At 44.4% G+C, this 144179-nt stretch overlaps 1 protein-coding gene across 1 annotated transcript; it reads right to left on the minus strand.

Annotated features, from left to right (window-relative positions):
- Positions 1–2838: 2838 nt before the first annotated feature.
- Positions 2839–104202, minus strand: SMAD1 (SMAD family member 1). The gene is made up of 7 exons (XM_068279332.1): positions 104027–104202; positions 63622–64170; positions 29696–29950; positions 26397–26513; positions 12129–12350; positions 5822–6078; positions 2839–4225 (listed from the first exon to the last, which is right to left on the minus strand). The coding sequence occupies exons 2-7, from the start codon at positions 64019–64021 to the stop codon at positions 4082–4084; spliced, it is 1395 nt and encodes a 464-aa protein (XP_068135433.1). The 5' UTR covers positions 64022–64170; positions 104027–104202; the 3' UTR covers positions 2839–4081.
- Positions 104203–144179: the final 39977 nt, after the last annotated feature.

Here is a 144179-nt window from a genome sequence, read left to right on the forward strand (position 1 = left end):
AGGTGATGATTCTGCTTTATGAGGCAATGATTAGGTGACTTGTGCTGGTGTAGGAATTTAACAGACAGGCAAGGAATGGTTGTCATACTCAGATGCAGATTAAAAAAAAAAAATCCTGTGGTATTTTGCAATGTTTACAAGCATCATGGTAACCGCAGGTGAAAAAAGCCAAGCACAGGGTTTCCAGCATGCCATACCTATACTATAGGACATATTGGGTTACTTAGCTTTTCTGGCTTTCAGGGGGTACTGTAGTCAACAGAAGTGTTAACGTGAGGGCAAGATGATCTACCATGAAATGCAATGCCAATAAAGTTCTAAATATTACTATCACCATTCCACTGATTCAAGGAAGGAGGTTTGGTTGCTCTGTTTGACACCAGGAGAGCAATCTTCCACCTGACAGCCAGGTCCCGTGCCCAAAACTGAATAAAGCCTGTCAGCTGGTCAGTCACATGGAATCACCAGCAATTTTTTTTTTTTTTTAAAGCAGGCCCATGCTTAGTGGTTGTTCTAGCCAATGGTGGTTGCTGTACAAACTGCACTGTCTCCTAAACAGTTTAGTACTATGCTGCTCTTGTGTACTATACAATCCCAGCTATCTACTCCTTATAGAAGAGTTAAGGAAGGTGTTCCAGGTCCATAGAATAGCCATTCTCATACTCAAATTACTTTTCTGTTATAGCAGTTACAATTTGCAATGTCTTAGTAGCTGCTCGCAAGTTCTTAATTTACTTTTTATACATTATAAAACTCTACAATAAGGATTTAATTTAAGGAGGCAGGCTTTTATTCTGTGCAGGTTAAAGATAGCCATACATCAGGCAACTTGGCGGCCAATCGACAATCCGATTAGATTATAATCGAATTAAAATTAGTGGCGCCAAGTGCATTCCTGACCGACAATGCAACCAATATCGCTCACAAAATTGGGTCGCATTGTCGATTGCGGAGGCTGCAAGATGTTGGACCGATTTGCTGGATTGGGTGCACGTCGGTAGTGGCCTACAATTTCAAGTCGATCAAGAAACGTGCCGAAACCCCTGGCACTGGTACTCGAGGCATAACCTTTCCGCCGCCTCTGCTTGTCCCCGCAGGCTCTGGGCACACTACACGCTCCATACACACGCACTCCACGCAGTTGCCTAGTAAGGGGCGCGCGTATGACAGACATACACGCGGCCACGTCGCTAGGCAACCATGTGGCACGTGTGTACGCAAAACAGAGTGCACCTGGAGGAAAAGCGGAGTCGTAGACAGGTAATGTATAACATGCACTGGGCACCAGGGGGACACTTAACATTAGGGGATAGCGTCGGGGCGGCGAGGCAGTCTGATGCGGCGTCACAAGGCCAATTCCGGATCTAATGCAGCATGAAATTGATCTGGAATCAGCCTGCAGTGTATGGGCAGCTGACAGATCTCATCAGATTCGATTAGAGAGATTTGTCTCTTGGCCAAATCTGCCCATCATCGCTAGATGTATGTCTAGCTTTACTGCTGTGGAAGAGAAAGCAAGGAGGCAAACAAGCTCAGAGGACAAAGAAACAGGAGATAAAGGAGGGAAGAAAACAGTTTAGATAGGAGATCTAAACATCTCGCAGCTCTTTGCTTAGACTTAGCAAATTCAAGGCTTTACAAAAGCATTAAAGCTTGTAAAGCAATTTGGTGAATATATATAATAAAAATGCTTGGTTTACACTTAAAGAGTCTGAAGTGAGAATAGATCTCGCTTCAGACCTCATAGCTAGTAGGGGCATGCGTGCCCCTGCTAAAACGCCGCTATAGCGCGGCTTAACGGGGGTCCCTGTCCCCCCAAACCCCCTCCGTGCAGCGGGGGAGCGCTTCCTGGTTGGGGCAGGGCTAACCGCCGCAGCCCTGCCCCATGCGCGTCTGTCAGACGCGTATCTCCGCCTCTACCCCGCCCCTCTGTCTTCCTTCACTGAGAGGGGCGGGGGAGAGGCGGCGATGCGCGTCTGATAGACGCGACTGGAGGCAGGGCTGCAGCCGTTAGCCCTGCCTCCAGGAAGAAGAATACGAGCGACCATTTTCCGACCAACTTTTGCGGGGGGTGGGTTGGGGGTGAAGGGACCGCCGTTAAGCCGCGGGATAGTGGCGTTTTAGCAGGGGCACACGTGCCCCTGCTATATATAAGACCTGAAGCGAGATTTAGTCTCGCTTCAGTGTCTCTTTAAGCATTCCAATTTATGGAACAGAGCACAGTGAAGGAGGGGCCCCATGTCAGAATTGAGCCCACATGTCTATCCGGTCTGCTGTTTCGACAGACAGGATTTTTACAGACATTGAACGGAAAATGGATAGGTCATGCTATTATGACACGTCCAATGTCTGAACATTAGTGGGTGCTCCACAGACAAAGACAGCGCATGCGCCATCACCATCTACAGCACTGAACACTTGTTGTGGGGACTAGAGCCTGGAACCCACTAGCAGTGCTTTTCTAAGCTTTTTGAGTCCTTGTGATTTGAAAAGTTCTTGCTAATATAATTATATGGGTATGATCCCACTTGAAGGGAAGTGATTTTTTTTTTAAAATCCCTATAGCATTACATTGGCAAACAATTTACAAATCACAAGCACCTAGAAAAGCACTGCTAGTGGGTCCCAGGCCTAACAGACTATTGGAGCCAGACCGGCAATACTGTTCTGTGACTGGAGACCCATGAAGTAAACCAGAGAACATATATCTGTGGTACAGTACCCGAGATAGTGACTGAAGACTGCAGTGAGGTTTAACAGTTTCTCCGAAAACCGTCTGTACCCAGTCAGGTGTGCTCAAGTGTCCAGGATCAAAGAAAGCCACAAGTTTCATACAGGTAAGCAATAATAACAGTTTATTTAAACTTCTAGTAAACACCATCCACTAGATTTGGAATAAAAGTACTTTCAAGAAGTACTACAGCTTAACTGTGAATATAAAAGAAAAACAAAAAAATAGTACAAAAAGTAACATCATAAAAAAGGGAAAAAATAAGTCTGCAAGTGAGTAAACCTTGGATTCTAGTTTAAATCTCCATTTTATCCAATCTGTAAGCTTAGCAGAAGTTTTTTTTTTCAGGCGGTTATAAAGGAGGTGCAATACTTAGTATTTTTGTAGCCATTGTTTTTTTCCCTATAGTAGCAGTTAAAGCAGAGATTTAAGAGGACACCGCAGTAGTGTTTCGATTGTAGGACGAGGGTCTTAAGACTGCAAACCCCTCAAGAAGACAGTGACGCATATTAGCCATTATGAACAAGATGACTGGTGCCAAGGCAGCCTATCGCCCAAAGAAATATACTTACACTTCATTCAGTCATTTACTGCTGTGGTACTCAAATGATTGCATAAAGCTCTATAACAAACCAACAGAGTTGAATAACATACCGTACATAGCCATAAAAGGCCTTCAAAGCTGAGCTCACATTTTGAACCTACTGAACCTCAAGAAACCATTAGAACTCACTTAGTCCATCCTATCTATTCTTTAGGCTTAGTAAAAGAGGTTGAGGTTGGGGGGGGGGGTGTCGGGAATTATATATAAAAACACTGTACAAATGGCAAGGAGCACCTCCTAACATCCTGATGGCAATACGTCCAGCACACATTTAGGTGACAAATTAGTCTTTTATGTAAAGCTACTACTATTTTCTCTTTTTAATACAGCCTCAATCCAATAGTTATTATTCAGTGTGGAAGTATCAAGTGCCGAGAATGTCACCAAACTAGAACAGCAAAGTTTGTACTAAATGTCATCTATTATACAGCCAGGAAGAAATCTGCTTTAATTAATACTTTACACAGCATGGTTTAAATTACAATGCTAGACTGTTAACCATATATAAAAAAAAAGAAAAATAGCATTAGCTGCTGTGATGATTTAGCCACATCTTGTAGAAGGGACCCTCTTCCCCTTTCATGTTGAGTTGGTTATAAACATCAAGTATTAGAGGCTCCCAAACTGTATATTTATATAAAAAGAAAAATGAAACATGTCCCCTCCTTTGCCAGTACGTGTGTCTGATGCATACGTCCTTCAAGTACATGCACAGCTCCATAGCATCCAGAAATGTCCAATTCCCATTAGGAGACAGAAGAGATTGGGTTATGGGGAGAACCCATCTGAGTAAGTACTTTATCCAGCCACTGAAGAGGGCCATGCAGGTGAATCTCAATCCAGCAGGGAGTGCTAGTAACATCCTGGCGGTGATACTCTGCACCCCACCCCTGAAAATCAAGGTAAACAAAAGTTTATGGGAGCATATACACAAAATGCAATTCACATCTACAGGAATTTAAAAATAATCTTGTGCATTTTACCAATAAATGTGAAGGAGAGTATACTATGCACTGAGAAAAAATAAAAAAAAAGAACCATCAGCAGCAGTGCGTAAGATGATGGCTCTTTAAATGCGAAAACATGCAATTGAAATTACATGCGAGCGGTGGGCTTGGTATCGGTGACAGCCCGCGGTTTTTAAGTACAACCTTCTTCATCAAGCTACAAGCTCTCTCACCCCCTTTAACTACTTACTGCATCTTGTGCAGTATATTCACGGCCCAGCAAAACTTCACTTGAAGTACCAGGGCCGTGAATATAAGTCCTCAGCTGCGGGTGGACGCTCCCGTCATTGCCCGTTAGTGGAGAGATGAATGAATGGGAACGCAGTTCCCATTCATTTATCTAAGTCCCAGATTCAATGAACGCCGGCGTCTGAGATGCCTGTATTCATTGCATCTTCCTGTTACAGTGCTAGGCATTACTTCCGATTCATGTACTTATGTAGGTGAAACGGAAATGACTGACGACATCTTGTGGCCAAATAGTAAATTACACCAAAATCCACATATTTACTAAAAATACCAACAATGACTTTTATAATTACCCATTTCCCTTCCCACAGTACCCAAACTTTTCGTGTGTGTATAAGGGGGAAAAAAATGTACATAAAAAATACATAGTTATCTTAGGGACTGAACTTTTGTAATATTTATGTCAAGAGGGTATATTACTGTTAATTTTTTAATTTACGGGCTTGTAATTAGTGATTGATGCAAAACTGAAAAATTGCACTTTTTTCAACGTTGCAATAACCGGGACAAATAATATGTGTGGCTTTTATCCACAGTAGAATGTTTTATTTTAACACTATAATGGCCAAAAACAGAAAATGAATTTTTTTAGTTCCAATTAAAATGCGTTTAGAATAAAATAATTCTTCGCATAATGTACCTCCCAAAGAAAGCCTAATTGGTGGCAACAAGATATAGATCATATAGTTGTGATTAGTAGTGATTAAGTTATCGGCAAAAGAATGGAAGGAGGGCTGACAGGTGAAAATTGCTCTGGTCCTAAAGGTGTAAAAACTCAGTGGCCAAGTGGTTAAACATCATGTGACAAAAAACTCTTCCCATAAAGCAGACCACATGCCCACCTAGAGGACCTGATGGGGAACTTTATCGCCACCACGTAACATCGAACATCCACAGCAACTGTAACCAAGGACACAAGTTACTAGACTCCACTCCCCCCTCCCTTTAACTTTGTTCTGGGCTTTCATTACCATCACTACAGAAGACATAGGGACAGTGGCTTCTTAATGGAGGGAACCCCAAGGCTGGAATAAGGGGAAAGGTCTCTGTACTGTCCTCCCCTTTTAAGCAAGTTCACTCTGCACTAGAGAGGTAAGAGTGGTGGCCAGACCACTGGTGGGGAATAATCTATTCAAGGACAAAGGGCACAAGTAAGCTTATACATATTATGCATGGAAAGAGGTTTAAAAACATGACTTGATGCACAAAACTTTCATGATGCAAAATTACCTTAACAAAGCTCATCCGGATAGTGCACATCTTTGTTAATTCATAGACTGTCTCAAATCCATGGTTTACGGACTGAGCCAAAAGCTGAGCAAACTCCTGGTTGTTGAAGATCTTCAAACTGCATCCACTGGGGATTTTACATACGGTTGTAGGGTGAAAGCCATGATGGTAATTACAGTTTCGACTCTGAACAAAGATGCTGCTATCGCTCAAGCATTCTGCATAAACTTCACCCCCAACATAGTACAAGTGGACACCTAAAAGAGGAAGAACATGTCAACAATGGACAACCTTTAGACAGCGATGCAATATGAAACATCAGATTCCTGTTGAAACCCTTTGCGTGTATATGCCTCTGTTCCATCTAGCACACAACCAGCTACAATTGCAAAACAGCTTAAAGGGAAGGTTCAAGCAAAATAAAAAAATGAGTTTCACTTACCTGGGGCTTCTACCAGCGCCATGCAGCCAGCCTGTGCCCTCATAGTCACTCACTGCTGCTCCAGTCCCCCGCTGGCAGCTTGCCGACCTCGGAGGTCGGCGGGACGCATTGCGTACATTTTTACGCATTCCCGCTAGTGCAGGAACATCAACACATACATTTTTACGCGTTACTGGTTCAACGCGTAAATTTTTACGCATTGAACCAGTAATGCGTAAAAAATGTATGTGTTGATGTTCCTGCACTAGCGGGAATGCGTAAAAATGTACGCAATGCGTCCCGCCGACCTCCGAGGTCGGCAAGCTGCCAGCGGGGGACTGGAGCAGCAGTGAGTGACTATGAGGGCACAGGCTGGCTGCATGGCGCTGGTAGAAGCCCCAGGTAAGTGAAACTCATTTTTTTATTTTGCTTGGACATTCCCTTTAAAGGACCACTGTCTTGAAAATATTAAAATTTAAAATTTCATGTAAACACATACAAAGTAGCATGATTCTTCCAAAGCAAAATGAGCCACAAATTACTTTTCTCCTATGTTGCTGTCACTTACAGTAGGTAATCGACATTACTGACATGATTTGGGCTAGTCCATCTCTATAGGGGATTCTCAGCATGGCCTTTATTCTCTATAAAGACACTCCTTGAAAAAGATGTATAAAAAGATGCGGGCCAGTCTCCATGCTTGCTGCCTATTTTTTTGGTAGTTGGACGGAGCAACTGCCATTCAATCAAGTGCTTTTGAAAATAGAGAAAACCCTGAGAATCCCCCATAAAGAGACGGGCTAGTACAAAACTTGTCGGTTCTGTCAGATTTCTACTACTCACTGTAAGTGACAGCAACGTAGAAGTAATTTATGGCTCATTTTACGCTGGAAGAAACTTACTAAGATGTAAGATTTTCGTGACAGTGGTCCTATAACATCTCATGGTCTGAACTGCAATGCCTAAGCCCACTTGTCAGGATCATTAACCCTTTCCTCAACTGTCCCACAGCTCGGGACCTCAAAATTTTTGAGTTCCTATAGCTATTCACATGGTGTGGAACAGACCTATTATGGCAGTTTGCTGGCTCGTATGTCCCAAGAGGACCATTTGGGCAAAATACTGTTCCCAAATGACTTGAGACCCCACTCACACAAAGTAATTGATTGGCTTAAAACCGGAAGTGTGTGATCGCCAATAGACAGCGAGTCTGTGACTGGCTGTGAACATGGAAATTGAAAGGATAGCGTGCAAAAGAGCAGCAAGAAAGAGGACGCTCAAGTGGGGAGGTTGTGCTTGCTCAACGTGGCGGTGCTCGAATGGAAAGTGATCACAGAAGTGATCACAGAATGTGTAGTAATAAGAAAAAAAAAAACCCTCTTTACCTGTAAGAGGCGGATTCACATTGGGGGACGATTGCGCTAAGATTGCCAATCACCAGCGATCAGCAAATCAATAGTGCAGAGTCTCCCTATGGGAGCATTTACACTGCAGTTTAGATTGTGTTGGGATTGTAAAAGCACTGCGTGTTTGGTGAGCGATCGAACGGCAATTCTCATCCTGGAACGACGCTGGTGTACCCATAGATTGGGGAACTATATGCCAAATGACTGGCAAATCGCTGGTGCAATATCTTCATATGCCGCATTCACACTGCAGTGCTGCAATCGCGTTGTGACAGCAAAAAGTCCTGTGTGTAGCATTTTGGGAGCGATAAGCCTCTTTCTGAGCAGAAACTACTGACTTTAAAAAAAGCATTCAGAGAGAAAAGGGTTAAAACACGGTCTCCAATTCTGGTAAAATAAAAGTTTGCCTTCTTAAAACAGAAGGTATTTGTAATAATTCATGTAGGAGTGAGCATATGATGTCTCCCACGATGCATTACTGCTGAATATGAAAATCATCTTTTGCTGTCCCTGTAAGTAACCACACCTCCATAACCACTGGAATACAATGATGTGTCAGCTTGTTAATTGTACATGGGAGTCATTAAGGCACTATTACTTTTCAGTGGTTTGTGCAGCACAAGAAATTAAAAACTAAAAAGCGCTTTGGGTGCCACTATATAGCGAACACTACAGGAGAGGCAGAGCAGGAGAGCAACAACTTCTTGGAGACCAAGTGATGTGGCTCGCCAGAAGCATCATTATAACCAATAAAAGAAAGCGTTGGTGGATGTGAGTGACTACATACTCCTTGCAGTGTGCTCTGATACAGGAAAGGGTGGTTTGAATATGGCTAAAATAAAAGAGAACCCGAGGCGGGGTTCTCGCAACGAAATCCCCATACAGAGGCTGGGTCTGCCTACAGAGCCCAGCCTCTGTTGCTACTCAGATTCCCCCTAAGCCCCCCCCCCCCCCCCCCCCTGCGCTCAGCGAGACTCCATAAATCACAGCCGCGCTGTGCGGCTGTGTTTACCTTTGTAATGTCAATCTGCCGCTCCCCTCGCCCCCTGCATCGCTCCGGTCCCCGCCAACGTCCCTTCCCTCCAATCAGCAGGGGAGGGAAGGGACGTGGGAGGGGACCGTAACGATGCAGGAGGCGGCAAGACTGGCATTAGAGAGGTAAACACAGCCCGCTGCGACACGCTGCGTGTCGACAGCGCGGCTGTGATTTATGGGGTCTCGCAGAGCGCATGTGGGCTTAGGGGGAATCTGAGGAGCAACAGAGGCTGAGCTCTATAGGCAGACCCAGCCTCTGTATGGGGATTTCGTTGCGAGAACCCCACCTTGGGTTCTCTAACAGAATCTTGGCACTACAGCAAAATGAAGCAACAGCAGTCCTTTTATTCATACAATGCAGGTGTCTATAACATATGCAGCATATACCTACTGGCATAATAAGACAGGCTTTATCTCTGCACCAACCATCCATATTTGCCAGTATGTCTGCTGCATATGGTGACAACTGCATTGTATGAATAAAAAAGTCTCTCCGATGCTCCATTTTGCAGTAGTATCAATAGTCTTACTTTTTACCATTACAACTGTTGAGGCCTGTGTTCCCGTAGCATGGTGAGGTGGAGGAAGAGTGTGTGTGTGTGTGTGTGTGTGTGTGTGTGTGTGTGTGTGTGTGTGTGTGTGTGTGTGTGTGTGTGTGTGTGTGTGTGTGTGTGTGTGTGTGTGTGTGTGTGTGTGTGTGTGTGTGTGTGTGTGTGTGTGTGTGTGTGTGTGTGTGTGTGTGTGTGTGTGTGTGTGTGTGTGTGTGTGTGTGTGTGTGTGTGTGTGTAGCAGAACTTCAGACATGGTGGAGGAAGGAGGAGGCAGTCACCAATGTGCTAGCAGCAGCCGCCACTGTTACAGCAGCATCCGCCGCTGTGACAACAACACTAAAAGCCACGGATTAGCAGCCTCCACTGTGCCAGAAATTGTAACATCAACTGTTCCAGCAGTGACAGCCACTGGTTAGCTGCTTTCACTATGTCAACAACTGTAACATCCACCATTGTGCCTTCAGCAGCAATTGGTTATCAGTGGCCACTGTACTAGCTAGCAGTAGCAACAGATTAGCACAATGCCAGCAGCAATGTCTCAAAGATCTGAACTTCTGACAAAGGGGTAATTGCTAAAAAGTTAGTTTAATTTTGCTCTTTTGGCCCTCTGGCAATCTCAGAAACACCTATATGACTGTCTAAAAAGTTTGAATACACCTGCTGTATTCAACCCTAGTTAGAAGATAACCACATCATAGCTAGAGTAATGAAATCCCCTTCATTCAGGCCATACAATTAAGGACACTCACTGCCTGCAATCAGTACATACTGTCTGCCACTAAGCTGTTACCAACCACACCTCTTTGCCCTAACATTCAAAACCCTATGCAATTTAGGCTCTGGATGCCAGAAGGGTTTGTTGCAACTGCAACACACTACCACAGCCTCTAACAGGTTCAAATAACAGAAAATTATGAATCAAGGAAAATGCGCTAATATATGCTATTTTCTTTTATTCTAAATATACTTTCTTCCATAAAATGACAATAAAACAGTATAAAATTCATATAATCACCCTTACTAATTATGCATTATACACACTCATTCATACCATCCACATTCAAAAAATTCTCCAGATCTCGGAAAATTAACTAAAAAAGGATGAAGCGAATCCCAAATCTTATGCAAAACTTTGAGTTCCACAGTCAATATTGTGATCAGAAGAAAAGGGGATTGATTCTCCAATATGCATAAAATTGATTGCAATCAATTGTGGGCGTAATCTAGGTAATGAAATCCTTCATTCAGCTCATACAATTAAGGACACTCACTGCCTGCAATCAGTACATACTGTCTGCCACTAAGATGTTACCAACCACACCTCTTTGCCCTAACATTCAAAACCCTATGCAATTTAGGCTCTGGATGCCAGAAGGGTTTGTTGCAACTGCAACACACTACCACAGCCTCTAACAGGTTCAAATAACAGTCTCCTGCAAAGCCCACCTCAAAACTGAGCCAGAGCCTTCTGTCATGCTGCCCCTTGGAAAGCACAGCCACATCCAATCAAGACAGCCCCAACTCTAGAGGTGATGAAATCCAGGGTCTGGCATTTATGGACACTTTTTTGTAGCTCATTCTACCATGCAACTAATTACCAGCATGTGACATAGGCATGCGCTTCTAAGGGAGAAAATCGCTCTGCATATGTTGTAGGCCAATAGCAACATTTTTTTCAAATGACAAGTAAAATTAAAATCAGAAGCCAATGGTCATAAAATCTTGACACACAAATACTGCTTGTAATGCTTTCAGCCACCCATTCGAAATTTACTCATACTAGCCAAAGCCATGACAATGGCACAAGATGTAAACCTGAATTTCTGGCAGCAAACCTTACCATAATCTGCAATTTATCTTTTTATTCCATGTGGGAACAAACTGTTTTCTATAAACTAACACCCAAAAGTATAAGTACAAAAGCATTCTATGGTACTATGCTCCAGGAAATAGATTATATTGCCTTGGGAGAGTGAAGAGTTTCTTTCACATAAGGCAGGACATAACCAGGGCTGTGGAGTCGGAGAGTCGGGGCAATTTTGGGCACCCGGAGTTGGAGTCTGAGTTGTGGATTTCATAAACTGAGGAGTCGGAGTCGGGAGTCGGGCGATTTTTGTACAAAATCCAAAGCCCTGTTAAGTATTAGACTAAGAAGTCGGAGTCTGAGCCATTTTGGGTACCCGGAGTTGGAGTCGTGGTTTAATAAACTGAGGAGTCGGAAGATTTTTGTACCAACTCCACAGCCCTGGACATAACTCCCAAGTATGCGTTTGCCGTAACCTTATACTAGGCACACAAAATGATATTTTCTGGCAGATTTACTGCCAGATCGATTATTTCCAGGATGTCCGATCAGATTTCCGATCTGTTTTCCATAGAAGAACGAAAAACCAATCGGAAATCAAATCGGGCATGTTGGAAATAATAGATCGGATGGTAAATCTGCCAGAAAATCTCAGATTGCATCAAATAAAATCAAGTAACAGGTAAAGGATAAGACCAAGGTATTTATTGGCATCGAGTACACAAGACTCTGCCAGATGGGATATGCTCCCCTACCTTACAGCTGTTTCCTGGGATACGCCGGCATCAGAGGTTACAATCAGAGGCCTTCCTGCATCTGTAACCGACTATGCAGGCTTGTTACGTGAAATGGCTATAAGTTCAAGGTTGTCAACACGTCCCACAAACAAACCCACCCCTCACATGATAATACATAAGCTATCTGACTTCTGGGTTTTTTATGCAGACTGGTACAAAAACTAAATAGAACAGTAAAAACAGCCGGTTTGTGAAAGGAAAAAATAGTTTTACTCAGTAGCCCCATGCGCTGAAAGATTACCACACAAGTTTATGAGTGATAACAGTTGCAACAACATCTTTGGTAGATTTACCTTTCCCGATATGCCGCCTTGTGTTCTCAATAGTAGAGTTGCGGTTGACATTGGACAAGAGCCCAAGGCAAAATCTGTTTCTGTTGTTAGAAGGATCGGTGAAGCCATCCACCAGCACACTTGTGGAGGAGGCATGGAATGCCTCGCCTACTCGATTGTTCAGCTCATAATAGACAATAGAACACCAGTGTTTTGGCTCTTCATAAGCCACGGCTTGAACATCTGTAAAAGACCACGACACAGGATTATAGCTGTATTTCTAATCAAAAAGGTTGTCTGTAAGAACATAAAAACTGATAAACCTCTGGTAGAAGCAATCATTTTAAAGAACAACTATTAGGTATAAAATGACCCCCCCCCCCCCCCCCCCCAAAAAAAAATACATATGTAAGTGGATAAATACTTGCACCACTTACATAAGAGTTGTATTATAGTGTCCACATTTTGCTTCCTGTCAATCTCCTGCAGTAAAATATGAGCAGTGCTGTGGATGGCAGGGGCCATCTTGTGTCCTCCTCTGACTATATCCTCCCCTCCCCCGATACTGTGCACAGCGGGGAGGAATAAATTCAGCAGCCACAGACTCACCTACTAATGGATCCAAGCGCTGCCGTTCCCATCTATTCTTTGCCCTACCGCCGGCGGTAGTGCAGAGAGTATAGAAGGATACTTTAGCGCGTGGAACCATTATTCTGTGAGTGTGTGCGCCACCTTTATCCTTCCCCATTGATCAGTGCGGATAAGAGAGAAAGCAGCTGCGGCAGAAGGGCGGGGGGGGGGGGGGGGTCACGCACATGCCACTGGAGGAGGAGGGCAGAGGACAGCGACAGGAGAGGGCCTCTGGCCCCCTCCCTGCGCTCTAACAGCGGCTGGACCAACAGAGAAGGTAGACCAAGGCGGCCAATAATAGAGGAGAGAAGTGAGTGACAGAGGCTTTAGCCAATCAGGCTGATTCAGCATGCCGGTCACTTCTCTTCTGTGGCCGTGCGTACGCTCTTAGAGCCTGGGGGCATGGGGAGAGAAAATGTGCCTGGAAAAAAAAAATGAATGATATTAATCTTTTGAATTGCCTGGTTAGCATCCTTTCCACTAATAGATCAGCCTGCAATAGAGATGGTATTGTGTATTTTATGCCTAACAGTTGCTCTTTAAATTGCGGTAATTTAGTTCTAGGGCACTGAAGTGAAAAAGGAGTCCCAAAGAAAGTGCCTTTTTACGCTAGCCATGTTTTTCCGGTCACGCGCAATATGCAGATCACAAGGGATTTTTTTTTGGCCGTCTATGTATACTTCTCACCTTAGGTTAACCCAAGGAACAAAAATGAATAACCAATATGGCTGCCCAGCATGAATAAAGGACACCTGAACTGAGAGGGATATGGAGGCCGACAAATTTTATTTCCTTTTAAATAATGCACAGTGCCTGGCTGTCCTGCCAGTCCTCTACCTCTAAAGGTGCCCATAGATCTAACGAGTTCACCCAAATATTAATGTGCATGCCCCCCCACACAATCTCAAATGTCCAGATGCTCCCTCTTCAAGTGCTCTCCCACATGGCTGCCACACCTAGCACATGGCATGTGTCACTTCAGTAATGTGGGAGCAGGAGTTAGAGAGAAGAAGCGGCTGGAATCACGGCAGCCAGACATGTGAGAGATTTTAATTTACAGGCACAGTATTGTTTGAGGGCACAGCGGCCAGGGGTTCTTTCACATTCATCCCGATATCCCATGTTACTGCTGCACACCCAATCGACAAAGTTGGCCTGAGATTCTCCAGCTTGCTTGATAGATACGAGAAAGAGAGCTAACACCAAGAGCCCAATATGGTGTAGTATGTACTGGTAATGTATAATTGGAAGAGAAATATTAATTTAATACTCACAATCCAGGGTTACCAATTAGGCAACCACTGTCAAAGCAGGTGGGGAGATTGTCCTAACCCCACTCATGATTAATAAGACGCTCTCTGTAGAAGGAAGGGTACAACCCTCCACCAAGGGTGGACTTGATGTAGGTAATAGGATAACAGAGGCGCCAACAGGATAAAAAACACTAAAAGAACTTAAAAACCCATCTTGGTAATAGAGGAGGTAGTGGTGGACTTACCCACTCCAAGCAGAACATACGACTGTGGATATTTAGTCAAAACAATTTTATTGGATACGCCAAATAAAGTGCAACGTGTTTCGTGGGGTACAAACCAGCTTCATCAGGCAATAACAGATAGGAGTAAACAGCATCTGCCAGTATCAATGCTGAGCGCCTCTGAAGAAGTCCACCACTAACTCCTCTATTACCAAGATGGGTTTTTAAGTTATTTAAGGCCTGGAACCCACTGAAATCAGCAAACGCCAAACGCAACCGCTAGCGTTTTGTCTGAGCGGTTTGCAAGCGGATTCATGTGCGTTTTTGGTCATGTTTTGCAACATTGTATTTTTTTGCCCAGCGGGTGCGTAGCGTTTTGCGTTTTTATCCTGATTGGTCCTGTGAATTATTTTTCATTTTGTTACAGTGTGCTGAACCGCAAAACGCTAGCAAAACCGCTCAGTTTAGGTTTTGCTGAGCGTTTCCGCTAGCGGTTCAAAACTTTACATTGAAGCGCTAACGCTCCCAAAATGCTGCAGGTCCTGCGTTTGCGTTTCTGAGAAACGCAAACGCTCCTGTGGAAGTTGCCCCATCCATTAACATTAGCCCAGCGTTTTGGCAAACTGCTAGCGTATCGCAGTGCTGCCAAAACGCTGCCAAAAGCGCTCCTGTGGGTTCCAGCCCTTAGTGTTTATCCTGTTGGCGCCTCCGTTATCCTATATTCTATACATTAGACCAATTTTGGCCCGAAAATCAGTAAAAACATTACACATGCCTGCTGCAGCAGTTTTACAATTGATTTGATCTTAAATATTGAATCCGATGGTCGATCAGCCGCAAAATCACTAGATGTATGGCCCCCTTAATACTTTCAGCAATGGACCCTGAACAAGCATGCAGATCAGGTGTTCCTGGAAGTCTCGCTGGATTAGCTGCATGCTGGTTTCAGGTGTGTGATTCAGACACTACTGCGGCCATAGAGATCAGCAGGACTGCCAGGCAACAGTTATTGTTTAAAATTAAAAATATGGCAGCCTCCATATCCCTCAGTTCAGGCATTCAAGCCTCAACAGTTACAGTGATGTGAAAAACTATTTGCCCCTTCCTGATTTCTTATTCTTTTGCATGTTTGTCACACTTAAATGTTTCTGCTCGTCAAAAACCATTAACTATTAGTCAAATATAACATAATTGAACACAAAATGCAGTTTTAAATGATGGTTTTTATTATTTAGTGAGAAAAAAAAACTCCAAATCTACATGGCCCTTTGTGAAAAAGTGATTGCCCCCCTTGTTAAAAAATAACTGGTTTATCACACCTGAGTTAAATTTCTGTAGTCACCCCGCAGGCCTGATTACTGCCACACCTGTTTCAATCAAGAAATCACTTAAATAGGAGCTATCTGACACAGAGAAGTAGACCAAAAGCACCTCAAATGCTAGACATCATGCCAAGATCCAAAGAAATTCAAGAACAAATGAGAACAAAAGTAATTGAGATCTATCAGTCTGGTAAAGGTTATAAAGCCATTTCTAAAGCTTTGGGACTCCAGCGAACCACAGTGAGAGCCATTATCCACAAATGGCAAAAACATGGAACAGTGATGAACCTTCCCAGGAGTGGCCGGCCGACCAAAATTACCCCAAGAGTGCAGAGAAAACTCATCCGAGAGGCCACAAAAGACCCCAGGACAACATCTAAAGAACTGCAGGCCTCACTTGCCTCAATTAAGGTCAGTGTTCACGACTCCACCATAAGAAAGAGACTGGGCAAATACGGCCTGCATGGCAGATATCCAAGGCGCAAACCACTTTTAAGCAAAAAGAACATTAAGGCTCGTCTCAATTTTGCTAAAAAACACATCTCAATGATTGCCAAGGCTTTTGGGAAAATGCCTTGTGGACCGACGAGACAAAAGTTGAACTTTTTGGAAGGTGCGTGTCCCGTTACATCTGGCATAGAAGTAACAGCATTTCAGCAAAAGAACATCATAACAACAGTAAAATATGGTGGTGGTAGTGTGATGGTCTGGGGTTGTTTTGCTGCTTCAGGACCTGGAAGGCTTGCTGTGATAGATGGAACCATGAATTCTACTGTCTACCAAAAAATCCTGAAGGAGAATGTCCGGCCATCTGTTCGTCAACTGAAGCGATCTTGGGTGCTGCAGCAGGACAATGACCCAAAACACACCAGCAAATCCACCTCTGAATGGCTGAAGAAAAACAAAATGAAGGCTTTGGAGTGGCCTAGTCAAAGTTCTGACCTGAATCCTATTGAGATGTTGTGGCATGACCTTAAAAAGGCGGTTCATGCTAGAAAACACTCAAATAAAGCTGAATTAGAACAATTCTGCAAAGATGAGTGGACCAAAATTCCTCCAGAGCGCTGTAAAAGACTCGTTGCAAGTTATTGCAAACGCTCGATTGCAGTTATTGCTGCTAAGGGTGGCCCAACCAGTTATTAGGTTATTATTATTATTATTATTATTATTTATTGTATTTATATAGCGCCAACATATTACGCAGCGCTGCACAATAGATAAAAGGGTTAACATACAAGGTAGGACATACAGGAAACTCACAACAAAACAAGATCATGCAAATGATTTGATAATACAGTGTCATAGGTCAAAATGGAGACTGTTCTAGTACACAAGAGGGGTGATTGTCAGTAAGATTGCATAATCAAGCTGGAAACACTAAGGGAGATGGCCCTGCCAGAGGCTTACAATCTAAAGGGTGGGGGTGGAGACAATAGTTGTATCTGTTGAGAGGGTGTCTAATGGCCCATACTCACGAGGGACTTTTGACGCCTCAACACGCGGCGCGCGCGTGTTGCGGCGACAGGTCGCCCGTGAGTATGGGCCGTCGGACACGCGCGCACCCCGAACTGTCGCCCGCCGCTCATGTCGCCATGCGATTGAAACTTTCAATCGCATGGCGACAGTCGCCGCTGCCCCCCCCCCGCCGCAACTGTCGCTAGTCCGCGTGAGTACGCGGACTAGCGACAGCAACCTCCATGTAGGTACATGGAGCTTCCGGCGGGGGGAGGAGGAACGTCAGCGACAGCTTCCGCCTTGCCGCTGGTCCCTCTTCCGCGTGTGTACGCGGAGGGACCTGGCGAGAAGCTGTCGCCGGCCTGTCGCCCACACGCTCACGTGTGCTGGCGACAGGCCACATTTCTCGCCCGTGAGTATGGGCCATTACAGAACATATTATGGTGCTGGTGTAGGGGGGTATGCAAGCATGAAAGGGTGAGTCTTGAGAGCTTGTGTGAAGGTATTAAAGGTGGGGGCGAGTCCGGTGGCTGGAGGGAGCGAGTTCCAGAGAGCAGCTTATTGCGGGTGGACCTGGCATTCCAGAGGCCACAGGAAACACGGAGCGAATGCCTAGGGGTAGGATGGATAGAAATAAGGTTATGTCGAGGGGGTGTGTGGGTAGAGTTTGGGGGGGAGGGAAGGGAGGTGCATGGGGGTTGAGGGCCAAAAGGGAGTCTAAGGACAAAAGGGGAGAGGGTGCGGGGAAACAGAAGGGGGACAAGGTGTAGAAGGAGGTGGAGGTAGAGCATGTGGTGATGGGGGAGAGCGAGATGGGGAGGGAGATAGCTTGGAAATGGTGGAGGGGTAAGGGAGTGAATAGGAGGGAACATTTTGTACCGATGGGATAAGGTAGGATGGGGTGTGGAGAGTGGAAGCATAGACAGGGGGACAGCAGTTAGACCAAGATGAGATAAATGTCACCAATGATGTGGCTGAAGGGGTTCAGCAAAGTTGCATCAGTAATCAATCTGGTAAGGAGTAGTCCACAGGAGATCAGCAGTGAAGTTGGCAGAACATCAATGATGGCAAAAAAAAAAAAAAAATCCAGCTCTGTGTGATTGGTAGATGGGGTGTCTGGTTGGTAATGATGTAGCTTGTCTGGAGGTCGGCGATGGATCAGCTGATAGGGAGTTCAGCAGTGGAGCAGTTAGCGAAGATTGGTTGGTGAGGCACGGTGAAACCATCAGTAGCTTGGTAAGCGGTGTGCAGTGCTTAAATTTAGCTGGTGTATATTCAATATGGTATTGAAGGTACTTCTATGCAGGGTGTAGAAAATCAGCAGATGAACAACAGCCCAGAGGTCTGTGCTAGTTCACTTCTGTTCCCTTCTGGCTCAATTCTGGTATAATTCGGTTTGTCTAAAGTACCCTTAAAATGAATACCCTTCTGACCAAGGTCATGCTGACTATATGATCTACTAATATATCCCTGACTAGATTGATGCTAACAAGCAGACTGCTTGCAGCTTTGAATATACTAGACACTAGACTCTAGCCACACAGGGGCAGGGCCAGTCTAAAGATATGCAAATTGTGACTAATGAAATGAAGTAGGCAAATGGTAACACAGGAAGAAGCCCCAATTAATAACACTTATATTTAAGCAGATTGATGCAGAATTTAGATTTTAAGGGGGCAATTTCTTTTTCACACAGGGCCATGTAGGTTTTGAGATTTTTTTCTCACTAAATAATAAAAACCATCATTTAAAACTGCATTTTGTGTTCAATTATGTTATCTTTGACTAATAGTTAACGGTTTTTGATGAGCAGAAACATTTAAGTGTGACAAACATGCAAAAGAATAAGAAATCAGGAAGGGGGCAAATAGTTTTTCACATCACTGTATAATGCCATTAGGTCATAGTTAGGCTTCTTACATGGATACCAAGGTGGACTTCACATTGGTCTGAAAGGTGAGGTTTTTCATTTAGCCTAATACAGTATTGGTAGACTAACCTTTTTAGTATTGTTCCTAGTTTGCATTAGAAAAATCATCATAGGAGCATCAATGTAAAAAATTTGCAACATTACTAAGTTTAAATTACTTCTCTTCCTCACTTTCTTACCTCATCTATAAAACATTACAGCACATTGCCAATGAAAGCACTCAAAATATGTTGCTCCTAATTAAATGAACTGATATTACCTGATCAGCTTGTTTTAAAGTTTAGTTAAAGCCTACATTAAAACAAATCTAAACAGCTATCATTTTGATAAGTAGTAGACATAGGTAAATATAAACAGTGTAAAGGAGCAAAGTGCAGGGTGGAATACATTTATCATGAGCAAAGTGCTAGAACTACAGATGGTAGTTCCAACTCATAATGCCCAGCAGGACCTCAATTCAGATGTAAAATAAGAGTTTGCCACTGACCACAGTGACTTCAGGTCAGAGGTCATGAGAGAATGGAAGTTCACTGCTGGTGAACCCATGCTGTGGCGAACTTCCATCCCAACTTATAACTGAAACCCATGTTTAAAGCAGTAGGATCAGCCATACTATGCCAGGGAAAAAAACATAAGTAGATAAATACTTAATCTACTTACATAACATGTATTAAACTGTCCACGTTTTGATTTCAGTTAATGTTATATAGTAAATTACGAGAATTCTGTTCCTGGTGGGGGCCATGTCAGTTAAGGCTAACTCGTGATGTCATTTCTGCCCTTTACTTTTTTTCTTGTCTCCTCCAATCGCTGAGTCGCCTCAGCCTTGCTTGTAAACACAAGTGAGTAGGGGATTAGGTTTCAGATAAGAAGCTGGCAGGGAAATAAAGTGAAGAGGAGGAATAGATTATAGATAAAAAGAACCCCCAGCATGCAATTCTTGGCACGACTACTAAAGGGCCAGTGTTCCTTAAGTATGTGATGACTCCAAATCATAACAGCAGAAAAAGTTTTAAAAACTTTTGAATGCAGGCTTAGCATCTTTATCACTTAATACACTCAGACCAGTTGCTGTTGAAATTTGATTTTTATGGTGACTATACCGCTTTAAACAGCCTTGACGGGATTTCAGTTGGAATTTCAGTGGGTGGGGCACTCCAACATGATACTGGAACTAGATAGAACAAAGTTGCCAGAATTACTATAGAAAAAGGTGGAACAGAGGTTGTGACATGGGCTGTGACTAAGATGGAGGACATTATTATCAGATGTACATGTTCTGGATTTCCTGCCAGCTTGGAGTTTGTGAAGCAGAACTTGCATGTATACCTCCAGAAATTTTGCCATGCCATAACATAAACCATCACATTTTGCATTTGTCAGTGTTACTTTTGGACATATTTTCCCACAGTAGAAAAACATTTCAGATGGTTTATTTTTGTTCCCTGAAAGTAACAAAATGGGTCAGCACCACAAGAGTATTTAAAGCTCTTTATTCCATGTGATAAATGGCAGCAGTGATAGACTGCTGTTTCGGGATAGGGCTCCCTTTAATAATGTCAGTCACTGCTGCCATGTATCACATGGAATAAAGAGCTTTAAATACACTTGTGGTGACGACCTGTTTGTTACTTTGGATTGGTGCTCCCGAGGAGGCTCTGGGGTTTGGGTCTTGACACCCTCATTTCTCTATTTTGCATCTCATGCTCCCCTCCATTTGAATTTTTGTTCTTCCCCTGAACATTTTGTATATGTCCAATTACAATGTATTTTGCCACAATAAGAAAAAATTACGCATTAAGGCTTTTTACCTTTGCAGTAATCACCACCCTGTGAGGTGACCCTAGCAGACAAGGTGATGCAATCTCAATTCCGTTCCCAAATATTCTTATAAACATACACATCAGGAAGTTGCAAATCACATGCACTATGAGGCCTCTTTTACACTGCATGCAATTCCGATGCGATTTTACCTGTGGTTCAGATTTTTGATGCGATTACGTCCTGCATGCTGCGTTTTTCTTATTTTGTTGCTAGCATCCAGTGAGTGAAAAAAAAAACGCAAAATTGAATCCTAAATCTTAATTGTGATTTGTAGTGTATAAGAAGCCCAAGTCAGCTTGAAAATCAAACCACAGCTATGTGCATCAATATACTGCTCATGCAGTCCTGATGTTCGCTCCACGTATCCCTAAACTTTTTTTTTTCCCCTACTTAAAAATCTACCGGCATTTGATGTTGGAAGAAGCAAGAGGTTTCCGAAAAGAAAAGTCTTGGAATTGGGGTTAAAACTGGGCTGACTCAGCTGAAAACCTGTATGTGCATACAGGGATCCTCTGGCAGCTCCATGGTTCCTTAGGTACAGAACGTGTTGCTTGGCTGTTGCCTAGCAATGCATCTAAACATGATTGTGAGACAATTGTGAGTATGTAGTAAAGCTAAGAACGTCCACAACCAACAGTAAATACTATATATGCTATACTATGCATTTTGCATTAACACCAAGTTAACAGGAATTATCCAAACTATTTTAGTTCAATCGTATGATGGCTGTGAATGGGTTAAGCAAACAGATTCTATATAAGACAGCTACACACAAGCTGCAGTACATAGATTATGCACCTGTAAGGCAAAAAAACAGACAAGTGCTACAACTGCAGACACCATCCCTGTGTCATTTTGCTGCATCTTACAGCACCACATCACCAACATAATTAAAATTATCCTTGTTATTAAGGGTTACTTCACTTTCACACATCAGATACCAGTAACAAGGCTGAAGCCTTCTCAAACTTTGTGAGAGAGGGATGATTCATCCCAGAAGAATTGCCAGCTGGCAGCGTATCTTACAGATTTCTCACACAACTTCCTTACGTTTGCTATAAGTCATGCAGAGCAGGTGCGATGTGTCTCTCTGTTCCCAGCAAAGGCCAACAATGGAAATCACCCAATTCTACCGACAGGATGCAGCTTGTTAAATGAAATCTCTCAGGACCAACAAATCTCCAGCAGAATAGGCTGCTGAGCACTTGGAATCGGATTTAGGTTAACTGTTCAGCATTGGGGCATTTGTTAAAAATGTAAGCAATTACAGGACCATAAGAAAAGCCAAGAAAGTGAAATAAGCCAATATAAAAGAGTCTGTTTAGAGAAGTAGGGTATTCACAAGCAACAGAGTGCTTATTCATTTGTAGAACACCTATTTTACCAATAGGAAGAAATGTCTTTTTACTCTGGGTCTACAAGCAAAATAGACGGAGATCCATAATGCAAGGATCCTAACCATTACTAGAAAATTACTGTATACGCTACCAAATAAATATTCATAAGAAACCCTCTAAGCTTTTAAAACCAACAGCCTCCAGGTTCTCATCCCTCAAAGCGAGAGTATCCATGTCTCCATTTGCTTAAAGTACACCTGAACGGGGTTTTGAACAATATACCTTTTAGATGTTATTTTATTCTGCTGTGACATGTCACAGCACGATCCCCCTCCCCCTCTATCCCCCGCTGCACAGAGTCTTTTGGATTGGGCTAGGAGGAAGTGTCTGTACTTCCTCCTCTCTGCCCATCCTGCACTCGCCGCTTATAGTTCCCGATGTCAGTACTGCACACAGCGCGCAGGGAAGCAGCATTGTGTGCGGGCTTGTGATCATTGAAGTCAGAATGATAGCGTACTAATATACACTATCGTTCTGACTTCAATTATCAGAAGCCCGCACACAGTGCTGTGTGCGGTACTGACATCAGGAACTACAAGCAGGGGGTGCAGGTGGCGGAGCGCTGCGCAATATGTTGGCGCTTTATAAGTACAACAAATAAAAAAAAGTACAGGCAGAGGAGGAAGAATGGACACTTCCTCCCAGCCCATAATCGACGTACTGCTCAAGTCGAATATTTTGACTGAGCAGAATAGGGGATGGGGCGCTGAAGGGGGAGTGAGGTGCTGTGAGGCATGTCACAACACATGAAGTTAAACAGGAATTATGAGTATATCTTTTTTTAACCCTGTTCAGGGGTACTTTAAGGCTCAGAGGGTGGCCAAGTCCTCCGGAATCTGAAGAGTTGGATGGACAAGGCTCTCTCACTTGAGTATTTGTAACTGTAATCACTATGTCTATCAACTCTGTACTACTATGTACCAATGTGTATATTTTGTGTATGCCATTGTATTATGTACCCCATGTTTCTTATTCTGTACAGTGCCACAGAATATTTTGGCACATAAATCAATAATCCCCTTGCCCAGTAGTTGCCCACATGGGACCTCTACTAGTGGCTTCACTGAAGTGTTGCCCTGGTGGGAACAGTCCCTAATGCCCCTAAATTTGTGAGAAATTTTTTTTTCCCCACTAACCAATAGGTCAGGGTAGCACTGAATAATGGACCAATGATAATCCTTGTTGCTAGGCAGGGTTCTCATTGAAATCCAGTGGGATGAAAAAAGAAACCCTAAGATGGGCACAGGCTAAAGTACCAACTTGTATTTATTGTACAACCAGATGCATGCAGAGGAGAGGACCCCCCCCCCCCCTTCCAAATGGGAGCCTGCTTCTGCCAGGACTCCTATCTATATACTGGCCGAGAGCGGAACAGATGCACAACCGTGAGTAGTAGAAACATGTTGGTCACACGAAGGGGCACAGCGTATACGCTAAGAGTATTCTGTGAACTCACCATTGCGCACCCATGTAGTCGGAACCCAGCCTAAAGCCTCATACACAAGCTAGAGGGTTCTTGGCTGAGGCAAGAGTGGATGGAGCCATCACTGCCCGAGAATCTAGCATGTGTATGGTCTACCCAATGAGTCATCGAGAGATCGGAAGTGCCGAATGGTCTCTGCCACTGTTGTCCCAATTACCCTTCATGCTGGAAGCTTCTACCACGCCATCAGTCCACCCTCCCCCATAGAAACAGAATACATCGAGACTAAAGCCTTGCAACATGTTTGTACAACACTCGGCCTATTGCTCCAAATTGAGTCCTGTATCCTATGCGATATTTTTTGCGCATCCACCTTTACACATGCAGGTCCTTTCATGCAGCTACCAAAACAATGCTCAGATTATGGAAAATTCATAGGTAGCATGCATTTATTGATGGGTATGTTTTAAATGTGATTACACATGCTGTGTTGCAAAAGGAATTGAGGGGAATATTTGATGTTTTTGAAGAAGATCTAAAACATGCACGTAATACCAGCTTGGCAGTACTGCATGGTTTTAATCATAATTGGCAATGCTTCTTGACCACCACACAAGTTAGTCCCGTAAGCAAGTCACTCCAATGGAATGTGAATTCAGTGCAGTAGCTCTGTGCATAACTAAGATAGTCTTCTGTAAAGGCAATCACATGGTCAGGTGGCCAGACACATGACCTGCAATGGAACGCTGGGTGTTGAGCAGTGAAGTAAAGAAAGGGAAGTAGAACAAGTTTCAGGCCAAGAGAAAGCTGTTCCCACGGGAACCGCATTACAAGTTCCTAAAACAGAAAATGAAAACAGGCAACGCTAAAAAACAACATTAAAATAAAGATAGCAGATGCCAAGCCATCAATTTAACATTTCACTAGGAGGGGGGAAAGTTTCTATCCTATAAAACCACAGAATTAGTGCCTTTCATGAGCACACCAATCTTATTTTACAGCCCCATTTTCCTATTTAAAAAATGCAAAGTTCTCATCTCCACATAAAAACTCAGAATGACAAAACTTCACATGAAATATGTGAATCATTTCCTCTGGTTATTTAAGGCAAGTGGACACATTTCAGAAATTCCTCTTCTGAGACTGAGAAGGATGGCTGGTCATAGCCTAAATCATGCTACAGATCACAGGACTGAAGGATCCACATGTTCAGAGTCTGGAATTCATTGACTTTCAGCATTAGAGCATCACCCCTTTTTTCAGCTTTCCACTTGTAGTGTTGTGTAAACAAACAGTTGATAAGGTTATTCTTGCCAGCATATTCCAAAAAGTCTTAAAGTAACCAAACCTCTAGCGATTCTGAATCAACCAAGCAATCAAGTTTATTAGGGAATCGACTTCAGTATGGTTGATCGAAAGTCGATCGACTAGTGACCCACACATTACAAGCGATTCCTATGCGATTTACCTTCACTAATCTGACCAATGTTGTGTTTCCATGCTCTGAATGCAAAAAATGATCGAAGGATATATGAACAGTAGCAGATTCCTGTGTGATCAACCGATACCTTGCATCCTGCTCGATCGAGTAAGCTGGTCAAATCGACATGATATCAGCCACTTTTCATAGATTGGGAATTCTGGCACACACTCCATTCCTTCTAAATTCGATAAAATCATCATAATGCCTCAAATGTTACAGATACCTTACTAGTATCCTCCTTTGGCTGCTGCCCCCTGAGTTCTGGCTCCTGAGCAGCCGCCTGGCCAGCTCCTGAACTTGCTGCCGCTTGTGACTCCATTACGCGTCCTGCACCAGTGCAAGGAACGCCGCAGCCTCTTCAATCCGGCGGGCGGAAGTGACAAAATAGCCCAACCGGGAGTATCCAAACCGCCATCTTGGATACTGGAATGCTGATGCAACTTCCGCCTCCACTTTGTTAGCAGCGCTCGATCGTTCCTCCAGCTGGCGGCAACTGCCATTGTAGAAGAATCCCGCTGCAGCCCTCTCCCCCAGGAACACTAGACACCATGCCATGCAGAGAGGTATGTGGACAACATAGGATAACAGTCTAATGATCCCAAATGCCATCCCAGCGCCAACAGCCCTTAGCCCCCCAGGCTCTACAGGACCTGCAGCACTGGTATGGAGAGATCTGTCCCTGGAACAGGAAACATCCGTACTGCCGAACACCTGACAATTCTTTTAATTTATTGAGAGGCTTTTGGATGTTTCCTGTTTCCTGGGAGGGGCCAGATCTCGATGTATACCTGTCCTGGAGTGTTAATGGGGAAAAAAAATCAAATCGAATGGTCGATTGTACTGTAAAATCGCTAGATGTATGGGCACCTTTAGAGACCGGAACTAAAATGTTAGAGTCCCTGAGACAAAGTAACTTAAAGAATACTTACCTGGGGCTCCCACTAGCTCCATGTACAAAGTTGCCTCCCTCGCCATCTTCCCTGGCCACTCAGTTTGTCTGCAAAGGTGCCCGGTATTAGGGCTCCAGTATCGCCAGTAGGGTGCACTGTAAATGCACTTCGAAGTGCACTCCGAGTAGCGTGTCCGGAGACTTAATATCAGGCGAGTTTGCAAACAAATGGAATGGCTGGGGAGGACGGCGAGGAAGGCAACTGTACACAAGATGGAGGGAGCCCCAGGTAAGCATCAATTCTTTACATTACTTTCTCAGATTCTCTTTAAGCATTTCCACAATAGTAAACCTGTTTCTTAAATGTACTGAATAAAAAGGTTTATTGCACAATAAAAATAAACCAGAAAAACAATCTTGACTTTAAGGAGTCAAACTATTCCAAGAAGAATCACATACCTGCCCTGTTAATTTCTTGAGGGATGGGAGGCACCATCATATTTGTATCCATTGGCTGAGAGTTGTCCTGGGTCATCTGGTCTTCAGGAGGCATGTAAGCTGGAGGAGGGGTATCCGCTGAAAACCAAACATTTTATTCATTAAACCACCAGTCTACTGTAGAGATGAATTTACCTAAAATAACATTCACCCCTAAAATGACCTGCACAACCTGTTATGCTGCATATGACAATTCTCTCAATCTTAAAGTAAACTTGTGAGTTGCTATGGGAGGGGAAAAAAACAAAAACAAAACATACTTGCCTCGGGAGGGAGAAGCAGTTTGCGATCAGGGACCCTGAAAGCACAGCCGCACTACACCTGTGCAGCAGCAATGAATCACTCTGGCTACAGAGAAAGTCAAACCCAATCAGTTTCATGCTACTGTATAGAAGGCTTGTGCAGTAGCATGGAGTGGACCCAATGGGGTTTGGCTTTTTCCGCCAAAGCAAGTTCGTGCATACGCTAGCAGTCAATCGGATCTCAGCACAGGAAGATCCAGAGGCTTCCCCATACCGAGGTGATTACCTCTTATGGGAACTTTTTTCCCCTACAGTTACACTTTAGGAAGGGTCCCTGCAAGGACAAAATTCACCAAGCCAAGAATGTGCAAAAACTCCAAATGTGTCAGTGACCTCAGTCAAGAATGAAACTAGCCATGCACTGGGATAAATAATGGCTTTATCAAGCAAGTGGGCAGTTGCAATCAGAGTCAGAAGAAATGGGATCAATAATTCACTGAACTACAAACCTTTTACTGCAGCTGTAATGCTTGACAGTCTTCTAATGCACGGGTGTATTTGTTGCATGTGGATCCGGAATGGACGGCACGCATTCACCTCGCGGATGCGCTTACCATTTGTTCTGCATCAGTTCAAGTCTTAAATGGCCCTAAGATCTTAGTCTAACAAGTTCCAGAAGTGTGGATGGATAGGTGCACATACCTATAATTCAAACTAATCATACTTGACTCTCTCAAGAAATTGCCATGTCCAATTTAATGAAGATATACTATCCCCCTTTTAAAATCACGCACACCATTCACTATCCCTATGGAGTATAGTTGCGATTTGCAAAGGGGCTTTTGTTTTTTAAATAAAAAAAAAAAAAAGAAATCCCAAGTGGCACGTGAAAGGTGGTCATGATTAAATGATCTATGACTTTGCACGGTTTATTTAGCAAAATATGTAAAAACACAATGCAGAATCTTAAGTGAAAATAAACTTCTGCAATAATGATTTGTATGTGTAGTACAGCTAACAGTGGCACAGATAATAGTCTAATATGGTTTCCAGTACCGGACGCGCTAAGAAACTTCAGTTATCTATACAAAAGAGCCTCTCCGACCCAACTTGGGTCGGCTGCAGTGTTTTCTGGAGTACTTCTACATCAAAGAAACAGACAGATTTAGATAATATTTTTACTGCAGGGAAGTTGAAACTGTCATTAGCTCTGCTTGTTTTATAGTTTCAAATACAGAGGGTGGCTTGTAATGGCAAATACGACAGAACTATGCAATGGTTTTTTTTTTTGTTTTTTTTTATATAACGACATCTAAAAATTAAAATGAGACCATTTTCTTTGCTACTAATGTTCTATTAATTATCAGTACGACAAATCATATCACCACCTGTTTGTTACGAAATGAGGCACATGTGGTATTTTAACCATGACAAAGGGGTGTGTCTTAAGGCTTGGGCCCAAGTCAGATAAAAATAGGTAGGGAAAAACAATACAACATAAAGTCATTTTCAAAATTATGATCAAACTTGTAAAAGTTTTATGAAAACTACAAGAGACATGCGTGGCAACATTTTAAATGTGATGAATAGCAAAATAGAGTTGAGAGTTTTGCAGTTGAGGCCCATGTCTTGTGTATTCTTTAGTCACAAACTGAACCAAAAGCAATACATTTTTCACATTCTGTACCAAAATAAAATACTTTTAAAAAATTAAAAACTGACTGAATATAAAAGAAAAACATTGTTACCTTAAGAACTTGGCTTTTTAAATATGTATGCCATGAGGGTATATTTTTTTGCAAGTAAGGTCTTGTAATCATTGATAGTGTACGAGAAAGCAAAAAACTAAAAAAAAAAAACTACTTCCAAATACAATAGTGCCTGGCTGTTATGCTGATCTTTCACCTCTAATACTCTTATGCTGGATCCACACGGTGCATTCGCGCACTTCGATTTCCCGCTCGATTCCCGTCGATTCGTTTATTTCCAACATGTCCGTTTTGGATTTCGATGGATCGTTAGGTCGATTCGCATGCAAAGTATGCCAAATCGACCTAACGATCCATCGAAATCCAAATCAGACATGTTGGAAATAAACGAATCGACGGGAATCGAGCGGGAAATCGAAGTGCGCGAACGCACCGTGTGGATCCAGCATTAGCCATAGACCCAGAAAAAGCATGCACATCGGCAGCCTAAGATCAGCAAGACAGCAAGGCGATTTGCATTGTTAAAGAACTATGGCAGCCACCCATATCTTTCTCAGTTCAGGTATACATTAATGGTAGTTGACAATTACATGAAGAAGTTGTTCAGTTATATCAAAGTGTCCCCATAACTTCCATAATAACATGGAATGCTAATGTGGGCCATAACCAGGTAACAATAATGCTGGGCATACACTGTAAGTTTGTTCCTTATCAATCGAGCCGCTGATTGCTCGATTGATAATTTCCGACAGGTCCAATGACCCGCCGGATCGACTTTCCGCTCGATCCCAGTGGGTGGACAATAGCGGGGAATCAAGCGGAAGATAAGGAGCGCCCGCGGGGACGAGCGGGGAGGTGCCAGGATCGAGCAAGCGGCTCGATCCGGCACATAAAACTTACCGTGTATACCCAGCATTATAGCTGATGTCTCTTGATCAGTCATCGTCGGTCAAATCAAAGGTTTATATCTGAAAGACTATCTCTGATATCTAAATGGGCACTAAAGCCAAACAGACTTAACCGATGTCAAAGCTTGCAAAAACTACCTCTACAAGCCACAGCATATTTATCAGAAAGAGGAAAACCACTGCAGCCAATTTACAACGTGAAATATACCACATTTAATGAAATGTAAAATGCACTGATCTATAGAAAAGTGATTCAGTCTTTCAAGAAGCCATTTATGATGATCTAGGCCAAATAACCCTTTCTGATGCACTTTACAAAAGTTACATACAACACTAGCATCTAAAGGCTGGGCTACATAAAACAGATTTTATATCAATTGCAAGCCAAAACAAATGCATACCTGGGATCTGGAAGGGACTTCCTGGGTCAGAGCTTGCTGGAGAGTGGGGGTAAGTACTGCTGCTTCCAGGAGAATTGGGGTAGCTGCTGTTCGGCGAGTGTGGAAACGGGTGGCTGTTCGGCTGCTGGAAAGAATCTGGAAAAGTGGCGTTGTGTGGCATGTGTGGCTCACTGGGCTCCATGGTGCGGAACTGGGCCAGAAGACTGTGCTGCGGGTTGTACTCGCTGTGCCTTGGAACAAGAACTGGAGGAAGAACTGCAAATGGAGGAGGGAAGAGGAAAAAAAAAAAATTAAAAACCTGCGTAATTTTAAAACTGTTCACACATTGCACAAGACAAAGCAAAACTGGTTTTGATAAAGGAAAAAAAATCCACAAGCAAAAAAAAAAAACATTCATAAGAAACACTATCACTGCAGAATATAGTCTACTTCTGCACTAAGGAAAAATAAAAAAAAAAAAGTTTTGCATTTGCAGTGAGAAGTTGCTTTTTAATATAGTGTACACGAAAGTAGAACTCCAGGCAGAGTTCAAAGCTGCCCAGTGTAGTAAAAACACTTTTACATCTGGAAGGTGTTCTCATCTGACACCCCACCTCCTCTGAATGGGACCAATCCTATCACTGGACGAAGATCTTCCCTGGGGGAAGATCTTCAGGCTGCCACTATGGGATACTAAGTCCAGAAGCTATCAGAAGTCACTTTCTGATATGGTAGGACATCCATCTCATGCAATTATTTGAATGCACAAGTCGTTTGCACATGACCTTTTGTACCTACCTCTTTATATGCAAGATTTTTTGCACAAGTGGTGATTTCAATTACAACGAAAACGCTATTAAATCAGAATTAACTGCAGCGCCTAATGCATTTTTTCTTTTTTCTCTCTGATGCTCCAGAAGCTGTAAGAAAGGCATTGAAGTCTCACTTGTGTGGATGTGAAGGTGGCATTTAGGGGGATAAGGGGTCCAAAGCAGAGAAAGAAAAAAGTCACAAGAGCCCATATACAATTAAATTTTTCTCCTGAGTTCACACACATACCTTGAGATATTTTCACACCTCGTCATAAAATGCTTTTCAAACACATGAGCAAGAAAATACTCAACATAAGTTTGATCGTATTTTTTCAACATTTGGGTACTTTTTCAATTGTAAAATGCTGAAAAGTTAATTTAAAAAGAGACAATGAAGATTATCTCCCAGAAATAAAAACAGGAGAAAAGGTTAATTGCATATGGGCCAATGATTGGAGGGACACTCCTTGGGGAGGAAAGGATAAAGCCTTGTATGGTCTTTTTTTTTTTTACAGTTTGCAGAGGAGCTTAAAATATTTTTTCAACACTTACATTTTACAGGCTTGTTCCATATTTTCCTGTAAATATTTCATAACATTTTTAGATTTTCCAGCTAGTAACTAAATGGAAAGTGGCATACTTAGTGAATATGTTGTGCAAGCATCCCTGAGATCAAAGTTCCCAGTTCAATATAACTATTGAAAATAGCCTTTTTAAAGTAGACTTAAGCCTCGTACTCACGAGGCACAAATGTTGCCAGTCGCAAAAGAAAAAAAAACACCGACAGCTCGTCGCTAGGTCCCTCTGTGCTGCAGCCGTACACACGGCGCACAGAAGGACAGAGATGCGGCGGAAGCTGTCGCCGAAGGTTACTCCCCCGCCGGAAGCTCTGTCGATGGTAAGTGCGTTACTGTCGCTAGTCCGCATACACACGTCGGACTAGCGACAGTTGCGGCGACAGCTGTAGCAGGCGATTGCCCGCGCCAATCACCTGGCGACAGCTCCGACGGGCGACGTTCGGGGCGCCCGTCATACACACGGGTGACCTGTCGTTGCAACACGTGCGTGCCACGTGGTTGCGGCGACAGTTGTAGCCCGTGTGTATGGGCCATTAAAGGACAACCGAGGTGACATGTGACATGATGAGACAGACATATGTATGTATAGTGCCAAGCACACAAATAACTAGGCTTTGGGTTTTTTTCTTTCTCTGCCTGAAAGAGTTAAACAGGCATGCTAGTGAGTTTCTGTCTGGGTCGGGATCGGGTCAGACTATAGCATAATCCTCACTGATAAGTAATTACAGCCACAAAATACTTTTCTGTCAGTAAATGGCTTCTGAGAGCTGGGAAGAGAAAAAGGGTCAATAATTCATAGATTTGAGCTCTGGCATACTTCAATGAAGGTGTCAATTAACAGAGACAATGAAACAGTAAAAACTTAAACTAGATTTAAAGGGACCCTGAGCAGTAAAAATAAACGAAATTGGTACTTACCTGGGGCTTTCTCCAGCCCACTGTAGGTCGGTAGGTCCCCAGACATGCTGGCTCCTCTCCCAGTCCCTCCGCCGCATACCGCACCGGGTGTCGGGCTCCTACTTCCTTAACGGTGACGCTCTTCATCACGGCGGCCGGCCGCGCATGCGCAGTACCGTCACTCTGACCGCCGTGATGACGAAGAGCATCACCGTTAAGGAAGTGGGAGCCCGACACCCGACCCCGGTGTCGCCAGTGCGGTATGCAGCGGAGGGACCGGGAGAGGAGCCAGGGCGCCGCCCGGGGAACTCCCGACCTATGGTGGGCTGGAGAAAGCCCCAAGTAAGTACCAATTTTGTTGATTTTTACTGCTCAGGGTCCCTTTAAAATGTATATAATAAAACTCTGGGATATGTAAAAAAGTCATTTTTAGGAGAAAGCGGATGGATACAGTTTTTCTCATCAGTTTATTTTCATCTCGGATGTACTTTAACATGATTGACCAGCTCTTAGACTTACAGTACGAAGGCTGTCACAGCTGAACTAGATCCATCAAATAAGATTAAGGTTTTTTTTTTTGACTGAACAAGAGGTTCTCCCCTGTTGCATTGATCCATGAGACATAGCACCCCTGCCCATACTTGCAAGTGAATTGAGACGCATAGAAGCTGGACTTCTGGGTAAGTAACCCCTGTCTCCCATGCTCACACCTGAGGCAATTAAGCCTCATTTTAATTCTGAATTTGAATGGCTTCCTATGCGCAGGCACCTCGTTACTCCCTAGCTAGTGCTCATAAGTCTAACTCCTCTTTGAGGCTCCCACAAATCCGTCATGTTTGTTTATGGTATATTCTGGCACACAAAATTAAGAGGAGTCTACTTCAATGTCACACGACTTTTATTCAGAACTTCTCCCAGAACAGCAAAGGAACATATCGCTGACATGTTTCGGACCTGGATCGGTCCTTAATCATAGCACATAGGTAGCACATAGGTGCTATGATTAAGGACCGATCCAGGTCCGAAACATGTCAGCGATATGGTGAAGAAAGGAGAGGATCGTTACCTCCACCGATACATGACCCAAGGGAGCAGGGATCATATGGTCTCAATTCAAGCAACAAAACGAAGGATATCCCGCTACACTGTGGGTTGAGTATAACATTTTCTGCAATTTTATTAGCACATCAGTAGATACACAGCAGGCTCACGCGTATTGAAGCTCTAAATGGCTCCTTAATCATAGCCTTAATCATGCTATGATTAAGGAGCCATTTAGAGCTCCAATACGCATGAGCCTGCTGTGTATCTACTGATGTGCTAATAAAATTGAAGAAAATGTTATACTCAACCCACGGTGTAGCGGGACATCATTTTGCTGCTTGAATGTCAGCAACATGTTCCTTTGGTGTTCTGGGATAAGTTCTGAATAAAACTCATGCGACATTGAAGCGGACCCCTCTTAATTTTGTTTGACTTATGGGGTGGTTGCCCAGGTCCAGCTCTATCCTCAGTAAAGTGCAGCAGTATACCTGTCTATGAACCATATTCTGGCACAACAACCAAGGGTTAAGACAGAATGCAACAAAAATTCAGTCCAGGTTGGCTGGATGGCTTAGATTGCTATTCACACTATCCAATTGGCACATAAATGCACTGCCCACACAACGATATAGGCATGTTCCGATCCCCTTAATGCAATAGATGCAGTTATCCAAATGTGCTGCATACAAGTGCTTGAATGATCTATGCAAACCGCACAAGTTGCACGGGCATCATGCAGGCTTTGAAATGTAGCACACAATTTAACATGTGTAGCGCATTTTGTATTACATGTACATCATAACTTGGGTGCATTGCAACACACAGTTTGATTGTGCCATTATATTCTCCAGTCTTACTGCATGAACCCCATAGTGCCTCAATGACAACAGAAATGAGAAGGATATGGATGCTGACATTCACTTCCTAAATCATACCAGTTGCCTGGCAGCCCTGCTGGTCTATTTGACAGCAATAGTGTCTGAAAAAAAAAACGGATCCGTCTGCCGGTTTCAAAACCTGAACTGAAGGTCCGGATCTGCTGCATTTTCACGCCATTTTGGACCCTGATACATGGAGGGGTAATGGCGGGCAATGGGAAAACGGATTTCCATGCTGGGGGGTAATAGCAGGCAAGAAGGGTGGCAGCGGTTAGCGGGGGCGCCCCCCTGGGTCCTCGCTACCCCTCCAGTTAGTTTCAATCATTTAAAATCAATATAATGTAGCAGGCGGCGAGCGGGGAACTTACTTCCTTGCGTCCCACTGCTACCGCGTCACTTCCTGTAATGCCGTCCTCTGATGTTCATTGGCCGGCATTACAGGAAAGGACGTGGCAAGCAGTGGAGCGCAAGGAAGTTCCCTGCCTGCTACATTATATTGATTTTAGACGATTTTTAAATGATTGAAACTAGCTGGAGAGGGAGCGGGGAAGGGGGGGACCCAGGTGAGGGAGGGAGGACCGACCCCTCCCCACCGCTGCCCCTTCCTGCCTGCCCTTCCCTTCATCATGGCGGCCCTCCACCCACGGCAAGGACTGGGGACGTCTCCATGAACTGGAAACGTCCCTGCAAAAATACCCCATTTCTCTCAAAACAGAGAAAAAAAATGGTTTACAAAACGGATCCGTTCTGCAGGGGACAAGTGTGGACCTAGCCTAAGACCAAGTAAGAGGAGCACATCATAAAGTTGCATTGGGTAGAGCAGTGAATAGGAAGACATAATGTACTTTAACATTTTGGCATTCAAAAGCGATCAATTCTAGCAGTCAGCATCTTTCCACTCCCTATCTAGTCAGATTCCTGTATATTTCACCACCTATGGGTGGGCATGAAGTCTCCTTACTGGCTGGGCAGGGTTGGGGGAACATTCAGCTTTAAACATAAGCAGCATGCTTATTAAATCCACTTCAGGTATGCTTAAAAAGCACTTGTGTGTGGTACATTGATTGTAACATTTCAAACATTTGACCAATCAGAAAATGTGATTGTAATCCCTGAAATGAAAATTTATTTTTTTTAATTGTATGTGGCCATGTATTCCCTCAGATCATTAGAACACCACACGTTGCATTCACAAGTTTTTTATTTTTAAACTGAATATTTAAATGCGAAGATCACATTTAATCTGAGAAGAACCTGATATATGGTAAATCATGAACAGTCTACAACTTCAAGCTGTAAAGGAGGCAGAGTTACAAATCAACTCATGACGCCACACCCAAGCAAATAACAGTGTGCCACAAATTGCTTGGAGTGGTATTGAGGGTCATTTATAGCTGCAGTTTTTCCTATATTTAGCTTCTATACACTTGCTTTCTTTACAAGCTTGCTTGTTTATTCTGGCACAAGAAATCCTCATTCGTACGACATGACACAAAAACACACATACTATTTGAAGAGATAAAGCTGTCATCAGTACAAAAAAGAAATACTTCTGCTTAGGTGGTTATTAACCCAAAGCCATGGTATATTCATCTAAAGAAGAAACCGCCAAAACAGGACAGTAGAAGACTTTTTTTAAACCCTTCAGTACTCATAAGTGAAAGATTCTTACATGGATACAAATACAAAATCATAGTAAAGCTCATTCACAAAGATTTAATTGTGTAACTGTCTACTTAGACCCTCCAGGGACGTGTTCCTGCAGGGTTTCCAATGCTGCCATTGGGCAGCTCTCCCTCCCTGGCCACGCCCCCGCCACTCCCCCACCTCCTGCACGCTGTGAATGAGAGAATGAATTTCTCATTCCAGCATCTTGACCCTGAGGTCCAGTGCGGCCCACAGGCGCAGCAATTTTGGAGGCTACTTTATCCTCTCACCTTCCCCCAACCCCATTAAATATCCAAATTACCGCCAACCAATCTGATCAGATTGAAAAACTAATTGATTCCACTAATCTGTTCAAATTAGCTAGTGGTAGTTTGGCATTTGTATTGTGCAGTTTGGGCCAGTCTCCACTAGATTCGTTGCTATGCGGAAACCGTTCCGCATCGCAAGGAAACTGCAACCAATTGACAATTGAGTAGTTTCCATTGACGCGAATTTACCCATGCAATCTGGGGGGGAAATTATGGATAGCATGCTGCAGTCTTCCGCAGCACGCATCCGATCCCCATAGCTGCCGACGGGAATCCGCTTGACGCCACATCCGGTTGTATAAAAGACAACCGGAACTACCTATGGAGGGATGTGAGGTGATGTGGCGATCGCCTCGCATCCACTACACTAGTGCAAGCGGGCCCTTAATGGGAAACCTTTAGAACACTGAGTATGTAGAACTATCTTAAAAGCCTAACATGGGGCTGCATTCAGCACCATTAGTTTAGGTTTGTTCAAAGGTCACTTTAAAGACCAGACTACATTCAGCTGCATCTGGAGCAAAATTGTGTTGATTATTTTACACCTAATCTGGATCCTGCTGCAAGGTCACTGCCAGGATAATGTAAATCTTGGGAGAACTCTTCGCACTGCTGCATTTGAATTTTTCTCCAAAGGTTCAGAAAAAAGGCAGATCAAAACCTGTGTAGTGCATTCCCTGTCACTCCTGTTCCACCACCGGGAAACACTGTAGCGCTGACCCAATCTTCTGAGCCCCGATCACATGTAATACCAGGTGACCTGAACTCAGAAGAGGCTGTTGGGACTGCAGCACTGTGGGAGAAGGAGAAGAAGCTGATAAAGCCATCCAAACAGGTAAATAAATAAAACAAAAAAAAATATGTTCCTTGCGTCCCTCTGCATAGCTGCATTAGGCAGCAAAACCATTTATGCTGGCTGTGGGTGCCCTGTCACAAGTTGGATCCTTACCGATAGGAGGAAGCTCGGCTGTCACATGTCAGCAGAGCCTGTGGCAGCAGCAAGCAGGGATCAGCTCAGGACAACCAAGCCAATCAGAACAAGTGAGCCGCAGACGCAGCATAGATTCAACCCATCTACTGCGGTCCAGATCTGGTTAAACATAACAATTGCTTTGCAATATTCCAAGATAATACCTATACATGCGCAATAAAAATAATTGCATGTCCCCTTTATGTTACGATTTTTGCTTCTCTGGGAAGGGACCAGAAAGGCATTGCTCTACACATATCCATGACCCTTGGAACCACAACACACTCACTGGTTAGACAGTGGCCTTTCCTGTACCATTTGTTAGGTACCAACTGAACTCTGGAAATGCCCCAAATGACTGGCTGTATTGGAAATGCTCTAATCCAGTTTAGCCATTACAATTTGGTCTTTGTCCAAGTTCTGCCTTCCAACACATCACCCTGGAGACTGTTCACTTACTGCCCAGTATATACATCTCAACCCTTGTAGGTTCCGCCATGAGAGAATCCATGTAGTCCTGGGTAGCTGTGAATGATCCGTTAGTGTCCACTGCACCAGCCACGTCATACAAAGCTTTTCCATCCATGACATGTCCCATGTTTTGTACCAAGCCGTGCAGGCCAAGACTGTATTTTACCCCATAACAGACGCAGCAATGAATCTCATAAATCCTATAGTTAACGTACGATCAGTCGACACGTCAGTTTGCCCATCGCAGAAACATCAGCTCCCATGTGAAGTGTGAACCTAGTCTAAGGAACCCTTTACACACACACCAGTATCTCCCTGACGTGGCAAAATGATCCTCTCCAATCTGACCAGAGGAAGTTATTCCTTCGGCAACCCTTTCCACACAATTGCAGATTAAATTATAACACAGACTTTTAAAGGGGCCCATACACTGGTCGATTTGACCGAATTTGCTAGAAATCGATGCAGCAGAAAGCATGATCGATCAGTTGATTGATTTGCTTGATCGGACCGGATGGAAAATCTAGGTCGATTGGCTGCTGGCAGCAACTGCATTGGATTGAATGGTGCAATAATGCATTTCGATCAATTTTCAACAGATTTCACTCTGAAATCTATTGGAAATCTGTTCCTAGTGTGTGGCACACATCAGATAGATTCCTGTCAGAGTCGACCTGACAGGCATCTGATGATCGAATCTGTTGCAAATCTATAAGCGTATAGCCAGAGATTCTGGGCTTCAGTCTGGCCTTTATGAAAGCTGTGCTGGTTCATTTCTGTGAAAGTATATTGTAAAAGTACAATATACTTGCTTCTGCTCTTCCACACACTGTTGAACTACCTTCAATGCGTGCAGCCAATTCCTTAAGAGAATGAGAATGATGGTGCTGCCAAGCTTCTGCTTCTGTAACTCAAACCATTAGAGACCACCCAATGTGGCTGACACACAGCACAGAATGCTGGGAACACATCAACTCCTATGCTGAAGGACCACGTATGGTGCAGCTGCTTGGGAGGATTCATGCTCGGTCACTGAACTGAAAAAGTAAAATGTTTTGTACATGCAGAGTCACTGCAGAGAGGAAAACAGAACGTGGGTGGGCAAGAACCAACGTGTACTGGATGCTGCAGATTCCTCCTTTTATACCTTCCCCACTTCTCTAAATTTAGACAGGGCCCACAGTTTGGTCTAACAGCTGATGTATAATTTGCTAATTATACATTAGGCCAGCCAGACTTCTGCAGAACCCTAACAGCTGAAAAGGAGGCGGCCACAGAAGTATGAGAATGGAGTTTGCCTCACAGCCCAGCATGGTGCAGGCTAACAGGTGGCAGAGGGAATGAAAGCTACTTTCCTCAAATACTACCAAGCTATCCTGGCCCCAAGTGGTAGCATCTACTGTCTTCTGGGACCACCCGCAGTCACAGGGTGCACACGTCACATCCAGAACTGTAGTAAAACATTTGCTCCAATATCTGGAATTTATTTTGATAAGTCACATTCTAGTTGTCCCCCCTTTTTTGTGAAAAATGTGCCAGTAACACACACAAACAGCTGAAAGGGAATTCCATTCTGCTGATCTTACAGCAGTCACTTCAGTGTGGACGACTCCGAATAATAAATGATGGATCTTTTGTCACCAACAAATGCTGAAAATGAGCCGCACACATCAGGTACAAGATTAGAATATGTGTGCCCAGCATTACACATAACCAAATGCCAGTTTTGCTGAAGGCTTAGCAGAAGTTTTTCTCTGTCATGGTAATTGTTTTCTGTCAGCATTACCCAATGAAGAGCAGCCATACACATGAACAAACATGAGGCTCCAGTAACCCCAATTTCTGCATATAAAAGGCATCGCACAGTATAGGAACACTGTCCCCATGCTGGATGTAGGTCAGTGATCGGCAAACTTGGCTCTCCAGCTGTTAAGGAATTACAAGTCCCACGATGCATTTGCCTTTATGAATCATGACTGTAGCCGTCAGACTCCTGCAATGCATTGTGGGACTTGTAGTTCCTTAAAGAGAACCTGAACTGAAAATTAAAAGTCAAAATAAGCATACACAGGTCATACATACCTCCTGTGTAATCTACTCCTCAATCTCTTTCTCTTCTCCTGTGTCCTATTTGATCACTGTGATCAATGGAAATCTCCGTCCTCCATTTTAAAAATGGTCATTACCCCATAACAGCTTCCTGGTCAGCACACTGTTAAAATAATACCGTCCACTTGAGCCCTAGGGAAACATGGACATTACCTTGCACATACAGTTGTAACTGACAGCTGCTGATATATAACTGACAAACTGACATCAACTGGTAGATTTCAGGTCTGACAAAATATTGTCAGAACTGGAAGGTATCACTGTAAGAAGAAAATGGTGAGCTTCTGAGAGGAACTGATGGTGAGGTAAGTATGTAATATTCATTTGCAGCTGCGTCATGTGTTTATTTAAAAATTTGACTTGCTTCAGGTTCCCTTTAACAGCTGGAGAGCCAAGTTTGCAGATCACTGATGTAGGTTTACTTTTGGTATGCCTGAGGTTATTTTTCACGGTACCCTTTTCCTATGGAAGAGGATGGAATTTGGATTAATTATTTTATGTGTATTATAATCAATAGGAAACCTCAAAATACTTTTGAATTTTAGGTGGTGGTGCAGTCAATAAGCTTTATTCTGTCATGTTATCAGACTACCAGGACTTGAGAATTGTAATTTTTAATTTTTGTGCAGTATTCCTGTGTGAATAACTGGTTTTATGGTGGCTATACATGGTACAATAAAAATGTTAGATTATCCCGTTTATTCGATCTAAGGCTAATTTCACACCAGGACGTTGCGTTAGAGGGGGCGTTAAGGTCGCATAACGTCCCCCTAACTCAACGCCTGGTGGTGCTGGATCTGGACGTCAGAGTGAGCCGCGTTGTGCAGCTCACTCTGGCGTCAGTGATGCCGTGATGCGCACTCTTGTGCGCATGCGGCATCACGTGGTCCCGCCGGCCAATCGCCGCACAGAGCGGCTGCTCCAGGATGTAAACACTGCACGTCACAACGTGCAGTGCATAATTAGCCATGTGCCTGGCTGCTCTCCGCTCCTCCCCAACATTACTGAGCATGTGCAAGCAGTCTAACGCGGCTCAACCGCGTCCAAAGTACTGCATGCAGTACGTTGTCTTGTGACGCAGCGTTACAATGTAACAGCCTCATTGATTTTTCATTACTGTGCGGTGGGCTGCGTTACAGGCTGCTCTAACGTGCGCCTGTAACGTCCCACTGTGAAACCAGCCTAAATGATCAAAATTGAATAAAAGTTGAAAAACATTTTTTCGATCAAGAAATTCGAACGATTATCCCGTTTTTTCGAGAAAAATTCTGTCCGGACATGCTGGAAAAATCTTTATATTCGATCTAACGGAATAATCAAACTAAATCATCTAATCGGGGGAAAAAAAAAAAAAAAAAAAAAAAAAAAAAAATTGTACCATGTATGGCCACCTTTACTCAGAGGAACAGGCATAACATCTGCTGGAAGCAGCCTGCAGTACCCTTTGTGGTAGTGAATGCAATCACTTTTTTGTAAATCATTCTCAGAATTATTCTCATTACACTATCTGTTCAATGTTTCCTTGTTGCTTCTAAGTAAATTACCTTTTGTTGTAAACTGCCTCATTTAGCATATAGAAATTAATGAGCTGTAAATGAGGTAACTGTCACGAGCTCAGTAACGTGAGATTATGAGCCATATAGTTCAGACATGTGTGTTCCACAAACAAAGGTTAAGTGTACACAAAATAAACACAAAGGCTCCTGTGAATATTCCTATCTATTTAAAGCCGATCATCTATATTCTATAGCACTTCATAGTCTACTTTAACCATCTTAGCGGTATGGACGAGCTCAGCTCGTCCATCACCGCCGATGGCTGCCGCTCAGCACCTTCTGGGCCGATTTTGTTCAAATAAAGAGCAGCACACGCAGCCGGCACTTTGCCAGCCGCGTGTGCTGCCCAATCGCCGCCGCTCTGCGGCGATTCGCCGCGAGCAGCGGCGAAAGAGGGTCCCCCCAGCCGCCTGAGCCCAGCGTAGCCGGAACAAAAAGTTCCGGCCAGCGCTAAGGGCTGGATCGGAGGCGGCTGACGTCAGGACGTCGGCTGACGTCCATGACGTCACTCCGCTCGTCGCTATGGCGACGATCTAAACAATTATTCTGGGCGCCGGAGGCGATCGGAAGAACGCCTCCGGAGCGCCCTCTAGTGGGCTTTCATGCAGCCAACTTTCAGTTGGCTGCATGAAATAGTTTTTTTTAATTTAAAAAAACCCTCCCGCAGCCGCCCTGGCGATCTTAATAGAACGCCAGGGTGGTTAAAGTGGACCCAAATTAAAAATACAAGATTTCAGAAATAAAATCTATTTTCTAAATTAGAATGATAAATAGCAGCCTTTTTTCAGCTGCATGACGACAAATATAAAATATTTTACATTTATTGGAGGAACCCTTCCCTTCCTTTCATATTGCCGGGATAGAATCCGGCAAACTGGTGGAGTAGATTGTGTCTGGCAAAGGAGGAATTGCTAATGGCTGCCACCTGGATAATCCTAGTTATAAAAGGAGAAGGGTGAAAAGCATGCACTGAAATGCTCAAAGGGTTGAAGGAGTGTTTATCTGTGTATGTGTCAGAGTGGTGCAACTAAATATTTTTAAATTAAAAAAAATGTTTGGTTTGGGTCCGCTTTAACCGGTTTCTATAGGCCCGTACACGCTTGACTGCAGGCAACGACGGGTCCGTCGTCACCTCCCGCTGGGCGGGTTTTCAGCAGACAGTCCGGCGTGTGTACAGTCTGTCGGCGAACTGATAAGGCCGTTTCTGAGCGATCCGCCCGGCGGATCGCTCAGCAACAGCAGTATCAGTCTGCAGACACTGCGGTCAGGCGTGTGTACGGGCCTTTTGCCTAACTTTAACTATTTGACATGTGCCAGAAGCGCCATGTGCGCTTCTGCGCGTTCCTGCGGCCGATCGCGCGCGTGCACGCGCGCTCCCGGCCCGCGGTTTGTTAGCCAGCGAATCAGTGAATCGGGCAACGGTGCCCGATCACTGATTCCTCTCCCCCGCAGAAAAAGCGACAGCTTCTCTCAGAAGCCTAGCTTTTTCTGCTTCCTATTTCCCCTACGTCGCTCTAAGCGTACGTGTTACGCTTAGAGTGACGTCACTGTAAACAAACTCATGGCTGCCATCTTGTGGCCAGAAAGTAAACTACAGCTAAATGTTAAATAAAAATAAAAATACACATATTTACTAAAAAAAAATACAATTTAAATCCCACCCTCCCAAAAATACCCACATAAAATGTTTAATTGAAAAAAAAAAAACAAAAAAACATTACAATTAAAAAAAAAAAACCACAAATATTTACCTAAGGGTCTAAACTTTTTAAATATCTATGTAAAGATGAAATATTTCAATTTTTTTTTATTATAAGCTTGCAAATCGTGATGAATGCAAAACGGAAAAAATGCACTGTTATTTCCAAATAAAATATCGCCATACATGATAGGGACATAATTTAAACGGTGTAATAACCGGGACAAATGGGCATATACAATACGTGAGTTTTAAATATGGAGGCATGTTTTATTTTAAAACTATAATTGCCGAAAAGTGAGAAATAATGATTTTTTGCCGTTTTTTTTCTTATTCTTCCTTTTAAAATGCATTTACAGTAAAGTGGCTCTTAGTAAAATGTACCCCCCAAAGAAAGCCTAATTGGTGGCGGAAAAAACAAGATATAGATCAGTTCATTGTGATAAGTAGTAATAAAGTTATAGGCTAAAGAATGGGAGGTGAACATTGCTCGGATGCATAAAGTGAAAAACGACTGAATGCGAACTGGTTAAAGTTGGACGCAAATGAATGCACATGAATTCACATCCAGAAAATAGCATGCGAATTCACATGCTTGTACTGGAAACGGATCCTTAAAGTGAAATACTGTAAATATGGCAACTTCAATAGCCCTCACTTTAGGTTCCCTTTAAATGAGCTTCACATTGCCTGTAAAAAGGACAACACTCTTTATACCATAGGGTTTTTTTTTGGGGGGGGGCTCCACCTGTTTAATGGAGGGGGCTGAATTACACAGCTGTGATCTCATACCCTTCAAATGGCCTCCCCACAGTTATTGTACATAGATTTTTATTGTGTGCTCTGCTTCCCTGAAATGTTTATATTATGTCTAGTTGTGTAAATTGGAGAAAATCCCAGAACCACCAAATTTTGCTCCGGCTTCCAAAATGTCATTTACCACATCCATACATGCAAATGTAATTGTCCTTTTTGTGTCTGCTGTGATTCCAAACAGCAGTAAAAATTCACCGATGGATGGAATGAAATCGTTAGCTGAATGTGTCAGAATATAGAACATAGCATTTCATTTTAAAAAGGAGTCCATTTGGGGGGGGCGGAGCCGGCCATGGAAGAGTGAGGACGCATGCAAGTTGAGCTCCCGTCCCTATGTGCTCGATATAGCCTGATAATCCCATAAATTTTAGCGAAAACTCACCCTAAGGGGTATGAGGAGAGCTGGGAAGCAGACCTCTACGGATCGGTGCCAGAAATCCTTGCCGCAGAGACCGCTGACCCGATACTTCCAGGCCCAAAGCCGAACCGAGTCTCCCAAGATGGCGGAACCTGGAGAACTTGTGGACCAGGCCGCAACATCCTCCTCCATGAAGTCAGGACCCTCGGCGCTCTGTAATTTGGAGGACATTTGGCGCTACCTCCGCAGTCTGCCCACCAAGCAAGACTTAGACGAACAGACGGAGAGGATAGTCACATCCACCAAAACCGAGATTGCCGCCATCCACGCTGACATCACAGGCCTCTCGGAGCGTGTCTCTACAGCGGAAGCCGACATAGTTGCGCTCAAGGCTGAGGTGGCGTCTCTCCGCGCGGCAGGAGAAAAGCAACTAGCAAGCTCGCAATCCTTTCGTTGGCAGCTGGAGGACCTTCAAAACAGAGGGCGGAGGAATAATATCAGGGTCCGCGGCGTACCGGAATCGGTACAAACGGAGGACATTATACCTACGCTGTGCTCCATATTTAATGATGTCCTCAATAGGCCGGATGACCAGAGGATAAAGTTTGACCGCGCGCATAGAGCCTTACGGGCTGTGCCCTCCGCCCAGGAACCACCGAGGGACATCATTTGCCGCCTACATAACTATAAAGAAAAAGAAGAAATAATGGCGGCCGCCCGAGGAAGAGAACATCTGAGCTGGCAGGGCTCCTCCGTTTCGCTCTACCAGGACCTGGCACCTTCCACTCTGGCCCAGCGTTGGGCCCTTCGTCCGCTGATTAACCACTTGATGACCCACCCTTTACCCCCCCTTAAGGACCAGCGCTGTTTTTACTGATCTGTGCTGGGTGGGCTCTGCAGCCCCCCACACAGATCAGGTAGCAGGCAGAGAGATCAGATTGCCCCCCTTTTTTCCCCCCTATGGGGATGATGTGCTGGGGGGGTCTGATCTCTTCTGCCTGCTGGGTGTTGCGGGGGGGGGGGGCACCTCAAAGCCCCCCTCCGCGGCGAAATTCCCCCCTCCCTCTCCTACCTGCTGCCCCCCGGCGATCGAGGCTGCACAGGACGCTATCCGTCCTGTGCAGCCAGTGACAGGACGTCCCCTGTCACATGGAGGCGATCGCCGGCCGCTGATTGGCCGGGGATCGCCGATCTGCCTTACGGCGCTGCTGCGCAGCAGCGCCGTACAAATGTAAACAAAGCGGATTATTTCCGCTTGTGTTTACATTTAGCCTGCGAGCCGCCATCGGCGGCCCGCAGGCTATTCACAGAGCCCCCCGCCGTGAATTGACAGGAAGCAGCCGCTCGCGCGAGCGGCTGCTTCCTGATTAATTAGCCTGCAGCTGGCGACGCAGTACTGCGTCGCTGGTCCTGCAGCTGCCACTTTGCCGACGCACGGTATAAGCGTGCGGTCGGCAAGTGGTTAAAGCCCTGCAACAGGCTGGTGCCACTTATCACTGGGGGTTCCCCTTTCAGCTTGTGGTCCGGAAGGGCTCGAAGACAGCCACCCTACGCCATCCCCGCGAGCTTTCCACCTTCTTTGAGGATATCTCCTTACCCTCGGTGGATCTTCCGGAATGGGACCTGGACTCTTTCGATCCCTCTCAACCACCGAAGGGCCGCAGGCCCAGGCGCCAGTAGTGTGAGTACTTTGTTGCTTTGAGCCTTCCGGGCCCCCACCGCCTCCCCCCTGGGAATCTGTGGCAGACATTTCTATCCCTCTGAGTCTACTTGGCTCGGTCTCCCCCTCAAGACTGTTAACTAAGCAACCGGTGACTCTAGTGGCTAGGCCTTCCTGGCATATGCCCCCTGACTGTATGATGGCCCTCACCTAGGAGAGTGTATGAAAACCATCCATGACTCCCTCTGTTATTGAGCCCAAGGGGGAAGGACGAGATGGAGGGGTTTGGCTGTGGTGGGGCCCTGTGTCTCGGCCCTGCGCCCCCCGCTTTCCTTGCAGTGATGATGGTACCCCGCACCCCCCTCCCAGTACGATCTCCCATTCCTCATGCTCTGATCCTCAGGATGTGTTTAAATGTTGTTTATACATGCTCTAACTGAATATTTCACTGAACGGATTCTGGGGAATAGTATGCCATCTTAATCCTACGCTATATGGGGGTGACGTCTGGCCTGGGGGGTGTGGAGGGAGGTGCCTAGCTCGGGGGGGGGGGGGACGGGGGGCTCTGCTGGAGCCTGATCGTCTTTGTGACTGGAGAAAATTTAGGGAACCATGAACTCCATATAGGCGCTGTTCCTGATATTCCGCTGCATCCCTCACGTGGGCCCTCGGGCCGCTTTGGAGGACATGGGGGGAGCTGATAGCAGTCTAGCTGCCTGAATCCATCACAGACTCACGGGGGTCTCCTTCTGCTATGGGGGAGGGGGGGTTGGGGGAGGGAGTTTGGATTGATCAGGGTTTGGGACCGGGTCAGTACTCTTTTTTGCATTTTGGCACAGTTCTTAGATCTTTGATTTAGTTAGCCACTGTTCAGGTTTTTTACATGTATGCTTCCCTCTCATAAAAGGGGTATTTATCTTAAAGAAGGTTTGCACATGGGGCCACGGGGCAGCGACTTCACTTCTCTCCATGGAGTGGACTCTCTTACCCCAGGGCGTTTTGCCACCCCGATTCCGTAAGTCATTCGGGCTTTCGGAAAGAATGGCTAGGTATTTCCACGTTAAGGCCAGTTTCGGGCCAAATGTTTGGGAGATATGGCCACCCATATCTCCTAAGAAATTTATGTGGTGTGTTACACAATCATTTAAACTGTTTTTTCATCTGTTCACCTTTTCTTTCTCTCCTGTTCTTTTCTTCTAAGGGGTTGTTGGTTGCGGTGGGGACTTGGGTGGTTTGTGGGGCCCCCCGGGTCGCATCCATATGTTCAAACAGACTCTTAAGGTGCTCTCCCTGAACGTTAGGGGATTAAATGTACCAGAAAAGCGGTCGGCTGTTTTGAGTCTGTGCCGTAAAGAGCGAGCCAACTTCATATGCCTGCAAGAGACCCATTTCAAGGGCCCCTTGGCACCTAAGCTATTTAATAAATATTACAAAACTGCCTTCTACAGTATCCCACAGGATACAAAAACCAAAGGAACAGCTATCCTAATCGCTAAAGATACCCCATTCACTCTCATAGAGGAATTTCGTGACAAACTGGGTCGATTTAATCTGATCAAAGGTATACTCTACAACCAAAAAGTAACGATTGGCTCATTTTACGCCCCTAACTCTCAGCAGACCTCTTTCCTCCAAAGTTTCCTACCCAAATTAAGTAATTTTTCTGAAGGAAGTATTATCCTAGGGGGGGACCTAAACTTGACCCTGGAGCCCTCCCTTGACTCGTCCTCCCAGAGGTTCCCTATCTCGAAAAAACTCCTACGCAGGTGCAAAACTCTGCTGCATGACATGCAGCTGGTGGATGTCTGGAGACTACACAACCCTACGCAAAAGGACTACACTTTTTTCTCTTTCCCTCACAACTCCTACACTAGGATAGATTATTTATTCATATCGCATAATCTACTGTCCACTTCTACTTCCCCAGGTATTGGCAATATTACCCTATCGGACCATGCGCTGATATGGGTTGATTTAGCCCTGGAAGACAATAGAGCCAGACCTCCCACGTGGAGAATCAATAACTATTACAAGATGAGAAAATATTCCAAAAACTTAAAACTAAGATAGAGGAGTTCTTTCAGATGAACGTGACTGACGACATGTCTCCCATGACCATTTGGGAAACTCACAAATGCTTCGTCCGGGGTTTACTGATACGGGAGGGAGCACGTCGCAAAAGAGAGCGGGAAAAAGACGTCCAAGAATCCCTTAAGCTAATAAAAGAACTTGAGAGCAAACATAAGGGGGACCTGTCCTCAGACACGATGTCTGCCCTCACAAGGGAGAGAGAACGACTTAAATCTCTACTGTTCCACAAGGCAAAATTTGCTGCGGAAAGGTGCAGACGCACATTTTATGAATGGGGAAACAAGTGTGGTTCCATGCTAGCCAGGGCTTTGAGATCTCAGCAGTCTTCCAACTACATCTCTTGCATTAAGGATAGGTCATCCACCCTACACTACAAATACAAAGCTATATCAAACATTTTTCAAGACTACTACTCGGGTCTATACAACCTCCCTTCCTCCTTGCCCAATAATTCAATGGCCAATAGACGTGAGATGATTAAATCCTATCTGAAAGATTCACGGATGCCCCAACTGCCGCAGACTGACTCCCAAAATTTAGAGGAGCCCTTCACGGGGGATGAGTTGGGGATGGCTCTGTCCCAAATGCCCTCAGGTAAAGCCCCAGGCCCAGATGGTTACTCCACAGAATATTACAAAAAGTTCAGACAGTTACTTTCACCCCACTTATTAAAATCTTTTAATACAATCACAGATATGCCACTCAACCAGCACTGGTTCCCGTCTCAGATGCTTGAATCCCATATTACAGTTATACATAAGGAGGGAAAAGACCCGGCCCAATGCCAGAGCTATCGCCCAATTTCTCTCTTAAACGTGGACCTTAAGATATACTCTAAAATGTTAGCTAATAGGCTTGCCCCTTTACTGCATAAGCTAATCCACTTAGACCAAGTGGGATTCATTCCGGGTCGCGAGGCAAGAGACAACACCATCCGCACCCTGAATGTCCTGCACTGGGTGAGGTCCCGGTCCACCCCCACTCTGCTTCTTTCTACCGATGCGGAGAAGGCTTTTCATAGGGTGGACTGGGACTTCATCGAAGGCACTTTACGCCATATTGGGCTGGGGGGATGATGCGTAAGAGAATTCTGGCGTTATACAATGGCCCCAACGCAAAAGTTAAAGCAAACGGTGTCCTGTCAGAATCTTTTAATATTCAGAACGGTACCCGTCAGGGGTGCCCGCTGTCCCCGCTCATCTTTGCTCTGTCTCTGGAACCCTTTCTCTGCACAATCCGCAACAATATAGACAGAGGGGTGGACTTCCCGAAATCCCATCATAAAGTTGCCGCCTATGCGGACGATATGCTTTTTTTATCTGACTAATCCGCATATCTCTCTGCCTATCCTCCTCTCAGAATTCCAAAAATATGGGCGCCTCTCAAATTTATCGATCAATTATGATAAAAGTGAGGCCTTGGGAGTCCTTCTCCCGAACCATCTCAAAATCACCATCCAAATCAATTTCCCATTCCGCTGGCCCCCAAGGTCGCTGAAATACCTGGGCATACAAATCACTCCTGACCCAAAAGACCTAGTGTATAGCAACTTTACACCAGCATTGAACAGAATTAAACAAGACCTACAGAACTGTAACAAACCTCAGTTCTCTTGGTTTGGCAGAGCCAACATTATAAAAATGACAATTATGCCACGCTTGTTATATCTTTTCCAGACCATGCCTATCCATATCCCTGCTACGTTCTTTAACCACTTCGGGACCACAGTCTTTTCGCCCCTTAAGGACCAGAGCCTTTTTCTCCATTCAGACCACTGCAGCTTTCACGGTTTATTGCTCGGTCATAAAACCTACCACCTAAATGAATTTTACCTCCTTTTCTTGTCACTAATACAGCTTTCTTTTGATGCTATTTGATTGCTGCTGCGAGTTTTACTTTTTATTATATTCATCAAAAAAGACATGAATTTTGTCAAAAAAATGACTTTTTTAACTTTCTGTGCTGACATTTTTCAAATAAAGTAAAATTTCCTATACATTTGAGCGCGAAAGTTATTCTGCTACATGTCTTTGATAAAAAAAAAACCATTCAGTGTATATTTATTGGATTGGGTAAAAGTTATAGCGTTTACAAACTATGGTGCCAAAAGTGAATTTTCCCATTTTCAAGCATCTCTGACTTTTCTGCGCACCTGTCATGTTTCATGAGGGGCTAAAATTCCAGGATAGTACAAATACCCCCCAAATGACCCCATTTTGGAAAGAAGACATCCCAAAGTATTCAGTGAGAGGCATGGTGAGTTCATAGAAGATTTTATTTTTTGTCACAAGTTAGCGGAAAATGACAGTTTGTGACAAAAAAAAAAAAAAAAAAAAGTTTCCATTTCTTCTAACTTGCGACAAAAAAAAATGAAATCTGCCACGGACTCACTATGCTCCTCTCTGAATACCTTGAAGTGTCTACTTTCCAGAATGGGGTCATTTGTGGGGTGTGTTTACTGTCCTGGCATTTGGGGGGTGCCTAATTGTAAGCACCCCTGTAAAGCCTAAAGATGCTCATTGGACTTTGGGCCCCTTAGCGCAGTTAGGCCGCAAAAAAGTGCCACACATGTGGTATTGCCGTACTCAGGAAAAGTAGTATAATGTGTTTTGGGGTGTATTTTTACACATACACATGCTGGGTGGGAGAAATATCTCCGTAAATGACAATTTTTTTATTTTTTTTACACACAATTGTCTATTTATAGAGATATTTCTCCCACTCAGCATGGGTATGTGGAAAAATACACCCCAAAACACATTATACTACTTCTCCTGAGTACGGCGATACCACATGTGTGGCACTTTTTTGCACCCTAACTGCGCTAAGGGGCCCAAAGTCCAATGAGTACCTTTAGGATTTCACAGGTCATTTTGAGAAATTTCGTTTCAAGACTACTCCTCACGGTTTAGGGCCCCTAAAATGCCAGGACAGTATAGGAACCCCACAAATTACCCCATTTTAGAAAGAAGACACCCCAAGGTATTCCGTTAGATGTATGGTGAGTTCATAGAAGATTTTTTTTTTTTGTCACAAGTTAGCGGAAATTGATTGTAATTGTTTTTTTTCACAAAGTGTCATTTTCCGCTAACTTGTGACAAAAAATAAAATCTTCTATGAACTCGCCATTCTCCTAACGGAATACCTTGGGGTGTCTTCTTTCTAAAATGGAGTCATTTGTGGGGTTCCTATACTGCCCTGGCATTTTAGGGGCCCTAAACCGTGAGGAGTAGTCTTGAAACCAAATGTGGCAAAATGACCTGTGAAATCCTAAAGGTACTCATTGGACTTTGGGCCCCTTAGCGCACTTAGGGTGCAAAAAAGTGCCACACATGTGGTACCGCCGTACTCAGGAGAAGTAGTATAATGTGTTTTGGGGTGTATTTTTACACATACCCATGCTGGGTGGGAGAAATATCTCTGTAAATGACAATTATTTGATTTTTTTTACACACAATTGTCCATTTACAGAGAGATTTCTCCCACCCAGCATGGGTATGTATAAAAATACACCCCAAAACACATTATACTACTTCTTCTGAGTACGGCGATACCACATGTGTGACACTTTTTTGCAACCTAGGTGCGCTAAGGGGCCTAACGTCCTATTCACAGGTCATTTTGAGGCATTTGGATTCTAGACTACTCCTCACGGTTTAGGGCCCCTAAAATGCCAGGGCAGTATAGGAACCCCACAAGTGACCCCATTTTAGAAAGAAGACACCCCAAGGTATTCTGTTAGGAGTATGGTGAGTTCATAGAAGATTTTTTTTTTGTCACAAGTTAGCGGAAAATGACACTTTGTGAAAAAAAAAACAATACATATCAATTTCCGCTAACTTGTGACAAAAAATAAAATCTTCTATGAACTCATCATACACCTAAAAGAATACCTTGGGGTGTCTTCTTTCTAAAATGGGGTCACTTGTGGGGTTCCTATACTGCCCTGGCATTTTAGGGGCCCTAAACCGTGAGGAGTAGTCTTGAACCCAAATGTCTCAAAATGACCTGTGAAATCCTAAAGGTACTCATTGGACTTTGGGCCCCTTAGCACAGTTAGGCTGCAAAAAAGTGTCACACATGTGGTATCGCCGTACTCAGAAGAAGTAGTATAATGTGTTTTGTGGTGTATTTTTACATATAACCATGCTGGGTGGGAGAAATATCTCTGTAAATGACACATTTTTGATTTTTTTTACACACAATTGTCCATTTACAGAGAGATTTCTCCCACCCAGCATGGGTATGTGTAAAAATACACCACAAAACACATTATACTACTTCTCCTGAGTATGGCGATACCACATGTGTGACACTTTTTTGCAGCCTAGGTGCGCTAAGGGGCCCAACGTCCTATTCACAGGTCATTTTGAGGCATTTGTTTTCTAGACTACTCCTCACGGTTTAGGGCCCCTAAAATGCCAGGGCAGTATAGGAACCCCACAAGTGACCCCATTTTAGAAAGAAGACACCCCAAGGTATTCCGTTAGGGGTATGGTGAGTTCATAGAAGATTTTATTTTTTCTCACAAGTTAGTGAAAAATGACACTTTGTGAAAAAAACAATAACAATCCAATTTCCGCTAACTTTTGACAAAAAATAAAATATTCTATGAACTCATCATACACCTAACAGAATACCTTGGGGTGTCTTCTTTCTAAAATGGGGTCACTTGTGGGGTTCCTATACTGCCCTGGCATTTTACGGGCCCAAAACTGTGAGTAGTCTGGAAACCAAATTTCTCAAAATGACTGTTCAGGGGTATAAGCATCTGCAAATTTTGATGACAGGTGGTCTATGAGGGGGCAAATTTTGTGGAATCGGTCATAAGCAGGGTGGCCTCTTAGATGACAGGATGTATTGGGCCTGATCTGATGGATAGGAGTGCTAGGGGGGTGACAGGAGGTGATTGATGGGTGTCTCAGGGGGCGGTTAGAGGGGAAAATAGATGCAATCAATGCACTGGGGAGGTGATCGGAAGGGGGTCTGAGGGGGATCTGAGGGTTTGGCCGAGTGATCAGGAGCCCACACGGGGCAAATTAGGGCCTGATCTGATGGGTAGGTGTGCTAGGGGGTGACAGGAGGTGATTGATGGGTGTCTCAAGGTGTGATTAGAGGGGGGAAATAGATGCAAGCAATGCACTGGCGAGGTGATCAGGGCTGGGGTCTGAGGGCGTTCTGAGGTGTGGGCGGGTGATTGGGTGCCCGCAAGGGGCAGATTAGGGTCTAATCTGATGGGTAACAGTGACAGGTGGTGATAGGGGGTGATTGATGGGTAATTAGTGGGTGTTTAGAGGAGAGAATAGATGTAAACAATTGATTTGGGAGGTGATCTGATGTCGGATCTGCGGGCGATCTATTGGTGTGGGTGGGTGATCAGATTGCCCGCAAGGGGCAGGTTAGGGGCTGATTGATGGGTGGCAGTGACAGGGGGTGATTGATGGGTGGCAGTGACAGGGGGTGATTGATGGGTGATTGACAGGTAATCAGTGGGTTATTACAGGGGAGAACAGATGTAAATATTGCACGGGCGAATTGATAAGGGGGGGGTCTGAGGGCAATCTGAGCGTGTGGGCAGGTGATTGGGTGCCCGCAAGGGGCAGATTAGGGTCTAATCTGATGGGTAACAGTGACAGGTGGTGATAGGGGGTGATTGATGGGTAATTAGTGGGTGTTTAGAGGAGAGAATAGATGTAAACAATGGATTTGGGAGGTGATCTGATGTCGGATCTGCGGGCGATCTATTGGTGTGGGTGGGTGATCAGATTGCCCGCAAGGGGCAGGTTAGGGGCTGATTGATGGGTGGCAGTGACAGGGGGTGATTGATGGGTGGCAGCGACAGGGGGTGATTGATGGGTGATTGACAGGTAATCAGTGGGTTATTACAGGGGAGAACAGATGTAAATATTGCACGGGCGAATTGATAAGGGGGGGGTCTGAGGGCAATCTGAGCGTGTGGGCAGGTGATTGGGTGCCCGCAAGGGGCAGATTAGGGTCTAATCTGATGGGTAACAGTGACAGGTGGTGATAGGGGGTGATTGATGGGTAATTAGTGGGTGTTTAGAGGAGAGAATAGATGTAAACAATGGATTTGGGAGGTGATCTGATGTCGGATCTGCGGGCGATCTATTGGTGTGGGGGGGTGATCAGATTGCCCGCAAGGGGCAGATCAGGGGCTGATTGATGGGTGGCAGTGACAGGGGGTGATTGACGGGTGATTGACAGGTGATTGACAGGTGATTGACAGGTGATTGACAGGTGATCAGGGGGGATAGATGCATACAGTACACGGGGGGGGGGGGGGGGTCTGGGGGGGGTCTGGGGAGAATCTGAGGGGTGGGGGGGTGATCAGGAGGGAGTAGGGGGCAGATTAGGGACTTAAAAAAAAAATAGCGTTGACAGATAGTGACAGGGAGTGATTGATGGGTGATTAGGAGGGTGACTGGGTGCAAACAGTGGTCTGGGGGGTGGGCAGGGGGGGGTCTGAGGGGTGCTGTGGGCGATCAGGGGGCAGGGGGGGGGGAAATCAGTGTGTTTGGTGCAGACTAGGGTGGCTGCAGCCTGCCCTGGTGGTCCCTCGGACACTGGGACCACCAGGGCAGGAGGCAGCCAGTATAATAGGCTTTGTATACATTACAAAGCCTATTATACACTGTTGCAGCGGCGATCCGGATGCCAGTAACCCGCCGGCGCTTCCGAACGGCCGGCGGGTTACGGCGAACGGGGGGCGGAGCCAGTCCCCGGCGGCTGATCGCGTCACGAATGACGCGATCGCCGCATAGCCACTCCCGCAGCCGCCCCCGCCGATGGGCGTATTGCGGTCGTTTGGGCCCAGACTTTGCCGCCGCCCATCGGCTGGGGGCGGTCGTTATGTGGTTAAAGCAGTTTCCCAGTCCTTCTCCAAATTTATCTGGAATGGCCGAAAGCCTAGATTAAAATATCAGATCCAGACAGCTCCCAAGGAATTGGGGGGGAATGGCGGTACCTAACCCCAGATTGTATCATGCAGCAGCGGTCCTTATCCGCATCATAGACTGGCATAGGCACGCAGAACTTAAAAAGTGGGTGGGAATGGAAGAGGAACTTTCACAGAGTAGCACCAAATCCATCCCCTGGGCCACTCAATCTTTGAAAATTTTAGATCCAGCAGCATCCCTAATTGCCTACACGGCTTGTACTTTTACCAAATATAGAAAACTATCTCAGGTGTCCCCCTGGCCAACACCACTCCTCCCCATTTTGGACAATCCTGCCTTCCCTCCAGGCCTCTCCCCCAGAAGCTACATGTACTGGCATGGGGGCTCGACACTTCGAGCACAGCACCTTCTCGAGGGTGGGAATTGGGTTCATCTCCACACGTTGAGTGGACTCATAGGCTCTCAGAACCTGGACCACTGGAGCTGGGCTCAGTTCAAGCACTTCCTGGTGTCCCAGGGCCCCAAAACAAGCTTTGATAGGCCCCTTACCGTGTTCGAGAAAACTTGTCAGGGGGAAGGACAGATAAGGGGAACAATATCTCTGATGTACTCTTTATTGAATGAAGCTGAATCCCCGACAGCTCCACTTAAATACAAATGGGAACAGGAGCTAGGCACTACATTTAGCAATAAGCAATGGGATAAAATTTTGGTGTTCGCCCACAAATCCTCTATAACTTCCAAGACTCAGGAGTCGGGATACAAGTTGCTCACCAGATGGTACTTGACTCCCTCCCGCCTACATGCCATGTTTCCTAACACCTCTGACCAATGCTGGAGATGTGAGCAGGATGTAGGCACTATGCTACACATTTTCTGGTCCTGTGATAAGCTTACCCAGTTTTGGCTAGATGTAAGAAATATTATGCACGAATTGACCGATTTTCTTCCTCCTGATTCGCCAGCATTTTTTTTTGCTCCATCATAATTCATGGTCCATCAGAAGGTACAAGAAAACGCTTACCAGACACTTAGTTAATGCGGCCAGGTCACTGGTCGCAAGGCACTGGAGATTGGTGAATCCTCCTACAATTGGGGAATGGCTCAGGCTGATAGACCAAACACAAAAGATGGAAGACCTCACTGCTACTTTACAGAATAGACACGAACAATATTGGAAAACTTGGCTTGGATGGTTTGAATTCCAGGAGACGCAACGCTACCGAGCACTTTTGATTAGTTAATCGGTAGTCACAAATTTCAACCTAAGTCGGGTGGAGAGATGCCTTGATAATACCTCCCCCCTGGCGGGTGGGGAGCACTATTGATAATGTGCCCGTGGGTCCCCTTACTGAGCTGCTCAAGATCCCCTCTGTGACCAATCTTACCCCTCTTCCTCTATTCCTTTCTCTCTCTCGCTTCCTTTCCTTACTCCTTATCTCTTTCATATAATTTGGTTATTCAGTCAGGAGGGTTTTTGTATGTATGGGCCCCTCGGACATGATCCACATCTAAACATGCTTTGGGTCCTCGATCGGTGGGTATGGCGTGCTTGATGAGTCCGTCTATTATTATCTTTATAGGCTCCCTGGTGTATGTTCCCTCTGGGCCCAGGGTAGCATTGATACTTCTTCCACGGGATAATCTGGTGTGCGGCGCCCGCTTTTCGTCACACCCTGTTGCTGACGACAGATTGGCTATATATTGTCTTAGACTGTTGCGTTATATTTCTTGACATATATGCAATTCCCATCTAGTCAATTGAATGTATAATATTGCACTAATATGACAACCGCGATTTCTGTTACAATTTTTATGCTGATCCTGACAAATAGACTTGTAATCCTGTGTTATATTTTCTTATAAAATAAAAGAATCTTTAAAAAAAAAAAAAAAAAAAAGAGTCCATTTAAGGATTCTGACTCCAAGGTTTATCTCCAGAGCTCAGCATACCATCTAAACTTCTCAATCACAGTTCACAAATAATTTTCCAATGCAAAATTAGGGTTCAGTTGTAAAATTTGGTTACTAGAAATGAAGCAACCAAGCTGACGCTAACAGCAGTCTGTGGATAGTGCCATGGTTCTGGTGATACCATGGTGATCAAACAGCAATGAGGCATGACAGAGACTAGACACCGACAACTGCAGGCAGCAACTACACAAGTCTGAAGCAGGAGTGGCTGCTGAAGAGGGGGCAAGGCGTGGGGGTGGATAGCTTACAACAGATTTGACATAAGATAATTTGATTCTACAGATACACAGAAAGCCTTGCCTGTACTTCAGTCAGCCTCTATTTCAACAAAAGAAGGCTGGCTAGAATACAGGCATGGGCACCCCATGAACACTGCAGACACAGGGAATTATGACTACATCAGGCCACCAACAAAATTCTAATATGGTCTTGGAGGGCAAAAGCAACATACACCCATCAATCGCTGTTGCCCACAGGTATGAGGACTTGATCCCTCAGGTGACAGTTCCAAGACCAGATGCGTCCAGTGAAACGGCACATTTAAATGTAATTGAAGAGGGGAGAACAACTTGTGGCCCATGATGATGTGGCATGGAGGGGGACAACAGTGAGTCATCGAGGGCTTGGGTGAGAAAATCCAGCAGTTCGGATCCTCACCAGCACATTGGGGAGCATCAGGCTGCTGTACACGTTCGATTCTACGCAAAGATTACCTTGAACAGCAGCCTCAGCCAAGAACCATCTAAGGGGCGAGCTAGTCTCAAATTGGTGGGGACTATTTGTTTATGAGGCCCTTCACCAGCTTGTAGAACGGGGAGTTGAGAGCATGGGCAATCTGCAGATTTAGATTTGCATAATTGTGCCAAATCTGGTGGCAGAAACAACGTTAATATACTGTGGTTGTCGCACAAACCTGTCCAACAATCCTACGCAAAGGGATAATGCATACTATACACATCTGCACGGGCCAGCATGTTCGGAAGCAACCTTACACAGTTAAAACTGCTTTACTTAAACTGAATAGTGATCGTGACAATGAGGCAATACCATTTAGAAGCTCTACACTTGAACTGTAAAAGGATATCTACCAACGTTCAAGCTCAACAGGACAAGGGAAAAAAAAATGTAATGTCAAGGGAAAAGCAGAGCAGCTGGGAGGATGCACAGTTGGGGAACTCATATCATGTACAAGAGACAATACAGCAGGAAGGAAGGGCAAGGGAGGAGGTTCAACACTGAACAAATACAACAAACTAAAAGACTGTAAAAAGGTGTTTTGTCTTATGAGTGGACACGTGCACAGGATTTAATGAGGGACAATTATAAACTTATGAGTAGGCAAAATTACTCAAATATGAAATGAGTAGAGTGAGGGGGGTTTAGAATGTATTAAAGCAAAACTACACCACAAAGCTACTTATGCAGTTTTGTCCTCCGTGCATGAGCAACTTCGTGCTACTGCGCAGGCAGGACACACGCAGTACAGCCACGCTGGTACATGGGAGGGGGAGCGCTGATGTGAGCAACAGAAGGGTTGTTGTAGACATGTAAAGCCTCTATCATCCACAGCCTAGGTTCTCAACATGCGGTACGCGTACCCCAGGGGGTACTTCTGATGGTTCCAGGGGGTACTCGGGCTTGATATACTTAACCAAGAATAACAAATTTAGAGATTTAGAAAATTATAATTCTTATTTAAACACCAAATTAGTATTTTAGCTAATTAAAAGCAATAATAAATGCTTGCACATTGTTTACAACCAATTATGTACTACGATGAAATATATATTTGTCAAGGGGTACTTGTGATGTTTACTATGCTAGGGGGTACTCGAGTACAGGGTTTTAAAAGGGGTACATACTAATAAAATGTTGAGAAACACTGATCCACAGGCTTCCCACTACCTTCGTAAAAAAAATCCACAGGTTTGCTTTAAAGGGAACCTAAATTGAAAAGGATATGGATTTTTCCTTTTTTAAATACTACCAGTTGCCTGACTCTCCTGCTGATCCTGTGTCTCTAATCCTTTTATCCACAGCCCCTGAACAAGCATGCAGATCAGGTGCTCTGACTTAAGTCAGACTGGATTAGCGAATGCTTGTTTCAGGTGTGTGATTCAGCCACTACTGCTGCCAAAGAGATCAGCAGTACTGCCAGGCAACTGGTATTGTTTAAAAGGAAACATCCATATCCCTCCCGGTTAAGGTTTCCTTTAAAGGGTACCCGAGATGGTACACTGGCCTTTATTTCTACTTACCTGGGACTTCCTCCTCCAGCAGCATGAGCACCTTGGCCTCCCTCTTCGGCCCCTCCATTGTGGCGCTACTAATCCGGTCAGTTGCTGTCAGTCATGGGCTTCTGCACTTGCAGGTCCCCGGGAGCGTACTGTGTAGGCACAGAACGCTCCAGGCCGCAGGAGCGCCACGAGGCGTGCATGTGTGTCCAAACCCCGTATGTGCAGAAGCCCGCAACTGCCCGTATTACCGGGAGTCATAACTGCAGAACAGAGGAGTGAACAGGGTGGTGAGGGTGGCCAAGGTATCATGGGGCTGAAGGAAGTTCCAGGTAAGTATAAATGGGTGAACAGTCTCTGGTTCACTTAAAACGCAAAATAGCTTTTGAACTATGCATTCATGTGTCCACCCATGGATATAAGAAATGGAATGTAAAGAAAAATATATTTGTTAAAGAAAATAAAAATAGATTGAGTGAACATGTACAAACTTGAGTATTTTTTAAATAAATATTCATCACTACACAGTAGAATTCCTTAATAGTAAACGCCAAGGAACCAGGAAAGGTAGTTTACTACGGTACATCAGAATTGGTCATAAATTGTATATTTATACAGGTGCATTTACTGGGACCTGAGGCCTGAGTTTACTATATCCAGAGGTTTACCATAAGATTATACTGTACTACCAGCTTTAAATCAGACTATGCCTTTCCCCCCCCTTTTTTTTTTAAACCTGAAAAATAAAAAAAATAAAAAAAAGTTGCTGATTGACAAAACTTGGATAGCACCAATGAGATAACCTGCATGTGAAAGATGAATGTTAGCTTGGCTGGCATCGGCTGAACTGTGGATACCTGCAAGATTCCAGCTCCTTTAATCTGTGTTGCGCCTGTGTTATCACACGACAAAAGTAAAAACTGAAATGCACCTTGCTGAGGTTTTGAATCATTTTATCAGTGCTAGCAAGGAATACTACATCTAGGGGAGCATGTGTTAAAACCTGTTTGGAAAGGATCTAAGTGTAGCCCAACGCGCAAATAAAAGACCGTCTGGAAGAGGTTTCTGAGCAAGCCTCTTTCAGAACCAAAGCCAAAATCTTAACTGTCCTTTGCCAATGTTGACATAATGCGGGTGGCAAGGGAAACCGCCAGCATTACAAATGCCACACAGTACAGTTTCTTGGCTAGATCATTTTTATATGAAAGGCTTGCTGTATTTTTTTATGTTAAGTCCCACCTTTTATGGGTTCAAGCCAGACCCCTCAGTGTAATTGATGTACTAAATTAAAGCTGGGTGGTCCAGAAATATGATGCATACTAAAAGGTTTGCTCGGGTAATATTAAATTCAGTTACCCAGATCAATGGGCTAATGAAAAAAAGGTATACATTTCAAATGTCAGTTGTACTGACGGGCCATGTAGTTTGGCAGAGCTAGCCAGAATCTGTTCAAGTCTTAATCACTGTAATTTGCATTATAATTTATGGTCATACTGGGTAACCAGCTGCACAGGGACAAGCAGTACAGTGGGACCATGATCAGGGTATTAGCGATCAGATGCATGGGATTTTTGATGGCCAGTTGAAATTGCACTCCTCTGCAGCAGCAGGCCTCAACTCTTGTACCCCTCCTCAGAGTACAGATTTGCTTAGTGGGCTACAGCAGTTCGAGTGTACCTGTAACATATCAAAGCACACCAAAATTACCCTCCCAGAATCAGATTAAGGGCTGGAACCCACAGGAGCGCTTTTGGCAGCACTGCGATACGCTAGCAGTTTGCCAAAACGCTGGGCTAATGTTAATGGATGGGGCAACTTCCACAGGAGCGTTTGCGTTTCCCAGAAACGCAAACGCAGGACCTGCATCATTTTGGGAGCGTTAGCGCTTCAATGTAAAGTATTGAAACGCTAGCAGAAACGCTCAGCAAAACCTAAACTGAGCGGTTTTTCTAGCGTTTTGCGGTTCAGCACACTGTAAGAAAATGAAAAATAATTCACAGGACCAATCAGAATAAAAACGCAAAACGCTAGGCACCCGCTGGGGAAAAAAATACAATGTTGCAAAACGCGACCAAAAACGCGCATGAATCCGCTTGCAAACCGCTCAGACAAAACGCTAGCGGTTGCGTTTTGCGTTTGCGGTTTTCAGTGGGTTCCAGGCCTTAGAGTGCATAAGATAACTGGTAGTGCATTCTCAGGGACAATTGTAGACTTTTTGCTGATACTGTTTCTAGGAAGGGGCAGAGAATTTTAAGCTCCAAGCATAAAGTTGTGTTCAAAGTTTAACCACTTTGCGTCCCTGGGCTTTTCCCCCTAAAAATCCCAAGCAATTTTCAACATTTCACACGCTTCCCATTCATTAGCCAATAACTTTATCAGCCCTTATCACACATAAATGATCTATACCTTGTTTTTTCCCACCAATGAGGCTTTCTTTGGGTGGTACATTTTGCTAAGAATTATTTTATTTTGCATGCATTTTAAAAGGAATAAAGAGAATAAAAACTGAAAAAGTCATAATTTCTAAGTTTTCAACAGTTTGAAAATAAAAAGTTTTACTGTAGCTCAAACCCACACATTTTATTTGCCCATGTGTCCTGTTTATTTCAACAATTAATTTATGTTCCTAGTACAATGTATGGCAACAATATATTACTTGTAAATAAAGGTGTATTTTTTTTTTAATTTTTGCATTGCACTTTATCAGTAATCACAAGCTGTATTTGCCGAAACATATACGCTGAGGGCATACATATATTAAAAAAAACTAAGCCCATTTATTAGCTCCAACCCCCGTAGTTAGCCAGATGTGCCCCTCCCCCCTCCATAGATAGTCAGGTGTGCGCCTTTACTCCCCCATCCCCCCATAGATAGCCAAGTGTGCCCCTTTACTCCCCCATCCCCCCCCCCAATAGATAGCCAAGTGTGCCCCTTTTATCTCCCCCAGTATAGATAGCCAGATGTACCCCTTATTAGCCCCTCCCCTATACAAAAAGGCCAGATGTGCCCCTCTGTAAGCCAGATATGCCCCTTTATACCCCACCCCCATTTTCAGCTAGGTGTCCACTTTGTTCTCCCCCCTCTAATAAACAGCCAGGTGTACCCATCTATTCCCCCCACCCCCTATGGATAGCCAGGTGTGCCCCTTTAACCCCCCCCCAGTATAGCCGAATGTGCCTCTATTAGCCCCGTCCCCATCTAAAATACTAAGTGTCCTTTTGACCCCCACAAAAAATTGCCAGATGGGCTGCTTAATCCCCCCTTTCCCCCGAGAGAGCTAGATGTTCTTGCATTATTAACCCCTCCCCATAAATAGCCAGACCATTTGCGCGCCCCTCCCCATAGATAGCAAAGTGTGCCTGCCCCAGATAGCCATGTGTCACCACAACCACCCCACCCCCAGATAGCCACAGAAATGCTGACACCCCCCCCCCCCCCACAACCCTCCCCCTCTCCTTCCCCCATGCTGCAATGCAGGATTAGAATGATAACAACACACCTCACCTCGCTCCAGCGCTATCAGCTTCCTCTCCGCGCATCACCGCTGCCTGTGTCTTAATGCCGAACGGATCGGGTCCCGGCTTGATGACGTCATCAAGCCGGGACCCGATCCGTTCGGCATAATGACACAGGCAGCGGTGATGCACGGAGGGGAGGCTGATCGCACGCTGGAACGAGTGGAGGTATGTTGTTTTCATTCTAATCCTGCATTGCAGCATGGGGGAAGGAGAGGGGGAGGGAGATGCCCAAATAAAAGGGATCGTGCGGGGAGTGGGAGGATCGGACCCCCGGGAGGGAATCCTTAGTGTAGTTAGAGGGAGGGGGGTAAATGAGCCCAGGGGCCTGCCAGCACGCACGCTGGGCTCATTAAAGTGAAGTGACTTATAATAACGTCGTGTGGCTTTCGTGAGCCACTTACAACGACGTGATTATACTGTAGTTAGGATGTGAACTGGTTAATGTAATCTCTTATACTGGGAACACACGTTGCAATTTCCCATGCGATTCGCAGGATCGATTAGATCATTTCCAACATGTTTGATCGGGTTTCGATGGACACAGCCGTCGATTTTGCACATTAAGTATGCAAAAACGACAGCTGTATCCATGGAAACCCGATCAAATATGTTGGAAATAATCGAATCGATCCCGCGGGAAATCGCAACGTGTGTACCCAGCATAAGTGTTCAAATTTGTGTAGAGAATTTGCCTTTTACATCAGTCATCTAGCAAGTGGTGTGAAAAAAAACAATGCCGCCATGTTGGCCAACTGAGAAGTAGTTACTGGTTTTGATCTACAAGCTGACAAAAATCTGAATGGTAGGTGAATTCTCCTCTACCCTCTTTTTCCTTAATCTGCATGCACAGCATACTACTGCACAAGTCAAAGACTTACCTCACATTATGCCTATAGGAATAATGGGCATTATATTCTAAAATTAAGCCGATTCCTTTGGAAACCAGAGACCAATAGTCATGTGACAGGGTTAGTTCTTGACCCCCTCTGGAAAGGGGGTCAAAAACTAACTTTTTTGAAGCAAGCATAACTGAAGAGGTGGTTTCTGGATTGTCAGTAGAAGCCTGCTAAACTAGATCATCTGCTGGTTACTAATCTCCAACCACAGCTCTTGGTTTGGTTCCTATCAATCTAAATCTGAATCTGACTTTACTGACTTTATTTAAGGTCAATGATTTTGTAATATCAAAAACCATGTGGTAAACATTAGCACCTTGTATCTACCAAATATTACATGATATTAGGCTTGAAATTAAAGAATTTTGTTTAACATTTGTATAGCGCTTTTCTCCTTTTGGACTCACAGCATTTAATAATACAAGACCATACGTCAGCATACAGTAGTAAAATGGTTCATACTTTAACAATATGTTTTGGATAGGAAACCTACCAGGACTCTCTACGCGCTTGTAGTGGTAAGGATTAATGCACACTTCTTTCTGTTTAGAGCCAAAAGGATATTCGCAACATTCCAAAGGTTTCAGTTCATGATGGCTCTGCAGATCCGGCCAGCGCCAAACTCGACAGTAAATGACATGCGGGAGGCCCTTTCGGTGTGACACTTGTAACCTGCCATCCAGAGAGCGGGGAATGGTGACACAGTTACTTGGCTGCCCCGGACAGCTCAGGGCTTTCTCCAGCTCTTCCATGGCCCCTTTCTTCTTCTTCAGCTTTTTCACCAGAGCATCCACTGCTTTTTCAGCCCATTTTTCCTCCTCATCTCCCTGTTTCCAGCCAAGCAGCCTTTTCACTGCTGGGCTGGTAAAGGAGAATAAGCTTGTCACGTTCATTGTGACTAGCCTAAATGTCAAATATAACTTGAGAAACGTTCTGGTCCAACCGTATGAAGATATTGGTGTCTTGATCCTTTCGTCTCTGTTAGAAGACCATTAACAAATGCAGGAATCGCAGCCTGGAGTTCCCAGTACACCAACAGCATCTAAAGAGAGCAAAATATGTACATATCAGTTAGGGAGGGGCTGAAATACAGATGTGAGATTTCATCATCTGGCAGCTACAGAGAGCACTGGATATATTGGCGTGTGCACAACATACATCCACAGTGAGAACACCACCCCCTGAGAATGTAGTGACCTGTGCTTACACAAGGTCAGCTTATTCCCGCTATTCCAGCTATTCTTAGTTTCACTTACTTAATCATATCAACTGGCAACATAAAATTTCAGATGCAAGGTGACATTTTACAATCGGATTCTGCAAATGTAGCAAGTTATCAAAGCAATACAAAAATGCCACATGTAATTTCAGAAAGGTTTAATTTCTAACAACCAACAGACATTTGCCGGCCTCCTCAAATACATGAAAGACACCCCTAAGCTGGCAATACACAGCAATTTGTAAAATAGATTTGACATTACAGTATAATCTATTAAATGTGGAATTGAATGGAAATGTATCTATATCTAGGACACTACCAAATTGATATTTGACCAAAATATAAAATGAATTTGATTGGACATGTTTATTCTTTAGAAGATAAATGCCAGCAGGAAGATGGCTGCATACATTTGTACTCTGTTGGGCAATATAATAATTAAAAAAATAAATAAAAAAAGATGCAGAAGATCTCTCCAACAGGGATCTGTTCTTGTTTAATAAGATGAGGCCTTAACTACGTCATGCAAAATTGAGGTTTATAAAGATCCTTTTTGTGCACTATTAGTGCAAATAGGGCATTTATAAACATCCATTCTGCCGAAGAGGACATGCACACACATTTTAACCCTTCAGCCTATGGCATGAAAAAGCCGTTCATCAATCCCTGGGAAAATGTTACATTTTTTTGAAAAGTGCTGTAAGGAAAATCATTTTTGACTTATATTGTAGGCCTATATCCTCCACTTCCTGACCAGAAATAAAGTAAGGGAATCCCTCTAACATTAACAGTGGAAATGGCATTCTTCCCCCCCCCCTTCTAGAGTTAAGCCTTATACACATGCTAGTGGGCCCAGTCTCAGCCAAGATTCTAGCGTGGCACAGATCCTTGAAAAGCGACGAATGAGCACATTGTTTCTCTTCCATACCCCCATCATCAGAAGGCCCTCCATCATGTGCTTAGACATGATACCTCCTCCCCTCAGCATTAAACAGTACACGTCTCTGAGCTGTAGCCAAGTGAGTCTCTACAATGCTTGTGCCTGGAATTTTCACCCTAATGGCCCATACTCACGGGCTGCAAAAGTGGCCTGTCGCCAGCACACGTGAGCGTGTGCGCGACAGCCCGGAGACAGCTCGTCGCCAGTTCCCTCCGCATACACACGTCGAAGGGACCTGGCAACTAATGCGGCAGAAGCTGTCGCTGCTGTTCCTCCCCCCGCCGGAAGTTGATGGTATTCCCTGGGTGTTGCTGTCGCTAGTCCGCATACTCACGCGGACTAGCGACAGCTGCGGCGGAGATGCGGCGGCAACTGTCGCCGGGCGATTGACCGCGCCAATCGCCTGGCGACAGCAGCGACGAGCGACGGTTTGGGGTGCGCACCCGTGCAACGGCTCATACTCACGGGCGACCTGTCGCCGCAACACACGCGCGCCGCGTGTTGCGGCGACATTTGTAGCCCGCGAGTATGGGCCATTAGGGATCAGGTCCTAAACCTTACAGTTAACTGTTATTGTGCGAGAATACCGATTCCAGGCCTGACCAGGTCACGCTTGGTAAAACTAAAATGTTTTGTGCTTTTGTGTATTGAACTGAGCTCTTATATATTTCATCACTGGCTCTTGTATAGGACAGACTGGCTCCTATGGGTTTACATATAACAACATTTCACAACATGGGTATGGAGAATGAGGAGTGAGGTGTGGAAGAGTGTCACATGTTAGTGATACATATATACATACATACATACATACATACAGTACAGACCAAAAGTTTGGACACCTCATTCAAAGTTTTTTTATTTTCATGAGTATGAACATTGTAGATTAACACTGAAGGCATCCGATTCCAAACTATGAATTAACACATGTGGAAGTATAGTAACATAGTCAAAAAGTGTGAAACAACTGCAAATATGTCATTCTAGGTTCTTCAAAGTAGCCACCTTTGGCTTTAATTACTGCTTTGCATCTCTTGATGAGCTTCAAGAGGTAGTCACCTGAAATGATTTTCACTTCATAGGTGTGCCCTGTCAGGTTTAATAAGTGAGATTTCTTGCCTTATAAATGGGGTCGGGACCATCAGTTGCATTGTGGCGAAGTCAGGTGGATACACAGCTGCTAGTCCTACTGAATAGACTGTTAGAATTTGTATTATGGCAAGAAAAAAACAGCTAAGTAAAGAAAAACGAGTGGCCATCATTACTTTAAAGAGAATCTGTACTCTAAAATTCTTACAATAAAAAGCATGCCATTCAATTCATCATGTTCTCCTGGGCCCCTCTGTGCTGTTTCTGCCACTCCCTGCTGCAATCCTGGCTTGTAATTGCCAGTTTTAGGCAGTGTTTACAAACAAAAGACATGGCATGTGATAGGCTGAGAGCAGCTCAGTCTGACTCACACAGAGCCTGCAGGGGGCGTGGAGAGTGTATAGCTTCTAGCCTATCACAAGCAGAACAGCACATTCCTGCCTGAGCCAAAGCAGTCAGATGAAAGAAGATTAGATTATTATAACAGAGATAATACAGCCAGTGTGCAACTAGAAAAGGATGCAGTAATCCAGACCACATTAGAACAGGTATAGGAACAAAGAAATAAGGCTGAAAATTTTGTTACAGAGTTTCTTTAAGAAATGAAGGTCAGTCAGTCTGCAAAACTGGGAAACCGTTGAAAGTGTCCCCAAGTGCAGTCTCGAAAACCATCAAACGCTACAAAGAAACTGGCTCACATGCGGACCACCCCAGTGAAGGAAGACCAAGAGTCACCTCTGCTGCGGAGGATAAGTTCATCCGAGTCACCAGCCTCAGAAATCGCAGGTTAACAGCAGCTCAGATTAGAGACCTGGTCAATGCCACACAGTTTTAGCAGCAGACATCTCTAGAACAACTGTTAAGAGGAGACTGTGAATCAGGCCTTCATGGTAGAATATCTGCAAAGAAACCACTGCTAAGGACAGGCAACAAGCAGAAGAGACTTGTTTGGGCTAAAGAACACAAGGAATGGACATTAGACCAGTGGAAATCTGTGCTTTGGTCTGATGAGTCCATTTTGGTTCCAACATACCGCGTTCTTGTGCGACGCAGAAAAGGTGAACGGATGGTCTCTACATGCCTGGTTCCCACCGTGAAGCATGGAGGAGGTGTGATGGTATGGGGGTGCTTTGCTGGTGACACTGTTGGGGATATATTCAAAATTGAAGGCATACTGAACCAGCATGGCTACCAGGGCATCTTGCAGTGGCATGCTATTCCATCCGGTTTGCGTTTAGTTGGACCATCATTTTTCAACAGGACAAAGGCTTCAATTCATCAAGCATTACCGCATTCGGTAATGCTGAAAACAGCTGACTTAACGAAGCACTTTAGAAAATGTTAATTCATCAAAGCTGTTACCGAATGAGAAGCTGAAATGACACAGCAATGAGATAAATTACCGACATGTGCTCAACAAATGTTAATTCATCAAGGTTCCCACATTCGCTAACACATTCGGTGTTTATCTCAAGCTCTCCCCTTTCGTTACAGGCTTCGAAAGCCTTCTGTGTGAATGTTTTCATGATTAGCAGGAGCAGGCAGCCAATAGAAACAGCCCCTGTTCTCCTGCAAGTGCCGCTGATAGGTGTCACAGGCTTCTCCACACAAGCTTTCAGACCCCCCAGGCAGTGAGCAGAGAGAACGGGTCAAAATATATCCCAGGATTCCCTTCGGTGGTGTAACCCTTTCAGGCCCTGTTTGATAATGCAAAGATGCTGGTGGTGAAATCACCAAGCATGGCATTTGTAATGTCTCCAGGAAGTTCATCTACGATTCTACGTTGTGGCAAATAAGTAAAATGTTAAGAAACACTGATGGACAGATTCAGAGCAGCAGAGGCAGTATAAGTAACAGTAAATATAACACATGTTTACATGTAAAGGGATGTCTGGATGCCTTCTATTGTTATCAGCTTGTAACAACACAGAGACATTCCAAGCTGCTCTGCACCACTCTGCTGTTATCGAACAGCCTTTGATGAATTGAAGCCTAGTAGTTTGGTAACTTAACGAACCTCTACCACACATGGGAAAATATTGATAAATTAGCACAGTGAAGTGTAAAATACCGAATGCGGTATTTTAAGGACTGGGGTTTTGTTATCGAACACCCTTTGATGAATTGAAGCCAAAGACCCCAAATACACCTCCAGGCTGCAGCCCTGGAGCCCGGAGCAGAGCAGAAGACAGCGGAGACCGGGGGAGTCGCGCCGGCCAGAACAGGTAATGTATAGCGTCGGTCGTTGGGCATTCGAACGCCGCTATCGACACACTCCTGACCTGCCGGCGACCGAGAAAAACCTTCCGCATGGACGGATCGACGGGAAAGATTGATTTCGGACGGAAATCGATCATTCTGTCAGCGTTCGCGCAACGATTTCACAGCAGATTCGATCACAGTAATCGAATCTGCTGTATATCGGCGGGAAAATAGTTAGGTGTATGGGCCCCTTAAGTTTGAAGAAAAGGGACATTTTGTCAATCCAATCTTCCAAAGCCAGAGGGGTAAATTATCTCATGTTGTTATTATGATCCTGGCAAACAGAGCTCACATTTTAACTAAAAATTGGACTTCCTTATCCGATCGACCAATATGGTATGCACTAATCAGAAATAGTGTGTGTAATAGGGGCCCAGTCCCTGGTCATACGCAAATTAGGCCACTTTTTAACAACCTAAAAATGTGTGTGTATGTACGTACGTACATTGTGATTGGTTTCATGCTGAAATCGATTCACAATCTGTTTGCAGTAAAGGCAGCCATACGATCCCTCTATGATCAGATTCGATCAGAGAAGGATCTATCTTTTGGTTGATCTGATGGCAAAACGACCAATGTATTAAGACCTGAGAGATAGAGGAGGGAACAATTTCCACCCAGATAATGGAACAGCAGTGTTAATAATTAGCTGTTGTGAGTCAGGCACAATATCACATAAGGGGGGGATGGGGATGGGAAAAGTTGGGTTGATTGAGCGATAGTCTCAATGGAGTAAAGGCCCATACACGTCGGATTTTAGCGAACGACCAGTCGTTTGAACGTTCCGTCGTTCGGGCGTTTTCGCGTCAAATCCGACGTGTGTACAGACTATCGTTCGGGTGATAAGACTGGTTACCAACGATCCGCCGGGCGGATCGCTGGTAACCAGTCTTATCACCCGAACGATAGTCTGTACACACGTCGGATTTGACGCGAAAACGTCCGAACGACGGAACGTTCAAACGACGGGTCGTTCGCTAAAATCCGACGTGTGTATGGGCCTTTAAGGTATTCCAAAGATTATAATTGATTTGGGCTGTTGTAAAGGGCTCGTTTGTTTTTTCCTCCTGCAAGAATTAGAATTGTGCTAGTCAAGTCACACAATAGAAGGTTCTGGCACACCCTCAAGTCCAAAGAAGGGTTCCCGGCTCACCCTGGCCAAAAAATGCACAAGACAAACTGTCACAGCCGGAAACCCTGTAGTGCAAGACCAAAGAAGGGTTCCCGGGTCAACCCTAGTAAAGAGGGTAGTTGTCCCCTCCCAGAGGCATAACTAGAAGTCACTGGGCCCCCCTGCAAATAAACAAAACAAAACAAAACAAAAAAAGTTGCAGGGACCCTCTGGGCTTCTCCCCACTACAGGCCCCCCTGCGCCTGCATCCCCTGCAGGGGTGACTGCTACGCCACTGCCCTCTCCCCTTCCCAAACTAGGATTCAAACTATAACCTATCCAAAGAGGTTTCCAATAAAGCCCACATTTCGTTGGGTACAACAGAGGCAACTTGGACAAGGAACAAAAACTACTTAGCTGCACTAAGCCACTGTAACCACTACTACAAACCTATATTACATTGGCATTGATTATTAAACATTTCTTTCAATGTAGATCAATGGATGCTAGAGAATATCTCAACACTGACATCCCCAACAGGTATCTATGTGATTAAACTCCTCAGCTTTCATCTATGAGGAAAACTGTACTGGGTCCTTTAAATTCTTTAGGAAAAAAGCCACACCATACATTCCCCCTGTATAAGAAAACCTGGCAGGCCACAAGGGGTGGAGAAATGGCCTTTGTCTAGCTCAGGCCATCCCTAACACCAAACCTAAATAATGGAGGAAGTGCTTGTTTAAAAAACACAAAAGAACAAAATTCCTTATTCTTCCCAGTGGAGGGGTTCAACAATTGGGCGTGTGGTGTGGGACTGCGTGTTGCTCTGCAAAAGGATACAGCTTGGAAAGATGTTTCCTTTGATGCCTGAGAGCAGTATGGATGCCTTTCCGCTGCACAGGGCCCTGATTAAATTATGCAATTAGAGCTGAGTAGACAGATCTATATATAGAGGCTATCCTGCTTTTGTGCTGCTCAACATACACACCCACACAGATGTGCATATCTGGTTAAATACTAAAAACGCAGCACCTGTTTTCCACAGACAGTTCAAAAAGTCAGAGAGGGAGGAGGCAAAACATGTACACTATGCGTGCAGGAAAACAAGGGTGGGGGGCTTTCCATTTCATTCTGGACTGTCCTGTTTAATACAAGGTTCTTTCCACATGAGATGGATGTCTGCTTGTTAGCATTAAATGATAATACACAGATGGGATTCTTACATAAACATTTCAATGCAGATGAGTAAAATAGGCAGAGATAAAGATGTCATCGGGGAGAGCCCAGAATGACACTGTACTAAAGCCTGAACTATATTCTCACCATTGTACTCATTTCATGTAGCACTAACATCTTGATCCCCCCCACCCCTCCCAAATTAATCAAATAGTCCCTAGGTTCTCAAAGTGTGGTACTCGTACCCCAGGGGGTACTTCTGATGGTTACAGGGGGTACTAGTGTTTGATATACTTAACCCAGAACAACAAATTTAGAGTTTTAGAAAATCATAAATCTTAAACATCAAATTAGTATTTTAACTAATTAAAAGCTATTAATAGTAAATGCTTGTAAATTTAGAATTATGTACTACGATTAAATATATATTTGTCAAGGGGTACTTGCGATAGTGTTGTACTATGTTAGGGGGTACTTGGTGAGTACAGGGTTTTAAATAGGCTACATGCCAATAAAATGTTGAGAAACGCTGAAATAGTCAACCGGCATGCTTTTTTGAAGCACCAATTTTCATCCAATTCAATAAAATTAGTAAATTGGGTTACCGCGAAAGCCACAAAATCGAGAGCTGTATGGTAACCTTTATGCTTGATACACACTGTGCATTCCCAGACTATTTCCCGCTCGATTCCCATCGATTCATTTCCAACATGTCCGATTTGCATTTCGATGGATTGTTAGGGCGATTTGGCATACTTTACATGTGAATCGACCTAACGATCCATCGAAATGCAAATCGGACATGTTGGAAATAAACAAATCGACGGGAATAGAGCGGGAAATCGAGTGCGGGAACGCACCATGTGTATCCAGCAATAGACTCCCCTCAAGTAACCATCCCAAAACATTTCGCACAGTTTCTATAGGACTAAACTGATTAGGTTAACTAATCGTTAGCTCTCTGAAGTGCTGAAACCGTTTGCAGACGCTTCATAAAGAAAATGCAGCTGTCCAGCCCTCTCTGTAGATAACACTGTATTGTTGGAGTAGAGTAAAAACAGTAGAAATACACCTAATTATTGATCAGAGCCTCACAGGTACATATAGTACCATAGCACAAAGTGCATACATACAGTAGATGGAACTTGGCCGAGGTAAGAGTTTGAACGTGTGTACAGGTAAAAAAGTCACCCAGCACACTTATCACCTCTCCAAACAGAAGTAGCTTGTTTGTGCGCTATACCTCCTTCCCCCCTCCATAGCAACAGACAAGTCACTCTTCTATAGCAGGGCCTATCAATCCTGACTTCAAGTACCATCAACAGTGCAACAGAGCAATGTAATCCACTCTGCTGAGACACTAATTGCTCCACCTGTGATTGTTTATGGTTTAATGCAAGACAAAAACGGTTGGTGGGTTTTGAGGACAGGGTTGGGAAGCCCCGTTTCACAGTACCAGCTCTGCAATGAACCTAATGCTGGGAATACACCATTAGATTTTGTGTTAGATGGTTCGATAGATAATTTCCGACACGTTCAATCATTTTCCTGATCGATTTCTCATAGAAGTGAATGGAAATTGATAAGAAAATCGATCAGAAATTAGATGGGAGTTGTAGTGGAACATCTCACACTGCATAGGAAAGCCTCTTTCAGACAGGCAAGTGACAGGTGGCAAAGTCACAGCTTGTCAGCTGCTCTCCTGCACTGGCGAGGCACCTGCTTGTTAGCACTCAGCTCCAACGCTGAACAGGCACTCTCTACCCCCCACCCCCCCTGGAGTCACATGTGAGCAAGGCCACAGCCATGCTTAGACGCAACATGTCGCAGTCCTCCGCCTCCAGGTAACACCACCGTGTGTCAAGCACTGACACGCGTTGTGTAACACCCGTTGCCATTTAGCTGCATATCATTTGCACTCATAGGTGGCAGACAGGAGACTAAATTGCTGGGCAAGTTCAGTTCAGTCGTCCTGCTGAAAGAAGCCTAAGAGAGGAGGGTGGGACTCGAAGCATATAAGTTTATGAGAAAATGAAAAGTGTAGTAATGGTAAATGGCACTTCCATGGACTTTACCATTCTTACTTTCAAAATTTTAAATCCTGCAAATCTAAAGGTGTGTTCACACGCACAAAGACTGACATATGCAAGGACTGTACCCCACAGACGACAGTTCAGTGCCTTGCAACATGTCTGGTTGCTATGGAGGGAGAAGAGGCTTGGAAAGAGGGGTAAAAGCATGGCATACAACAATGCTTCCTGCAAGTACAGGAACAATGGGCTCAGGAATTCTAAAATGTTTATGCAAAGTCGATAGGACATCTGCAGATACTCATCCTGGACAGGTTTGAATGGCCACTCCCTAAGTGAAAAGTGGAAACCACAACTATGTCAGTGTGACATGAAATCAGGTTCATTCAGCTCCGAAAGACATAACACCCTTTTAAAAACTTTTCATCACTCTTATCAGGAGTATATATTCAGCTAGTTAGCAGTGTTCTGGCTTTTATTTAGTGTTTTGGAGAGCAGCTGCTGCATTTGACAGCTAGAACCACTGCCTAATCCGCATAGATAAAGCACTCATTTCTAAACACTTGAAATGAAATAAGGGAAGACAGGCATGTTCTAATAGACTTGGCAATATATGCACCCATATTTATCTCATACCACGTCAGTACAGGTACATTTTAACTAGGCCTAAGTCCAGATACTTCTATGCTAGGCAACAGTGTGCTCTGCTGATGGTGTACACAAGGATCCAAACCACCAACTAAATTTACACGTATTTGAAAGCGTTGAGTATTGGGGAGAAAAAAAAAAAAAAGTTCCAGCTCACTAAAGTTTTTTTTTCAATATGAATATAATTAGCATGAATTATACCATGTGTTTTGAGATCCTAATTTTGGTTAGATGGGTTTACATGCCCATTTTGATACATTGCCACAATTCCAAAGTGGTGTTCTAATTCTACTACTTCTGGTAACCAAATACTTCAGAAATAAAACATTATGCCCAGGGCTGTGGTGTTAGAGTTGGAGTCTGTTTTCATAAGCGGAGGGGTAGGGAGTCTGAGTCGGACGATTTTTGTACCAAATCCACAGTCCTGGTAAGTATTAAGGCTCGTACACACGTCCAACATGCACACAACCACACGACCCGACGAACCCCACGCCTAGACAGCTAAACACCCATCTCAGTTTCCCCGCGCGATTTGCCTAAGGGGAAACTGTGGATTCGGAGCGGTTTCTGCTCCAGTGGAAACGGGCCCTTAGACTAAGGAGTTGGAGATGAGTCATTTTGGTTACCTGGAGTCAGGGCTGTGGAGTCATTACAAAAATCATCCGACTCATCAGTTTATGAAACTACCAACTCCAATTCCAGGTACCCAAAATGGCTCCCGGGGGGGGGGGGGGGGGGGGGGGTGAAAAATCACTCTGTTCTAGCGTTTTTAAAGCCATTTCCCTCTTTCCCTATGCTTAACCGCCTCGAAAATGCTTCAGGGCCAGTGTTTGGGGAGGGGGAATCTCATCGCTCTGGAGTGATCCATTCCATACAAAAACATTAGCCAAGCGTTTTTCAAAGTGCTAGTGTTTTTTTTTTTTTTTTTTTGTTTTTTTTTTAAAGTGCTCAAAAGCACTCTTGGTGGGCAGCCACCCTAGAAGCCTGCACACCTACAAGTACTGCATGACAATACAAATTTAAACGTATTACTACAATATACTTATACACAGCTAAAAAAAGTGGACTGTGATTGACCTAGATATACTTGCATAGGACATTTATTCAGGCCTAAGGCCCCGTTCACATCACAAATGCGGACGGCCACGCGTGCGGACCGCAACGCGTACGAACGCACGCCATCCGCGTTTGTGTGCGTTGCGTGGCTGATCCCATCACTGAAAAGTGAATGGGACAGCCGCGCGTTTTTACAACAGGTCCGGAACGCATGCAGTGTAAACATCAGACAGTGCACTCTATGCACTGTCTGATGTTGTTCGTGTCTGTCTCCTGCATGCGTTTCCAAAACGCGGCTGGAAACGCGTGCAGTGTGAACGGGGCCTAAAAAAGTCAAAATGCAAAGGGCTCTCACATACACATTAGCATAAAATACATCACTGATGTTGGGCTTCTTCCAGCCCCTAGTAGCTATGTCAGTCTCTCGCTGCATCTCCGGTCCTCTTCGCTGTGCCGATGGACGCCCATAAAGTGCGGTGACATGCCGGCAGGGTCGGGTTCTTCTGCGCGGGCACTCATTCCTGCGTGTCGTCATCTGTCTGCACAGTATTGCGTAAGTGCAGTACGTGCCAGATGACGTAGATGAGCGTGCAGGAATGTCAGTGCAGGCGCAGCAGAGCCGACCCCGCTGGCGGGTTGCGACCATCATGAGTGGCCAGCAAGACAGCGAGGAGGACAGAGTCTGCAGCAAGGGACTAGAACAACTGCTAGGAGCTGGAAGTAGCTCCAGGTGAGTAAGAAAATAGATTAGATCTTACACCTCGTGAGTCCTTTAAAGAATCAGAGGAATGGGCCAAAATTTTAAAGTTTTTTTTTTGTTTTTTTGTTTATGCACTTAATACAATGACTGCAAGGCAGAAATTTACTGTAACCGTCATGAAGGGTTAAGCAGAGTCACAGTGATTTATTGCAGGATGTCCTGTACACCACAGGAGTGAGTCCTGCTCTGTGCAGCCATCCACAACTTAACTCTATTGGCTTCCAAAATAGGACTTTATCATAATGCTATAAACCATTCATACAGCACCAAATACTGTACGATTAACGTGTATCTTTTTTTGCAGTCAATAACATAACTATGTACTACCACATGTACAATAAGAAGACTGCCACAAACCTATCAGTTTTTATGTACTGTACAAGCATACTCTGAGGCTGGATTCACAGTGGTCAGATGAACTGCAATGGAGTTGTGCAGTGAGTCAGAATATCGCGATCAGTTACAACGCAGTACTGTGAACAGGCCCATAGTATTATATGGGCAGCGAGTTTATATGCAAAATTTTTCTGCAATGCTTCTGACCATTGAACAGGGACTCAAGCTAAAAGACACCAAACTATGCTATAGGGGCACTTTTGTAGTGTTCAAAGACACGCAGGGTTTCCTGCAGAGGTCGGCATCTGCAACGGAGGGGACTCAGACACCGGAGCTGTGGTAAGGGACAGATCAGCTGCGAGGCAGGGGCTGGAGGAAGCCCCAAGTAAGCAGATCTTGTTTTTGTTTTGTTTTTAAGAGGGTACATTGAAGCCATGATAATTGTTGCTAGTCTTTCAAAAATAATAGCAACAAAAAGACAAATCCACGGCACCACCAGTAAAATGTGTTCTTATAGTGCAGGAGTCAGGAACCTTTTTGAATGAGCGAGCCATAAACGTCACATATTTTCAAATGTAATTCCGTGAGAGAGATACAATATGTTTCAAGCTGGGACAGTGCACATGCACAGCAGAGGCCTCACGTCCCTGATGCCATGGTAATGTGTATACAGTTGATCCTCCGGGCAGCGTAAGTGTCAGGCACGTTTTCAGGTTCTCTTGGGTTTCAGCAACATCAGCAATTTCCCCGAGAATCAGACAGGAGAAATACCGACTAATAGCTTGTTCAATTAGCTAGTTGACTTGGGGGTTGATTCACTTTGTAGGACGAGATCCCTGCACTTTGGCCCACTAGGCTGCTTGTCAAGTGACAGACAGCCTATTGGGCCAATAAAAGTGCCAGGATCTCATCCTACAAAGTCACTGGACCTGGCAGGATCCAGGGTGGGACAATTGGAGTGGCTGTTATTTTTGGGGGGAATAAGTAGTGCACACCACAGCAGTATCGTGCCTACTTTGAGAATTTTACGTGCACTGTCACACTAAGCTGCACTGCTTGAGCAGTGTAGCTTAGTGAATCAACCACCCAACTGTGAGCCAGATGTAGCCATCAAAAGTCAGATTTAGCTCCCAAGCCATAGGTTCCCTACCCGTTATAGAGTGTCAATGAGATGCCATTTTTTTCCGACCTGCATGTAGATTATGTCAGTTTGAAAATGAGACAAGATCCCCTAAAACTGCAACTGACTAGCTGCAAACTTTAGCAGGCAAGTCAGACCATCCCTACCAATGCTATGGTCCATATGCAATTTTTTTCTCCTGAGTTTTATCTTAAGAGATCATTCTCAATTTTTTTTTTAAAATAACATTTCAGCACTTTGCAAATGAAAAAGTATCAAAAAGTAGATGAAAACATACTGGAAAAATTATTCTGAGTATTTTCTTGCTTGCTGGTGGTTTTAAAAGCATTTTATTTACAAGGTGTGAAAATATCACCCAGGAGAAAACGGTAATTGTATATTGGCCTAGATGTCTATAATCCACAATAGCACCTTTCTAAGCACAAATATCCATCCCATCACCAGCTTTTTAACAAAGCATATCATCCGTTTATGGTGGCTTTTTCAGCAGTCTTGGCCATCACTATTATTATTATTATTATTATTATTTAGTATTTATATAGCGCCGACATATTACGCAGCGCTGTACAGTGTATATATATATATATATATATATACCTTGTCACTAACTGTCCCTCAAAGGAGCTCACAGTCTAATTCCTACCATTGCCATATGTCTATATTATGTAGTGTAGGGCCAATTTTTAGAGGGAGCCAATTAACTTATCTGTATGTTTTTGGAATGTGGGAGGAAACCGGGGTGCCCGGAGGAAACCCACGCAGACACGGAGAGAACATACAAACTCTTTGCAGATAGTGCCCTGGCTGGGATTCGAACCGGGGACCCAGCGCTGCAAGGCGAGAGAGCTAACCCCTACGCCACACTATCAAAAGGATGCTTAACCCATTCGCGTTCCGTCGTTTTCACGTGAGAAATGTTCACCTCCCATTCATTAGCCTATAACTTTATCACTACTTATCACAATGAACTGATCTATATCTTGTTTTTTCCGCCACCAATTAGGTTTTCTTTGGGGGGTACATTTTGCTAAGAGCCACTTTACTGTAAATGCATTTTAACAGGAAGAATAAGAAAAAAATAGAAACATTCATTATTTCTCAGTTTTCAGCCATTATAGTTTTAAAATAATACATGCCTCCATAATTAAAACTCACGTATTGTATTTGCCCATATGTCCCGGTTATTACACCGTTAAAATTATGTCCCTATCACAATGTATGGCGACAATATTTTATTTGGAAATAAAGGTGCATTTTTTCCATTTTGCATCTATCACTATTTACAAGTTTAAAATAAAAAAAAAACAGAAATATTTCATCTTTACATTGATATTTAAAAAGTTTAGACCCTTAGGTAAATATTTACATTTTTTTTTTATTGTAATGGTTTTTTTTTTTTATAGTAAACATTTTATTTGGGTAGTTTTGGGAGGGTGGGAGGTAAACAATAGATTTGTAATGTAAATGTGTGTTAATTTTTATTTTTTTTTTACTTTCAGTTGTAGTATTCCTTTTTGGCCACAAGATGGCAGCCATGAGTTTACATGACGTCACTCTAAGCGTAACACACGCTTAGAGTGACGCATCGGGGTGGGAACAGCCAGAAAAAGCACAGCTTCCAAGAGAAGCTGTCGCTTTTTCAGCGGGGGAGAGGAATCAGTGATCGGGCTACATAGCCCGATACATTGATTCCGTGGCTACCGAATCCGCGGCCGGGAGTGCGCACCCGCGATCGGCCACGGGAGCGCGCGGTAGCGCGCATGGTTCCTGGACGTAGTTTCTACGTCCAGGAACCAAAATAGGTTTAAGTGTAACTATCAGGCATAAAATCAATTATTTTTTTATCTGGTAAACAAGTAATAAGGATGGTAACCAGGCAATCCAAAAGTGTAAGAAAAAAAAAAAAAAAAAAAAAAAAAAAAAAAATCACTATTACTTTTCTTGTTGATAAATGATCATTCCCCAATTTACTTGAGTCTTATTTGGTACATTGCTGCAAAAAGGAAGTTGCAGGGCATGCAGGGTTGTCTTTTTTGCTTCTTTATTTACCCTCGGACTTATGCAGCCTGATTGGCTGAAGCCTCTTTCCCTACTGTCTCCTTCCACACCTCTGTTCCTCTCTGACTAGCCAATATTTTTCATGCTGAGACAATGCACTTTCTATTGCAGAGCTGGGTGGGAGTGCCTGCAGACTGAGGAGGGCGGGCAATGCATACACAATGAGGCAGAGGGAAGAAATTACATGATTTTCTCTTTTTTTTACATAGAAAGCAAACAAAAAAACCCCCCTAAAAACAGGACAATACATATATTATGTAAGCAGAGCAAGTATTTATCTACATATATATGTGGGGTTTTTTTTTTCTGAGATAGTATGTCTGAAAGCTCCTCGAACTACAGTCTTAAAACCCCTTAAAGAGACTCTGTAACATTAAAAAGATCCCCTGGGGGGTACTCACCTCGGGTGGGGGAAGCCTCCGGATCCTAATGAGGCTTCCCACGCCGTCCTCTGTCCCACGGGGGTCTCGCCGACGCCCTCCGAACAGCCGGCGACTGTGCCGACTGTCAGTTCAATATTTACCTTTGCTGGCTCCAGCGGGGGCGCTGTGGCGGCTTTCCGTTCCGAACTACAGGGAAATACCCGATCTCATTCGGGTCCGCTCTACTGCGCAGGCGCAGGACACTTGCGCCTGCGCAGTAGAGCGGACCCGACGGCGATCGGGTATTTCCGTGTAGTTCGGAGCCGACAGCCGTCAGAGCGCCTGCGCAGGAGCCAGGAAGGTAAATATTGACGTCACCGCTGCACGGACTCCACGGAGGGCTGCAGCGAGACCCCTGACGGATGGAGGACGGCGTGGGAAGCCTCATTAGGATCCGGAGGCTTCCCCCACCCGAGGTGAGTATCCCCCAGGGGATCTTTTCATGTTACAGATCCTCTTTAAAGCGAATGGGAAATGGTTTAAAAAAATAAATAAATAAAAAAAAAAAGTCAGATACTCACCTTAGGAGAGGGAGACTCTGGGTCCCCTAGAGCACTCCCTCTCCCGGTGCCCGCTGCTGTCCTGGCTCCCCCGTAGCGGTATTCGAAAGTTTCGGTCAAATACCGCTAGCTCCCAGCCGAAGGGAGGCTTCAGAAATGCTTCGGGGGCCCGAGTGCTCCCAAAGACGGGCCGCTCTACACTGCGCACGTGCGCCCTCTATGATGCGTTAGCGTGTGCGCCGCCTGTCTTCGGGAGGACTCTGCTCCCAAAGTCCTATCGGCGTGGGATGAGAACGGAGGAGCCAGCGCAGCACTGGGGCCATCGGGAGGGAAGAGGGATGGCTCATTAGGACTGAGCCTTCCCTCTCCTTCGGTGAATATCTGCCTTTTTATTTTTAAAACCGGGTTACATTAGCTTTCAAGGGATACTGTAGGGGGGGGGGGGGGGGGTCGGGGCAAAATGAGTTGAACTTACCCGGGGCTTTTAATGGTCCCCCGCAGACATCCTGTGCCCCCGCAGCCACTCACCGATGCTCCAGCCCCACCTCCGGTTCACTTCTGGAATTTCAGACTTTAAAGTCTGAAAACCACTGCGCCTGCGTTGCCATGTCCTAGCTCCTGCTGATGTCACCAGGAGCGTACTGCGCATGCACAGACCATAATGGGCCTGTGCAGTATGCTCTTGGTGACATCAGCGGGATCGAGGACATGGCAACGCAGGTGCAGTGGTTTTCAGACTTTAAAGTCTGAAATTCCAGAAGTGAACAGGAGGCGGGGCCGGAGAATCGGTGAGTGGCTGCGTGGGCACAGGATGTCTGTGGGGGACCATTAGAAGCCCCGGGTAAGTTCAACTCATTTTCCCCCGACCCCCTACAGTGTCCCTTTAAAGCGGATCAGAGATGAAAAACTAAATATAACAAGTGACTTGTCTATATATCTTATCTAAAGTTTAGATAGTTTACACAGCAAATCTATCTTCAAACCGCTTCAACAGTATATTAATATTTTTTCCTGTGATACAATGGGAGCAGACATGTTTTCTGCTTGTCACTATTAGGGCTGGGCCACACACTAGCTCCGGGTGCGGGACGCATCCGCAGTCCGGGCTCCGATTTTCAAAACCCGGAACGCAAACGGATCCGTGCTGCCTTTTTTGCAGCACACGTTTTGGATCCGCTTGCGTGTTTTTTGTTTTTTTTGCTAGAGGGGGTAGCAGCCAGGAGGGGGGCTGCGGGCAAAGCGGCGGCCAGGGGGGGGTCACATCCCCCCCCCCCCTTGCTCACCTGGGTGCCCCCCGTCCCCGCTCCCCCTCCAGCTCGCATATAATGTAATAATTTGTACCTAATGAAGTTCGGCGAGCCGGGCACTTCCGCCCACACCGCTCGCCGTCACTTCCTGCAATGTCGCCCTCTGTATTTCAGTGGGCGGCATCGCAGGAAGTGACGGCGAGCGGTGTGGGCGGAAGTGCCCGGCTCGCCGAACTTCCTTAGGTACAAATTATTACATTATATGCGAGCTGGAGGGGGAGCGGGGACGGGGGGCACCCAGGTGAGCAAGGGGGGGGGGGATGTGACCCCCCCCTGGCCGCCGCTTTGCCCGCAGCCCCCTGTCCTGGCTGCTACCCCCTCCAGCATGGCGGCCCCCTCCTTCACCATGGGACACTGGAAACTGATCCGTTTCCAGTGTCCCAAAATGTCAGTGAAGAGGGAGGCCCGTTTCCCCATTGATTTTCACTACCCGTACGTGTATACGGGTCCGTGAAAAATGCTGCAAGTCCGGACTCAGCGTTCCGGGTTTAAAAACGTATTCCGCGGATCGCACGCGGATACGTTTTTAACGAGTGTGTACTGTTCCTATTTTTAACATTGGTATCCGTGGCTACGTTTTTCATCCGGGACAAAAAACGTAGCTACGGATACGTTTTTAAATCAAGTGTGAACTAGCCCTTACACAATTACACACACAGGCAAGCTTATCTGTATCTAGGCATGCTAATCTGCATATTCTGTGAAAACTCCACTCTTATCTCCTCCATTACACAGGCAACTGATCTGTATCTGCACTGCAGCTCTCAGATTGTGAAAACTCTGCCTCTGAAATCTATAGCTAGTAACACCTTTTTCACCTGCCCAGACTGAAATCCCACAAACCCTTGCAAGAGCCAAGGCACTCTGGAGAAGCTGTGGGTGTGGCTTGTTTAGTTTATAGGGAATTAGAGTATTAAAACAAAACATAACAAGTATTTGGCTTGAGGAATGCCCTATAAACTATATGTAAGGAACACCATTATGCAAGGAGTAAAAGTTCATCTCGGATCCACTTTAAGGACCAGACACTTTCCATTCAAAAAAACTTTTCATAGAGGTTGGCGCTCACAGATTTCAGGAATTAGTCACTGTATGCATATCATAACAGTTAAAAACTAAACATTCACAATTTAAAGTCCATCCATCAACAAATAAAACATGAGCAATTCTTCATAAAAACGGGTTGCAAATCTTCAGATGTATAGAGGCCGCCACCACACCCTTTGTGTGCCACTCACCGCAACAAACAGACCAACGAATGGTCTATATGCACATCGGGACCGTTCCCGGGTCGTCCCCCACCTCTCTGGCACCAATGAGTTGCAAGGTCCTCCCTTTAGTCCGACAGTCCTCTTGTTTACCTCAATAAAAAGCCTCATATAGTGCAATATTGCTTAAAAGGTTTATTGATAAAAAAATAATACAGGTTGCACTCACATGCTCCTCCTTAAAATGCTCGCTCAGAGTAATTTGTTTAAATGGGCTCTCCCCCGTAATTGATGGCCAGGGCTGGCAGGCTCCGGATAAACGTATGGTTCCTCTCACCTCCGCCGCGCGCTCGGTGGATGATAGGACCTTCCGCGCTCGCCGCCTCACCACGGCTGATAGACGCTAGTAGTCCTTCCGCATCAGACTCCGCCCGATCGATTTCGTCATAAATGACTCATCAGGGGCACGGAGTCTGATGCGCTTAGCTTCCCTTATGTATCTCCTCCCCTGTATCACGTCACAATGCGTCCGCCTTCCCCCCGCAGCCCGCTAGTTCCGCCATCAGTGGGGCAAAGTTAATACAGTGTACGCTGTATATACATACATCTAAAACTTATCATATGCCAACATAACGATGCATACCTTCAGGACATATCTATCTTCGAGCACATATCTATACAGTTCTTCCCATAAAAACACCCCTCAATACCCATCATATCTGACTACAGCAGGGAACGAGTTCACATCATAACAACCCCTCATAGTCAGGATCCCTTGGCAAATTGCGAGACAAAACCCAAAATAGACATATCAAATCCCACATACAGTCAAAAAAAATAAATAAATAACCACATATAGTCAAAAACAGATTGATCCACTCGTGGCCTCCATGCCACTTCTCCATATTCTGTGTGAGCTTCCATTCGGGGCTTTCACCCCGAAATCAGGTGCCTTGTAAATAATATGAATTAGGGGAAACAGGGGATTACCTTGTATGAAGTAGAGGGATAGAGGGTGGGGATAACTAAGGGGATAGGTAGCCTCGCCTATTATGGGCAACCTGATGGGGGAATGGAAGCTCACACAGAATATGGAGAAGTGGCATGGAGGCCACGAGTGGATCAATCTGTTTTTGACTATATGTGGTAATTTTTTTTTTTTTTTGACTGTATGTGGGATTTGATATGTCTATTTTGGGTTTTGTCTCGCAATTTGCCAAGGGATCCTGACTATGAGGGGTTGTTATGATGTGAACTCGTTCCCTGCTGTAGTCAGATATGATGGGTATTGAGGGGTGTTTTTATGGGAAGAACTGTATAGATATGTGCTCGAAGATAGATATGTCCTGAAGGTATGCATCGTTATGTTGGCATATGATAAGTTTTAGATGTATGTATATACAGCGTACACTGTATAAACTTTGCCCCACTGATGGCGGAACTAGCGGGCTGCGGGGGGAAGGCGGACGCATTGTGACGTGATACAGGGGAGGAGATACATAAGGGAAGCTAAGCGCATCAGACTCCGTGCCCCTGATGAGTCATTTATGACGAAATCGATCGGGCGGAGTCTGATGCGGAAGGACTACTAGCGTCTATCAGTGGTGGCGAGGCGGCGAGCGCGGAAGGTCCTATCATCCACCGAGCGCGCGGCGGAGGTGAGAGGAACCATACGTTTATCCGGAGCCTGCCAGCCCTGGCCATCAATTACGGGGGAGAGCCCATTTAAACAAATTACTCTGAGCGAGCATTTTAAGGAGGAGCATGTGAGTGCAACCTGTATTATTTTTTTATCAATAAACCTTTTAAGCAATATTGCACTATATGAGGCTTTTTATTGAGGTAAACAAGAGGACTGTCGGACTAAAGGGAGGACCTTGCAACTCATTGGTGCCAGAGAGGTGGGGGACGACCCGGGAAAGGGTGTGGTGGCGGCCTCTATACATCTGAAGATTTGCAAACCGTTTTTATGAAGAATTGCTCATGTTTTATTTGTTGATGGATGGACTTTAAAGGGAACCAGAGAGGATGAACTATACATACCTGGGGCTTCCTCCAGCCCCATATGCACGGATCGCTCCCACGCCGCCATCCTCCGCTGCCTGGATCCGCCGCCACCGGGTCCCGTCATTGCCGCGAGTCGGCAAGTCGTCCGGCGGACGCGGTCAATTCTCTGCATCACAGGGTGCTCTCCCCATACAGATACGCATGTGGCTGCTTACTGCGCAGCCGCATGCGTACATGTATGGAGGGAGCCCCTGTGATGCGGACAATTGGCCGCGTCCGCCGGAAGTGACGGGCCCGGTACCGGCGGATCCAGGAAGCTGAGGACGGCGGTGTGGGAGCTATTCAGTCTTATGGGGCTGGAAGAAGCCCCAGGTATGTATAAAATCCTTGCCTTTTTTCAACCCTCGTTCCTCTCTGGTTCCCTTTAAATTGTGAATGTTTAGTTTTTAACTGTTATGATATGCATACAGTGACTAATTCCTGAAAAGCACCGTGAGCGCCAACCTCTATGAAAAGTTTTTGACATATTGTTATAGAGGAGGCGAACTGGTGCTACACATGTGACAGGAGCCTGGTAGGAATACTTTGCTGTGAGCGCCAACCTCTTGCTGCAACTTTTCCCATTCAGACCACTGCAGTTTTAACGGTTTATTGCTCTGTCATACAACCTACCACCTAAATGAATTTTACCGCCTTTTCTTGTCACTAATACAGCTTTCTTTTGGTGCCATTTGATTGCTGCTGCGATTTTTAGTTATTATATTCATCAAAAAAGACATGAACTTTTTGAAATTAAGTAAAATTTCTATATAAATTTTTGTCCACATTTATTGTGCTACATGTCTTTGATTAAAAAAAAATACAATAAGTGTATATTTATTGGTTTGGGTAAAAGTTCTAGCGTTTACAAACTATGGTGCAAAAAGTGAATTTTTCCATTTTGAAACATCTCTGACTTTTCTGACCACCTGTCATGTTTCATGAGGTGCTAGAATTCCAGGATAGTATAAATACCCCCCGAATGACCCCATTTTGGAAAGAAGACCAGTGTTCTCCCCAGAATTTTTTTCCAGCCGGGTAGCATGAAAAAGTAGCCGGGTGGGTTGAGATGAAAATGCAGGGCAACTCTGCTTACAGCATAGGAGGAGGTGAGCCAATGACAGCCGGGTGGTCACCAAATCTAGCCGGGTGGAGCCTGGGGAGAACACTGAAGATATCCCAAAGTATTCACTAAGAGGCATGGTGAGTTCATAGAAGATTTTATTTTTTATCACAAATTAGCAGAAAACGACACTGACCAAAAAAAAAAAAAAAAAAAAAAAAAAGTTTCCATTTCAGCTAACTTTGTACAAAAAAAAAAAAAAATGAAATCTGCCATGGACTCACCATCCCCTCTCTGAGTACTTTGGGGTGTCTACTTTCCAAAATAGGATCATCTGTGGGGTGTGTTTACTGTCCTGGCATTTTGGGGGGTGCTAAATTGTAAGCACCCCTGTAAAGCCTAAAGGTGCTCATAGGACTTTGGGCCCCTTAGCGCACTTCGGCTGCTGCAAAAAAAGTGTCACGTGGTATCGCCGTACTCAGGAGAAATAGTATATTGTGTTTTGGGGTTTATTTATACACCTACCCATGCTGGGTGGGAGAAATATCTCCGTAAATGAGATTTTTTTTAACAATTGTCTATTTACAGAGATATTTCTCCCACTCAGCATGGGTATGTGTAAAAATACACCCCAAAACACATCCTACTTCTCCTGAGTACGGAGATACCACGTGTGACACTTTTTGCAGCCTAGGTGCACTAAGGGGCCCAAAGTCCTACGAGTGCCTTTAGGATTTTACCTGTCATTTTGATTCATTAGTTTCTAGACTACTCCTCACAGTTTAGGGCCCCTAAAATGCCAGGGCAGTATAGGAAACCCACAAGTGACCCCATTTTAGAAAGAAGACACCCCAAGGTATTCTGTTAGGAGCATGGTGAGTTCATAGAAGATTTTATTTTTTGTCACAAGTTAGCAGAAATTGATTTTTATTGTTTTTTTTTTTCCACAAAGTGTCATTTTCCACTAACTTGTAACAAAAAAAAAATTCTTCTATGAACTCACCATACACCTAACGGAATACCTTGGGGTGTCTTCTTTCTAAAATGCGGTCAGATTAGGGCCTGATCTGATGGATACGAGTGCTAGGGGGTGACAGGAGGTGATTGATGGGCGTCTCAGGGGGTGATTAGAGGGGAGAATAGATGCAATTCATGCACTGGGGAGGTGATCGGAAGGGGGTCTGAGGGGGATCTGAGGGTTTGGCCGAGTGATCAGGAGCCCACACGGGGCAAATTAGGGCCTGGATCTGATGGGTAGGTGTGCTAGGGGGTGACAGGAGGTGATTGATGGGTGTCTCGGGGTGTGATTAGAGGGGGGGAATAGATGCAAGCAATGCACTGGGGAGGTGATCAGGGGGGTCTGAGGGCGATCTGAGGGTGTGAGCGGGTGTTTGGGTGCCCGCAAGGGGCAGATGAGGGTCTGACCTGATGGGTGGCAGTGACACGTGGTGACAGGGGGTGATCGAGAGGTGATCAGTGGGTGATTACAGGGGAGAATAAATCTATACAGTACACGGAGGGGGGGGGGGTCTGGGGAGGATCTGAGGGTGTGGGTGGTGATCAGGAGCCCCCAGGAGCAGTTTAGGACCTAATCTAAAATATAGCATTGACAGATAGTGACAGGGGGTGATTGATGGGTGATTAGGGGGTGATTGGGTGCAAACAGGGGTCTGAGGGGGTGATCAGGGGGGTCTGAGGGGTGCTGTGGGCGATCAGGGGGCAGGGGGGGGGGACAGAATCAGTGTGCTTGTGAGGTTTACTAGGGGGGCTGCCTCCTGCCCTGGTGGTCCCTCGATCACTGGGACCACCAGGGCAGGAGGCAGCCTGTATAACACATTGTGTATAAATTACAAAGTGTATTATACACTTTACAAGCGGCAGATCGGGGGTTAACAATTCGCCGGCGCTTCTAAATAGCCGGCGGGTTGACGTCGCGGGTGGGCAGAGCCTAATGCCAGTGGTTGCGCGCGCATCCCTGCTCGCGATCCCGGGCTAATTAGTCCCCCAGGTGCCGCCGTCAATCGGCGTTACGCGGTCCTGGGGGGTGCCACTTTGCCGCCGCTTATTGGTAGTGAGCGGTCAGCAAGTGGCTAAAGGATACTTTAAAAAATGGCTAAATAAGCAATTTTATAATTTAGTATGATTAAAAATTCTCTTTTTATTGTGAACGTCAGGCAGCTGAGGTTTACTGCAAATGAAATTGAGAATTTCTCACAACTGCCTCTATGGCAACAGGCACACAAAACAACTTAAAGTCTTCTCCAGAAAATCTTACAACTTTTCTACTCTTCTCATTTTCAGCTCAATTGTGAACCCGTCGACGCTACTGCGCATGCGCAGGCAGCCTCAAGCTTCTAATGCGCGGCCATGAATGCAGAAGAGGTGCCGCGCTCAGCAGCGGGGGCTTCCGACAACCGAGGAAAGCCTCAATAGGTTCCTGAGGCTTCCCTCTCTTCATGGTAAGTATCTGCTTTTGAACCCGGCTCCGGTTAGCATTAAATTACTTCTATTTGGATGAACAAGGCCTTTGATTTGAATCGATTATAGTTCAAATTTGCTGGGTTATTCAAACTAAGTGTCTTATTGAAGTCACTAGTGTATGAACGATTAGCAGATCTTTCACAAAATGTTTCCAGGACTTTACTGAACAGTAAGAAGATCAGTTGTGTGAGCCATCAGGCAGGAGTGGAGGCCTCCTCAAATCCCCTCATCATATCTCTGAAAAAAGGATTCAAGATACCCATTATTTCAAAACAAAATTCAATTACAGGAGAACACAGCTGCCTAACACAACTAGTATAAAAAGGCTAGGAAACAAATATGATAAATGTGCTGGATCTGCACAACGGCTCAGCATTTTACTGCTAATGTTCTGTATCTGCTCATGGTGGTGAGGTCAGCCTGGAAATGTCTAAGTGCCAGATGGTCAACACACACACAGACCACAAGGCAGAGCCTTCATGTATCGCATCCCTTTGTCTCAAATGCTTCATTTTCTAGCTGAAACATTTAATTAGGGTATAAGTAACTAAAACTGAGATTTAACGAACACATGTAGATTAATACAGCCTATTTCGCTATACCACACAGTAAAGAAATGGAGAAGTCAAAAAGGAAATCACTTATTTGAAATTAGTCATGGTTGTATATCAGCGAGAGCATTATGGGACTATCCTATGAAAGGAAACGGATGTAGCTGGCACACTAGTCATAAAGACATCAAGGAGTGTTTGGAAAAGTTAAGTTTCCTGAACATCAGAAAACACACACTGCTTACATTTAACCCGCTGAGGTCGACTTGCACAAAAAAAATTCAAAATTCCGGGCAGAACGATTAGTACTCACACTGCAGTGCTAGAGTGCAGGGATCAAATTCTGAACAAGATGCCATTTAGGCATCTACTTGTTCTCCTAGTGTTTGGGTGGGTTTCCTCTAATGACGCAGAATTGACAAGTATGTCAATTGTATAAAGGGCGGCTGAAAAACAAGAGCGCATGGGGATTGCCGCTAGTACATTACTACTTTAATTAGCAGTATTCTACTGCTAGATTTTGATAGAAAAATATCAGTAATGTTTACCGATATTTTACTGTGGCTAAAGCTAACCCTACTCACACAGAATCCTCCCTCTACCGATGCCCAATCTTAAAGCGGACCCAAACCAAACTTTTTTTATTTCAAAATATTTAGTTGCACCACTGACACAAAAGATAAATAAAAACTCCTTCAAGCCTATGAGCATTTCAGTGCATGATTTTCACCCTTCTCTTTTCATAACTCCGGTTATACAGGTGGCAGCCATTACTTCTGAGCTTAGTAGGCGGTTTAGATCATGGGTGTGTTTGTCATCAGTTACCCTCCCGCACAGGGGCGTTGTCCAAAGTGAAAGTGGAACTCCGCTGAATACCTCTATCAGCCGACAGTGCAGGAAAATAGGTAGCTCACACCCAGGAATCCATGTAGTAAAGGTGAGATCCGCACTGTCGATTGAATAGCTTTATTTAATCAAATACATATCAATCCAGGACACCATATGCTGACATGTTTCGGACGTAACATCGTCCTTAATCGTAGCAGGATTAAGCATGCTACGATTAAGGTCGGTGTTATGTCCGAAATATGTCAGCATGTGGTGTCCTGGATTGATATGTATTTGATTAAATAAAGCTATTATTCAAGCGACATAGTGCGGATCTCACCTTCACTACAGGGGCGTTGTCTATGTGAAATCTCACAAGCTGAGATCACATCCCCTGTGACATCATCAGTAGCAGCCTGTGTTTTGTTTTTATCTCCTCCACCAGGCTGCTGGATTCTGTCCCGGCAATATGAAAGGAAAAGAGGGGTTCCTCCAATAAATGTAAAATATTTTATATTTGTCATTGTGCAGCTGAAATATGGCTGCTAATTATAATAATAATAAGTTAGAAAATAGATTTTATTTCTAAAACCTTGTATTTTTAATTTGGGTCCACTTTAAGACCCTAACCCAAAGACCTCCCCCCCTCCCCCCAGTGTTGCCTAACCCTCTCCACCTAAGCCTTAACCCCAACCAGCCACACCTCACCCCCAGCTGTGATTTGCAGAAAAAAGTCAATTTGGGCATCCAGAGGCACCACTGCAAAGCCATAATCAGTGGCAAAATAAGCTAAATTTGTGCACCCGAAGGTGCCTGGAAGAATCGAGGGCACTGGGGGCAAGCGGATAGAAAATAGCTGGCCACAATTAGTGTATCCGCAAGCCCCCGGTGCCCGCGATTCTATTAGGCGCCGACATCTGGTTAGCCGCCTATAGTGCATTACTGCATATCACGGCCATTATAAAAGCAGCGATTTACAGCAAAGAAGGTAAATTTAGCAGGCCCCCTCCATGTGCCCAAATTTCCATTATTTGCAGCAAGTCAAAGCTTTAATATAATAGGCGCCTATAATGGCGCAGTTCTTTCCATAAGGGCTCCTGTGCCCTTTTCTCCTGATTCAATGTCAAATTTGCGTACACTGAAATTAACCCTAGATTGTGCTAGGCCAGAGGGTGCCACACACAATACAATTTTTTTCAATTTCAGAATTAAGATCAACTTGTCCTACTTTTGAAACAACTAACCAATATGACATGACACACACACACACACACACACACACACACACACACACACCTTGGGTCTATGCAGTGGTGCGTTTTTTGCCCATCTTCCCATCTATGATATATTGCCCTTCTTTATGTGTAGTTGGGCCAGTATGGGTTATGTGTGGATCCGCACAGACTGCACACTCAGACGGTTAAAATGGAGTTTTGTGAACTTGCCTGTCCTTAAATGATCCCTTGTATGATCAGCAAGGACTGTACAATGAGTGTGTGGGACACATGCATTGAAGCGGACCTGAACTCAGAACAACCCCTCTGCTCAAAAAGATGCACAACAGCATAATAACTTTTAAATAAATAAAGAACATTTTTTGTTACAGCTGATACAAATCCTAAAATAAAATCTGCACTGTTTCTACTTCATCATTCATGGAAGCTTACATATTAACATCCTGTGCTTTTAAATGGGCTTATCTGCCATAGGCAGTCATGTGACAGGGGAGGGATCAAATTACAACTACTGATTAGACACAAATTAGGGGGGAATTAGACTGGCTAAACTCTCTAAATACATACAGGGTGCATTTCTCTATGTTTTCCTTTTGTCCAGTGCAAGAGTTCATGTCCACTTTAATGTTGCGGATCTGAGATGAAAAACTAACTATAACAAGTAACTGGTCTATATAGCTTATCTAAAGTTTAGATTTACATAGCATATCTAGCTGCAGACTGCTTAAAAAGTTTATGATTATTCCTGTGATACTATGAGGGCAGCCATATTCTGTTTGTCACATTTTCACAGGCTGAGGGCTGGAGATGCTTTCAGCTTGCCTGTGTGTAAATTCAGTCCCCTCTCCTCCTCCCTCCTCCCCTCTGCCTCTGAAATCAATGGCTAGTAACCTCCTCCTCCTCCTGCCCAGACTGAGCTCCTATAAGCCCTTGCTAGAGTGCCAAGGCACAAAAGGAGCTGTGGGCGAGGCTTGTTTAGTTTATAGGGAATTAGAGTATTAAAACAAAAACAAAAAAGTATTTGGCTTAAAGAGACTCTGTAACAACAAAAACCTCCCCTGGGGGGTACTCACCTCGGGTGGGGGAAGCCTCCGGATCCTAATGAGGCTTCCCACGCCGTCCTCTGTCCCACGGGGGTCTCACCGCAGCCCTCCGAACAGCCGGCGACTGTGCCGACTGTCAGTTCAATATTTACCTTTGCTGGCTCCAGCGGGGGCGCTGTGGCGACTTTCGGCACGGAAATAGACGGAAATACCCGATCTCCGTCGGGTCCGCTCTACTGCGCAGGCGCCGGAAACTTGCGCCTGCGCAGTAGAGCAGACCCGACGGCGATCGGGTATTTCCGCCTACTTCGGCGTCGAGAGGCATCAGAGCGCCTGCGCAGGAGCCAGGAAGGTAAATATTGCGTCACGGCTGTACGGAGGGCTACAGCGAGACCCCCGAGGGACGCAGGACGGCGTGGGAAGCCTCATTAGGATCCTGAGGCTTCCCCCACCCGAGGTGAGTACCCCCCAGGGGCCGTTTTGTCGTTACAGTTACTCTTTAAGGAATGCCCTATAAACTAAACTATATGAAAGGAACACAATTATGAAATGAGTAAAAGTTTATCTTGGATCCAGTTTAATGCAACCTGTGAAATACTGAAAAACACTTCCTATATGCATGGTTATGCAGCTTTGTCTGATCGCTGCTGCCTGCATATATTTGCGAGTGAAGATTCCTTGAGGTTGCATGCGATTAACATGGACACTGAATTATGAGCAATAAGTTCCAGCCCCTCCACCTTCCATGCTACATGTTTGAATGGAGGGGGTGTGATATGTTTGGATGAGTTGGGTCCGGCTTGACTCTTGAAAAGAATGACAGCACATGGTGAAGCATCCAATTGGGATTTGAAATGTAGGTGGGAAGAGACCAGGCCAGCCATGCTGCTAGGCAACGTCCTTCCACCCCACCCATCCTCTTCCACCGTCCGCCCATAGTTACAGCAGGGACCACTGCCAGAATTCTGTTGGCCTATCCTGAGTCTCATCAGTGTGTGGATTACAGCAATACTGTACGGTTATGGAGCAGCATGGAGGATTACAAAGAAGGAGTAAGACCAAACCCTTTAACAAACTGCATGAACACAAAGCACTGCAGTGTCAGGTGCGCAATAGCTGAATGAACGTTATGCTCAGGATCTATTGGGACCTCTCTCTATGGAGAAGTCTGGTTTAGTTTTGTTACATTCATCTTTTGGCCCCCAAACTATATAACTAGCATGTGTGATTGGTGGGTGTCTGTGCAGGCCCGTGTTGACAAGTATTTTATCTCTGGCTAGAGAAACATTGCTTGTTAGCCAATATTTATGCAGATTTAAATCTATTTGTCGTTTATGGCCATAACCATGATTCAATACGTTTCACATGCTTTTCAATGTTGTATTAAAGGGAAGGTTCAGGGAAACCTTTAAAAAAATAAAAATCCATATCCACTTACCTGGGGCTTCCTCCAGCCCGTGGCAGGCAGGAGGTGCCCTCGCCGCCGCTCCAGAGGCTTCCGGTCGTCTTCGGTGGCCGACCTGGCCAGGCCGGCTGCCAGGTCGGGCTCTTCTGCGCTCCAAGGACGGGCTCTTCTGTGTCCCATGCGGGCGCGCTGACGTCATCGGACGTCCTCCGGGCTTTACTGCGCAGGCGCAGAACTACTGCGCCTAAGCAGTACAGCCCGGAGGACGTCCGATGACGTCAGCGCGCCCGCGTGGGACGCAGAAGAGCCCGTCCTTGGAGCGGAGAAGAGCCCGACCTGGCAGCCGGCCTGGCCAGGTCGGCCACCGAAGATGACCGGAAGCCTCTGGAGCGGCGGCGAGGGCACCTCCTGCCTGCCACGGGCTGGAGGAAGCCCCAGGTAAGTCAAGTGGATATGGATTTTTATTTTTTTAAAGGTTACCCTGAACCTTCCCTTTAAGGAATAGCTAGTTTGCAATACATGCTTAGCATAACTGGAATTTGGTACCTATATTTTGCTCAAATGAAAAATTTTGTAGGGGTTGGTGGCAAAATAGGCACATTCTCGGTTTTTAAAGTGTAACTGTCAGGCATAAAATCAAAAATCAATTCTTTATTTTTATCTGGTAAACAAGTAATATGGATGCTAATCAGCCGATCCAAAAGTTAAAGGGGAACTGAAGAAAGATATACAGAGGCTGCCATATTTATTTCCTTTTAATCAATATCAGTTGCCTGGCAACCCTGCTGGTCTATTTCTCTGCAGTAGTATCTGAATAACACCAGAAACAAGCATGCAGCTAGTATTGTCAGATCTGACAAGGTCAGAAACACCTGATCTGCTGCACGCTTGTTCAGGGGCTATGGCTAATCGTATTAGAGGAAGAGGATCAGCAGGAGGGCCTGGCAACTGGCATTGCTTAGATGGAAATATGGCAGCGTCCATATCCCTCTCACTTCAGTTGTCCTTTAAAATCTCTATTACTTTTCTTGTTTATAAATGATCATTCCCCAGTTTACCTGACTATTATTTGGTATGTTTCAGCACAAAGGAAGTTGCAGGGCATGCTGGGTTGTCTTTTTTTGCTTCTTTATTTCCCCTCAGACTTAACTAATGTACAGAAGCAAAAAAAGACAACCCAGCATGCCCTGCAAATTCCTTTGTGCGTCAACGTACCAAATAAAAGTCAGGTTAACTAGGGAATGATCAGTTATAAACAAAAGTAAGATATTTTAACTTTTGGATCACCTGGTTAGCATCCTTATTACTTGTTTACCAGATACAAATAAAGAATTGATTTTTGATTTTATGCCCAACAGTTACTCTTTAAAATGAATGATTTTCCCCCTCTAAAGTGATCTGAGGACCCCATAGCCATACCTTTTACTAAGCCTTACCCTTTTAATAATAGAGTACACCGTGCCCACCTCTGCTATGCCTGCCTCCTCCAAAGTCCCAGCTGGAGACTTCTGCTCTGTGCAGTGATGGCATTACACACTCCCATGAACTACACATCAGGTCTGATCGATATTCAACATATCTATGCTTTTCCTGTCAATGTCCAGCAATCTGAAGGAGCACTGACAGGAACAGAACGACACGCATAGCTCTGCTCAGAAGGGATGCTCAGATCTGTGATAGAGTATTAAAGCTGTCCTACATATAGCAATAGGCAGCAGGCATGATGAGAAAACAGGCTAGCTAACCGAGCAGAGCAGATGCTGTAAAGCTACACACTGTCAACCAACATCATTCATAATGGACTTAGGTTGACACCAAGTACCATTGTGCAGAGATATCAGTAGCATTCTCTTCAACTTTATGCCAAGAAAAACACACCACCAACCTATTGTAACTCCCCCGACCAGAACAGGGTGATCAGCGTGGGCCCATACAACTAGCATTAATACAATGTCAGCCAAAAACAGGTTCAGGTAGCAACTCTAAAGATCTGTACAAAGCTGAAGCCAGGGAATTTCTCAATCCCTATGGGTAAGGGCAGAAATATAAATGCTTTATAGCTGCACTATAGATCAGGTTACAGTCAGTCCCTCTTTAACCTTCTCTGACTGACATAAAATACAGTGTTTAATACTAACTGAATTATGTATAGAAATATAAATATATAAAGTAGCTTTTTTTGACCTACATGTGACATTTCTTCAAGTCAATCATTTTAACACTGTAAATGTATGTATAGGGTACACAAGTTAAATTTAAGGCACTCTTAAATTAAGTACGTTTTCTCAACCTATATGTGAACTTCATAATTTTACAGCAACGCCATAATAGAACTAGAAGTTTATAAGCTAGGAAGTGGTCTCAAATTGTGCCTCCCACAGTCTTATCAAAGAAGAATGCATTATGACAGTTCACTCATTCAGCTGCCTTTTTAATGTGGCTTCATTAGGATTACTGAACTAATAGGCTCACATAATACACTTTTCCAGAATGACCCTGTTCGCCCTGATGTATCATTTTGCACCAGATCAGTGCTGTAAATCAATCTGAGATCTGTAGCATCTTGAAAAGTCTAGTAATGATGCTTTTTCCACGGTCCCTAGAGTCTCTCCATTAGACACAGCTTACATTATTTATAAGGGCTAGCTGAGACCTCCATTAGCTGCATAAAACTACACAGATGGAGAAAACTGTTTTATGCGCCACTTGGCCTTGAAGAACTAACTGAAAAAAATAGAAATGACACTATAACTAAACAAAACATGATATTGCACCTTTATTGAAACCAGCATTTACAGTAGTTTGCCTTCTCCAAATTACTGTATTACTCATCTAGTCTTTATATTGTAAAAATCAAGCTCCTTCTGATGTGTATAAATCTTATTGATTTATAACACAAACCTATGCCATGGCGCTGTGCAGATAACTACAAATTACATGAGCAAGGGCAATATGAACCAGAATACAGTTACATAGCACATCTTGTGCTAAATACACAAAACGGTCTCAACAAATACTGAATTACTTAGTAGCTCAACCAGCTAAAATGTCCTAGGACAGGTTGTGTGCTTGCCGGTCATTTGAACATTACCAAAAAGGGAATGTGCTGGTCCGATTTAAGCGGAAGATATGTGAGAGATTATGTTGAGTGAATAAGTACTACTCTGCAGCATCAAAAGATGTATAACTACAAGGCAAGCAGCAACATTGTATCAAAATGCCACTTCAACGGCACGTGTGCAATTACCAACGTATACCGTAGTTTCATTTAAACTACAGGCTTAATTTAAGACACACCCACCCCCCAAAAATGCAATTCGCAAACACCTTTAGTCTTGAGAAAACCACACCAACTGAAAAGTTAGGCACCAGTTGTAATTATTTAAAGAGTCCCGGATCCATGGGATGTGTCCAGCCATATTGAAAGTGGAAGCATCTTCCATGCAGCTTTGCTACACTTTTGTAGTATAAGCTGTATAAATGTGCATATTCCCAAGACTGCAAGAAACCAGCAAGTTTATAATTCCAAGAAATAAAAAATAGCTTGAAGGCTAGTGATACACCCAGCCTGCTTTATCAAAGACAAGTGGTCTTTCTTCAGACTAGAAACTCATTGACACATACCAATGACTAACTGCATGCAATTGGGACTATGACCCAACAGAGTATTTACATTGCTGGCTTACGGGATGTTTGTCATTAAACATACACCAGACACAGCAATGAATTTAGCGGACCACTAAAGCAAAAGCTTTACAGCTCTGTTACCCCAGTCCTCCCTTGGGTAAGGAAGCAAAGAAAAAGAAAAAATAGTGGTGTTCAAGCCCTCAGATTTTGTTTTTTCACCATTTCACAAGTAATGAGCCTTGAGCAGAGCTGTGACAGGTGACAGTCGCCATGCCCAGTCCTCAGTGTCCCAACTGTCATTTCTCCCTACAAAACCTTGTTTTTGGAGTATATCCCCCTCTCATTTGACCGTGACTGATGTGAAAAGCTGTGATATTTCAGAACAGAAGGGAGACATTACAAGACAAGGAGGCCGTATGTGTAGAGAGCTGGCAGCTTGTCTGCTCCAACTAAAATAGGAAATCCTCAAAAGCAGCTTGCACAGAACCCTTAGGCCTGGAACACACTAGGGCGATTTTGGCAGCGTTTTGGGATCGCCAACAGTTGCCAGTGATTCCCAAAAACGCTTTGCCATTGAAAGCGAATGGGGGAACCCATTAGTGCGACTGCGATTAGGGTAATCGCATGACATTAGCATTTTAAGCGCTGCAAAAATCGATTTTCAAAGTGATTATGCTTTAAAATAAACTTTTTTTTTATAATTATCAGGTATCTATTTCCTACTAAAGGAAGAGGTCACAGATGGTTCTCTGATTGGCCATATAGAAGCACCTATGACCTATTCCTTTAGGGGGTGGTGCTACGGACGCAAGTTTGACACCTGGTAAATATAATAAAGTTGCTTAAAAAAACCCGCTAATCGGAAGGGCTGCAGCGATTCCTAGTGGGTTCCAGGTGTAAAAGTGGTGCGACAAGAGTATCCAAACCCATCTATATTGAGGATTTTTTGCTGTCATTACATGACATAGTATAACAAAAAAAACAAAGCCTTGCAAAGTATTTGTGCTCTTCCTTCGGGGCTTCTTCATTAACCTCCTTGCCGGTTATCCCGAGCTCAGCTCGGGGTAACCTGCGCAGGAGGATTTCTCAGGCCCCGCTAGGCCGATTTGCATAAATTTTTTTTCCTACACGCAGCTAGCACTTTGCTAGCTGCGTGTAGTACGCGTTCGCTGCCGCTCGCCGCCGATTTGCCGCTACCCGCCGCGCCCCACCCCTGTGCAGCCTGGCCAATCAGTGCCAGGCAGCGCTGAGGGGCGGATCGGGATTCCCTGTGACGTCCGACGTCATCCCGCCCCGTCGCCATGGCGACCGGGGAAGCCCTGCAGGAAATCCCGTTCTGAACGGGATTTCCTGCTTACTCTGATCGCCGAAGGCGATCGGAGTGGGTGGGGGGATGCCGCCGCTCAGTGGCTATCATGTAGCGAGCCCTGGGCTCGCTACATGATTTAAAAAAAAAAAAAAAAAAAAAAAAAGGGTTCTGCGCTGCCTCCTTGCCGGATTAATTAGACCGGCAAGGAGGCTAAAGAGAACTCGAGGTGGGATTTAATGATGTTAGTGGGGCACAGAGGCTGGTTGTGCACACTATCACCAGCCTCTGTTGCCCTATGGTGTGCCCCCAAGACCCCCCTGCGCTCTGCTATCCCCAGCGCCGTGCTAGCGTCACACAGCGTGTCGCCAGCAGGCTGTTTACCTGTGACTGTCAGCGCCGCACCCCCGCCTCCTCTGTATCGGCGCTACCCGCCCACGTCCCGTCCCTCCCGCTGAATGGAGGAAAGAGACGTGGGCGGGTAGCGCCGATACATAGGAGGCGGGGGAGCGGCACTGAGACAGTCACAGGTAAACAGCCTGCTGGCGACATGCTGTGTGTCGCTAGCACGGCGCTGGGGATAGCAGAGCGCAGGGGGGTCCTGGGGGCACACCATCGGTCAACAGAGGCTGGTGTTAGTGTGCCCAACCAGCCTCTGTGCCCCACTAACATCATTAAATCCCACCTCGGGTTCTCTTTAATGCAATGTGCTTGTAGCATTTCAACTCCTTTTAAGCCAAGGTTATGAACCCCAGTTTGTACAGATTACATTGAACTCTGCCAAAATGATTTGCTTTATCCCTTAACCCTTCGGGCTAGTTTCCATCTGCAACGTAGGCGGGCGTGCAACAGCGCGGCTCTGCGTTGCATGTGACTCCCCCAGAGGTGCCGCCTGCAATCCCCCCAAAATGCGTGCAACCATGCACTGTGATTCAGTGGTGAATCGCACAGCATGTATGGAATCAGGCGGCGCAATCTATACACTCTCTGGTGTCTCTGCGATCGCTTTGCATAAGCGCGGCTAAAAGGGCGCATATGGAAACAAACCATTGTTATTTTGGGTACGTACACACCTTCGACTTCTATTGCCCGTTGGGGACCAGAACCGATCCCACATGTCGGGTGTGTAGCTGCTCTGACGACATGCTGTTGCTACGTGGGGGGTATGATGATGGCGGATGACACATGTGTGACTTCACGCAGCGGGTGGGGAAGCAGAGCCTTCAAAGAAGGAGACCATCTGTCAGATGAGATGACCCGCTGGGTGGATCACTCGCGGATTGGGTGCTGCTGGACACATGCTTGGGGACCAATCTGTTTACCGCCTGTGATCAGCATGTGTTTGTGACACTTCTCATAGGCTTTCAGTGAGTCTATGCATCCGCCATTTTACAGTCTGTTCTGGAACATGCGGCTGGTTTTGGATCCTATTACTGAATGGGTACATTTTGTGCACAAGTGGGAACTGAGCCTAATACAGGTACACTGCTCTATTGACCAGAGCTTCATTTTAAATGAGCACTAATATGAAACTGTAAAATTCAAAATCTAGGTGAAAGCATAAAAACTAAATGTACATTTGTTCCAGAGTAAAATGCTCAATAATGTATTGTTTCCTTTATTGCCACTTACAGTAGGTTGTAAAAATAAACTTTGAACTTATCCATCTTGAAATGGGGAATCCTCAGGGCCATCCATTTTCAAAAGCATATCCTAATCAGCTTAGTTCAACTGCCAAACTAGTGTGTAGTGACAAGGGAAGCCAGCCAGCATTTGCTTTACAGATGCTTTCTAGCAAATGCTTTTGTAAAGAAAAAAGGAAACACTGAATCATCCATGAGGAGATGGACTAGTCCAAAACCAAACAGATCTGTCAGATTTTTACAACAGTCCGATCGGTCGTGATCATTAATGGCTAAATTCACACTAGCCAATCAAATCAATGAGATTTATCAGTTTGGATTGGTTGAAGGGAATGTGTCCATTAATCGCCATGACCAACTGTTTCTTGGTGATTGCCATAGCAATCCAAAACAATCAGGATTTTGTATTGCAGGATTTCTATCAGCTGCAACAAAAGGTTTTTCTTTAATGGTTATTATGCTGTTGCTTATCTTTTAGAGTAAGAGGGAGTTCAGGAGGTCAGGTCTGCTTTAAAGGGAACCTTCACTGAAAGGGATATGAAATGTTTCCTTTTAAACAATACCAGTTGCTTGGTAGTCCTGCTGATCTCTTTGGCTGCAGTAGTGGCTGAATCACACACCAGAATAAAGCATGCAGCTAACCCAGTCTGCTGTCAGTCAGAGCACCGGGTCTGCATGCATGTTCAGGGGCTGTGGCTAAAAGTATTAGAGACACAGGATCAGCAGGAGAGTCAGGCAACTGGTATTTTAAAAAGGAAAAATCCATATCCTTCTCAGTTTAGGTGACAAATTATTGCTTTGGACCCCTAAAGTTGCAAGTGTGTATGAGCCCTAGCACTTTCAATAAGTCCCATTCACATCAGAATGCATAGTACACAAGTCACACAGCTGCTCTTTCTGAAACCTAGAAAGGCAGTTCAAATACATGTATATCAATAGCACTGCTCACGTGAACGCACTTTTCATGTATTAAATAAAAATAACTGAGTGCATGCAGCTGAGTATATAAACACAAATCACAGACTAGTTGTAAAATTTTGGCCCAATGTACGAAAGTAAATGGAAGAGTAAAGTACAGCCTCTAAACACATCCAAGAGCCTATTAAAGTACATTAACACATGCAAGGATGCCTGCGTTCCTAGGTGCATTAGGTGTGTATAACACAATCGATGCACCCATAAATAGTCAAATAAGAAGATCCTTTGCTGTAGCATTTGTGGGAATCACCAAGGCCCCTGATTAGAGCTGTAAACTCACTTGTAAGAATATACAAAAGAAAAAAAAAATACTCCACATAATTGAAATGTTCTCGTTAGAAATTTTCTGAGCTGTGCCGAGAGGCATGTGTCAGAAAACCAAGTACCACCATCAATTTCAGAGCTAACTGGGGTCTATTCATGTGTATAAAAGGCCAGGAGCAGCTAAAGACACAAGAACAATATCGGCATGGAGTATGTTCACATGGATTTCCTCCAAACTGTAGTAGAAACAGAGAGAGTTAGGGCTGGTTCAGACAGGCGTTGGAGGCGCCGCATTCGTTGGCGTCGCAGCGGCGGGCTTTCAGCAGCGTTCGCGTTGCGGTCGCGTTTTTTCTTCCCTTAGGGGGACATTTGCCGTCACGGTTAACCGCCCTGCTCCTTGAACGCCAGGGAAAAATCGGGACCCGAACGCTGCGTTCGTGTAAATGCGCGTGAAAGCTTGGTACAAACGCTCCCATTCACTTGAATGGGAGCGTTTAACACCAAGCCCCGAACACTGGCTGTAAACGCTCCGCAAGCGTCCGTCTGAACCAGCCCTTAAGGGCTGGTTCAGACGGACGTTTGGAGGCATCGCGTTAGTTGGCGTCGCGGCGGCAATGCGTTCGGGCTTTTAGCAGCGTTCGCATTGCGTTCGGATGCGGTCGCGTTTTTTCTTCCCCTGGGGGGACATTACCCGTCGCGGTTAACCGTCCCTGGAAGCAACATGTAGCTTCCAGGGGCTCCTTGAACGCCAGTGAAAATCGGGACCCGAACGCCGCGTTCGTGCAAATGCGCGTGAAAGCTTGGTACAAACGCTCCCATTCACTTGAATGGGAGCGTTTAACACCAAGCCCCGAACACTGGCTGTAAACGCTCCGCAAGCGTCAGTCTGAACCAGCCCTTAAGGGCTGGTTCAGACGGACGTTTGGAGGCATCGCGTTAGTTGGCGTCGCGGCGGCAATGCGTTCGGGCTTTTAGCAGCGTTCGCATTGCGTTCGGATGCGGTCGCGTTTTTTCTTCCCCTAGGGGGACATTACCCGTCGCGGTTAACCGTCCCTGGAAGCAACATGTAGCTTCCAGGGGCTCCTTGAACGCCAGTGAAAATCGGGACCCGAACGCCGCGTTCGTGCAAATGCGCGTAAAAGCTTGGTACAAACGCTCCCATTCACTTGAATGGGAGCGTTTAACGCCAAGCCCTGAACGCTGGCAGTAAACGCTCTGCAAGCGTCCGTCTGAACCAGCCCTAATGCAGCAAATTATTTGAATGTACTCAGAAGCAGGTCTGTGGCGTCAGTACAAAAATCATCAACTGACTCCTCCGTTTATGAAACCACCGACTCAGACTCCAGGTACCCAAACTTGCTCCGACTCAGACTCCTTAATCTAATACTTACCAGGGCTGTGGATTTGGTACAAAATCATCCAACTCCAACGTTTATGAAACAGACTCCAAGTACCCAAAATTGCTCCGACTCCACAGCCCTGCTCAGGAGACCCACAGAAATCGTTGCTTGTCGGATTTAAGTTTAAACTATTGCCTTTCAGATGTGAATATGTGTAATGGTTGCTGGGTCCCTGGTTCGAATCCCAGCCAGGGCACTTCCTGTCTCGCATTTGTATGTTCTCTATGTGGGTTTCCTCTGGGCAATCTAGTCTCCTCCCACATCCCAAAAACATACAGATAAGTTAATTGCCTTCCCCCTAAATTGGACCTAGACTATGAGATAGATACACTATACGATACATACATAGACATATGACTCTGGTAGGGATTAGATAGTGAGCTTCTCTGAAGGACAGTTGAGTGACAAGACAGTATACTCTGTACAGTGCTGCGGAATGTTGACGCTATATAACTCATAATAATGGTTCACTTAAAAGGGAGTGGGGGTCCTCATGCAACACCTGACATTAGTAGATGAAGTACTGGTTAAAAAAAAAACAAAAAAACTACTAATAAAAAGGCAACTAGACGAAAATAAAGTTGCCCATCCTATAAAAATACACAAACACAAGTCTAGTATTAAGAGGTCAGACACCAAGACCAGGACAGCCCGTGCGCAGGAGTAACCCAATCCTGCCTACAGCAATTCTCCCAGGAGTCTGAATGGCTCAGGATTACCAGACTACAGGGGAACTTCAAACTCACAAAGCAAGGAAAGGGCCTCCAATGATTTCCACAGTAACCAGAGCTTCAACAGCCAAGAGCTCTGAAACATTTCTCCAGGGAGAAGGTGAGAAAGCTTCCTGACTGATGCAACAGACTGCAGGCTGGCACATCTGTCTGCCGTGACAATGGAGACAGTTATTTTCCAGCAGAGTAATCATCCTGCACTGTCTCTACTGGTCCTGCGCCTAGAACAGCAACAACAAGCAGAACTGCAGCTGGGCTGCAGAAACAATACACTCGTGCGAGGCAGCTCCAGATTTCCAAGCCCAAGCTAGAAGGAGAAGTTGTGTACTGTGTAGGACGGTTCAATGCTGCGCAGACACTGGGTGTTATTGCTCCAGACAGGAAGTGTGCGCCCCAACGCAGAACAGGGACAAGAGAAGTTGGAACGTTATCCTCGAGGACATTCTATCCTCCAGTCTACGCCAAACTTTGTGCAGCTAATCAGCTGAGTGTTCCAGCAGCAGTGCGAGGCAGCAGGGTGCGGATAGCAGCGCAGAGCTAGGCTGCTGGATCGGGAAGCTGCTGCTATTACAGAGGCGGCTAGCAGCGCAGAGCTAGGCTGCTGGATCGGGAAGCGGCTAGCAGTGCAGAGCTAGGCTGCTGGATGGGGAAGCCGCTGCTATTACAGAGACACACACAAGGGCTTCTGTGCACTGCAGGCGCCATCACGCTGCCCCCACCTCTCCCCCTCCCTCTTCCAGGATCCACAGCAAAAGTTGCAGCCACTATCCCGGCCGGGCTGACTCACTGATCAGGCCGCGGCTGGCAGCTCCCCCCTGGACAGGCTGGACACACGGCTAGGACTCCTGGATGGGAAGTACACAGAGCTGTCCCCAGCCCTGCCCGGCTGGCACTTTCCCTGCCTGAGTGCCGGAGAAGCCCCGCAGCGAGCCGCACAATACTTTGTGAAGAGTTCGGGCTGGCGGCAGAGGCCGGACAGACTCCCCTGATTACTCCGCTACAGAGCCGCCCCCTCCTCCTCTCCCGAGCCTTACCTGATGCCGATCAATCAGCAAGCGGCTCGGTGTGCAGAGCGGTGCGGGGAAGCCGCTCGCATGTCTCCAGCAGCAGCCCGGGATGTGAGGCTCCCTCCTCCTCCTCCCCGGCAGCCTGGATTGATCTGGTCTCACTGGCGTCAGGGAGTCGGAGCCGCCCCACTGCCAATACACAACACACCCCAGCCAGGGAGCGTCTGCAAAGCGCAAGCCCGGACATAAGGCGCACGGCCGCCCAGGGGCCCGTCTTTAAAGAGAGGGGGAGGGGAATTCCAAGCACTTTTCCTTCACTCATCTCTCCTTACAGTTTACACACATTCATAATTCACGGGGCCAGCGCTGCATCGTATTGTGTGAATGCCACTCACGCGTGGGTTCCCACTGTCCCGGACCACAAAGGACTGAGATCAGTCTTCCGCACTGCCACTGTCCTTGGAAATGGCCCTCCTGGATTACCAAACTCGCCAAGAATGGCACCAACTGCTGTCAATTTCTAAATATTTTCTGTTTTAAGAAAGCAAACTTTTGTTTTCCATAGCATTTTAGTAAGAAGGGTTTTAGGACCATTGTAGCCCCTTCACACTCCGCTGAGTTCTGCTTCACCATGAGCTTGCTAGTTAGTCTGTGACTAAATATTTTATCGCTCCCTAAACCCTAATATATTATTTGTGGCATGTTTAGGGCCCATTCACACTAGGAATTGCTAACAAAATCGCTAGCATTATGCAAATCGATTTCCCTGTGATTTTTAACTGTATGGGAGGGCTCTTTTACACTACACACGATTTTGATGCAATTTTACATACGATTCTGATTTTTTTATGCAATAAAAAAAAAAGTGTAGTGGAGAAGCCAGAAAGGGATTTTGAAGTGATTGCATTTTGTGATTCCTTCACAATGAACTGCAATCGCATCAAAATCGCTTAAAAGCAGCATACACTGTGTTTGCGATTCCAGCAAATCGCTAATCACTGGCGATCGCTACAGTGGGCTCTATTCATAAAACCTTACCGCAAGTTTTCCGCTCAAAACAGCGGATTTTCCCGTCCATTTAGCAAAGTGGGCATTCATAAAAGCTGTTCCCGCATGAAAATCTACGATCCCCCAGCAGAGCGAGAAATTTCCACCCTCTCCAGTGTTTTTCTAGATTTATCTAGAAAAAAGTAACAAAATGGCCATTCATGAAGTTTAGAGGAAGCGGTATGTGGACGGGAAATACCGCTTCCTCTGATTTTGCGGATTACATACAAGTGAATGGGACAGACCTCCCAGAGAGAGCAGCGCACGGAGGGACTCTGCCGGCTGAAGTGTTTCCGCATGCCTTCCGACAGCTTACCGCCAGCCTTCAGCGGGAGATCTCCGCTCTTGCATCGCAGCTGGCAAGATTTTTATGAATTACCACCCAGAAGTCTAAAATACCGCTGCGGTATTTTCCCTCCAGGAGTTTTTTCGCCAAACATTTTTTATGAATAGAGCCCAGTGTGAACACTACCATTGATTTGCATTACCACAGAACTTTTTCAAGCGCAGTGATTACAGGCAAGCTGAAATTGCTAATAAAACATTCCAGTGTGAATGAGACCTAATGCATTTTAGTGACCCACATCTTTCTTATTTTTGTTGAATTTTTGTGATTTTTATGCATTTTTAAATTGCACACTAAGTAATGCCTTTTTTCCGTGTGCAATGTGTGATTTGCACTTATTGGCTTCCATTCTCAATGAGTTACCAAATTTGGTAACAAAATGTCAGAAAATTATCGACCACAGTATGACCATGTTAACATTCACAATGTATTTTGCCTGAAATATTATGATTTGCGGAAAAAAACACGGAAAAAGTGTGGTCACGTGGATAAAAGTGTGTAAAGAAACTGTAATTCATAATAAAAAAGGAGCGCATTGTTTTATAGTTAATTACTGATTTTTTTATCTCCAGTAAGTACCTGGAACTATTTTTCACACCATATACGATCAGATGTAGATTAGAGCCTTTTAAGCTGTGTTTGCTGGACTATGGATTTTTTACACACACAAAAAAAAAAATTATGCATTTGTTCCGCATTTTTACCAAACATTCAACAAAATGTTTCTCTTTTAACGCAGTGGCCTCAATTCACGGAGCATTATCAAACGTTTATCAAACACTTTATCAAACGTTTGATAATTTACCTCATGGGTAAAATCTCACACAGGCCTCAATTCACGGAGCATTATCAAACGTTTATCAAACACTTTATCAAACGTTTGATAATTTACCTCATGGGTAAAATCTCACTAAGGCCTCAATACACGGAGCATTATCAAACGTTTATCAAACACTTTATCAAACGTTTGATAATTTACCTCATGGGTAAAATCTCATTTTAAATTCACTAAGGCCTCAATTCACGGAGCATTATCAAACGTTTAGCAAACACTTTATCAAACGTTTGATAACTTACCTCATGAGTAAAATCTCATTTTAAATTCACTAAGGTGTTATATATTTATCGAATGTTTTACTGATAAAACGTTCAACAAATATATAACACCTTAGTGAATTTAAAATGAGATTTTATCCATGAGGTAAATTATCAAACGTTTGATAAAGTGTTTGATAAACGTTTGATAATGCTCCGTGAATTGAGGCCTTAGGTGTTATATATTTGTTGAACGTTTTATCGGTAAAACATTCGATAAATATATAACACATTAGTGAATTTAAAATTAGATTTTACCCATGAGGTAAATTATCAAACGTTTGATAAAGTGTTTGATAAACGTTTGATAATGCTTCGTGAATTGAGGCCTAAGGTGTTATATATTTGTTGAACGTTTTATCGGTAAAACATTCGATAAATATATAACACCTTAGTGAATTTAAAATGAGATTTTACCCATGAGGTAAATTATCAAACGTTTGATAAAGTGTTTGATAAACGTTTGATAATGCTCCGTGAATTGAGGCCATTAATGTTACCAAACTCTTTTACCGAACATTACTCATAATCAGTGCATTTTTTGTGAATTTGGGGAAAAAGTTAGTTATCGACAGGGCTGTGGAGTAGGAGTCGAGAAGTCGGAGCAATTTTGGTTAGCTGGAGTTGGAGTCGGTGGTTTCATAAACTGAGGAGTTGAAGTCGGATGATTTTTGTACCAAATCCACAGCCCTGGTAAGTATTTGACTAAGGAGTCGGAGCAATTTTGGGTACCTGGAGTTGGAGTCGGTGGTTTCATAAGCTGAGGAGTTGAAGTCGGATGATTTTTGTACCAAATCCACAGCCCTGGTAAGTATTTGACTAAGGAGTCGGAGTTGGAGCAATTTTGGGTACCTGGAGTTGGAGTCGGTGGTTTCATAAGCTGAGGGGTTGAAGTCGGATAATTTTTGTACTGACTTCACAACCCTGGTTACTGCTGGCGGTAATTTGTCAAAAAAAAATGTTGTTACTGCACCTGGTATTGTGAATGGAGGCCAATGTAAGTTAGGGCCCATTCACACTAGGGATCTCAAAACGCTAGCAAAATCGCTAGCGTTTTGAAGCAGCAATTTTTTTCGCAGTAAACGCATATTTTTAACTACATTTTCACAATTTTTGAGCGATCGTGATTTGCTTTTTTAACATTGCGATCACTATAAAATCGCAAAAACAAATGCTGCATGCACTGCGTTTGCGTTTATCACGAATCGCCGTTGATGAATAGGTGAACACTGCCTTTCTGACAAAATTGATTGAAGTGATGTTTAGTATTGATATAGTTCCCAGACTTTGTTTACTTTGCACATTTCTTTAGCACTGGCACATCTTTACAATCATTATCACCACCATTCTATTTTTGTGTAATATATAATAATACTGTACATATTATTATAGATTTACATAGCACCATCATCTATGGCAGCCCTGCACAAAGTAAAATATGAACTTGGCTGCATAATTGGCGGTATATGTATGAGTCGTAATTGTTACAGTAACTAATTCTGTTGTTAAACAGAACATACAGCAATTACAAGAAATAACAGGGGAGCTTCCAATCTAAATCACCATCATCATTATTATTAAATACCATCATTTTCTGTGTACATTTAAGATAATACACAGAATTAGGCTGGATCCACACTATAAGTGCTTTTCTGAGCACTTGTGATTGCTGAGCACTTTTTAAAAATCACTCCCATTCACTTTTTTAAAATTGCAGTAAAAAATCACGTAACAATCGCCACATATGCAATTTGCGCAATTGTGCAATTTTTACCGCAATTTTAATGAAAGTGAATGGGAGTGATTTTTAAACATCGCTCTGAAAGCGCTCAGAAAAGAGCTTATAGTGTAGATCCAGCCTAAATGCATACAGTTTATCTGGTTATTGAAGCAAAGTACAGATAGACTTGCCCAGAGCTCTTCACAATATGTAAACTGAACATAGAGTTGGTATTTCTTTGTTTACAGCAGTACCAAGTAGCCTCCGTAGAAGCGCATAGTAAGCGCGAAACGGCCGTAAGGCTAAACCTGCACCCACCACCAGCTCACAGCCTTCAATACATGGTATGTGTACCTCTTCTTATCTGCACATGATGTAATGTTTTTCCACCTGTGAAATAAATATACAGTTTTCAGCAGTGCCGACTCTACACCCTTTGTACCTCATATTCAACAAGTAGAGAGTTTACCCTGCCTTTATGCTTAGTACACACAATGCAATTTTCCGTCAGATTGACGGTCAAATCAATTATTTCAGACAGGTCCGATCCGATTCCCGATTTTGTATAGAAGTGATCAGAAAAGGGATCATGGAAATGCACTCACCCAACTTAACATTAAATAAAGACAACGCAATTGTGGATTAAGGCCGCAGACAATTTTATTAGGGTTTTAAGTTCCAGTTCTTTGTAATACTAAATCCAAACTTTATTTGGAAAAGACCAAAATAAATCATAATTAACCAATCAAGCAAACCACTGTAATATCACCCAATAATCTTTATTGGTAAATACCAAAATGACCACCTCTACCTGGGTGTCACTTCCTATGCCTTCACCCATCTAGATAGGTAACACACCCCCAATAAAGTTTAGGCCAGCGACAGGTTGGGTGGACGGGACAGCTCCACTTCAGATGGGTATTAACGGTGCCGCCAGCTGCCTGCTTCCTACTTATAAATTCTTCACCCCCGCGTGATTGGCTGCTTTGAGCTGCCCACAGGGGCCCAATCGGGATCCTCCAGCTGCAAAAATCTCCCCAGATACTGGGGGAGAGACACCACCACCTGCAAGACAAAATGAGGAGAACACCTGCACCTAGACAGGTAATTAGTTTACCCCCTACCCCTGAGAGCTCGGCATTCTCATGCAGGGCTTCCTTTATTCATATGCCCTTTGCAGGAAAACTATTGGGTAGCAGTACAAGGTCCTGGCAGCGTTAATCAATACTCCCCCACCAGGTCACCGTGGACAGTGGGGAAATACGTAATTCAGCTTCCAGCTACTGCTGGCAGTTGAATCACACTCTTTTTGTAGTAATTTGAGCTTTGTCTATTGATGGAGCCCAAATTACTGTCTGAGCGACGCGATAGCCATAATTCCCTATTATGGCCTATTTCTGCGCCAAAATCTCTACCGCTGTTTTACTTGCTTTAGTAGCAGTGGCACTGATTTTGAACTTGGCAAAGATAAACTTTTTGAAAAACTTCTTTGAATTTTGGCTCCACAACTATAGACTGCTGAGTGTCTTTCTGAAAAACCAAATGGCTCGCATAAATAGCCCATTTCCATGTGAAATATTAGTTTTGTGTTTTGAGTTTAAAGCGGACCCAAACCAAACATTTTTTTAATTCAAAATATTTAGATGCACCACTCTGACACATACAAAGATAAATAAACACTCCTTCAAGCCTATGAGCATGTCAGTGCATGCTTTTCACCCTCCTCTTTGCATAACAAGGGTTATACAGGTGGCAGCCATTAGGAATTCCTCCTTTGCTGGACACTATCTACTCCACCAGTGTGCCGGATTATTTGCCGGCAATATGAAAGGAAGGGAGGGGCTTCTCCAATAAATGTAAAATATTTTATATTTGTCATCATGCAGCTGAAAAAAGGCTGCTATTTATTATTATAATTTAGAAAATAGATTTTATTTCTGAAATCTTGTATTTTTAGCTTGGGTCCACTTTAATATTTTCTTCATCTATTCTATGTATCTTTACAAGCAGCTATTGATTCTACCAGGTAACGGCTGATCATTTTCTCAGTGAGTCATAGGAGACAAATTATACCACCATTTTCTAGATCTGTAATGATGTCAGTATATGCCAAATGTGATTTTAGAAAATGAATTGTATAATTTACAGGAAAACACTTCTATCCGCATATAATTTGTCATATACGTGTGATATTAGGACATAGGAAATGTAAGATATGAGATCATTATGTGTGTCATTATTACTTTCTCTATGGAATTTAATGTGGCAAACGAAAGCTGTGCAGAATATTTTGTAAAGTGTTATTATTTAAGGAGAAAATCAGTCATTTGTGGAAAATTGCTATTGCTTGTTCTCACTTATTTAAAGTGAACCCGGAGTGAAAATAAACTGATAAGTTAAACAATTATATTTATCCTTCTACTCCTAAAAATGCCTTTTGAAAGTGACACTGAAGCGGAAAAAAAATGAATTGGTTGTGCAGTACAGATAATTACTAGAACATTTGTAGCACAGAAAATAGTCTCATATTTTTATTTTCAGGTATAGAGGTTTTTTTTTTTAAACATTGCATCATTCTCTAATATTTCCATTCTAAATGATTTCATAGAGCAAGCTAGTGAACTTTTGAACTGTCCTCTGCACACAAAAAAACAAAATACAGAGACAGACACTTGAGATAATAAGCTTCAGAAGACAGAGCTCTCTGCAACTTTGAAAGTCCCAGAGAGATATATGGCTCTTTTGCATAGATAACAACTGGAGTTTCTTAACTCTTCCTATACTGAAAACAATATTAAACTCATATCTCTGCTGCTAATGTTTTATTTCTTAGCTGCACTACATATAAAAATCATTTCGTTTTATTTATCAAAGTTATTTTCACTTCAGATTCCCTTTAAGCATCCCAAGGTGTTTTATTATATTTAAATATTTACAAAGAATGAATGTTCTACCGTCTCTATTCAGTGGCAGACTATTAAAGGTACGTACACACGCACTACAAAAGGCAACGACGGGTCCGCCGGACCCTCCCACTGGGCGGTCTTTTAGCCGACAGTTGCGCATGTGTACGCGCTGATGGCGGACTGATAAGGCTGTTTCTGAACGATCCGCTCAGTGGATCATTCAGAAACAGCCTTATCAGTCCACCGACAGCGCATACACACGCGCTACGGTCGGCTAAATGAGCGCCCAGTGGGACGGTCCGGCGGACCCGCCAAAAGGCGGACCCGTCGTTGCTTTTTGTGATGCGTGTGTACGCACTTTAAGAATCCTAGCGTTAGAAAAAGGTCAATAGTTCATGTATTTTATCTCTCCCTGGCCCATATGCAATTAACTTTTTCACCTGAGTTATCTCCTAGGAGATAATTTTCATCTTTTCTAAAAAATATCTTTTCAGCAGTTTACATTTAAAAAAGTACCCAAAACTAGGTGAAAAAGTACTGTCAAATTTATTTTGAGTATTTTCTTGCTTGCTGGTGGTTTGAAAGGCATTTTATGGCAAGGTGAGGAAATATCATCTAGGAGAAAACTCAGGTGAAAAAGTTAATTGCATATGGGCCCTTGCCTCAGAAGTTGTGGCAGTGATGCTTACTATATTCCCAACAAGGTACTGACAAGACAGAAGCTGTCACTTCCATGCCTAGAAATTAACTCTTTCAGGCAGCAAAATAAAACAACTAAAACAGCCTGGTTATTAATATGTTTTGTACTGCACATACACATTTTTATCTCATCATGTCACATATTGCCTCGTATACACTTTAAAGGAAAACTGAGTGAGAAGAATATGAAGTGGAGATTTTATTAACCCAATTTTATTTAACACAATTTTCATGATGATCTTGTGCTTTCAGAAGACTCCGTTACACATTTGGAAAAAAACAAGCAATCAGCGGAGTCGGAACATCTCATCTCTATACTTGTTTTGAGTTAGGGACATAGAAAATGTTGAAGGTGGAGCATCTACCAGGCAAACATCCATTTTAAACTACGTCAGCCGCATGGACATGATAGTCACATCCACGAATGCGGCTGCTATAGCAGCTTGGGTTGTGACTAACCCATCCCTGCATTCAGCCATGTGCCGTGCAGAATTACAAGTGTGAACGTGCACTCTCCTGACAGCCCCCAAAGTAGGAAGGATTGGTGGAAGGGGACATGTGTCCCCTGAGCCAACCCGTGTCTGTTGAGTGAGAATGATTGCTGTTACAGCTAGTAACAGTGGTCATTCTCAAAAAAAGCATGCAGGAAGTAAAATACTTCCTGTTTAACAGTTAAGCACTAGACTGCCCCACCACCACCACACACTGCACCAGTGATTGGTCAAAGGGATCATGTGATCTCTTGACCCCTGTGGCTGTAGTGATTGGCCCAAGGGATCACGTGATCTTTTGGCCAATCAGTGTACCTAAGTGATCACTGTTATAGTGATCATTGATAAGAGAAATAGTAAACAAAAATCACATACTCCTTTAAATAGTCATTAATAGAAATCAGTTTTATTAGGACATATCACCAGTACAATAAAAATAATAAAAAAAAAAATTCAAAATGATCTTGCCTCTGATTGTAATCAGACAACATGCTGACAAATAATATATAAGGTGTAGGGTCAAAATCACAGTATGTGGTAGCAAAAAACATGTTCAAGCTGGTATGAGTATTACATGCATATGAATAGAGTGTAAATAATGCAGGACCCTTAGGTAAAAAAACAAACAAGTGAGCTGTAAAAAACGTTATATACAAATCACAGTCCTGAAATATTAAACAAGGTGCTTGGAGTACAGTGCAAAATGTGTCAGTGTCTCTGAAAAAAATACAAAAGAAATATGAACAGAGTAGTGTGCGGTAGAGGTAAAGTGCATTGTGCTGAGGCTCAATACTAGACTGGTCATCAGTGGAGCGGGGAATAGGCACTGCTGACCAGCCCAGTATTCAGCCTTAGCACAATGCACTTTACCTCTAGAGATGTCCCGAACTGTTCGCCCGGCAAATAGTTTTCAGCGAACAAGGGGTGTTCGCATTTGCCCCCTCAGGCGAACACATGGCATGTTTGATCCGCCCCCTATACATTATAATTGAGACAAACTTTGACTGCCCCCCCCCCCCCCCCCCCCCCATCAGAAAGCCAGCACAGCAGCCATTTTGCAGTCTGTGTTCGGCTTCTGTGCTAGGCAGATCAGGGAGAGTGTGCTGCTGACAGGGATAGCGTTAGGTAGGCCTGTGTTCTGTGTCCTCAGTGCAGATTCTTGCTGCTACCACATTGTCCTGAACAGCTAAGCCCTTCTTAGGGCTGGTACATTGTTTTTCTTGCTTTTGCATTGCTGTTCTGTGTCCAGTGCACAAGTTAGCAGTTGCAGACAGGTCGGTGCCCCACTACTGCCCCCTGTATAAGGTCTCAGTGCAGAATCAGTGTTTTTTTTGGTCACTTAACTGTCAATGAACCACCTTAGCCTGACCATAGAGGCTGGAAAACCGTGATTCCCTGCACTACCACGATTGTGCGCACAAGCAGAGCGGCCACTACACAACACTACACAAAGATTGCCACCTACAGGACTAAGATTTATGTCCTGGGGTTGTCAACTAGTAAAAACAATGATTTGCTCACCTGACATAATCACTAAAGCTCTTTGCGGTTGTTTGTGGTGCATTTAGCATGGCGTTTCATCTGTCCGTGTGAACCGGGCCTAACCCTTAAGGTGGCCATACACTGGTCGATTTGCCATCAGATCGACCAACAGATAGATCCCTCTCTGATCGAATCTCTTCAGAGAGGGATCGTATGGCTGCCTTTACTGGAAACAGATTGTGCATCGATTACTGCGCTCGGCTCCAGCTTCACTGAACTTCCTGCCGGGAGAAGTTTAAACAGTAGAGGGCGCTCTACTGTTTAAACTTCCTGCCGGGACAGGAAGTGAAGCCAGCCGGAACCTGGTTCCCAGCGGAGAAGAAGACAGTGGAGACCAGGGAACTCGCGCCGGCGGAGCAGGTAATGTATTGCCGCTAGCGTCGGTCGTCAGGCATTCGAACGCCGCTATCGACGCACTCCCAACCCGCCGGCAATCGAGCAAAATCTTCAGCACGGACGGCTCGACGGGAATCGATGGGAAGTTGGGAACGATTGATTTAGGACGGAAATCGATCGTTCTGTCAGCGTTTGCGCAACGATTTCACAGCAGATTCGATCACAGTGATCGAATCTGCGGTATATATAGGCGGGAAAATCGTTATGTGTATGGGCCCCTTTACACTACCTTGTCGCTGTGTACGCACCCTGGACACTTTAAAGCACTTAATTCAACAAATTTAGGAATGTACTGTGATTTCTGCCCTTTAGAGATTAAAACATGACTCTGCTTCAAGTACGTAATACTTGGTGGGACTTTTGCCATGGGCCCCCCTCTGGCATGCCACAGTCCAGGTGTTAGGCCCCTTGAAACAATTTTTCCATCACTTTTGTGGCCAGAAACAGTACCTATAGGTTTTAAAATTCGCCTGCCCATTGAAATTTATGCCAAAAATGTGATGTTCGGGCCAGTGGCGTAGCTAAGGAGCTGTGGGCCCCGATGCAAGTTTTACAATGGGGCCCCCAAGCATTTTATAAATAACAATTGATACGATGCACCAAAACCTGACAATGGCAACTACAGTGTCAGAAGGGCAAGAAGGGAATGGGGAACAGTTAGTTAATGATTACCACTATTCAAAGTATCTAAAGAAGTGATTATTATGAGCACAGGACCAATAGAGAGCTAATACTATAGTTGAGGGAGGGCCCTTCGGGGCTCCTCTGGCCCAAGGGCCCCGATGCGGTCGCTACCTCTGCAACCCCTATTGCTACGCCCCTGGTTCGGGCCATTACTATTTACCTCTCTCTCGCTGCACACTACTCTGTTCATATATGTTTTGTATTTTTTGCACGGACACTGACGCACTTTGTATTGTTCTCCCAGCACCTTGTTTAATATTTCAGGACTGTGATTTGTGTATGGCGTATTTTACAGCTCACTTGTCGGGGGGGGGGGGGGGGGGGGGAGGCGTTTACATAAGGGTACTTGCATTATTTACACTATATTCATATGTATGTAATACTCATGCCAGCTAGAGCACGTTTTTTTCTACCCCAATGGATGCGTCACTTACTGCAGTTGAGTCATAGGTCTGTAAAGCATCCCGTTACTATATTTTATGGTGTGCAGGTTAAAAATGTATTCTTCTTGGTTGTTAGTCATTTGGTGTCAATGATTTCTGAATCACTGACTTTGAAACATATTCAGATCAGGAGTTGTGGTTTCACACTGAGGTAAATAGGTATGTGCTTAGTAGCTTACAAAGCATTGAAATCAGTGACACACAGATAGCATGTTGCAAAAGGTCAGCAGTGGAACCATCTGTATCTCTTTTAGAGCTGGCATTAAAAGAAACCTGAAGGTACTTTAAAAAAAAAAGTTTCACTTACCTGGGCTTTTGCCAGCCCCCTGCAGGTGCCTTGTGCCTGCACTATCCTGGAACTATCCTCCGGTCCCCTGACGCAGCTCAGTTTCGGTTTCCAAGTCGCCAAGCTACTGTATGGCCATGGCCAAAAAATCTCTTGGCCCTGGCCTTGAAATCTCTTTCTGCGCATATGCAGGACGGCAACAGCAGTGTGTAGGGTTGCCAGGTCGGCTGATGGAGAAAACCGGACAGGGGGTGGAGTTAGAGGCGGAGTCAGAAGCGCACTTTTATGTAGAGTGGGGCTAAGCAATGGGCTTTTTAAAAAATGTTTTTTACAGTATTTATATCGCACTGACATCTTCTGCAGCACATTACAGAGTACATAGCCATGTCACTAACTGTCCTCACCAGTACATGCACATAAGAGACCACTTTTCACCAGTAAATGCACATAATAAGAGACCGCTTTTCACCAGTAAATGCACATAATAAGAGACAGAGCAGAAAACTATTACAAAACTGGAAAACTATGCAAATAATGCAATGCATTTATGGCGTTTTTGCACAGTGAAGTGGTCGATTTCTTGCGGGAAGTTTTAAAATTTATTTATTTTTTCCCACCAAAATTTTTTATTGAGAACAATAAAGTGGACATACATAGGCATAAAGTTAAAATATAAATCTGCGCATACATGTATGTACACATTTTGAGCAAATATAACAAATATAACAGTATAACAGTATAAATTGCGTTGTACAATAGTATGAATTCAAGTGTAAAGTATAGTAAGCAGCGGGCTCAGGCGAGATTGAATGAGATTGAAAGTCACGCCTGGACTATACGGAGGGGAGATAGAGCGGAGCCAATGCACACAAAGAGCGGAAATACAACCAGAGAATTATGGGTCACTCACTCACCATATCTCCAAACTCCTGACCTTACCTTGCTTCCTTCGCAGATGCAGAATCGCATTGCAAATGACGCACGTCATTCGTGCGTTGGCAACGCAGCGTTGGCGTTGCCGTAGCAACGTCGGGAAGCGCGGGCTCGGGGGCGGTACTTAAGCTGGCGTAACTTACGCCGCGTAAGCTGGCTGGCTGTGCCTTTGACTGACAGCCAGGCAGCGAATCAGCGGTCGCGCAGCGCTGGCGGACGGGTGGCGGCAAGTGGCAAAAGGCATAAAACCGGACATCTTAATTGTCCGGTTTAACATGCCTTTTTGGACAGGACACAGCGGCCAAAAACCGGACTGTCCGGTCTAAAACCAGACACCTGGCAACCCTAGCAGTGTGAGTGAGAGCGAGGACACACGTGGCCAAGGAGGCATGGGGCCAGGGGCCATCGACTTTCAAGTCGGCAAAACTGAAACTTGGCCGTGACGGGGGTCCGGATGATCTTTCCAGGACGGTAAGGCACAGAGTGGCTGCAGGGGCTGGCAGAAGCCCCAGGTAAGTGACTCCCTTTTTTTAAGTATATTCAGGTCCCCTTTAAATGTAAAGATAAGGCAGAGGTAATACTAGTAGTATTCAAAAATACAGGCTTTTTACTTTTTTCCACTGTGTATATAATGAGTTGTAGGGAAAGAGTTTTCTGGTCACTGAAAAAAAGTATGATAAATATTGTCTGGAATTTGGTGACTCCAGTTACTGAAATCCAACAAGGTGGTTGCAGATCTGTCATTTGTAGTTATAAGAAGACATTAAAGAGGTAGTGAAAACAATGTAATAAATACAATTACTTCTTGTTTTCAAAATTCACTTATACATCATTTAGTCAGTGATTTCCCATTGTAAAATCTTTTCTTACCCTGATTTACATTCTGAAATGTATCACCGATGGTGACATCTTTAGTCCTGCCAGGTGATCTGTGTAGAATGTTCATTACTGAGAGATCTATGCACAAAGGGAGATATTGCTTGCTTGGCAGCTGAAAACAGCCATTATTTCCCACAATGCAACGAGGTTCACAAACGGCAAACTATCAGGACAATGACTCTGACATCACACTGTGGGAGGGGTTTCACCACAAATTCAGCCATACAGATGCACCTACCTGATTTTTTATTTGAGAGAAGGTAAAAATTTCTCATGGGAAGGGGGTATCATCTTCCGTTTGGGATGAAGTTCATTCCTTTGTTAAAATGTAATTGAGACAAGACCTACTGCATGATTTATACTTACCTGGGGCTTCCTCCAGCCCCCTGAGGACCGTGGACTCCATTGCCATCTTCCCTGGCTGCTCCGTTCTCTTCTCTGTTAATTTTACTTGGCGAGACCAGTGGTGCACTTCTGCGCATGCGCGGCCTGGCTGTGCACTAGCCTCCATTGCACAGGAGTGTTCTGCGCCTGCACCTGGCTAAATTAGCAGAGCTGAGAACAGAGCAGCTGGGGAGGACGGTGATGGAGCCAGCCCACGGTCCGCATGGAGCTGGAGGAGACCCCTAGGTAAGTATAAATCATGCAGTTAGTCTTGACTTAGGTTTCCCTTAAAAGTTCCTCTTTAAACCACCAATCCAACACTGGTAACAAAACTAAGTATAAAGTTAGACCAGCCCACTAGAGCTCACACCTATTTAAAAACAGAACTGTCAGATTCTTAAGGTGGCCACTAACTGTCCAATTTCTAGCAAAAAAATCGTTCGAGCGGTCAGATAATTCTCACCGGAAAAAAAATCGTTCACTACACCATCAACGAACCAATATTTGCTTCCTATCTATCACAACCAACAAGAAAATCCAAATTTTGGTTTGATGAAAATCCAATTGGACGACTATTTTTATAATCATTCATAATCGATTGTATCCATCAACTGAGATTATTTACAACCAATCCGATCAGAATTTCTGATCGCTCGAACGATTTTTCGCTAGAAATTGGACCATTAGTGGCCACCTTTAGTCTGGGCAGTTAGACAAAACAGTACTAACCATAATCAGGATAAAAATGTACGTATAATCATCATTCCTTAATACCGCCACCTCTCAGATGTCTTTTAAAAACTGGAGAACAGGCAGAACAGAAAGTATCAGGACTTGCAGAGAGATCATTTTACCCTAGGCAGTAGTAAACTTCCTGACACTACCAGCAAAAGAGATATATTGGGGAAGGGATGTGTCAATGTGGTACGTCTTATTTTTATACATCCTTTCCCCAGGGTAGCCAAGTCATTCCTTCGGTTGCTGACACATACCAATTACGCAGTTTCTTTAGCTAATTAACTCCTTTATGAACAAGTTAAGACCAAATATATAGACCAAATCTTACAGTTTTAGGATGCAGGTACAATAAAACAGAAGCCAAGCAAAGAAAGCAGTGCATCTTACAGTAACATCACATTAATAACAATGTTTAGGGACCTCTTACACTAAGCTAGTTGCATTAAGATGACATCACAGCACAACGTAGGTGAAAAGTTGCATTGCCACCAGAGAGCAATACAGTATAATGAAAGTATGCCTCATTGCCAATATAAAGACACGCTTTACCCAGTGGCAACTGCGTCAGAACCTGCCACATTGCACTGCAATCAATGTGAAAAGCCCCACAGGAATATAATTGCGTTGTGAGGCGATGATATTGTCCGTTGCAATGCACTTGCCACGGTGTGAAAGGACCCTAAAAGAGAACTCAAGGCAGATTACTGACAGGAAACGGGACACAGGGGCAATAACCCATATTATCCACTTACCTCTGTGTCCCATCGCCACCGCTATCATCCCTCCCATACCCCTGTGTGACAGCATTGTCACTGTGTAATTTCAGATAAGCAGCATGTTGGATTTCTGTAACGGGATTTCTTTGCTGGAACCCAACTCCTACAGCAAGCCCATTCCAGGCTCTGAAATGCCCCTTCCCTGCCTGCTCCACAGCCCGTTTCACAGCAAGCCACATGCACTTCTGTGAAGTCTTTCCTCACCGCAATTTACATTCTGCAATTTATCCCAAGTGGCAACATCTTTAGTCCTGTCAGGTGATCTCGGTTGAATATTTGTTTACTAAGAATTCTGAAGCCCGTAGGAAATATACCTGGAAAAAGGGAAGTATTCCACATAGCCAATCAGCCTAAGCTAAGCACCAGTGGGAGGGCGGGGTTACATATCAAATATACATCAATATATAGATATAGGACATGCTTGTGATGCTGAAACCAAGAAAATTACCATAAAAGTGTGTATCCTGAATAATTTACTGTGTTTTACTACATGTACCTACAATGCCTCTTTAAGCCCTTCCAATTAGAACTTTTCCAGATGTTGAACCAACTAACTTTGTATTAACCATCTCTTCTAAGAATATAAGACCTCTCTTCTGTCATATTGCAATAAAAAACCTCTCAAACAGAAGATCTCACCTCTGAACAATCTGTCGAAATGTAGAACAGAGGCGCCAACAGGGATAAAATAGTTAAAATCCGTTTAAAGGGGGAAGTTGGTGGACTCACCTCCCTCGTAGAAAAAGGAACCGGACTAGGAGCCGTTAATAGAAATCACAGTAACAATTATTTAAAAACTCCAAAGATGCAATGCGTTTCACGGGTCTCTATCCTGCTTCATCAGGCAATACATTGGAGGGTACAAAGTCAGGTATGTAGCATGGCCGAGCGCGTCTGTAAAGATGCAAGTTATCTAGTCCACCCTTGGTGGAGGGGTGTATCGCCACTTTCTTCCTGTCTACAGAGAGCGACATCTTAATACCTGAGTGGGGTAAGGTCATAATTCTCCCCACCTGCCTTTCCATTGGTTGCCTTTGCAGCAACCTGTGTTTGTGAGTATAACCATTATCTATTTATAGTACCACTTTTGTTGGAAATACTACACTATATTGGGGTCTCGGTTTATTGTTGTTTTCTCAAGCCGTCTGAACAATCTGTGTTCATGCAAACAACACATTGACTGTTTCGACCATTCCTGGGTGTAGAATAACCTACAGTTGTTCCTTATGAAGGAGTTGAACCTCGTGCCCTGGGTAAAAAAATAATCTAGTTTATATCCTGTGCTTCTAGAGTATCCATAAAAATCCTAGTAGAAATCCAAGTACAGTAAAACCCCCATTATCCATCACCAACAGGGATTGGCTGATGCTGGATAAGTGTAGTGACTGGTTGCTTGAGAGTCGATATTAAAAATAGGGCTAGCTAAAAAACAGTACTATACCCCATACATTCTTACCATTAACTATGTATACGTGTTGAAATACAGTAATTAAAAACAAATTACCAGTAAGACAAAGGACAGACTTAACTTAATGTATAAAGAAATGTAAAAGTAGATTTATGCATCCTGCAAGGCCAGGATTTTTTTTCTTGGTTGCTTGACACTTCTGGTTAACTGAGTTCTGGATAATGGGGGTTTTACTGTACAATATTGGCAGCTTACTGATTGTACATGCATTTTCACCAACATTGCTAATGTTAATGTTTTAACCACTTCACAACTGAGGGGGTTTTACCCCTTGAGCACCAGAGCAATTTTCACCTTTCAGCGCTCCTTCCATTCATTCGCCAATAACTTTATCACTACTTTTCACAATGAAATGAACTATATACTTTATTTTATTGTAAATGTTCTTTAACAGGAAAATAAGAAAAAAAATCATTATTTTTCAGTTTTCGTTATAGTTTTTAAATAATGCATGCTACCATAATTAAAATCTACACAAAGTATTTGCCCATGTGTACCGGTTATTACACCGTTTAACTTATGTCTCTATCACAATGTCTGGCACAAATATTTTATTTGGAAATAAAGGTGATTTTTTTCAGTTTTGCATCCATCACTATTTATAAGCCCATAATTAAAAAAAAAATTACAGTAATATAGCCTCTTGACATACATATTAAAAAAGTTCAGTCCCTAAGGTAACTATTCAGTCATTTTTTCAATGCATCCTGTAAGCATACTATGTACGCTTACAGGAATTGTACGGAGGATGGGAAACTTTTTTTTTTTACTATGATGGCGCTGCTTCTCATAGAAGCCGCTGATCATTGCTACGTGGACTTCGATCAATGAATGGGAACTGTGGTACCAAACAGGTCTTTGTTTGGGAAGCCTGTATAGAGGGCATTGCAGTAGTCCAGCCGTGATGTGATGAAGGAGTGAACTAGGGTTTTGAAGATCCTCTGGTGAATGGAATGTTTAATTTTTGCATTGTTCCTCAGAGTAGGAATATTTGGTTTGTGAAGCTCAATTGATTAACACACCAAGGCTGCGCACAAAGTCGGAGCTATTTATATCTGAATTCCCAATCCTGATTTCCCACAAACACTGTGGCCCATATGCAATTAACTTTTTCTCCCGACTTTCCTCCTAGGTGATATTTTCACAACTTGTCAATTAAATGCATTTTAAAGCACCAGCAAGCAAAAAAATACTCCAAATAAGTTTGATAGTACTTTTCTTTACCTTCTTTTTGGTGCTTTGCAAAGTGCTGAAAAATTATTTTAAAGAGAAGATTACAAATGTATCTCAAGAGAAAACTCAATAGAAAAACTCAATTGCATATGGGCCTGTAGGTCACTTAGTCCTGCAATTCAGCACTTTCATTTGTAATCTAGTAACATCTAGTAACATGGAGATGAACAGGAGGTGGTTAGGTTCGATACAGACTGGAAGATAGTTCACTGGTGTCTAGAAGAATTCGCCCTCCACTATAAAGTTCTCCAGTTGTCTAGTGGCCCCCTACCTCCCGTATACAGTTCCCTGGTGTATAGTGACCTTCTCTCCTGACCTGGTGGGCACCAGGTAGCAAAGTAGTCCTTTGCTCATTAGGGGTGATGGCCCATCATCCCTTGTGGTGTGCGATAGTGAAGACCTGTGCTCATGTAGACTCCATGCCCTGGGAGTGTGTTTTATTTTAGTTTTGCATAACATGGGTATATTAAGCGGTTAAGTAATGGCCTTGTCCTATCACTGTACAGTGACCAATTGTTTGCATTTGCACACCTCCTGACGTACATGATCAACCAAATCTACCCATGTGATGCAAAACTAAAGTAAAACACACTCCCAGGGCATGGAGTTTACATGAGCACAGGTCTTCACTTGCACTACCCACAAGGGATGATGGGCTGTCACCCCTAATGGGCAAAGGACTACTTTGCTGCCTGTTGCCCACCAGGTCAGGAAAGAAGGTCACTATACACCAGGGAACTGTATAGGGAAGGTAGGGGGCCACCAGACAACCCGGGGAACTTTATAGGGGAGGGCGAATGCTGCAAGACACCAGTGAATTGTATAGGTTAAGGAGGACCATTAGACACCAGGGAACTGTACAGGGGAGGGAGGAGGCATTATACTCCAGGAAACTGTGTGGAGCAGGAGAGCCCCTAGACACCAGGAAACTGTATAGGGGAGGGAGTCCATCAGACACCAGAAAACTTTATAAGGGAGGGGGTTGGTTGGCCAATAGATATTTGGTCGGTCCACAACTAGGTCCCAGTGTTCAGTCTCTGCTTACTCTGTATTTGAGTTTAACACCCCTTATATAGAGGGACAATGTAGGGGAACTTCATCCCAGTCAGTAGCCGATACCCCCATTCCCATGAAACATTTTTACCTTTTCTTGAACAGAACATCAGGGGAGTCTGCATGATTGATATTGTGGTGAAACCCCTCCCACAGTGTGATGTCATGACCATAGTAGTGACAATTTCCTGTCTGTAACCCTTGTTGCATTGTGTGAAATAACGGCTGTTTCCAACTGCAAAGCAAGCATTATCTCTCTCTGTGCATGTGTGTGTGTGTGGTTCTTGTCTTCCAGCAGTATTATTATTATTTTAATATTTATATAGCGCTGACATCTTCCACAGCGCTTTACACAGTATATATACCGTATATATATATATAGTCTTGTCACTAACTGTCCTTTAGAGGGACCCAGCGGTGCAAGGCGAGAGTGCTAACCACTACGCCACCGTGCTGCCCACTATGGGATGATTACCTACAGACTCATTGTGGATCAAACAACATGAACAAATTACACAGGGAATATCAATTATTTCACTACACAGTTTCAGTAAACTCACAGAAAAACACAGTTTCCTCTTTAGGGTGTCCTTTAATTTGGGAATCCACAATTAGGAATAAAGTGGCATAAGTAAATTATTCCCAGAAAGTATTAAAGGCAGAGGCTAAGTATGACATACAGGCAAGTAGCATTAGAGAGCAATAGCCTGATTTTTCCTTAAACAGGTTTCCTCTAACTTGATAATGCTTTTCACTTAGACCTTCGCTACTTTTGGAAATAGTTGAGTTGTACCAGGAAAATGTTAATCATGATGTACTGCCCAATGATTGTATCAGTTATTAGTCTACGTGCAAGTCTGATAGTAAAAGCCATTCAACTTTATAATCCCACCTTATCCTTGCTGCTTCCACCCTTCAGAATGTTGTACTTTCACCAGACCTCAGCAGGGGGCTGTCATTTCAGGTTGGCTATATTTACATGTATGCACAATAGAAGATTATTATTTTACATTAATTAGTCCAAATAACACATAGGAAGTTATGCAATCAAACCCATAATCTCTGGCACTTATTTACCTAAGACAAAACTGAGTCATTCAAATATAACTTATCTGTAAATAAAGCTTAACATTGTCTAAAATAAGTATATACAGTATAAACACAAAAGAGTAATTTAAAGTTGAATAAGTACATTTTAGCTAAGTACCAACATTTTGCATTTAAAGTGTATCTCTAGTCACAGAAGCAGGACAGCATTGTTTTCCTTGTCTAGGCTAAAATCCAGTACCCTATTATTCAAGAAATTCTTTAATTTCCTAAAATTTGAATCATCAAATTAATTACTCACTGAGTGTCATTTCTCCTGCTGGTTGACACCAATTTCTGCTCTTGCTTCTTAAAGTAGAATTAAACTCAGAACTTCCTCTCTGCTCTAAAAGAGCCACAGCATGGTAACCTTTATGGAAAAAAACCCCCACTTTATTACAATTTATGGAAAGCCTGAAAAAAACTCAAGTTTTATTTGAGTTTTCTATTGTAGAAGCCACTGAAAGTGTTAAGCCTCAGTGTTTACCATATAGAGAGCTGCCTGTGCATAGCTCTCCTGCAGTCTATTCACAGTTGCTGATAAGGACTAATTAAACAGGTTTATAGGCGTGTACACATGCCGGACTTTTTCAAACTACGGGTCCACCCGTGGGGGCAGTCGTTCTGGCGACAGTTCCACGTGAGTACAGACTGATAAGACTGATTTTGACAGATCCACATTGACCATATCTGTTGATGAATATTATATTTATGAAGTGAGGAACAACTGATTTCCACCACACAGAGAGCCACATAGCATTCACAACTTTTGTAGTGATTGTCACTATTGGCTCCCTATGGAGAACTGGGGTATTTGCTTCTCCATCAGTCTGTGGATGACTGCCACTCTTAAAGTGGATCTGAACTCTTGCAAAGGACAGGAGGAAAACATAAATAAAAAATAGAGATTTTAGCCTGTCTAATTCCCCTCACATGTGGCTAATCACCACTGTAATTTGATATTTCAGCTGTGTAAGCTCAGGAATCTCCCCTGCCACGGTAGAGCAGCTAATTTGTAAACACAGGATGTTAACTCTATGTCTGTTTCCATGAAAGCAGGCACACAAGCAGATACACTGCAGATCTATTTCAGAATTTGCATCAGTTGTATCAAAGAAATGTTTCTCTGTAACCTCCTGAGCAGTATGCCCGACACTGTGTCGGGCAAGGAATTTTTGCTGAAAGCGGTATGCCCGACACAGTGTCGGGCATGCCACTCAGGGAGTTTCCTTAGCTACAGGAGCCCCACAGTATAAGTTAACTAAGTGCAGGGGTTCCTGTACACTATCTGCAGCATTAGTCATGTAAGGCATAGTGCCCCCCCCCCACCCCCCCGATCCCCCCTAATGCCCCTGATGCAGCCGCTGCCTTGCTAAATACATACCGAGCCTCGTTCCAGCGAGCGCCCCATCTGTCTTCATATCTTCCGGTATGCGTAGGATCGGAACTGAAGTCATGTGACCATTGACGTCAGACGTCACATGACTTCAGTACCCATCCTACGCATACCGGAAGATATGCGGAGCTGTGAAGACAGATGGGGCGCTCGCTGGAACGAGGCTCGGGATGTATCTAGCAAGGCAGCGGCTGCATCGGGGGAATTAGGGGGGATCGGGGGCACTATGCCTTACATCACTAATACTGCCGATAGTGTACAGGAGCCCCTGCACCTAGCTAACTTATACAGTAGGGCTCCTGTAGCTGGCTAGCCTATACTGGGGACACCTATCTAGCCTATAGTGGGGGGCACCTATCTAGCCTATACTGGGAGCACCTATCTAGCCTATACTGGGGGGCACCTATCTAACCTATACTGGGGGCACTTATCTAGCCTATACTGTGGGGCACCTATCTAACCTATACTGGGGGGCTCCTATCTAACTATACTGGGGGCACCTATCTAGCCTATACTGGGGGGCACCTATCTAACCTATACTGGGGGCACTTATCTAGCCTATACTGTGGGGCACCTTTCTAGCCTATACTGAGGGCACCTATCTAGCCTATACTGGGGGGCACCTAACCATCCAATCCTGGGGGACACATGCACCCAACTAGCCCATTCTGGGGGACACCTGTACCTACCTAGCCTATCCTGGGGGACACCTGCACCTAACTAGCCTATCCCAGGGGACACCTGCACCTACCTAGCCTATCCCGGGGGACACCTGTACCTAACTAACCTATCCTGGGGGACACCTACACCTAACTAGCCTATCCCGGGGGACACCTAACCATCCAATCCTGGGGGACACATGCACCCAACTAGCCCATTCTGGGGGACACCTGTACCTACCTAGCCTATCCTGGGGGACACCTGCACCTAACTAGCCTATCCCGGGGGACACCTGCACCTACCTAGCCCATCCCTGGGGACACCTGCACTTACCTAGCGTATACTGGGGGCACCTAGACCTGGCTACCTACCTACAATAATCTGTGGGGGATTCCGAAGACTGATGAGCACAACGCGGTGGGCGGCACAGGACAGGTACTGTATAAATGCACACACAGGAGTACATTTTTACATTGGGGGGCAGCAACGAGGCAACGGGCGCGGCCGATTCCCAAGTGATTTCATGTTGAAATTTATCGGGAATCAACCTGCGGAGTATGGGCAGCCGACTGATCTCTCTCTAATTAGATTTGGTTAGATAAAGATCTGTGTATTACATTCTATGTGATATGTGTTATGCTATGTTATATATCTGTTGTTAATTCTTCTAAGATAAAGATCTGTCTCTTGGTCGAATCTGCCCATCATCTCTATTGTATTAGTGCAGGTTGAGCAGCTGCAGCTTGGAAGTATAAATGATCAGAGATTTTGGGGAGTCATTTTGAAATTTAGTTTAGATTTTGTGTTTCAAGCTTTAATTGGACCCAAAATGTTTACTAGGCCCCTGCTTGACACATTTTGTTAAGTTACAGGAAAAAATGTTATGAAAATTAATTGGATCACAGAAATCCAGCAGAAACTGAACGCCAGGGAATTTAAAGGTTATTCTGCTGTTGCTGATCTTTTAGAGCAGAGAGGAGGTTCTGAGTTCAGGTCCACTTCAAAAGTAACAATCTGCGGATGTATCACACGTGAGTAGCAATCAAGTTGTAGAGATCCGCACTGCTTCAAAATGAATCTCAGTTTATTGAGCAGCAGTTCCCCATCTGGTCCGCTAATTGACTTTCCTGATTGGTTGATTTGTTATCTATATTTGTGTGTGTTGAGCTTTCTCCTCAGAACTGGGCAACTTGAAGATAGGCGGGAGCCTGAAGCAGCAGACTGTCTTGCTTAACATTTCTTTTAAATCTGTATGTCTTTTTGTCCTTTTTAATCTTTCAATAAACTGAGAGTAATTTTGAAGCAGTGCGGATCTCTACAACTTGATTGCCAGTGAAGATCCTGTGATGCCCGGGATACAGTGTCTGCACGCTTTAACTGTTTGTCTGGGAACAAGCCAGAGAGTTCGGTCTCACAGCTATAATCACAAGTGAGTAGCAGACACTTTTTTAGTGGTGAATAGACCCAGGGCCGGAGCTACCATAGGAAAAAATGGGCACTTGCCCCAGGGCCCCAGAGCCTGTAGGGGCCCCCAAGGTGTCCCTCCCCATCTTAACTGTTGCTTCCCAGGGACGCTGCAGAGTCTGTTAAGTTGGGAGGTGATTGGGGGAGGGTCAGCAGCCAGCTCAGGGGCCCAGGAGGGAAATTTGGCTGCAACAAAGGGCCTCTAACGACGCTTTTTGGTCAGGGGTGTCTGTTGGGGGGCCCCCAGGCTAATTTTGCCCTAGGGCCCAATTGTTACTTGAACCCGCCCTGAATGGACCTTTGCCTTAAAGCAAACCTGAACTGAAAATTAAAAGTCAAAATAAACATACACAGGTCATACTTACCTCCTGTGTAGTTTACTCCTCAATATCCTTCTCCTCCTCCGCATCCTGTTTATTCATTGTTATTGATGGAATTCTCCATCCTCCTTTTTAAAAATGGCAATGGCCCTGTAACAGCTTCCAGGTCAGCACACTGTTAAACTGTAATATTGCTCACTTGAGCCATAGGGCAACATGGACATTACCTTGCACATCAGTTGTCCTTTCAGCTATAACTGACAGCAACTGATATAACTGTCAACAACTGATATATTTCAGTTCTGACATCTTGTCAGAATTGGAAGAAATCGTTGTTAGAGGAAAATGGTAAGCTTCTGAGAGGAACCGACAGCAAGGTAAGCATATATAATAATAAATAATAATAATAAATAATTGTATGCAGGTCAGGCTCCCTTTAATATTGTAACCATCTCCATTTAAGTGATTAAAGCTGTGGATCTCCTCTTCAGGGCAATTCATTTAGGCTAGCATAGCACTGATCACCAATGTAATTAAACAGACCCCCCTTCAAAAACGTAGCAAGCTAAAAAGACTTATCTGCAGGTGAACAAAGAACTGTCAGTGTGTCACCTCTATAAATAGCCCCTTCAATTATTCTCATAAGAGCATTATGTGCTACACACAGCAGGGTTAAGGTGCCCATACACTCGTCAGATTGGCAGAAGATAGATAAGAAATGCATCTGATGATCTATCTGATGCGTTTTTAGAACATTTTTTACCAGGTTAGAATTCCAATAGATTTCAGTTTGAAATCTGTTGAAATTCGATCTGATGGCATTTTTTTGCCATCAGATTTCCATTAAGGCCAATGCAAACTGATAAGCAATCTCATCAGATCGACCTAAATTTTCCACCCTGCAAGTTCGATGGAAATCCATCGAAATCGATCGAAATCGGCCGTCGATCGGTCGATTGGCCAACCGATTTGCGATCGATCGATCGATCGCGATCGATCGGTCGGCCAGAAAATCGGCTGAGTGTATGGGCTGCTTTAATCATCCTCCAGAGAACCAATGTTTTGATACTTCAAACTGGTTTAGTCATGTGACTAACAAAGTCAAGGCAAGTTTTATTAAGTGTCAGTATTTCACCTGTTAAATAAGTATACCACAAAAGTTTTTTTTTAATGCTTTGAAGCTTGTACTAAAGTCTTGTGACTTTCTATTGTGTGATCAGATATTGATTTTAATGTTGATTATATAATGAGGTTATGGTTGTGTCAAAGAATGCATGTAAGAAAATGTCCCCTCCGCTACCTTCCAGGCAAGCCAACGTACAAATGTATTTAATGAAGCACTGCAACCAGCGCAAGAACATAGAACAAAATGTAATACATTATTCAGGATACAACTTTTAGGTTAAATATCCTGATCAGAAACACTTCCTATATCTATATATTAGTAAGAAACCCCACCTTCACATTGATGTTTAGCCTAGGCTATTTAGTTAAGAAGCCTTCTCCTCCCAGTGCACCCTGGGAGACCAGGTCTTGTTTCTGCTTATTTCAGAACACACAACAAACATTCTATAATGATGCTCATTGTCAGCAGTAAAGATATTGCCATCTGTGATAGATTTAAAGAGAACCCGAGGTGGATTTGAAGAATATTATCTGCATACAGAGGCTGGATCTGCCTATACAGCCCAGCCTCTGTTGCTATCCCAAACCTCCCTAAAGTCCCCCTGCACTCTGCAATCCCTCATAAATCACAGCCACGCTGCTGACAAACAGCTTGTCAGAGCTGGCTGTGTTTATCTCTATAGTGTCAGTCTGCTGTTCTCCCCGCCTCCTGCAGAACTCCAGTCCTCGCCTGCATCCCTTCCCTCCCTGCTGATTGGAGGGAAGGGACGGGGGCAGGGACCGGAGCTATGCAGGAGGCGGGGGAGCAGCTGAGACTGACACTACAGATGTAAATACAGCCTCACAGCATGGCTGTGATTTATGAGGGATTGCAGAGTGCAGGGGGACCTTAGGGGGGTTTGGGATAGCAACAGAGGCTGGGCTGTATAGGCAGATCCAGCCTCTGTATGCAGATAACATTCTTTAAAGAGAGTCTGAAGCGAGAATAGATCTCGCTTCAGACCTCATAGCTAGCAGGGGCATGCGTGCCCCTGCTAAAACGCCGCTATAGCGCGGCTTAACGGGGGTCCCTGTCCCCCCAAACCCCCTCCGAGCAGCGGGGGAGCGCTTCCTGGTTGGGGCAGGGCTAACCGCCGCAGCCCTGCCCCATGCGCGTCTGTCAGACGCGTACCTCCGCCTCTCCCCCGCCCCTCTCAGTCTTCCTTCACTGAGAGGGGCGGGGGAGAGGCGGCGATGCGCGTCTGATAGACGCGACTGGAGGCAGGGCTGCAGCCGTTAGCCCTGCCTCCAGGAAGCTCAGCTCCAGCGACCTTTTTCCGACCCAGGTTTGCGGGGGGTGGGTTGGGGGTGAAGGGACCCCCGTTAAGCCGCGGGATAGCGGCGTTTTAGCAGGGGCACACGTGCCCCTGCTATATATAAGACCTGAAGCGAGATTTAGTCTCGCTTCAGTGTCTCTTTAAACACACCTTAAGGATGTAAAGCAGGGAGAGGAAAGATTTTACAGTGGACACACATCAGCTAAATAATGTATGAATAAATATTGCTAAGCTCCCCTTTGAGGCAGTAATCCCACTTGTGTCTGCCGAAACCACGGACAATTCCCTGTGTTTTGCTTCCACGATATACTATGGGTTTTATGTGTTTTTTTAATGCATGTGTTGTTTACAGTAACCCGTGAATTTTAATGAAGAATAATCACATGCATTGTGCAGGAAAATAGTGCAGGTTGTATCTTTTGCATGCGATTTTGCATTGTGGTAAAATGCTGCCGACCTGCACAAGTGTGATCCTTGCCTAATGGCCCTTTTCTACTACCAGCGGTTTGCGATTCGATCCCAATTGCAACCAGGTCACAAAACACTAGGTATAAAAAACGAATGGAAACCACAGCGACTGTTTCCATTAGTGTTATCCGTCTGCAGTGCAATTTTCTGAGCGCAATCGTTGTCCTGCTGCATTTTTGTTACTTTATATAGGAGCGCAGGATTATCACATAGCAATCGCACCGCTATACAATTTTCCCCAGGATTTGGCAATTTCCTATTCCTACTCGTTTTTTTACCATGACACCAGACAGGTCGCAGCCCGATCACATTGGAAATGCAGTGGTGAAAATGTAATAGAAACATGCAGCACTATTGCAATTGCATTTCCTAGTGGGAAAGAGCCTAACGAGATGATAAGGGGGCAAATGCCTTCAGTGCCACTCTTGTCAATACAAATAGGGGCCTGTGAGGAGAGAGTAAGGGGGCCTCCTGCTGTACATATCCAGCTAATACAGCAGAACTTGTGCAAGGTAAACCAGAACTTAGATACTTCATAGATGTCACTGGCCCTCACACATAATCCTAGATATATCTCACTATACATTATCAGGCGGACAAACATCTTGCAGGTGATAAAACTGCAGAATCATTTTACTCTGCTGTTTATGGAAATATGGTGCTGTTGTAACACAGGCCACACACAGCCATATGTGCCCACAAGGGCTCAAGCAAACTATCTCTCAGCTGTATATAAACAGATCTTTCAGTTGTGGGTGAGACATGGCGCTGTAAGAAGAGCATGTCCAAATACAGTAAGCAGTTTATCTGCATGGAAGGATTTTAATTCTCCAAACTTGTCAGCTGCAGCACTTCTGCCACAGCTGGCAGTTAACCTATGGGGGAGATATGTTTTGGAACTGCTATGTGCAAGGGAGTCATGTTAGAAATACCGTGACCTAGAGCCTATCATTGTTTTATTCTATGACTCCACACCTGGTAAACATAACATTCACTTTGAAGCCGAATGCCTGTTTGGGAACAAAAATGACGAAGATATCACTCATCAGTGGAGCTGACATAACTGAGTGCCCATAAGGAAGCCAGCTTACACCTTCCAAGGCCTGTCCCTGGGGAGAGCAGATGTATATTTGAAATTCATTAAGCAGACTATAGAACAATGCATTATTCTTTTTATTTTATGATTTCTGCACATTCCTCAGGTGCTTCCTGTTATCCAGTTCTGTGCTGGATTTTGTTTTTACATAAATCGTTATGATCTTATTTCATTAAGACTAATGACTGTGCTGTGATCTCTGCTTCTGGAAGTACAGTCATAATTTTACATGCACACTCGAAAGCACATCTGTTTTATATGGATGAGAGCCATGGACTAGCGCATTTCTGATAAATAATATAACCATTGTGTTGCACTTTATTATGACATAGGGCGTACATCTAATCTGGCTGCCTGTACTTTAGGGCGGCTAATCTGGCTACCTATACTTTAGCTGGCTACCTATATGTTAGGGGTTGTGTGTGTGTGTGTGGGGGGGGGGGGGGGGGGGGGATCTGGCCACCTATACTTAAAGTGATAATTAAAGGATACCCAAAGTGACATGTGACATGATGAGATAGACATGTGTATGTACAGTGCCTAGCACACAAATAACTATGCTGTGTTTTTTTTTTCTCTGTCTGAAAGAGTTAAATATCAGGTATGTAAGTGGCTGACTCAGTCCTGACTCAGAAATTCCAACTATAAAACACTTTCCTAGCAGAAATTGGCTTCTGAGAGCAAGAAAGAGATAAAAAGGGGACTTTCTTATCAGTGAGGATAACACTGTAGTCACTTCCTTTCTGAGTCAGGACTGAGTCAGCCACTTACATACCTGATATTTAACTCTTTCAGGAAGCGAAAGAAAAAACGGAACACATCATAGTTATTTGTGTGCTAGGCACTGTACATACCCATGTCTATCTCATCATGTCACATGTCAGTTCGGGTATCCTTTAAGTGGAGAAATAAACAATTGTATCTATCCTTTCATTACAAAAAATACTTTTGGATATCTCACAGTTTTATGTTATGTTTAAAAACTTAAAAAAACAGACTTGTTTTGTCTCAGCTAAATGTAGCAGTCTGTCCCCTCTGTCTCAGAGTCAGAGCCGGATTAAGGCTAAATGGGGCCCTAGCAAAGTAACTGATTTGGGCCCCCATCATGTCGTAATAGAATCAGAAGATGCAGCTGCACAGCAACATGCCGCACACACCGGGGCAGCCGAGCTACTGGTTGCTATGGGCAACAGCCCGCTTTCCTCTGTGGGTGCACAATGCAGGGAATAGCAGCGGCAAAATTTTGAGTGAGAGATGAATGGCTGGGACATTTGCACTCAGGGGCTGGGGCACCCCTGTGAAGAGGGCGCCAGATATCACAGCAGCAGCACTTTCCCCCTGCATCTCCAGCCTGGCAATAGCAGAAAGCTCTGGACACCGCCAAACTGGAAGCCGTTCCCCAGACAGAATTACATAACCACCCCCACCACCGAACAACCAATTTCCTCCCAAACTAGACAGCCACCATGCAGCCTCCATCCCAGTGAATACGATAGTCCAGCAGAGAAGGCAGCCGCAGCGGGGGAGAATGACAGCACCAGATGACTCACATTCACCTATTGCGATCCAAGCAGTAGAGGTCCCGTCATCCGGAACCCATCTGTCTCTGTTAAGCTTGGAGGTGTAATCTCCACAGTCAGCATACAACACATAAGCTGACGTGAAGGAGGTACACACACCAGCACAAGGGATCAGGATATCCCCAGTTTAGTGGAGGAGAGGACTGACTCCAATAGGAGATTGTGGTGCACAGAGCCGGTGCAGATCCGAACAGCCACAAACAACACTTTCGTAATAACATCTCAGCGCAAAGTAGCGCTGAGCGCATAAACCAGGACTGAGGAGATCAGGACAGGTAGACAGAATGAACGCTTGCTTAACTAGCCACTACTTAGTGACAGCAAGCGTCCACAATAAGACAGACTGGAATGAGGCAGCCAATGCGTTTGCAGCGATGGCGTGCCTCACAAAGACAGGACAAGATAGTCAGGAAATAGCAGGATCAAGATAGATGAACGTAACACAGACAAATATACAATAAGTATGTTTTCCTAGCGTATTACAATTACAGCTATCAATGAAACTATTTGTAACGTCTGACTAACATATGTATATATCGGCAATGAACCGATATATGACATAAGCAGGAACACTGACTAGCACTGGAGCAATACAGGGAACAGGACTCAGAAGGATTCGCTATCTCTTCGCAGAGATGAACGCAATCCACAAGCGGTAACAGGACAGGATTCAGAAGGATTCGTTATCTCCTCGCAGAGATGAACGCAATCCACAAACAGGACCAGGAGCAGGATACTAGCTCAGCACGGGTGCTCACGATACGCGCAAACTACCAAAACGTGCTGGAAGGCTGACTAACTGAACACAGGAAATAAACAGTTCGTGTACGTATATATCAGCGACACTGATGTATCAACGTAACACGAATACAAGGAAAATAACAAAATGCGCAAGTATGCGTATATATTGGCGATGAACCAATATATGACACAAGACAAGCAGAGTAACAACTTCTAGAACAAGAGCAGAACTAGGAGGACTCGCTGACCCCTTTGCAGGAGTCAGCGCAGTCCACACGGACTAGGAACGAGGTGGGGCACGAGCAGAGTAACAGACAGAATCTGAGACTATGGTAGCCCATCAAGCATTGCAGGAAGCAGTTCTTTATACTGAGGTCATCCAATGGGAGCAGACCTGCAGATTCCCACACAAGTGAATGGTAATTAATCACAGGCGGACAGCAGGAAAAGGCAGACAATGATATGCAGCCTGCAGGAAAGGGATTGCCCCTCCATTGCAGCAGACAATGTTTGTTTACACAAAAGCATATTAAACTGTCATTAACTTCAGAGCGACTGCAGATGGAATCAGCAACTAATTTAAGTGCAAACCAAACTATGCAAGAAAATGCATGTAATGACATCAGAACTGCTTGGGTTGCAATACCACTGCAGCCAGCAGTAAACGCTGCAGACATGATCATAACAGTCTCCTCTCAGTGCTGCCGCTCTGTTACTACTACTATTACTACTTCCTACTTCCTGTCTGATCTGAGAATCAGGAAGTTCAGAGCGAGCGGCAGCGCTGTAGAAGAGACAGATGGGTTTCAGATGATGGGATCTCTATCGCTTGGATCATGGATAGTGAGCGTTTGCCATCTGCTGCTATCATTCTTGCTGCAGCTGTGATTCTCTGTGGGAAGGGAGGGAGGAGTGGGCAGTGGCAGAGCGCACAGTAGCAGGAGGGGGACCTAGGAGGAGAGCCTGGCTCTGAAGACAATCAGCAGCGCAGGGCATCATGTGACAAGACAAGACAAATAACATTGATATCGCGCTTTTCTCCTGGCGGACTCAAAGCACAAGAGCTGCAGCCACTAGGACGCGCCCTATAGGCAGTAGCAGTATTAGAGAGACTTGCCTAAGGTCTCCTACTGAATAGGTGCTGGCTTACTGAACAGGCAGAGCCGAGATTCGAACCCTGGTCTCCTGTGTCAGAGGCAGAGCCCTTAAAGGGACTCAGAGCAGTGCCTGTGGGTATGCCTTTAAGAATACCCACAACTAATTAATTACATCCTCACACCTACCAGCATGATGTTTGTAATTATATCCCCCTGGGTTCCTTATATTTCATTGCATTGTGCTGAATCGAGCTGCCGACTTCAGTCGTTCTGTGTAATACAATGTAACTATGGAAAGATGCATATCATTTTGAAGCTTTCTTTCTCCTCTTTCCAATGATAGATAAACTGCCACCCTACGCCTTTTAGTTTTCGCTATTTTCATGAAATTGCCGTAGCCGCGATTTTGATCGTGAAAATAGCGAAAACTAAAAGGCATAGGGCGGCGGTTTATATATCATTGAAAAGAGGAGAAAGAGAGCTTCAAAATGATATGCATCTTTCCATAGTTTCCGCACTGCTCAGAGTCCCTTTAACCATTATACCATCCAGCCACCGGTGACAGGATGGCGAGGGCTGGTTTATGTGCTGATGGGGCCCCTTTGACTCTGAATGGAGCCCCAAGCGACTGCTTTTGTTGCCTGGTCGGTAATCCGGCCCTGCTCAGAGTGCTCAAATATCTGAACTATTGATCTTTTTTTTTTATCTATTCTCTCCTGGCAGAGAACTGGGCTTTCTAGAGCAAAGTATTTTATGGCTGTATTTCCTTATCAGTAGTCTGACTAGATCCCGACTGGAGAAAAGAGCGTCCTACAGAGTGCTCCGGGGGGCCGTGGTCGTGCGCTGTAGGATGCACGCAGCGGGCCCAGCACAGGTGTAGTGATGCTCGACCCGGCCGACCAGGAAGAGAGTGCCGGATGGCAATTAGGACTATTGGAGGGGCAGAAAGAAGAAAGGAGAGCATCAGGATAGCTCACCATACATGCCTGCTCTCCCCATTTCTCATATTCATTTGGGCTCTGGTATCTTTTAAAAAAGAGCTAATCTGGTTGTCTATACTAAAGGATACACTGCTTACCTATACTTAAAGCGGACCTGAACTTAGAACTTCCTCTCTGCTGTAAAAGATAAGGAACAGCATAATAACCTTTAAACTAAAACATTTCTTTGTTAGGCCTTTGATCGTCCGATCTGATTTCAATTGTTTTTCTGATCGATTTTCTCATAAAAGCGCATGAAATCGATCAGAAAAACGATCAGAAAATTGATCGGCCAGTAAATTTGCCAAAAAAACCTCATCGTGTATTCCCAGCATTCCAGCTGATACAAATCCTGCAATAAACATGCAGTCTATCTACTTCCTGTTTTGTTAACGTCCTATGTTTACAAATAAGCTTTCTGCCGTGGCAGTTAGCTGGCACAGCTGAGGGATCAAATTACAACTTGTGTTTAATCACAGATAAGGAGAAATTCGACAGGCTAAACTCTCTAAATACATACAGGGTGCATTTCTCTCTGTTTTCCTTCTGTCCTGTGCATGAGTTCAGGTCCACTTTAAGAAAGGGCTAATCTGGCTATATATACTTTAGGGAGGGCTAATCTGCTTCCTATACTGGGAGTACCTATAGCTGCCTATACTGTGTCTACCTATACTGAGAGTGACCTAATACTGGGGGTATCTCTAGCTCCCTATACTGGATGGCTACCTGGGGCGCAAAGGTTCATGAATGAAGTGATAAAAACGTGCCTCATATGAGTACACTTCCTACAGTACAGTTCCCAAGCAAATCCAATCACCAAATGAATGCTTGTTGTGATGCTTTTGTGAACCGTAATTTAACTTGTGTGTTAAACGTATTGACTTGAACATTATGATTCTGCTTTTAGACATATTGGTGGGCAATCACTACTGGTTTTGGTGCTTTCATCATTACCACACATTACGTAACATCCACTGCTTCACTAACCAGGGGCGTTGCTAGGATCCAATGAGATCCACTGAACTTTTGGGCACACCAGACGGAAAATGGGTGTGGCCACGCACCAGCATGTGGGTGTGGTCATGGGTGGAGCCAAATTTACATGAACTTAACAGCGGTCTAAGTAAGCCTGCCTAGCAAAATGATGGATGAAGCCCCCCTCTATTAATACAAAAAAAAATGCAGCATATCTAATAAATAGGCAGTGTTACTTAAACATTACTAGGCAGAGTTATCTGGCTTCTGTGATGGCAGTGCTGGCTTTCTGCTTGGTGGGCTGGCCTGCCGCAAGGTTATCTGGCAGTTCCCCCATAGCATTCCCTGACCTTGTAGTGGACCCCTCCCATACTCCTACGGGCCTCCCATTCAGGCACCACAACTCCCAGCATGCCCCCATAAAAGAACCACAGCTCCCTGCATGTCCCTATAAGGGTATCACAGTGCCCAACATGGCACCACAGCACCTGGTATACCCACATAGAGGCACGAAAGCACCCAGCATACCCCCGATTGATGCCTCACAGTTTCCAGAATGCCCGCAATTGAGGCAACACAGCTGACTCTGCCTGAGGGACATCCAGGGCACATGCCACTGATCTTTGGGGCTAGCAACGCCCTATCACTAACCCTCAAATTCTTTATTTTAATTGTTTTAAAAATAAAATAGTTTTAAAAATAAACTCCCCGTGTCCCCTATACAGGCTGATATTGCCCAGGATTGCTGCTGATCCCATCAGCATAAGGCTTTGCTGCCTGAACAATATCCGCCCAAATGATCTCTAGCTTACAAAGGGGAGACAATTTCCATATAACTCCTTTCTTTATTTGTCCCTATGCTGTGAGTTCAGTCCTGTTTGACTACTAATTATTTTAGTTATCTGGTGTGCCGCGGTAATCATGCACATAGTCAGAAATGGCCCCGTTTTGGTTTTTTTTGGTGTGTGGGGGGGGGGGGGACACTGTAATTGTGCGTATGTAGAGAATTTCTATGTAGATGTTTATTACCCTTTTTTTCTAAACTGATAGATCTACTTTATTGATTACTTTATTGGTTACAAAATTATTTGTATTATTATTATTTCTAAAACACCAACATAATAAGCAGAGCTGGAACTAATAAAAATTCCATAATAATATCCTGACCATTATTGTTTTGTAAATCCTTGTTATACATTCGCAGAGTCATAACACTCAACTACTGACAGCTATATGGTCTACATATTATGTTTTATTACTTTTATTGTTGTTTTCCAGGGCTGTGGAGTCGGTCCAAAAATCCACCGACTCCGACTCCGACTCCTCAGTTTAGGATTCCACCGACTCCGACTCCGACTCCACGACTCCGACTCCTCTAATTTGCATATTACAATTTTGTTGATTAAAAGTATGTAACGTGAAATTCGTCTCTTAACTGCCAACGCTTAGGAATTTTACAAGACAACTGAAGTGAGAAGGATATGTAGACTACTATATTTATTCCCTTTAGACTAAAACTAGTCCTTGGTAAGAGTACTTGTAAAAGGTACAAACCGGAACAAAGAACATCTATCAGGCCCTAGGCAGTGTAAGTGTGGGTGCATGTAAGAATGATGTGCAGGTACTCTGCAGGGGAATGAGGAGATTGTAAACAGACAACACCTCTGTGTTCAATGTGCACAGCATTCTCAGTGGATTCCCTGCAGCTCTGTGGGGAGTGCATATGTAGAGTATAGTACTACTGTGTAACAAAGTAAACCTGAGACAGATGAAATTAAAGTTTTATACATACCTGGGGCTTCCTCCAGCTGCCTTCAGGATAATCAGTCCCTCGTTGTCCTCCTCCGCCACCTGGATCTTCTGCTATGAGTCCAGGTACTTGAGCCAGTCAGGCGTAGTGCGCATGCACACACTCCGCCGCCAGGAGCATACTACACCTGTGCAGCACTATTGCGCAAGTGCAGAATGTTCCTGGCTGTGGGAGCGGCATGCGGCCGGACAGCGCTGACTGGCTGAATTACCAGGACTCATAGCAGAAGATCCGGGTGGTGGAGGACAGCGAGGGACTGATTAGCCTGAAGGGGGCTGGAGGAAGCCCCAGGTATGTATAAAACTTTACTTTTCATCCGTCTCAGTTACCCTTTAATTTGTAGTCACCAAACCAAATTTTAACAACATATCAAATTATTTGATTTCATCAGCAAAGGGAGTGCATACATTTGCATAAATCAGCATCAGTGCAGAATTATTTCCATCTCATTGACCATCTCTATTAGTGACATAGCTACACATCAGGCTTTATTCTTACAGCATAGATGTTATTTAGTATATATAAGAGATTCCTGTGTACACATCATATATACAGTCACAATCAGATATGTATATCTGACCTTAAAAATACGGGGACTGCTTTATTGAAGCAGCACAAGTAACTAATTTTGATTGGTTTATTTCATTTTTGTGGACTAAGCACAGCTATTACTGTATATATACTGTATATATACATTATTTTTAATGACTATTATCTGAGAAATAGAACATTTTATCATATTTTTTATTTTAATTACAGTTACAAATTCATTAGGAGTCGGAGTCGGTGCATTTTTTCCCGACTCCGACTCCGACTCCAGGCACCCAAAATTGCCCGACTCCACGACTCCGACTCCACGACTCCGACTCCGACTCCACAGCCCTGGTTTTTACTCATGGTTTAGTTGCCTGTTGCAATTAATACTATGTGCAATTATTCCCTTCGCTGCATTCTTATATCTATTACCTAATACCTGAATTGCCTTGCTCATTCATATACTGCCAGTCTCATTTCCATATTTGAAATGCCTCCTGTATAATCTGATATGTACCATGTTGTTGATATGATACTGTCATTGTCATAAGTATGGTATTTTTTGCATATACTGCCCTTGTATGTTTATAATCTCGCCAATAAATATTTCAGCAAGGCTTGGTGTACAGAGGCGCCAGAGTAGAATAAAAATGTTTAAAAACCGTCTAAAAGAGGGGGATGTTCAGGTGGACTTACCTCCCTCAAATATATAGAACTCAATTGAGTCACAATATATCAATACAAAAAAACGTTTTCTTTAACTCCACTTAGTGCAACGCGTTTCGCAGGTGTGGTCCTGCTTCATCAGGCAAACAGGAGTATAACTATAAAACAAACAGAAATATATACAAACATAATGACCCATAGAAATAGCTTAAAGTAAAAGGCGCAGTATAAAAACATGAGAAGACACGGTTAAATTGTAACATTTTTGTTCGCAGTGTAGTAAAACTCGCTCTATGTCTAAAAATCGCATCTAATTAATCATAAAATATCCACAAGAATCCAAAATGTAAACAGAATTTAGTAAATCCTTATAATTGTCCATTGATATGTTAAAGTTCATCAGCTTCTAGATTATGGAGATTTACTAACTAACAATTTAACCGTGTCTTCTCATGTTTTTATACTGCGCCTTTTACTTTAAGCTATTTCTATGGGTCATTATGTTTGTATATATTTCTGTTTGTTTTATAGTTATACTCCTGTTTGCCTGATGAAGCAGGACCACACCTGCGAAACGCGTTGCACTAAGTGGAGTTAAATAAAACGTTTTTTTGTATTGATATATTGTGACTCAATTGAGTTCTATATTTTTGAGGGAGGTAAGTCCACCTGAACATCCCCCTCTTTTAGACGGTTTTTAAACATTTTTATTCTACTCTGGCGCCTCTGTACACCAAGCCTTGCTGAAATCTTGATTCCACCCTCGGTGGAGGGGTGCTACCCCGTTTCCTATCTACAGAGAGCGACATCTTAATAACCTAAGTGGGGTCAGGTTCTAATACTCCCCACCTGCATTTGAAGTGGTTGCCTATGGGTAACCCATGTTTGTGAGTATATCTTAATATTTTGCTTTAAACCACAACCAACTTAACAATACTACACCATATTGGGCTCTCGATTTCTCTTTGTTCTTCCTCGCCAATAAATATGTTTAAAAAAAATATCCTGACCGTTAATCTTCCTTGAGGCCAGAGTTGATGTTCCAATGAAAGTGTCAGAGTGAAGTCACAGATAGACTGTAGGAGTAATTATTATTATTATTATTTATAAAGCACCAACATATTCTGTGGTGCTGTACAAAGTACAAACAAGGGGTACATAATGACACAGACAATGATATACATCAAATATGGACACTGGTACAAAATACTGAACTGGTGGTTACAATGACAGATGTAACATGATGAATAAAATGTATAACAGAGTGCAAGCTATGAAATGAACCAAAAAAATTCCAAGGCACATAAGGGTGAGAGAGCCCTGCCCTTGCGAGCTTACAATCTAAAGGAATGGGGGGAGGGAGTAAACAAGGAAGTAAGGAAGTATGTGGTATACATACATGCACAGTGCCTGTTAAGGTTATCTAGTAAGGAGTAAACTTGAGAGACTGAAGGGGAATGGCCTACGTTAGAGCATATGCTTGTCTGAAAAAGTGAGTTTTGAGGGAGCGTTTAAAGATGTGTAGTGGAATGTGTAGTGTTCATACTACTTATTACACACAGGTGACAATGAAGTGAAAGTGTTGGGAAACTCATGGTGCCCTGGTAACACCTTTTTCATTTGAAAATATTAACAGAAATTCAGTATGTTCGAAAATCTGTACTGTACAAGCTTATGCGCTTTGGGTCCTATGGGAGAAAAGTGCTTTACGCATGTTTTGTTGTTGTTGTATGTCAGGCTCTGGAATGACAGGGGCCGAACAATTAGGCAGGCCACACATGGGCCTGTGGCAATCACCATTAGTTATATGTGTGAGGTAAGCTGTAGTTAGGCCTGTCAGGAATTCCTCAACATCCAGTTCAATTTCCCTCTCTGAGGTGAGCTGGATGTTGATTGGCTGGGAGAGTACTGCAGTGCAGGGGAGCCTTTGGGAGGTTCTGATTGGTCGGCAGGGCAGGTAGATATGCTTAGACAGGTGTTGCTAGGCCTGAAGGAAGATTAGGCCGACCAATCAGGGAGGTTTTATGTGTATATAAATGAGGTCCGTTCCCCATTAGCTGCCTGTCACCCCTGTGGCATAGGTGAGCTCTGAGCTGTAGTACTAGAGCTTGTAATACAGCGCTTACCTTGCCACTATGGAGGTGTTGCGGCAGTTGGCTTCAAGAGCCGAACAGCCCTGCGGGGAGGAGATCCTGGTGCGGTGTCTTCAGCTGGCGGAGGAAGAGAGGATGCGGCGGAATGAAGAGGAGGCTGGAAGCAGTGCTGGAGGTCCTGGGCGTCAGGAGAAGAGGAAGAGGTCGGCCCCGCGCTCCTATTTGCTGGACGAAGCCAGCGGCAGTGCCCAGCAGCGGAGGTCGCAGCGCGGAGAGAATCGGGGCAGAAGCGCCACTCCATCTGCGTCCGGAAAGAGCTCAAGCAAGTCAAAGGCCGCCAAGAAGAAAGGATCGGGCGGCAGAAGTTCATCGGCGGTGGCTGGTTTAAACCCAGCCAATAGAGGAGCGGTGGAGGCGGGGTTTGCGGCAGAGCTGTTGGCACCGACCAATCATGTCCCGGCTGGGCCTGCGGCCAGTGGAGCGTTTGAAGGGGCTTCCCTCATGCCGACGATCAGTCCAGTGCTGGCGCTTCATCCGGCCAGCGAAAGGACTGAGGAGGCGGTGCTTTCGGAGGGATTTCGAGCGCCGACCAATCGGGTTGCGGTGCTTCTGGATGGCTGGAGCGGTCTGCTTCAGTGTGTCGCGGCCAATCCGGGGCAGACGGGGGAGCGGCCTGGAGCCTCCTCCATGGCGGCGGCCAATCCGGTCGCCGCCCCTTCCCCTTGTTTTTCTTTCTCCCCTCCAGCTTCCGCATCCCGAGCTGGGCCTATGGTAGGTGCCAGCGGATCGGAGTCGTCAGCGTCTGCCTCTGGATCCGGGACGAGCGGAATTCCGGATGGTCGCAGCCCCATAGTCTGCGGAGTTCCAGTGCAGCTGGCGCTTTCTGGCGGACGCAGTGAGCCTGGCGGTGGGGACGTGTGCAGCAGTTCTTGGATCTGGTTTAGGGCCAGCTCAGGCTCATCTCCCTGCTGCTGCTGGGGGCGCTGCATGGTCTCATGCCGGTGTTCCTGCAGAAGATACTGTCCTTGGGCAACCTCCTGCCCCTGCTCAGCACATTCCTTTGGTCGGTGAGTATAATGTTATCTCACCACTTGTTCAAATGTTAGTTCAGGCTTTGCAACAAGCTGGGGTCCAGCAGGCAGGTTCAGCCAATGCAGGTTTAGTTTGGGGTAACAATAGGGCAGTTTCTACTAATGTACCAGTATCCCCCTCTCCTACTGTTCAATCTGTTATGGCTTCTGCCTATCCCTCAGCTTCCGCAGGTAACCCTTGCATCCCAGTCAATAGGCCTGGGGTTGCAGAAAGTAGCTATAAAGAAAACATGTCATGTGACATTTCACCGCTTGGTTTTCATCTCTCTGCTACCATAAAAGAAAAAATATGGAAGGGAGATTTTATTAAATTATTAACGCTACTTCCAGCTGCCAAAGAATCTGTGAAGAAAGAAAAGTCTGATGACAAAGAGGATGATAGGAAAAAACATGTACCAAGGTCATTTAACAACTGGCTGCAGGCATTTTGCGTATATGCCAGTGTGGTGGGTGAAAAACATCCCGAGCAATGCCCACTAATGTTTAGATATTAAGATTCCATACTGGAAGCATACAGATCCTTTGGTGGCCTGGCCTGGTATCAATACGATGAAGCTTTCCGT

The sequence above is a fragment of the Hyperolius riggenbachi genome, chromosome 1, assembly GCF_040937935.1.
Source record: "Hyperolius riggenbachi isolate aHypRig1 chromosome 1, aHypRig1.pri, whole genome shotgun sequence".
NCBI classification, from domain to species: Eukaryota; Metazoa; Chordata; class Amphibia; order Anura; family Hyperoliidae; genus Hyperolius; species Hyperolius riggenbachi.

Bases quoted from the DNA above. Each gene is read 5' to 3' on its own strand.
- SMAD1 (XM_068279332.1), bottom strand. From the start codon at position 64,021: ATGAACGTGACAAGCTTATTCTCCTTTACCAGCCCAGCAGTGAAAAGG. The intron at 26,514-29,695 runs GTATGCATTTGT...TTTGGTTTTCAG, and splicing joins AAGTCCCTTCCAGATCCCAG to CGGATACCCCTCCTCCAGCT. The intron at 12,351-26,396 runs GTATGTGATTCT...GGTCTTTTACAG, and splicing joins TCAAGAAATTAACAGGGCAG to ATGTTCAAGCCGTGGCTTAT.